The sequence below is a fragment of the Dendrobates tinctorius genome, unplaced genomic scaffold, assembly GCF_039654945.1.
Source record: "Dendrobates tinctorius isolate UK_male_01 unplaced genomic scaffold, ASM3965494v1 ptg000394l, whole genome shotgun sequence".
Lineage (NCBI taxonomy): Eukaryota > Metazoa > Chordata > Amphibia > Anura > Dendrobatidae > Dendrobates > Dendrobates tinctorius.
This window is the reverse complement of record NW_027362060.1, coordinates 504,518-648,696: the sequence shown is the minus strand read 5'-3', so window position 1 is coordinate 648,696 and position 144,179 is coordinate 504,518. Positions and strand designations below refer to the sequence as shown.

Genomic DNA, 144,179 nt, shown 5'->3' with positions numbered 1-144,179 from the left:
GCCCTGGTCAGTCGGTAATTAAAAATCCTTTTGTGTGGTTCAAGTCCTGACTGGAGTATGGTTTAAGTAGGTTTCCACACATCTGAAAGGCCTCATCCCCAACCATAACAAATGGCATTGGCCATTCAGTGTAGGGAAGAGGTCGTGGCAGGGGGAAATTAAAATTATTCCCATACAAGCGTTGGCCCATGTCCGAGTTTTTAAATGTCTGGGAGTCATTACCACGGCAAAAGATCCGCTGTCCACGGCGACAAAGCTACAGTCCGCAGCTGCAATGGCCATGAGCACTATGGAAAAATATTTTTTGTAATTAATGTACTCAGATCCAGTTCCAGACGGTTTGGTAATCCGAATATGTTTTCCATCCACTGCTCCCAAACAGTTGGGGAAATTACAAAGTTCCAAGATTTTTTCTGCATTTTCCTGCCAGACTTCTGTGGTGGGTAGGGGGATAAATTCCTCATGGAGAACATCCCACAAAGCCCGGCAGGTGTCTGTGACAATCCAAGAAAGTGTTGAAATTCCAATCCGGAAGTGGAAATGGAGCGATGAAAGGCTCTCTCCGGTAGCCAGGAATCTACCGAACAGAGAAAAAAAAAAAATTAAGAACAATAATGTTTATGACAGTTGTTTTGCAAAACAGAATAAGGAAAAAAATTAAGCACATTGCTGAACAATAATAATTATGACAGGCATTTCTTTTTAAATATTACGTACCTTATTACGTTCCTTACGTGCCTGGGTGTCCTGCCTGCTGATGGCTCCTTGTACACGAAGCAGCAAATCCCGGAAGCTATCTTTAGACATCCTCGTGTACTCAAAATATTTATCCGGGTTTTCACGGAGCTCACTGAATGAGTGGTAGGCTCCAAGGCTATCCCGGAGTTCAACAAAGGGGTGTTGCCAAAAGTGCCGATGCCGTCTTCTCCATCTTTCTCTTTTCCGTTCTTGCTCACAAGCAAATGCAAAGGCAAGAAACAAGTTGACATCCAAATCCAGATTCCAATAGAAACTCCCCATGCGAAGATCCATCTTGACGCTGGATACAGGAGCAAAATCGAATTATTTCATCTGTACAAGGGTCTATATACAGAAATCCCATGAAACACGCCCATTTTAGGATTACAACCCTAAAAATTAGCACTAAAAAAAAAACATATCTCATCTGCTTTCATCTGTGAAGAGCACAGGGTGCCAATGGCGAATTTGCCAATCCTGGTGTTCTGTGGCAAATGCCAAGCGTCCTGCATGGTGTTGGGCTGTGAGCACAACCCCCATCTGTGGACGTCGGGCACTCACACCATCCTCATGGAGTCGGTTTCTAACTGTTTGTGCAGACACATGCACATTTGTGGCCTGCTGGAGGTCATTTTGCAGGGCTCTGGCAGTGGTCCTCCTGTTCCTCCTTGCACAAAGGCTGAGGTAGCAGTACTGCTGCTGGGTTGTCGCCCTCCTATGGCCCCCTCCATGTCTCCTGGTGTACTGGCCTGTCTCCTGGTAGCGCCTCCAGCCTGTGGACACTACGCTGACAGACACAGCAAACCTTCTTGCCACAGCTCGCATTGATGTGCCATCCTGGATGAGCTGCACTACCTGAGCCACTTGTGTGGGTTATAGAGTCCGTCTCATGCTACCACAAGTGTGAAAGCACAACCAACATTCAAAAGTGACCTAAACATCAGCCAGAAAGCATTGGTACTGAGATGTGGTCTGTGGTCCCCACCTGCAGAACCACTCCTTTATTGAGGGTGTCTTGATAATTGCCAATAATTTCCATCTGTTGTCTATTCCATTTGCACAACAGCATGTGAAATTGATTGTCAAACAGTGTTGCTTCCTAAGTGGACAGTTTGATTTCACAGAAGTTTGATTTACTTGGAGTTATATTCTGTTGTTTAAGTGTTCCCTTTATTTTTTTAAGCAGTATACATATATATCATGAGGGGTGTAGTTTCCAAAATGGGGTCACTGAGGGTTTTCGTATGATCTGACACCTCGAGGGCTCTGCAAGTGGCAACCTGCAAACTATTCTAAATTTGTGCTCCAAAAGTCAAGAAGCATTTCTTCCTTTTGCGCCCCGCCATGTGCTTAAACAGCAGTTTCCAACTACATATTGAGTGCAGCTTCGGATAAATTGCTGTATAAATTGTGAAGTCCATTTCCTCCTATTACCCTTATTAAAACAAAAAAAAATGGAGCTAAAACAACATTTCAGTGGAAAAAAAATTATTTTTTTTCCAACATCCAGCATTATAGAATTCTGTGAAGCACCTGTGTGTTCAAAATGACTTCCACAGTCAATTCCAGCTAAAATTGTGCTTCAAAGGGATAAAAGACCAGACTGATCAGTGGCTGTCCCCCAACTGAACCTCCAACCAGGTCAGGTTGTATGGGATAATGGGTGTAACTTGGTGGAGGCTTTAAAGCAATGCATGGCCTACATGCTGAACTTGGTAGTACAGAAGTTTTTACTTGTAAAAACATACTCTGACTTGTCGGACCTACTTGCGAAGGTATGCCATGTCAGCGCCCATTTTCGAATGTCATCTCAGGCTTTCACCGGTCTGGCTGTGCTGCAGCAGCACTTTAATTTGCCTTGTCACCGACTGATTTGTGACCTGCCCGCACGCTGGAATTCGACTTTTCATATCTTGGCAAGGCTTAGTTAGCAGCAAAGGGCAGTGTCTGAATTCCAGCTTCTCAATGCCCGTCAGAGTAACACTGAGCCTCCACCCATAACAACTGCTAAGTTGGTGTGGATCGCTGATTTACAGTATGTGAGGTTCTTCACAACTTTGAGTACTGCACCAAGGTGGTGAGCGCTGATGACACTATTATCTGCATAACGATCCTGCTACTCTGTCTATTAAAAGCATTGAATGCCGAGCAGGTGGCTATGGAGCAAAATTTTGCAGTGGCTGATACCACACAGCCCAGCCTCACACAATATTCTCAGGCCACATTGGATGATGATGAGGAACAGGAGGAGGAACAGGAATTTTTGGTCTGCGCTACAGAGGGGACTCTCAATTCCATCTTCATGCCTGTCCAGCATGGATGGCCTGGAGAGGAGGAGGAGGAGGCGATGCGTTGTGACGGGGATAGGATGGCTATTGTTCATCCTGGTGGGGACACTGAAAGTTTGACTCTTTGTAGTCTACTACACATGGCACAGTTCATGTCCAGATGCCTTTCACAAGACCCTTACGTGAAAGACATTTTGTCCACAATGAAATACTAGCTGTGCACCTTTCTTGACCCCACGGTACAAGGAGTAAATTCCTTTTCTCATGTTGGAGGAAGACATGCCATTTTCAGTGCATGCATGCTAGAGGACCATTGTTGAAGACTTGCTGAAAAGATTACCATCAGACAATGCTGCTGGCAAAGGTAATGGCTCTTTCCACACACCAGGTGCAACTCGGGGGGATGTCTACCAACTTGGCCATTTTCATGAAACCGTCATATCAGCAAAGGCTATCTGTGGGTGTAACTATGACTAGGAGGGAGAAGTTGACCAAGATAGTGAAGGAGTACCTAAGTGACCATACCAGCGTCCGTCCTGATTTTACAGTGCCCTTTTAACTATTGGTTGTCCAAGCTGCACACTTGACCCGACCTCTCCTTGTACGCCTTGGAGGTCCTGATTCTACTGTGCCCTTTTAACTATTGGTTGTCCAAGCTGCACACTTGGCCCGACCTCTCCTTGTACACCTTGGAGGTGCTGCCATGCCCTGCCGCAAGTGTGTTGTCTGAGCGGGTTTTTAGTTAGGCCAGTGCAATCGTAATGGATAGGCGAACACGCCTGTCAACGGAAAATGCAGACAGGCTGACTCTTCTAAAATTGAACAAGTCCTGGATTTCCTCTAAATTTGTAAGCAGTACGGATGACAGCAACCCAACGTAAATGCAGCCCAAATGTTCTTTTTTGGAAGTTGTCTTAATGTACGTTGCTTACCATCCAAACCCATTTTCTTCTGGTAATCATGTCCTACTCCTTCTGCTTCTGCAACAAGTAATTAGTGGTCATATATGTATACCCCATGTGAGTAATGTTTTTAAGTATTTGTAAACCTTTGTACAATGTGCAATGGTGAAACTTGTACTCCCTGTCTCTAGCTATTCCAATAACTGCAAAATGTATTGTGAGTTCCCTATCACGGCCTCTTTCAGCATGTAAGATGTAGTCCCCTTGGGTAATTTTTGGAAACCTTTGTACATTGTGCAATGGTAAAGCTTGTACTCCCTATCTCTAGCTATTGTAATAACTGCAAAATGTATTGTGAGGTCCCCATCACAATCTCTTTCAGTGTGTATAACACAGACCCCTTGGGTAATTTTTGGAAACTTTTGTACATTGTGCAATTGTAGGGTCGGTGGGCCGAGCTGGGGGGTGGTCCCTCTCTTACCGCACAGAGATGTAACAGAGAAACGATGGAGGCAAATGTTGGGTACAACAGGTCCAAGTTTTATTCTCTCTTGCGGCCCACTTGACGGTCTCCACAGTACACCACACTTCAATGCACTTCTTCACTTTACTTATCGGCCCTCCGTTCCCACAGCCGCTTCCCACACACCGTACTTTACACTGGGGACGTGTATGTATACACCGTCCCCTCTTCACTCTTCGACGCTCCTGTCAGATCCGTCACTGTGGCCGCCTTAGGCCCGTAAACCAACAGTACTTCTACTGAACAGTCATCTTTCGCAATACAGTATGCTTTACCTCAGTGCCTCGTCTTTTCTGCGGTACTTTCCTGTCAGGACCACCCCCCTGAAGTTCTCTCTCCTCAGTCCCCCCTGCTTTGGTTTTCCTCAGAGTGCACAGACTGTCGTAGTCCTCCTGTCACTTGAGCTCCCCCTGGGGACTGGAACTTTCTGGAACCCTCCCTCAAATTTATACCTTTCTTGGTTCCCTGTAACTCCGCCCCCCATGACCAACGGTTTCCTAAGCCCTAAGGTGATGTCAAGTCCTTTGCTCACACTCCTCCCTGCCCTCTAATGGTCAACCCAGGTACTGCACGTCCACTACACTTTCCTAGCTGTTTCCCCACTGTAGTAACTGACAACTATCTGAACTCTGCAAACCTTTCCTTCTCTATACTGACAGGTCCGTCCGTCCGTCAGGTCACCTTCCCTACACAATGGTGAAACTTGTACTCCCTATGACTAGCTATTGTAATTATTGCAAAAGTTATTGTGAGGTCCCCATCACAGTCTCTTTCAATGTCTCTAATACAGATCACTTGGGTAATTTTTGTAAACCATTGTACATTGTGCATTGGTCAAATTTCTACTCTCAATCTTTATATATTCAATTAGTATAATTTTTTTATTGTGTTGTCCTTCCCACTGTCTCTTTAAGTGTGTAACTGGGAGCCTTATGTTGATTTTTGGGTCTGCACTTGGACATTGTGGAACATCAATGCATTAATATGCTCCACACACTTCTTCAGTTTTAAGCCTTGCAAAGAATAATTTGAGTAATGAAGCTGCAAGTTTGAAAATTTTACCCATACATCCCTTTAATAATAATCTTTATTTTTATATAAGGAAATTGGACATAATACCTCTGTTGACATATGCCATGTACTGCTGACATGCGCAGCACCCCAGTAGGTGGGCGGAACGCCTGGGTACGAAATCTGTGTCTGATGGTGAAACCACTGGCTCTTCCCCTGTGTTACGTCCTTCACAATCTGCTGTCCAGGAAGTAAGCGCTGATGCCTCTTGCCCACAACCTGTAGTTGCGCAAGCACAACAGTCAGCAACCACGTCCAGTTTGTTGTCCCAGCCCAGCATATGTCTCTTCCCTAATTATTAGCTAGATCGAGCATACATATTCGTTAGCACTTTACCTTGTCCGATGCTGGACAAAGACCATTCCTGGCTTTTCCAGGCTCCTAAATGAGACGTGTCTCTTTATTAAACTGTTGCTTCCCTTAAATTTTCTAAATTTTGGTAAAAAAAAGGTTTTTGGGTATTGGCCAGCTTCTGTACATTTTAAGTAGGTAGAAGAGACTGGGTTAATGCGCTCCACAGACCTATTCAGGCCGCAGCCTGTCACATATTTTAACATGGTCATTGCCATGCTAAGGCCTTTACCTGAGCTCTGTAGCACTGCCTGTCACCTGAGTAATACACTCTACAGACTTCGTCACTCTCTGGGACATATCTTGTAATTACTCCAATGTTGCTCAAAGCCCTTGAAGAGGCTGGTTACAAGGAAAATTAGGCTTGTACATGTTCCTGACATGGGCGCTTCAGGCCTGACAGACTGATCACAATGCAGACCCTCGCTTGCATACACTGTATTCAGAATTTAATTCTAATGCTTTTTGTGTCTAGTAGAATCCAATTACCTGACATTGATCATACAGCTCCCCCAACTCCTGTATTATATTCACCTTACAGTGGCTTCAGCGGCTATGACAGTGGCTCTATTGGGATCTGATGCCAAAATGAACTGTGGAGCTCGCAAAACTCAGGTTTCACCGCACCTGCTGGCCCTCTGAAAATGTCCAGCGAGTGCCGCATAATGACATGGCGGTGGACGTGATGGTAGTAGGCGAAGCCCAAAATTCAAATGGGCATGTTTTAGATAGCATTATAAAGTTATAGGGAATATGTATTCCACTATCTGGCTAACAATTTTGAATGAGGGAGGGACCTCCCAAATGTAGGAGTGAGAGCTCTTCCAAATGTATGATACAGGGCCACCTGGGGGCCCTTCCCAAACTCAGGTTTCACGGCACATGCTGGCCCACTGAAAAAGTGAAGCGAGTGACACAAAATGACATGGCGGTGAACGTGGTGGTGGTGGTGGCAGGCGAAGCCCAAAATTGAAATGGACATGTTTTAGCTGGCATTGTAAAGGGATGGGGAATATGCATTCCACTATCTAGCTAACAATTTTGAATGAGGGAGGGACCTCCCAAATGTAGGGATGAGAGCCCTCACAAATGTAAAGGAAAAACTAAAGCGAAAACACTCCTTATGAACATTTGCTAAAGGGGAGGTATAATTTTTTATCTTTATTTTGCGCTATATACATGTAATTATGAAGGAAAAAAATGTTTCTTAGCATTTTTCCCTTTAAAAAAAATTCAGGTTTGGTTTGGTAGGTCTTATAAATCGGTAAAACCTGGCACAATAGTCTGACAACATTATTCCCAGATTCCATATGTGAGTCAGAAAGGCACGAAGACATCTTCACTATGCTGTTTCCATTTAGTTTTAGCTCTTTCCCATCCATTTCAGCTTTTTTCTCAAGCTCCCAGACCTGTTTGTTGAGTCCAGCAGAAAAATATTTGACTTTCCCATTGACTTGCATTGGATTCGTTATTCGGTATGAAATTATTCATGCCGATTTTCTCAAATCTGACTATTTCACTATTTGCTCATCAATAATCATGAGCCCCAATGGGACAGTGATGTCATGTCTTGTAAAGCGCTGTCTAGTTAATGGTGCAATAGTAAAATAAGTAAACTATATAGTGCATATGTGAACATGATTAGCTTTCTTGTATCATGCTATGAACTTGCAAAGTATTCCAGCCTCTAAATAGCATAAGATAATTTGTCTAAGGCCGGGGTCACACTGGCGAGGAATACGGCCGAGTGAGAGGCGCTAAAAGCACGCATTACACACGGACCAATGATTCTCTATGGGGTCACTCGCACCAGCCGTATATTTCTCATCCGTATTCTACGGTCCGTGCCAATCGCAGCATGCTGCGATTGTCAGCGTACTATGGCCGTAGTACGCCAATGCAAGTCTATGGGTGCGCAAAAAATACGGATTACACACGGACCACACATGTGACTTGCGAAAAATACGCACCAGGTGTCTTTTAGCAAAGCCGGCAATTCAGTGCGCGATACAGTAAAATCACACTGACAGGTTTAATAAAGAAACAAAAGAATAGATATAGACACATAGAATACATATATATATATGCATTCTATGTGTCTATATCTATTCTTTGGTTTCTGTTAGAAACCCTGTCATAGGGCTCCATTATATGTCCATTTTGCAAGCCTGCGAGAAAATCTCAGCATACGGATGCCATACAGATTACATACGGATGCTGACATGCACAAAATACGCGACCACACCTTGCTTACGGATGACCTACGGAGCACTGTTTAGGGGTCATTCATCCGTATTATGCCTGTAAACTACGGACCGTATTTTGTGCAGGTTAGTGTGACCCCGGCCTAACTTTCTGCCTTCTTGTCCTATTGTTAGGCAATAAGGAGATGCAGACCAACAACTGGTTCTGAACCTTCTACACAAACCCTTAAAGTGGCAAAAGGGTTGATGCCACAAATAGAGGTGGTAAGCCTGATCATGCAAGGTAATTGATCACGGTGAGGAGTAACATATCTCATACAGCTGAGCAGCCTGAATAGAAGCTTAACAGCTACAGAGAGTGTTTAATGAATCAAAATATCTTATAAGACCAATCAGAAATGAGGAATAACTACCTTCCAGAATTTAGAAAAATATGCAGGGATGACAGTCTTCTGGCAGTAGATGTGATGTACTGTATATTCCATAGTATGTTTCCCCAGTAAGTACAATACAGCAGGGTCTATCCTTTCATAGCCATAATTCCATATGGGCTAAATAAAGTGATGTGGTTTTTTTTTGTCTTTATTTTTCATTCATGCAGGCGAATTGGAAAAATCTCTGCAAAACCTAACTTGTCAACATCCACAGAAAGTTCCATTGCTCTTTTGGCATCCAAAGATTGATTTCTGAACTTATCATGCCTCCTACTAATAAGCAGTCTTACAAAAACAGTTTTTTTCTGGATGAGGTTTGGTTCAAAATATCATCTGCTGGTATAGGTACACTGTGTTTTATCAAGACCAAAGTCAGCACAGTTGTCTACTAGGAAATTGTAGAGTATTTCATGCTTCCCTCTGCCGACAAGCTTTTTGGAGATGGAAATTTCATTCTCCAGCAGGACTTGGCACCTGTCCACACTGCCAAAAGTACCAATACCTGGTTTAAAACAACAGTATCACTGTGATTGATTGGCCAGAAAACTCGCCTGACCTTGACTCCAGAGAGAATCTATGGGGTATTGTGACGGAGTCAGCTTCTGCTGAGTTGATTTCTAGAGTGGACCCTCTGGGTCGTGGCACGCACCCACCAAGGGCTAGCTGATCTTGTGACGAACCACCCCCTATACAGGGAGTGTCAGGGGCGGGGCAAGACCTAGGGGGTGAGTCACCACGACTGCTGGAACCAGACGGCCAGCTCCGGGAAGACCCGATTGCGAGTGTCTAGAAACATGGAACATGCAAGATACAAGACATAACAAAGCGTGGTCACAGGGTTTCTTCAATAAAGCATGGTCTCAGTGTTTAATCAGACTCAAGACGTAATAACACGGACAAAGTGATACATAGCAAGGTGCGTGATAGTGCACGCCAAAGTCCAAGGCATGATACGTGCTAGGTGGCATGCCAGGGTTCCGGCAAGGGCTAAATGGCATCGGACTCCGGACATCTGGCAACGATCGACAGGCTGCGGACATCAGGCTGCGTACATCAGCTCCAGACATCAGGCCACAGTCATCAGGCTCTGGACCTCTGGCAGCAATTGACAGACTCCGGACATCCGGCAGGCGAGCCAGGGTTCAGGCGAGGGTTCAAGACATGGTGCGTGTTAGGAGACACGCCAAGGTCCAAGGCAGGGTTCATGGCGGGATGCGTGCTAGGAAACACACCAGGGTCCAAGGTAGGGTTCAAGGCAGGATGCATGCTAAGAGACACACCAGGGTCCAAGTCAAGATGCGTGCTAAGAAACACACCAAGGTCCAAAGCAGAATGCATGCTAGGAGACACGCCAGGGTTCAGGCTAGGGCAAGAGCCTGCGCATGCTAGGAGGCACGCCAGGGTTCAGGCTAGGGCCTGTGCGTGCTAGAGGGCACACCAGGGTACATGGCCGGACCTGCGCGTGCTTTAGAGAAGCACGGGGAGATATGCCAAGGGACAGGGTAGGGCCTGCGCGTGCCAAGAAGGCACGCAATGCACAGTGCCGGGACAGCGTGAATGCAAGGAAGCACAGAGAGCATGGCTGGGGCACTGGCTAGCTGGTCGGGCTGAGGCTCAGACGAGCTTGGCTGCGAAACAACAGGCGGACACAGCTAAGTCACTGGCAGACAAGCACGGCTGAGGCACAAGCAGGCGGGCATGACTAAGACGGGCACAACTGAGGCACAAACAGGCGGATGAGCCAAGGCCAGGCGCGTGCAAAGGGCACATGGAGAAACAAAGCAAGGCAAGGCTAGCTAATGACAGAGTGAAAAGCAAAGAGCGGAACGTAGGCTGAAGCACAGAGCCGGGTAAGAAAAGAGAAGCGGAGCGTATTCTAGAGCACAGCCGGGTCAAGACAGGGTACTAGATGCAAGACATAGAGCAAAGTACAGACAGGTAGCGGAACGTATGCTGAGGCACAGAGCCGGGTACAAGGAAAAAGCGGAGAGTATGCCAGACCACAGAGCCGAGTATAGAGAAGAGACAAGACTTGTGCTAAAGGAGCACGGTAGGTAAGAATATAAAGATATAGCTCAAAGCAGAGTACACGGCCAAAGCGCGTACAGACAGCACGGCGAGGCAAAGTACAGAAACAGGCTTGTGCAAGAGAGCAAAATAGGACAAAGCATAGGGAAGAAGCAGAGCTTGTGCTAAATAAGCACAATAGAGCAGAGGATTGGAGAGCCAGGCAAAGCAAGATACAGGACACAAGGCAAGGTACAGGACACCAGACGAGGTACAGGACAAAAGACAAACACAGGACACCAGACGAAGTACAAGCACAGAGCGTGTGCGAAGAAGCACAACAGGGCAGAGTGCAGAGGCACAGAATACAGGAAGTGAAAAAAGCAGGACCATGCAGCCTAGCAGGGAAGCAACACAATACTCAGGCCCTGACCATAGGAAGGGGTAGTCTGATATAGGGCATTAGCACCTGAACTTCCGGGTCAGGACCATGGGGAGGACTTCTGGGTCGAGTCCTCCAGGATCATAGAGAGGACTTCTAGGTCAGGTCCTCCAGAAGCATAGAGAGGATTGTTGGATGAGGTACTCCTGGACCATAGAGAGGATAGCTGGATCAGGTCCTCCTGGACCATAGAGAGAATCGCTGTGTCGGGTCCTCCAGGACCATAGAGAAGATCACTGTGTCGGGCCCTCCAGGACCATAGAGAGGAACAATGTGTCGGGTCCTCAAGGACCATAGAGAGGATCGCTGTGTCGGGTCCTCCAGGACCATAGAGAGGATCACTATGTTGGGTCCTCCAGGACCATAGAGAGGATCACTGTGTCGGGTCCTCCAGGACCATAGAGACGATCACTGTGTCGGGTCCTCCAGGAGCATAGAGAGGAACCGTCTGCAGGCGGCAAGAAGATGAGTGCGCACACGCGCCGGGCACAGGCGGCAGCCAAAGGATCCAGCATAGGAGATGTGCGCGCGCACCAGCAATGGCGAGCAGCCACAAGGTGAGCTGTGTGTGCGCACTAGTAACGGCATGCAGCCGTAAGGTGAGGGGCGCGTGCACACCAGCAACGGCATACAGCCGCAAAGCGAGATGCACGTGCGCACGCGACAGGAACCCCCGGACCAGCACTGGGGACAATGCGGCATGACAGGCATGGCAGTAGGGATCATGCAGCACAAGCAGCATGACAGGCATGACAAGTATTGTCAAGAGGAAGATGGGAGACACCAGACCCAACAATGCAGACGAGCTGAAGGCTGCTAACAAAGCAACCTGAGCTTCCATAACACCTCAGCAGTGCCACAGGCTGATCGCCTCCATGCCATGCCGCATTGATGCAGTAATTGATGCTGAAAGATCCCCGACCAAGTATTGAGTGCATTTACTGAACATACATTTCAGTAGGCCAACATTTTTCAAGCTGGTGTTACAAAGTATTCTAATTTACTGAGATAAAGACTTTTGTGTTTTCATTGGCTGTAAGCCATAATCATCAACATTAACAGAAATAAACACGTGAAATAGATCACTTTGTTTGTAATGAATGACTCTATATAATATGAGTTTCACTTTTTGTATTGAAGAACTGAAATAAATTAACTTTTTGATTATATTCTAATTTTGTGAGATGCGCCTATATTGTAGAAAGATTTTAGGAAGGCTTCTTCCATGCAAGACAGGTTGTTGTCCACTTCCTTTGTTATTTAGTTCTCCCAGATACTCTAATATAAATATGTAAAAGACGCAGGTTATCCTGTCCTCAGTAGGATCTCTCGTATTATTTAAGATTGTTATGCTTACTTTGAGCCCTATAAAGGGATTACCTGATACTTAAATATTGAGGGCCATAATTCCATATTGGCTAAATATAGTGCGGATGCAACGCCAGACTCCCCACTTCTCATCAGCTGTTCCCAATTCTCACTGAATGTGCTTAGTTGCATAGCTGCACAGCACAGCTCCGTCAACTGCACATCTACCTTTATTCAAATAAATAGGGGTGGATCTGCAGTATGCCGCTGCAGCCACTATGCAGTTGACGGAGCTGTGCTCTTCTACAACTAACCGCATATGGCCGGCATCAGGAGCAGTCGAACGGCATTGATGACCTATTCTAAGGATAGGCCATCAATATTAACCCCTTTCCAAAAAAAAAAAAAGATATAGCTGAACATCCAAATTGCAGGTGATTTCCTTCAATTGGGAGTACAGTCATGACTGTTGAATAGCATTGGCACAGGAGTTTTATATGCGATATTGTCACATTCAGGAAAAATTGTTTAACAGATTATAGGGTCATCTTTACTCATTTGCCCTTGTAAAAATAAATTATTATTCATTCACCGCCCAATGGTATAAAATTCTGCTAAACACCTGTAGTGTCAAAATCCTCACTGCAGCCCTAGATGAATTCATTGAGAAGTATTGCTTGTTAAATGGGATGACTTCATGGGCTCTATCAATGTGCCATGGCACCCGCAAACAATTCCAGCAAAATCTGCACTCCAATATGGAGTTCCTTCCCAACGGAGCTTTGCACTGTGCCTGAAAAGTAGTTTTCGACAACATATGAGGTTTCGGTGTACAAAGTAGAAATAGCAAAATGAATCATGTGGTCCATTTTCTCCTTTTGGCACTTTTGAAAGTTAAACATTTTGGGCTAAAGCAACATTGCAGTGAAAATAATGTAATTTTTCATTTCCACAACCCAATGTTACACAAGTCTGTAAATCACTAGTGTGTTTAAAATGCTCATGAATTTTTTTCACAGGTGTAGTTTTCAAAATGAGGTAAATTGTGTTTGTTTTTTTTGCTGTTTCAGCATCTCAGAGGTCTTGCCAATGTGACTTGGAATCTGCAATCTATTGTAGCAAAAATTGCACTACAAAAGTCAAATAGAGCTCTTCCCCTTCTGAGCCTTTTTGCTTGCCCAAGCAGTAATTTCAGACCCCATATGGGTTATTGTTGTACTCGGGAGAAAATTTCACCTGTTACTTTTCTAAAAATGAAAAATTTGGGGCTAAAGCAACATTTTCATTGAAAAAAACATCCATAATATTTCATTTTCATGCCTTAATAATATAAAATGCTTTGAAGCACTTGTAGGTTCACGATGCTCATCACACCTCAATCATCAATTCTGTGAGAGGTGTAGTTTCTAAAATGGGGTAACTTTTGGGGAGTTTCTACTCTTCTGTCACCATGAGTTCTCTTCAAATGAGACATGGTGTCTATCCCAGCCAAATCTGCACTGCAGAATTCAAATAGCGCTCCATCCTTTCTGAGCTCTACCATGTGCAAAAAACAGTAGTTTTTGATCACATATAGCGATCAGCATACTCAGGATAAATTTCAAAACAATATGTTGTGTCCATTCTTCTGTTACCCTTGTGAAAATTAGAAAATTGGACCTAAAATAATATTTTTTTTGTGGGGAAAATTGTAATTTTTAATTTTCACATCCCAATGTTATTAAATTCCACAAATCACCTGTTGGTTTAAAAAGCGCACTACACCCGTAAATAAATTCCTTGAGGGGTGAAGTTTCCAAAATAGAGTCACTTAGAGTTTCTGCTATTTTGGCATCTTGAGGGCACTGCAAATGCGACAAGGTGTCTGCAATCTGTGCCAACAAAAATTGTGCTCCCAAAGACAAAACTGCTTCTTCCTTTCCAAGCCCTGCCATTCCCTTAACAGTAGTTTCCAATCACATGTGGCCTCATTGTACTCAGGTGAAAATGGGCCCCGCAACCTATTGTGCAATTTACTATAGTGCATGTCGGCATTGCTACACGTAAACCAGCTGGTGTGGCATCTTTAAGAATAGGAGAAGCAATCAATCATCAATCTTCAGTGGTGCTCAGCAAAAAGATAGTCATTAATAAATACTTCCGTAAGACGATTGAAACTGCTGCATTCACTGGGTAAAACAATCAGGTCCATCAAGCCTTGAGGAACCATCATAATGGCCGTGAAATGGCTGGAGGCTATGTGTTGTTTGACTTTGCTTGAAATCCTGCCTATACCACAATAAAGAAGAATTGGGATTTTTTTCTGAGTGCAGCAGTATCAATCTACTTACTGAAGTACTATTTTGCAGTTTCTCTTGTTACCCTTGTGAAAATGAGAAATTTGTGGCTAAAGCAAAATTGTTGTGAAAAAAAACAGACATAATATTAGTTTTCACAATCCAATATTATTACAGTGAGTGAGTTCTAGATGCTCATCACATCTGTACATGAGTTCCTTAAGGATTGTAATTTTCAAAATGGGAGGTTTCTACTATTTTGGCACCTCAGAGCTCTGCAAATTGTGGACATGGTGTCCACAAACTATTCCAGCCAAATTTACTCTCCAAAAACGATATAGCGCTCCTTCCCTTCCAAGCCCAATAGTAAGCCCAAACAGTAGTTTACAATACATATTGGAGCATCAGTGTACTCAGGAGAAATTGCACAACAAATGGGGTGGTCCATTTTTTTCTTTCGCCCTTGTGAAAATAAAAAAATTTGGTGCTAAAGCAACATTTTAGAAAAAAAAAGTAATTTTTAATTTCTTACCTACAGTTTGCGTTCATTCTTGTAAAGCTCCTAAACGGATAACACATTTTGTGAATGCGGTTTTTAATACGTTGAGGGCTGAAGATTTTAAAATGGTGTCTTGTTTGCAGGTTTTCTGACATAGATGCCCCTCAAACTCACTTCAAAAATTATATGGTCCCTAAAAATGTTAGTTTTGTAAATGTCATTAGAAAACATAAAAATTGCTGCTAAACCTTTAACGCATCTCACATTCTAACAAAAAAATGTTTTTCAAGAATTATGCTGATTTAAAGTAGACATGAAAAAATGTTATTAAAAAAATTGTAGTGCATCATCCTGTTTGAAGGGAATAAAAATTAAAAGTTTGAAAATTGCAAATTTTTCAAAATGTTTATAAAATTTTATATATTCATAAATGAAAACAAATAATACTGACCCAAATTTATTATTGCCATTAAGTGCAATGTGTTGCAAAAATAAAAATCTTAGAATCACATGTATATGTTGAAGTAATCCAGAGTTATTACCACATAAAGTTACGCTGGTTAGAATCGAAAAATTTGTCCCTATTAGGAAGGTGAAAACTGGCTTTGGCAGGAGGGAGTAAAAGTACAGGCCATAAAAATGGCCAAAGGGGAATAGAGTACTACCACTCAATGGATCCAAATAGGCCAAAGGCTCAACAAGAATTTTATCTACAATCCATCAATTTCATGCTTGAACATAACATCTTCAATTTCAATACTATCTTTTATAAATAAGCTGGGGCTGTGAGATGAGGTATCAATTTGCCCTGGCTTATACTAATCTCTACATGGGGCAATTTGATGAATTTTATATACATAATTAACACCTATTCAGTGCCCACATTCTCATGTATAATAGGATAATAGGTGTATTGATGACTTATTCATCACATGGTGTGAAAACTCGACGAACGCTGAGCTGTTTATTAATTCCTTTTACTTCAATTCTGTCACCAAGGAGGATGGCAGGAATAGGCTAGGTCACCAGGAAACCAGAAAGGTTGGTAATTTAGCGGATTGCAGACCCCTAATCCTAACAACACAACTAACAGTAGCCGTGGAGCGTACCTACGATGCCCTAGACGCCTCGACACAGCCAGAGAACTAACTAGGCCTAAGAAATAGATAGCCCCCAAACATATATTGTCGGTGAGACAAGATGAAACACAAACGCAGGCAGAAAATAGACTGAGCAAATGATGGGGCCCGAACTGACTAGATAGGATAGGAAAGGAAAGACACTGTCTGCAATCACGAAAAAAACCCTAAAAAATCCAACACGACTGATGTACCAAAAAACACTGAGGTCTCACGACCTTGCCCCCACTATATCAGCATTCTGGTATAAACTGGCAGCAAAGCAAAAGAGACCAATATAACAGGGGACTGAACAAACTGACACAAGCCGCAACACATGGAGCGGGGTCCTGCACTGCCCCCAGCAGGGAGCACGCTGAACCCTCACAACAAGCAGAAAGAGGCAAAGCCAGATCAGATGCAAAGGATTAGCAAATGAACAACTTAACTGGAAAATGCAGGATCAGGGCAGGAGACATCAGACCTCAGAATGCACAGGAAATCTAATCACCAGCAGGGATTGAAGGAAGCCTGCTGTCTTAAATACTCCAATCAGTAACCCCAGATCTCCAATCATCATCATCAGGTGGCAGACCTCCGCCAATCCAGCCAGCTCCACCACCCACAGCAATCACCAGAGGGAGCCCTGACTCAGAAGTAAGAGAATTCACAACAAATTCTTTTGGTCTCTTATTCCCACACCATTCTTAAGAAAAATCTATTGATTTTCTGGAGCTTGTTATTGTGGTAGGGGCCGGGATTGGGGGGTGGTCCACTGCTTACTACGTCCGGACAACACAGGCACCAGGCGAAGCAAGGACAAGACAGAGGCAGAGTTGAGTTGTAACAGTTCCGGATTTTATTCGTCGTCCTCCTGACGACCACAACCACGCACTGCAGTTCTTTACAGTTCTCCGTCTCCAGGCCCGGGTACCTGCACCTTTCCTCCAGTCGAAGTAACGTCCCTCGTGGATCTTTTGCTGGGGCTGTCCTAGACCAATCTACCACCAGCGCTTCACCTTCCCGAGGTCGTCGAACAATCGGTACCCCCGGGGCCGCGTCCGTCCTGCGGTCCGTCGGGTCAGGGCCACCCCCCTGACTGTCTCTTTCCTGTCAGTCCCCTCGCCGAGCTCTTCGCTGTTCTCCATCTTCTGCCGAGCTCCTCCCAGGACTAACCTGCCTGGAACCCCAACCAGTCCTATTTATCCCCTCTCTCACCGCGAATTCCCCTCCTGGGTTCTTATCTCCCCGCCTCCCATTACTAAGCGTTTCTCAAGCCCTAAGCTGCTGTTGAGTCCTGAACTACTCCCCCTGCCATCTTGTGGTCATTTCTAGGTACTGCACTCTCTTGTCTGTCTTTCCCAGCTATCACCCTGCTGTCCTTGTCAACCTCCGTCCATAGTGCACCAACCGTTCACTCCTACTTCCAGTCAAGTCTGTCCGTCAAGTTACCTTCCCCACACTCCACCTTCCTTTGTCCATTGTCGTCCCGACAATCGTTCTCCCTACCTATGTCGTCCTGAAGCTTGTCCACAGTCTGTTGTCGGACCGGTCGTTGGGCCAAACCCGCTGCCCACGGGGGGCCAAACCAAACCGGGAGCACCATGCTCCAAGCGGCCTACTGCTACTTGCCGGCGCGCACGCCACGTGACAACTCCATTCAGGTTGGCGAGGTCCACCCGGACTACTCTACGGCGTGTGCGCCCCACTTCTCTCCCCTTCTACTACATTCAGCGCAGCTGTCCGGAACGCCAGGACCGAGGCCTGTTGCCTACCAGGTCATCACTGGCGCCCGCCCGTCCTTTTGGGATGTCCGTGGTGTCGGGGATCTGACTGACAGACCACTGTCTGGTTCAATGTTCTTCGTCTCTTTGTCCTTCACTTAAAAAGAGTCATGGTCGGCGTCTTCGTCACATCTACCTCGTACCCAGGACCTGTTGCACACTTTTTTTTTGTTACACACACTACTCATTAAATCAACTTTTAACATACCGTATATATGATTACCACTACTTCAATAACAATAGGAGTTACTCAACCAGCGTAACCCCCCCTTTTTTTTTTGCTTTTTTTTCCGTTTTTTTTTCTTTTCTTTCAATATAACATTTTCTCACAACATCTTTGTTTAAAACAGAATATAAATGCTCCCCCTCCCTTTAGCATTAGTATCTTCTCCCCCACATCCCCGCTATGTCAGGAGAAAAAGGTCAAACAATAAAAACATTTTTTTTGCAACCTGGACGAAAAACTGTCCTCGTGGCCTGCACAACAGTGCAGCGAAATCCCGACAGTCCGGGCCATCTCCTGATAGCCGGTAGCAAGGGGCCCCACAGCCGTGGAGCTCCCGGGATGCAGGGAGTATCTCTAGGGGTCCTTTTTATGGGGGCTCGTGGTCTTCGGGTTCAGCGATTACGGCTACCGCGTAGTAGCCGCGGGGACAGTACTCCTTGTAGTACGACACCAAGTCCCCCTCCCGCAAAGCCCGGCCGTGACGGATGGAAGTCACGTTGATGTGTACCTTCTGGCCGGTTGCGAGGTCCCGAATGAAGCTGTATCCCTTCTTCAGGTTGGTATACACAAGCCGCCCCATAGATCGTGAAGCCGCCATGCCAGCCTCCCCTCTCTCATGGAGCAGGTTCCAGACCTCCCGTTCCCTTGCCTTTTTCTTCTGTATGACCTCTGCGACCCAGACGGATGGACCAGTGTAGGCCTCAGAGTCCGGTGGGCGGGACACGGCCGGGGTTGAGAGAGGGGCAGAGGCGGCCGCAGATTCCGGCAGCCCAGCAGCCACTGGGGCCGGGCGGCGGGCAGGGGCGGCCGCGGGTCCTAGTGGGTAGGCCGCAGAGCCCAACAAGCAGGCCACAACCGACTCCGGGGATGACGTAGATGCGGCCACTGAGCAGGCCGCAACCGGAGTTGCAGATGGAACTGGAGCGGCGGCAGGCTGCGGTGGATAGGCCGCCGCCGCAAGATGGAATGTAGCAGGGACGGCCACTGGTGGGTTCTGCTCCGGCGACACCAGACGTGGCGCGGCCAGGCGGGGTGGTTCGGGGGCGTGAACAGAGGCGCCGCTCAGCCCGGCGGAGGCCGCAGAGCCCTCCGCAGCAGGGCTCACAGGAACGCAGGAGGCCGCTGTCCGGCAGGGCTAGCTTCCAGGCTCGTGGGTCTCGCGGTGAGGCTCCCAGACGATGTCTTCGGCGGCTGCTCCCGCAGGGCCTGCCGTAGCTCCTCCTCTCCGCTCGATGTCCGGGGGGTTGTCAATGGCTCCAGAAAGCAGGTCTCCCAGCGAGACTCGACCTCTTGACGCCACCGCCATTCCAGGCATCCGAGGCCACGGCAGCTGCAGAGTCACATCCCGTCCGGTGTACAGCAGTCGAATGGTGCCAAACAGCCGCAGCCGGCCTTCCCACCTGGGCCACTCCCGCTCCTGGGTGGGGCGATGGTCGGCTTTTCCACCCATCTTCCCGGGTCCAGTATGAGGGGGCGGCAGTCTCCAGACATACACCGCGCCCCCCAGGGATAAGTTGGAGGTGGCCCCAGTCCGTTCAGAATAACTGCAAATGCCAGGACCTCTTCCTGGCATTGGAGCACCACAGCCATGTTGGTCAGCTTCTGGTACCGCCCCGGATCCTCTGATGTCAAGCGATAATCCGGAACAAAGTCTCCAAATTATAATCCACAGGTGAGCAGTCTTGTAATCCACAGGTATTTGTAATCCACAGGTGAACAGTTCTTTTGGAGTCCTCCTGGCGCAGGCCTGCCGCGGAAGATGTCGTATTAGCGGCGGCGATCTTGCCGACAACGCCAAATGTGGTAGGGGCCGGGATTGGGGGGTGGTCCACTGCTTACCACATCCGGCACCAGGTGAAGCAAGGACAAGACAGAGGCAGAGTTCAGTTGTAACAGTTCCGGATTTTATTCATCGTCCTCCTGACGACCACAACCACGCACCGCAGTTCTTTACAGTTCTCCGTCTCCAGGCCAGGGTACCTGCACCTTTCCTCCAGTCGAAGTAACGTCCCTTGCGGATCTTTCGCTGGGGCTGTCCTAGACCAATCTACCACCAGCGCTTCACCTGCCCGAGGTCGTCGACCAATCGATACCCCCGGGGCCTCATCTGTCCTGCGGTCCGTCGGGTCAGGGCCACCCCCCTGACTGTCTCTTTCCTGTCAGTCCCCTCGCCGAGCTCTTCCCTGTTCTCCATCTTCTGCTGAGCTCCTCCTGAGACTAACCTGCCTGGAACCCCAACCAGTCCTATTTATCCCCTCTCTCACCGGGAATTCCCCTCCTGGGTTCCTATCTCCCCGCCCCCCATGACTAAGCGTTTCTCAAGCCCTAAGCTTCTGTTGAGTCCTGAACTACTCCCCCTGCCATCTTGTGGTCATTTCTATGTACTGCACTCTCTTGTCTGTCTTTCCCAGCTATCACCCTGCTGTCCTTGTCAACCTCCGTCCAGAGTGCACCAACCGTTCCCTCCTACTTCCAGTCAAGTCTGTCCATCAAGTCACCTTCCTCACATTATATCCAAAGATTATGATGGCAAATTGCTCACCATGATCCACTTTAAATATATTGATGTCAACAGTTATTTTGAATTTACAGTGCACATTCTTCTCCTTGATTTAAAAAAAAAAACATTCCATGTACTCAACACAAGCAAATCAGATAGAACTGCTATAACAATAGAAGATTCTCCAATTAAGTCAGAATCTTGATGAAACATTTCTCTGAGAAACTTTATACCAAGAAACTCATACTGTGGCCCCACAAAAAAGCTGTCTGCGTTACTCAACTGTACTGTGTTGCAAAGAAAATTAAAAGAGTTGGCCACTACTCAGACAACCCCTTCTCAATCCGTATTTGTCCCCCTTTTAAAATAACAACCCTTATACTCGCCTTCGGTGCCAGCGCTGTTCCAACGGTGTTGGCTCTGTCTCTCCTAGTGATCATATAACAGTGTGATGTCATGCAAACTTTGTGGCTAATCAGGAGTTACTTTTCTCTCCCTTCCTACAGACATATCGCAAACATCCAGAGGAAGAGACAAGGCAGCACTACTCACTTCCCCTGGATGTAAGCAATTTGTCCAAAAGCGGGTAGAGCATAGTAGCCACTGATTGGATGCAGTGTTCAAATGACATCACACTGTTATGCAGTCAACCGGAGAGACAGTGCTGATGTAATAAGAAGCAACGAAAACCCTGAAGAGCCTTTGCGGGATATGCCATTAGGAGAGACTGCCATCTACTGGCCAAGCAAAATAAAGCAGAACCAAATTGTGCTGGAAGATTTGCAAGGGGAGCAACTTTGTGAGCTGAACCCGATCAGGCGAAACACAGGAAGGACTTCCCTGATATTAAAGTCCTGTGAGCCAAACCGTAGACAAATTTGGTGCCAGGGCAGAGAGCGGAGCAGACATGCTCCAGGGACACCACTGAGACCAGCATGACAGGTCTTAGCAGAAAGTCTATGCCACCAATGTTTGGGTCACCACCTGGCAATGTCCGGATTCCCCTCAGGAGAACTCCACAATCCGCATACGAGGACCAGGATCCGCGCCCTGCGCTGGTCATGCCTCCGGGACCCGACATCGCCTGTCAATAGCCGAGGTTTAGTCCTCTCCAACCTGAGCCTAAGAGACTTTCGCCAATGGTCAAGCCGAGAAGATTCATGAGGAGACTGTGACAGGAGAGTCATGCCTGCAATTTCAGAAGAACAACACCAATGAGCAGGGCCATCACTTCCAGCTAAAACCTATGGTATCGGGGTTGGCTGGGATTAATGCAACATGCTTGGAATGGCAATAAGGCGCGTAGGAGGCCCAATGCAAGTTAATAAAATACGTCAAAGAGACGGCTTAGTGGGAAAACCCGGTGACCCACCCTCTAGGTCCAGAACTGCAGAAAGAACTTACATGGTGACTACCAAGACTGGGCGAACCACCTTTGTGAAAAGAACATTAACCTTATATAGTGAAAGACTTTCTTTGCTATTCCAAACTTTTTATTATAATTATTATTATTTATTTATATAGCACCATTAATTCCATGGTGCTGTACATTAGAAGAGGTTACATACAAAGTTATAGATATCATTAACAGTAAACAAATTTACAATGACAGACTGGTACAAAGGGGAGAGGACCCTGTCCTTGTGGACTTACATTCTACGGGATAATGGGGAAGAGACAGAAGGTTGGGGGTGCAGTAGCTCTGGTGGTGATGAGGCGGCAGCTCGGGCAGTGGTGAGGCGGCAGAATGGTTATTGCAGGCTGTAAGCTTTCCTGAAGAGATGGGTTTTCAGGTTCCATTTGAAGGATCCGAGGGTGGTGGATAATCGGACGTGTTGAGGCATGGAATTCCAGAGGATAGGGGATAGTTGGGAGAAATCTTATGTGAGGAACGAATAAGTCTGAACAGTAGGAGGTCTTGAGAGGATCGAAGATTATGTGAGGGAAGATATTGGGAGATTAATTCAGAGATATAGGGAGGGGACAGGTTGTGGATGGCTTTGTAGGTCAGTGTTAGTAGTTTGAACTGGATTCGTTGGGGAATTGGGAGCCAGTGGAGGGATTTGCAGAGGGGAGAGACAGGGGAGTAGTGAGAAGAGAGGTGAATTAGTCAGCAGCAGAGTTGAGGACAGACTGGAGTAGTGCAAGAGAGTTAGCAGGGAGACCACAGAGGAGAGTGTTGCAGTAGTCCAGGCGGGAGATGATGAGGGCATGTACAAGAGTTTTAGTAGATTGAGGGCTGAGGAAGGGACGTTTTAATATTGATTTGCATGGTTACTAAAACTAATTGTTTAGGGTTACTTTTAATCACTGTAAAGTTACTGATTTATATGAATAGAGCTATATCGATCCCTGAATGTTCCCACCTCATGTTCTCTGTGCGTTGTATCCAGCATTACACTGACACACTGGAACAGTCCCAGCAATTGAAATGAGTATGTTTTGTTGTTTTAAAAGGGGGAAACCTATGGATTGAGAATGGGTTGTACAAATAGTGGACAACCCCTTCAACAACTTACTATTGAAGTCCATTTTCTCCTTCATAAACATGTCAAAAAATTTCAAATCTTACATGTGTCACTTATGGAATGCTGCTGCATATCCCAGGTTGTTTTTTCAACTTTATGGTAGTGATAAATTTAAGTCAATACAATTTATGTTTATGAAACTAACTAAACTTAAACATTTATTTTAAAAAATTCACAATTTTTAACTTTGAACTTTTATGTCCATTAAACTGATAGTGGTATTGCACAAAATCACTTTTGAAGTGACTTTGAGGGGCCTATACATCAGAAAATCTATAAACAAGACCCCATTTTAAAATCTGCACCCCTCAACATATTCAAAACTGCATTCAGAAAGTTTATTTACCCTTCAGGTGATTCCCAGGAATTAATGTATACTAGAAGAAAGAATTAGAAATCACATTTTAAGTGCTAAAATGTTGTCCCAAATATTGCTGGAATAGATTGCAGGTACCATGTCACATTTAGAGAGCCTCTTAGGAACTAAAACAGGAAAAACCTCCCACAAGAGATCCCATTGTGGAAAGTACACCCCTCGGTGAATTAATTTAGTGATGTGATGAGCATCTTCAACCCTCTACTGTGTGACAGATTTTTAGAATATTGGGGCTTAAAAATGAAATGTTAAGGTTTTGTTTAACAAAAATGCTAGTTTGGTCCATATTTTTCACCAGTAAGTGTGATCAAAGAAGTTTGTAGTATTCGAGCTTGAAAAGATATTTATGCACACAAGTGCATCAGTGATGCACTACTGAGCATACACAGTTCTGTTTATTGTGCAGAGACTTTGTGATGCCAGTAATGTTGAAACACTTTATAATTCTGTTAACCGTTGATTAACCTGATTGGGGCCTTGTTTTTTGTGGGTTGAATTGTAGCTTTCACTGGTGACATTTTGGGTTACATAACATTTTGGACAGCTTTTAAAGTTTGGTTCACATTTATCCTATGCTTTATGCTGAGCACCTATATCAGTTCCTTCTAAATCTCCAAAATACGTGATTCAGATGAAAAACACAACAAATCCATTCACTATAATACCTATGCCATGATTAAGCGGGGCTAAGTAGCTTGAAGCGCATAAGCACTTGTCCTCTACATTAAAAGATCACAATCCTTTTCATATTCCCATATTAACTCCTGGTCCTCAACAAATTCTCTTAAATAGTTAATGGGGAGACCCGAAGGGCAGTTGGTGCTCTCATTGGCTGGTCTGACTGTCTTTAGAAAAACTGCACAGGCCAGGGCTTATGCCAATGAATGCCATTACTCCTTCCCGGTCAGCAGAATACAACTCAGACAATGCAGGGTGAGTTGCGATAATACTTTATTAGATCACCAACAGCCAACAACATATAGTGCAGTCCCAGCAAGAACATAAGTGTCATGATCCAGCGTGGATCTGACAGATTAAATGGATAAGTGAACTTTTTTTCCTTTGGCAAGGTGCCAAAGTGATGTTATTGCCCCCGGTGGCCATTGGAATTATTACACGTGGTGTCGTTCATTCTAGGTTGCCCCGGTGGTGGTGAGCGGTAGTGCACTTTAGTTTCTTTGGTTTAGTGCATGTAATTATAAATCAGGTGTGAGGCTCTTTAAAAGAGTTCAGGTGGGTTTGATGACTGTGGGTGATATTGTGTGTTAGTCATTCACAAAGAAGCCTGGGTGAAAGAGGGAGCTGAACATGAGTCCTGCGCAGCCCAGCCAGAGGGGACGAGTGGCAGCTATGTGGTCTGCAAGAAGGGCTGGCATGGCGTGGTGGAGTCACAGTTTATGGTGTCGGCAGGAAGTGCTGGCATGGCTTGGTGGAGTGGCGACGATGGTGAGAGTTGCACTCAGCATGCTGGACTTGGTTGCTGAAAATTGGACTCAAGCATGCTGGACTTTTTGGCAGAAGCTGGACTCATCTTTGGGACTCTGTTTACTGGGCAGCTGCAACTGGTGGTGAACTCTGCTCCAAGGCTGCACTATGGTGAAGGATCCAGTTATGGTGATGGATCCGGGTGGAGGAGAATATGCACACAGGTGGTGGGCTCTGTTGCTAGGAGCGTACGCAACAGAGCAAAGCTAAGTGGTGTTTCCCCTGTATTGTCATTTTCCCTCATGTGTGTTTAGTGCAGTGGTGGGATTAGATTCCGCACCGACCAATTCCCTAGTGAGGGTTTAGATTCAGGGCGAGCTAGGGTTTTTAGGTTCCTGTGCGTCGCCCGGTGCGGAACCGGCATAGGGAACATTAGGAGTGCAGGGACACTGGCTCAGGGGAGTACAGGAGGTCTCCACTTCCCTATTGCAGGGCCCACCATTGTTAATGTTACCCAGGTTCCCCCTTTATTATTTAAATTCGCCTTACTGGAGGCGGGGTTTCCAGACTGCTGTATGTATAACGTGTAATACCTAAATTCGCCAGTTGGAGGTGGCATATCCAGATGCACGTCCTATTATTTAAATTCGCCCAACTGGAGGCGGTGTATCCAGGGTCACATGTGTCATATGGGTTCGCCTTGTGGTACTCGCTGTGTCCAGACACACGTGACCATGACAATAAGATGGTGAAAATGACACACCCTGTCTCACTCTTCCGCTGGCTCACTGGGGATAAGAACCACTGTGACATTGGGGCATCCAAGACCAAATAGCCCAACCAGTAGCACCCGGCTTTTGGTGGGCACCCACAGAGAGGAGGCAATGACAATCTTAGGAAGCTGACCTGGTATAGTTTTGTATGTGGCCATGTGACCTAATTGTCCCAACCTGGGTTCTCCAAACATCTTCGTGAGATAAGTGATGGGCAGTGGAGCAGGTCTGCATTCAACCAGCTGAAGCCGTGGTCCCTCAACTGATGTCCTGTAGAGTCTCTCTGGAGAGGGAGACAGGCCGCTTTCATATGCACAGCTCTCATTCAGGACATTCTCCCACAGCATTGGAGGAATGTGGAGAGAGGTAATACCTCATTGTTCAATTGTTCAATTAACCTGCATATTTGTCCTCCATAATGTGTAGACTACTAAACTGCAGGGAGCTGCTACAATATGTAATCAGCAGAAATTTCAGATTAACATACAACAACAGTCAACATACAGGCTCATATGAATTAATGGCTCATGTCCCTTGACCTACTGAAAAAGGACGAAGGATCTTTTTGTATCCGAAACGTGCATCGGGGCTGTGCTGTCCTTGGACCAGCGGACCTCTAAGTAGAATACCCATTTGCTTTTCCTCACTTGGTCGTCCTTTGCCCTTATATGGGCGTCCTTTGCACTTGTGATCTGTTTGCCCTTATTTCGGGCTTCTTTTGCACCTTACATTTATTGTGATATTTGGACGTTTAACTATATTGCTTTCTGAACTTTATGTATCAATTTTGGCCATATGTACTGTATATATATATTTTTGAATATTGTTCACTACCCTATATAAATTGTGTGCTATTTAAATTTATCTGGGCGTCCTTTGCACTTTTTTGTGATCTGCTTGCCTTTTTTTTAGGCTTCTCTTGCACTTTTTTTTCATTTTTTTATTATTTTTATTTATTTTTTATCTATTTTAGTCACATTTTCACTTTTTGGTCTTGGATTATCTTTTGGTTTTTATACATATATTTTTATAGTGTGACACATGCATTAAATACTAGATTATTTATTTCTTATAATACTTTGCATGTGCATACGTATTCATTTTTTTCAATTTTTGGTCCACTGTGTTGTTTTAATGTTGATATTTATCATCAATTATTTTATTATTATATGAAGTATGGGCACGTTCTGTTTTTAGTATTACCGTGTACCAATTATGTCTGAATAAAGGTCATTTTATCCATATATTTTCCATTTGTAATCATTTCACTTTATTATTTTTTATTATATTTATTGACCTCTCTTTTAGACCATAAGTTCTACTGAAAAAGTAGCAGTGCACAAGAAGAGTCAACCAACAGACTCATAAGAAACAATGGCTTATGTCCCTTGACCTACTGAACAAAGGAACAATATGTCTGGCATCATTAAGAATAATTCCCCAAAGCATCAGTGGCCAAGGTGATGCTGTGTCGTCACAATCAAGACATCTCCTGCTTCCTCCACTGATTCAGACATAAAGTATTAGATTGGAGTGTAAAAAGGTTTTGTGAATGTTTTTTTGCTTCATAAACTAGAAAAGATACTGTTTCAAAGAGAGATGTGGAGTTCCTAGTAAAAGCATTAATGCTCTAATTTTACTCAACAAATTTTATGGCAAGCATCCTGTTTGTTCTTTTACAGATTCTTCCGGGAGGGGCCATAAGAGGAAAGTACGGTTACTCACCTGTCCAAGCTCCTCTCCTTCTCCTATGGCTGACTCCCTCTATGCTAGTCTGCACTGTTTTTTGTGGTATCCTGGCAAGCTCCACTGATGACATAATCCTAGGTCTTTTAGGCCAATTAAGTATTCAACAAGTATAGCATGCTGCTACCATGTGATTTTCCTAGAGTTAACATCATCTTTCTCTTGACTGTGCTCCTGCAGTGGGTGTTATTTTCTTCCCATCTACTCCTGACTGCAGTTCAACAACTAGAAACTACAGTAGCTTGCAAAAGTATTCACAGCCTTGGCATTTTTCATATATTGCTACCTCACAACCTGGAATTTCACTGTTTTTTGAGCGTTTGTATCAGTTCAACATTTGGTTTTCTTTTTATTGTGAAGCAAGCATCAAATAAGAGCCTCTGCTTGCGTTAAAGCTGCAAGTTGCTTTAGATAATTCTCTATGAGCTTTCCACATCTTTACAGTTGTATTTTTGCCCATTCCTCAAGGCAAAACTGCTCCAGCTCCTTCAAGTTAGATGGTTTCCTCTGGTGAACAGCAATCTTTAAGTCTGACCATAGATTCTCAATTGGATTAAGGTCTGGGCTTTGACTAGGCCACTAAAAAACATTTACATGTTTCCCCTTAAACCACTCTAGTGTTGCTTTACCATTATGCTTTGGGTCATTGTCTTGTTGGAAGGGGAACCAACGTCCCAATCTCAAATCACTGAAGACTGAAACAGGTTTTGCTGGACAATATCTGCCGAAAAACATCTCCACAACATGTTGCTGCTACCACCATGTCTCACTGTGGGACTGGTGTTTTGGGGGTGAAGAGCTGTGTTGGTTAAAAAAGTTAAAAATTTGGTCTCATCTGACCATAGCACCTTCCTCCATACATTTGGGGAGTATCCCACATGTCGTTTGGCAAGCTCAAAACCAGCCTTACAATTTTTGTGTGTTAGTAAAGGATTTTTCTGTCCACTCTTCCATAAAGGCCACCTCTATGGACTGTACAGCTTATCGTGGTCATATAGACAGATACTCTAGTCTCTGCTTGGGAGCTCTACAGCTCCTTCAGGGTTATCGTTGATCTCTGTGATACCTATCTGATTAATGCACTCCTTGCTCTGGCTGAAAGTTTTGGTGGGAGGCCCTCTCTTGGCAGGTTTGTTGTGGTACCATGTTCTTTCCATTTGATGATAATGGATTTGATGGTGCTCCGGGGATCATCAGAGATTGGGATATTTTTTCTAACCCAACCCTGACTTGTACTTCTGAACAACTTTGTCCCTGACGTGTTTGGAAATCTCCTTCGTCTTCATGGTGTTGTTTGGTTAGTGGTGCCTCTTGCTAAATGGTGTTGCAGCCTTTTTAGCCTTTCAGAAAAGAAGCGTATATACTGACAGGCCATGTAACACTTAGATTACACACAGACAGACTTCCTTTCACTAAGCTTGTGACTTATGAAGGAAATTGCTTGCACCAGAAATTTTTAGAGGCCTCATCGCAAAAGGGTGAATATATATACACATGCAATTTTTAGTTATTTGATCGCATAAATGTAATTTATTAATTTATCTTTCTCACTTAACTTCACCAACTTAGACTATTTAGTGCTGATGCGTTACACACAAATCGGATTACAAAAATATGTTGTAATGCAGCAAAATAGGTAAAAGACCAAGGGGTGAATATTTTTGCAAGCCACTGTATCTACAAGTTGGAACAAAAACAAATAATGAATAAAGTGTGGGACAAAAAATTGTAATGAAAATAATTTAAACATAGCTTTTATTAGGGATGGATTTAAAAAAGTGTGTCTGTGTGTGTGTGTGGTTACACAGACAAAATGCACGTATCGGTGAGTGAGTCAACTGGGAAACCCCCATAAGAAAAAATGACTGGCTACCGAGTGATCTTATTATATTCATTCAATATGAAAAGCAATGAATGATAGAAAGTTAGATACACATGATGAAAGAATCACAAAGGAGTGCCAGAAAGAAGTAATAATAATTCCCTGCAGAAAAAGTATACCGTAATAAGGTACATGCTATAGTAGCAGAATATGGTGGTTCACCCACCAAACATACTCGATGCATGTTTCACAAATGCTGGACCCCTGACAAGTGTTGGATAAGGCTAGGTTCACATTAGCGTTTGAGTCCGCAGAGTATCATCCGCATTTGCAAGACCATGCATCATCTTACGCATGACGGAAAAACACGCTTGCGTACCAATGCGTTCTCGTAGCTTGTAATGTGTTTTTTTTCTGCACTCATTCGCATGCGTATGCCTGCACACATTTGACAGATTTTTGACGGCTCAAAAATTGCAAGATGTTGCGTTCGCCGTGCCCCGCCAGTGACTACCGCTGACATAAGTGAGGCTGGGCGGAGTCCCCATCTGACCTGAGGTGAACTGATGAGCGTGGGAAAAAGTTCAGAAACTTTCCCACGCTTATTAGTTCATCTCCGGTCAGCCGGGATGCCTGTGCAGAGATGAATTAATTAATTCTGCCGTGGTTTACAGTGGGGCCGGTCTCCGTTGTAAACTAGTTAACCCCTTGTGATGGATTGCAGCGGGGGACATGACTGAACGGTGGAGAGGTATGCATATTGTTGGTTTTGTATTTTATTTTTTTTAACAGAGGGCTTTTTTTTGGATTAGCAGATTAATAAATTGTCAAAAACTTGTGATTATTGTATTAAAAGATTTTTTAATTAATGTGTGTGTGTTTTTGTAACCCTTTACTATTCTAGGGTTAATAATGGATAGGTGTCTTATTGACACCTCTCCATTATTAACCCAGCTTAATGTCAATAGCAAGGTGACATTAACACATTAATATTAACCCATTAGCCACCACTAAAGGCAATGTGAATAGAGAGGCTAAGTGCCAGAAAAGGCGCATCTTATAGATGCGCCTTTTCTGGGGTGTCTGAGGACAGATTTTTTTTAGCCAGGGGGGCGGTGGCAAAAACAATGGTCCCTCTCTAGGCTATTAATATCTGCCCTCACTCACTGGCTTTCCCTCTAAGGCGGCTAAATTACCACGGGAGCCCAAGCAATATTTTTCAACGAATGAACCCCTTAATTTAACACCTACATGTCCCATATTTTACACACATACCCTAATCTAATTATTAGTCAAAGACATATAAAAAAATAAATGAGATGAAATGGTTTACTGTATGTAAACCATGTGTCATTTCATGTCAGGTTTTGTATTGATTTTATAGAAGCCAGCAATTGATTTAGTGGCTATTCTGCTATGTAGAACTCTATGAAATATAAATATATATGTGTCACAATGACATGTATATATATATATATATATATATATAGTGAGGTAGCGCTGTCATTCAAGTAGGGGATACTCCCTCAGCAGCCACAAAATCAGATCCGGCACAGATTTTCCATAAACCATAACAGTCCATGCGGTTTATTCAGCAGCATAAACCCACAGAAGCAACATAAAGTTCATATAACAGCATAGCGTCCATGACAGAATTCAGCTCTGTAATCCCTGTGATCATACAGGTTAAACGTACACAGGCTTTCCAGCCTCAGTTATCTCACCCACATCAGGGTCACTCATGGTTCCTTTAGCATTCTGCAGACGTCCATACCCTCCAGGGAACTCCCAGGCACGTGCAGCCATTAACACAGCGTTCACTTGCTGTCAGAAGGCAGCCCCATCTCACTCAGACGGGACCTTCTACACTGGACCAACCAGGTCCCTGCATTCACCTCATGTGACCTACCCTGGCCACATTATATGGTCCATAGCCATGCCCACCGGGTCACATGACTATGACCTCACCACAGGTCCTTCAAGCATTTGCACACTCTTTACAACAGTGTTCTTTGAACACACCACCGGGTGGGTTTGTAGGTAACTGCTGATCAACACATAAGTCTCCATCTCAAAGCCACCCACTTTGAGATACATAATTTATCATTCAGCATTCTGCCAGTCATCCTTTCTCCTGGGACATCCACACAGCGCCCCTAGCGGACACAGTGGTTACTACACCACATACCTCCCCCTCTGTTCAAACTTGTGGGGTTGAACACACAGCATTACACCAGGGTCTCGCGACCGGGCACTCACTACACCTTGCCCCACAGATCAAGAGAACCATCTCCATCTGTCATGCGGCCTTGTTCCTACGTTAGACCTCCCCCGCCTCCAGCGGTCAGAATATCGGTCATTGGCTTTGACCCTCCAGTCACGATCTGTCTGTATCGTCAGACACTGGTTAGTCACCATCCTTTCTCTCTATCTAAGTGTCTTGTAAGAAATGGTACCCCACCACCACATCTAAGTTTACTTTTCAGTGCCTTAACCTCACAGTTCTTTGCATCTGCTGTCTCCGTAGCAACCTCCAGTTCACACTGTAACCTATGGTGCAACGTATTGGCACGTTGAGCCTCTTTCTCTGCTTCTTCCACCTGGCGTTTCAACTGTTTCAGATGCACATCATTTACCTCCGCCAGGCCTTTGGACTGCTTAGAATTACGCCTTTCATCATCCATTTGCCTTAGTACAACCTTCAATTTTTTCTCCGTACGACGTACTTGTTTGCTAGCAGATTGTCGCACTTTAATTTCTGCATCAAGCTGTTCCTCCAGTAGTGTAACCTTTGCTTCTAAGTCCTTATTCTGGAAAACTAATTGCTGACGGGCACTCTCATTCTTCTGAGCATTACTACGTTCTGTCTTCAGATCAGCATCCATCTGGTCAACCTGAAGTGTGGCCTTTCTCAGCTTGTCATTGGCTAATTCAACGTTGCCATGTTCTTCCTCCACTTCTTCAAGCTGAACAATGCGAGACTCTAACCACCTCTTTACTTCCAAAGCCAGAGCACCTTCACCTCTGTTGTTGGCAATCACATCAGCCAGTTCATCTCTTTCCTGCTGTGCTTATCTTTTAGCACACTCTGCAGCAGCAAGCTCCGTCTGCAAACGAATCACCTCTGCTTCCATACTTTTCAGTTTCTTTTTGTCTTCACACTGTTCCTCATTCAGGCCTGGCCGCTGTAAGTCTTCGTCCCACTTCTTCTCCCGCAGAAGACCTCTTACAGTTTCTGTTAGTACTCCTACCTCTTCTCTGAGGGACTTATTCAGACCTTGCCATGATGCCAGGTGACCTTTGAGCTCGAAGACTTCTTTCTCTAGGTCATCTAGTCTGTGCTCCCTTTCTCTCTCAGAGCCACAGCCACCCCTAGAGTCTGAGTCACGCCGATCATCCGAGTCAACCCTCCAGTTACCCTCTGACCGCGTGTCCACTCCAGTCACCTCATCTCCCAGCCCACCTTCTGTCTTCTCACGAGACATCAGGTCCGTCATTTGGGCAGATGTACTTCTTCCTCCGGTCATTTCTACATCAGACCTGTCCACTTTAGGAGGCGTCACCGTCTCAACGTCTGTTAATCCAACAGTAGAAACGTCTCCCTCATTCGACCATACATCATCAAACAACACAAAGTCCCGGCCCCTCTCCAAGGCATAGACTAAGTCACGTGGTATCATGCCCCCTTGGCACTCACCACCTTTGGTCCCCTCGAACATTACTCTGTCTACTGCATAGTTCACCGTGACCCCATGTTTACAGCGAACCCTGGCGTTTTTCTCGGTCAGAGATAAAACGAGAGGCGTTCCTGTCAGAGTCACCTGACTCTCTGAGTCCAGTCTACCACAGACTCCTTCCCGGTGCAGCATCACGGTACACACCTGTGGCCCATCATTATCCAGAAAATACATGCCACACTCCTCAAAACTCATACAGACACACTGCGGTTCCCCAGACATACCCACTGAGGCAACCAGTGCTGCCATTTCCTGAACCATCCCAATTTGGGTTGCCGCCCCCTCATGGGACTCCACCCCTTTTTGGGTTACCACCCCAATTTGGGTCACCACCCCCTCTGGGACTCCACCCCCTTTTGGGTTACCAATCCAATTTGGGTCACTGCCCCCTTTTGGGAATCCACCCCCTTTTGGGCTACCACCCCGATTTGGGCCACCGCCCCCTGTCCGTTACAGCGGTCTTCTCAGACCACAGTTCACACAACACAGTTTGTCTCTTTTTACGATACCACACGATACCACACAAGTCTTTGCTGGCACCACCACAGCTCCTGGTGTCCTCTTCGTAACCCCGTCGAGTTACAGGAAGCCGCTTGTCCCCTTCGTAACCCCGCCAAGTTACCGGAAGCCGCTTGTCCCCTTCGTAACACCGCCGAGTTACAGGAAGCCGCTTGTCACCTTCTTGACTCCCACTGAGCCACCGCAGGCTGAGTTGAGAAAAGAAAAAAAACACACCACAAAAGCTCCCGTGTCCTTTCTGTGTGCTATTCAGGACGTTCTGTCTCCTCTCCTGAGACCATCCAACACACAGAGCGCACCGGGTGCTATTCAGGGAGCGGCCCTCCTCCCAGGGTTTCCCAACACATCGGCCTCACCAGGTCCAGGGGCTTAGCTGGTGCTCTTCAGGACAGCCATCTCCTCCTGAGACTGCCCAACACTCACGCCTCACCAGGTCCAAGATCATACCACATGCTCCAGGGATACGATTCTTCTCCCAGAACCTCCCAACACTGACCCTCCAGGACCTTGCTCACTGAACCCTCCAGGTACACAGTCTTTCCCACTGACCCAGGTCAGTACAACACGAACACCTGTCCGTTACCTGTGTCGGACACACAGGTCCTCAGATACCTCTTCTCCACAGAGGCACCCTATAGCAATCACCAGTCTCTTTCTCACTGACCCCGGTCAGTACAACACAGATTTCACGACCGTCACCTGCTGGCCGCACAGGTTCTCGGACCCCTCTACCGCAGAGGTATCCTATAAGTCTCTTTCTCCTGGGGAAATGGCTGCACTGGGCTCACCGACCCGGACAGTGCCTTACTCACTAGGCCGGCCAACGATTCCAGAACCACAGCCGGGCAGTGGCTTCCTCAAAACCGTCAGCCTTCCTGGCTCAGCGTTGCCCTTAGCAACTGACTTTGCAGTCCTCTTCCGTTGCTCTCAGCAACAAGGCTACAACATTGCCCATAGCTTTCTCCACCAATTGTGAGGTAGCGCTGTCATTCAAGTAGAGGAAACTCGCTCAGCAACTGGCCCGCCCATCTCCCTAGTTACCTGGAGACTTCTCCCTGTCACATTAAAGCAGCACCTCAGCAGTATCACTGCTGATCAACACATAAGTCTCCATCTCAAAGCCACCCACTTTGAAATACATAAGGGCCATTCAGTATTCTGCTAGTCATCCTTTCTCCTGGGACATCCACACAGCGCCCCCTAGCGGACACAGTGGTTACTACACCACAATATACATATGCATTCTATGTGTATATATCTATTCTTTTGTTTGTGTTTTAACCTGTCATTGGGCTCCATTGGGCTCTATTATATGTCCATTTTGAAAATCTCATCATACGGATACCATACAGATGTCATATGGATGCTTAGAAGCGAGAAAATCGCATCCTCGCATTCCAATCGGATGACATATATATCACTGTTCAGGGAACATTTCTGCGTATTACGACCGTAAAATATAGACCTTATTTTTATACGTTATGTGTGACTCCAGCCTTAGGGGTCAAATCTATCATTTGAATTGGAGCAGTGGGGCCCTGTTAATAGCACACAGGGATGTCACTGTGGGTGTCTCATAACATGTGAAGGGGAATAGTGGGGACATCATTCTGTGTGAGGGACACTTTAGGGGCATTATACTGTGTCAGGCAGCTGTGGGAAATCATACTGTGTTGGGGGCACTGTGGAAGTATCATACTGTTCTGGGATCACTGTGTGGTCAATAACAGTGTGGCAGGAGCAAACTCACTATCGGATATCATGATGTCTGTATTGGGGAGCATACTAGAAGACATCATACTCTTCGTGACTCATTAAAAGGTATGGTAGTCGGTGAGAACACTAAGGCGCTTCAATAGAGACACAATTATGCCATAAAACATATATTTCTATCTGTCTTTAAATATTGGAAGATACTCACTTCTATGACTGCATCTATGAGTTATGATTCTGTCCACTCTGCAGTATTTTTTTTTGGGTGGGAAGAGAGAGGGGGACCCGATTTGCACTTTTGCTATGGGGCCTGTAGTGCAGCGCAGTGATGAGGCAGTGACCCACAAAGTTCAAATATAAAAGTCTCTTTAATGTGTTATCTTCACAGCATTAAAGGGTCCACTTCACACAAGTGCATATAACTTCAGTGCATATTATCAGTGTTCAGTTCACACCAGTTCATAGCACTACATAGTACATGGGTTTGTATCACAGTCCCTAAACATGCCGGACTTCACCTTGTCCAGTTTCCATGGGCGACTGCATGCCGTGCCAATGTCTCTCACTTACAGCCTCCTTTAGTCTGCAGTCACTACCCTAGTCCACCTCTGTCTAGTTCCCGTGGGTGTCCTGTACCGCTATATCACAGTCTCTACTCACAGCCATACACAGACCTTGACATCCTCCTGTCTGCAGATGTGACACACGCCAGCCCTCCTTCAGGCATAGGACAGTCTAACCTCCGGGTCTCCTCCGGGCACAAGACCTGTCCACATCCGAGACCAGTCACCGTGGACGGCAGAACTGCTGTGTACGTTGTGTAGTGCCAGGCCTCACTCTGGCCCTAACACACCTGAGACTCCTGAGACACCTCAGACCTCACTAACCCTTTCCTGCAGGGCTTTTAACACAGAAACCTGTGGCTTTCAGCCACATGGAAAACCCGGACCGGAAATTAAACGGACTGCACCACTGACATCCTGCAGTCAGTTTCAAAACACTCATTCCAGAGCAGGTTTTCCCTACATCAGCCTTGGACACTAACATGTCCAAGACTAACCTTATTTATTATTACATTTAACCTGCATTGCAGTCACAGTTACGCCATGATTGCCATGCACACCTATGGCCTGCATACACCTCTGTGCATATCCTGGGGAGACTACACAGCGACTCCTACCTGTGACATCAGTCACTGCTTCACCATTGCAATCCCAGCTACGCCTGTGACTGCAATGCATTCCCATAGCCTCAATACGCCTCAGTGGATTTCCTGGGGAGAACATACAGTGCTTCATAGCTGTAGCAGGGGTCACTATCTCACAGGCCCCATAATAGTTAAGTTCACCTATGGATGGGAGATAAACAGAAATATTCTGTAGCAGTCACTAAATAATGTAATGGACTACTGAGTTGTCCTCGTATATCACTTTATTCTTGCAGCGGTCTGAGCAATTTTCAACTATTCTATGAATGTGGTTGGTGTTGGATCTCAAACAATGTCAACTTGATGACCTCTCCATTGGATAGGTCGTCATTAGTTAAAAGGGTTGTGTGGCACCCCAAATACCACAGGTGGCGTCACGAACTATCTTTTATAAACTTTATTCCCCTTTTATCATTATTTTCATTGGACGCCCAGGGCCACGGACTGGGTCACTGCTGCCATGACATATCCCCTTAAGGACCGGCCCAGTACTGAGTATCCCCATGGGCCTGGTGGGCGCTCCATTTGTCCCACAAGCACAGTTCATTTTAATCAATAGATCTTCTAATAAAAATACATTTCACAATTGGATGTGTTAATTACAAATGTTTCTGTGCTGAGATAATATTACAAATGTCTCCCTGCTGTGTACTGTGTAATATCTGTGTCTGACCGTACAGGAACATGTTCAGCGTAGCAAAGCTCCTAGGCGTGGGGGAGAAAAAGAAAGAACGCAGACAGGACAGGACAAGATCATAGTTGGTCCTTTCTTTGAGATAAAATATTGTGTGAAAAGAGGAAATGAAATGTTTTACCTCACAAAAAGAATCAGCTGTGATTCCGTGCGGTCCTGTCTGTATACTCTTTTGCTTCCTCCCCTGCCCAGGAGAAGTGATATAATCAGACCATGTCCCTGTACGGTCAGACACAGTCATTACACAGTACACAGCAGGGACACATTTATAAGATTATCTCAGCACAGGAACATTTTATTTAACAGATACATTTGTGGAAATTATTAATATTCCAAGATTAATTGATTAAAATAAGCTTTGTTGCTTTGAGTTCTTGTTCCAGAATTTAAAAAAAAGTGTCCTAGTTGTACAAGCCTTCTAGATTGATGTGTAATACCAAGGAAAGCAATTTATTTAATTCAGTGGACAGTAACACATTTCTAGAATGGTGTGAATAGACAATGTCCAGTTAAAGAAATGCTAGTAAAGGGGGATGTAACAGGTTGTGATAAGGACATCACTTCCATTTATAGCCAGTGACAGGAGATCTACAATTCATCGAGTGACACTAAAGTTAGACTTGGTCCTTGCCGGACAAGGGAGAAGCACAAGCTGCAGTCCTCTCATCATGGAGAAATTTACCACTGCTATGCTCCTGGCTGCGGTGGGCGATTCATTGGGATATAGAAACTTTAGCTGGGAAATTTGTCCTTCAGGTGTGAAAGTTCTTCAGGAGCTGAAAGAACTTGGAGGTTTAGAGAAGTTGCTGCTGTCTGCAGACAAATGGCCAGTCAGTCACAACACATTAATGCATGTGGCTACTGCAGAGTCCCTTGTCACAGGTAAGAAATTTACATCTAAATCTGAATAATGTTATAAGACCGTACATTGATCATAATAGCAAACCAGCAAAATAGCAAAACAAGTTCCTTCTTGGTCTTACCAGCCATCTAATTCCCCTTCTCATATAATTTTTTTTTTAGGGTTTTTTAAGTTTTTTTTAGGGAAGAGCAGCTGCAGTTTTTTGAGCCAGAACTAGAAGAAGATTCATCAGGAAGAGGACTAATATGTTCTTTCTTTATATTTCCCATTTCATTTTATTCCATGCCTGGATTTGATTTAAAAGAACTGCAATAATAATAAAAAAACACTGAGGAAAATTGGGTTTAAAATTATTACAGGCCAATTTTGCAAATTTGAACTTTAAATGCAACCCCACAATAAAGGTAAACTATGATATAGACAGAATGTATTTCTATGATATGGCAGCCAAATGTGATGTACCACCTATATTGTCGACTGAGTAGAAAAATCACATACATAGGCCCCGATTCATGAAGGTTTTTTTGCCATCTTTCTGGCATAACACCTTCAAATGTCGCAAAATTTCAGTGCAATTTGGGAGTTGATCGAAAATGTTATAACTTTGGGTGTTTTCACATGAGTCTTTGCCAAAATGGGCAGAGAATAGTTGGGACGAGGCTAAGTCCACTCGTCTAATAGAAGAAAATTGATGCCACCGTAAGTATATTCATTTTAGAAGAGTATATTCAACTGGAGTACACTTCTTTCAGGTTATAAGATGCGTGTAATTCATTAAATGAAATAGGCGCATTTTAATTCAGTGGTGGGCACAAAGGCAGACTTAATGAATTGGGGGGCCCTTTTTTTTTTAGTAATATTTTTATCTTCTGATGGTAGATTTATTTGCGTTTTATCCATATGATTATGTGGAAGCTGATCATGCCTGGGCTACTGGCAACAGCATTCACATATACGTTTAAAAGCGGCCACATGGACTATAGGAGCCTGTAGTCTGTAGATGTTCTTAGACTTCTATGGGACAGTTTTCTAAGACCGCTTTGAAGAAGTTATTGTGCAAGGAGAGGGATTAAGTTAGCTGTGTCCATCATCTTTCATAAATGCATCCCGTATTGTCTACTAATAGGGGTTACGTTTTTTGGAATCCCATCTATGATAATTATGAGATGTCTACTGAAAAAGGGTTAGTGATTGAATCCCTTTTGGTCCAGGGCAGTGTTACTCTACTCCAAGGATCTTTCACCCTTAAACCAATCATATTTTCACAATTTTCTTAGTAGTGCAGAAGTGATGTAATTATTGTCACTGCCTCAGAATTTGCCATACATATTCTTTCTATAGAGCAGGGCTTTTCAAAGCTTTATCTACTGTGGTCTCACCTGACAGAACCAGGTAATACGTGGGCCTCATGATCTGTGGTGGGAGTACAAGCCAAACCTAAAAAATATCTCTCATCTTTACATTTATAAGGGTAGTAATCTCTGTATAATGTTAGAATTAGTTGTAAATGAGTAAACCATGTTGCTAAAGCATATATTGCTGCATCCAGATATATAACAGTGCAACCTATGGTCAGTTCTGTGAAAACCAGGTCCTCAACTGCACTTCAACAGCAACTAGGAGACTCCTCATTGTTGTGAAACATTGCTATAGAATATCCTGATATTGTAACAAATTTACAATTCACATTGGGAAATTATTTTTGAAGAGTAATGGGGATGACTAGGTGTTAGGTGTTAAAGAAGTTAAGCTATGATCTATCCACAGGATAGGTAATAATTTGTTGATCTTGGTAGTATGACCACTGGGACTTGCACTGATCAGCAGAACAGGGAAATTTTAACCCAGTTAAAATGGAGCAGTATTGTGTATGTGTGACCGCCACACCTTACATTCTCTATGAAGATGCAGAGCGCTGTCCAATAGAAAATGAACAGAGCGGCAGTCAGGCATCTGACCTGCTGAGCTGGCACCTTTTTCGGCAGATGACAGCTGATCTGATCAGCTGTCATATGCCCCTAACAGCTGAGGGTGTATCGCGATCCTCCCACAGCTGTTATCTAGTTAAATGCCTCTGCCAATCTCTGACAGTGGCATTTAACCCACACAAACCAGATGCACGTCTTAGCTCCGCCCATCGGAACTCCTGTCATATGATCGTGGGGCGCCGATGGATTGACAAAACAACCCGGTGGTTGGCGCTTATAGCAGATGAGCATTTTTGCTACACATAATCACAGCTTCTAGAATCCCAAGTAAAAATTAAAAAAAGTTTTTAAAATATTAGCCCCTTCACGACCAATGGCGCCACATAGGCGTCATGAAAACCTGTGCCATCATGACCAGTGACGCCTATGTGGCATCATGACTTTAAAGTCCCACTGCGGGTCAGGTGACCGGGGTCACTGAAAGGTCACCCGACCCGCAGATACAGGGGGCTTTGTACTTCACCACAGGGGGCGTGGCTTCACCCCCACATGGCTATGATTGCTCTGATTGGCTGTTAAAAGTGAAACAGCCAATCAGAGCGATAGTAATATTTCATCAATGAAAATTGATGAAATATTACAATCCAGCCATGGCCGATGCTGCAGTAGTATCGGACATGGCTGGTGACACCGATCCGACCCCCACCGGTTAACGGGTGCGATCTGCCCCCCGCCACTTAATGTCAGCAGTGATGTTGTCGCTCCCGTTGTCCTGACTATGGGCGCCGCCATCTTGGAAAATGGTGGGTGCATGCGCAGTGCGCCTGCCAGCTGCAGATTCCATTCATTCATTTTGATCACTGTGATAAACTCTCACAGTGATCAAAATAGAATGAAAAGTAAATACCCCCCCTTTATCACCCCCATAGGCAGGAACAAATAATAAAATAAAGAAATTATTTTTATTTTTCCATTAGGGTTAGGGCTAGGATTGGAAATAGTGGGTTAGAGCGGAATTTGGGTTAGGGTTGGAATTAGTGTTAGGGTTAGAATTAGGTTTAGGGTTGGAATTAGGTTTAGGGTTGGAATTAGTGTTAGGGTTGGAATTAGGGTTAAGATTAGGGTTAGGGATGTGTTGGAGTTAGGGTTGGGATTAGGGTTAGGCTTGGGGATAGGGTTATGGTTAGGGTTGGGATTAGGGTTAGGGGTGTGTTGGGGCTAGGGTTATGGTTAGGGTTGGGATTAGGGTTAGGGATGTGTTGGGGTTAGGGCTATGGTTAGGGGTGTGTTGGGGTTAGGGTTGGAGTTAGAATTGAGGGGCTTACACTGTTTAGGCACATCAGGGAGTCTCCAAACGCAACATGGTGCAACCATTGATTCCAGCCAATTCTGCGTTCAAAAAGTCAAACGGTGCTCCCTCCCTTCCAAGCCCCGCCGTGTGCCCAAACAGTGGTTTACCCCAACATATGGGGTATCAGCGTACTCAGGAAAATTTTTAAAACAACTTTGGTGGTCTAATATCTCCTGTTGCCCTTGGGAAAATAAAAAATTGGGGGCTAAAAAATTATTTTGGTGGAAAAAAAATGATTTTTTTATTTTCACATCTCTGCGTTATAAACTTCTGTGAAGCACTTGGGGGTTCAAAGTGCTCACCAGACTTCTAGATAAGTTCTTTGGAAGGTCTAGTTTCCAAAATGTGGTCACTTGTGGGGGGTTTCTACTGTTTAGGAACATCAGGGGCTCTGCAAATGTAATGACTACCGCAGACCTTTCCATCAAAGTCTGCATTTCAAAACTTCACTACTTCCATTCCGAGCCCTTACGTGTGCCCAAACAGTGTTCCCCCCCACATATGGGGTGCCAGCATACTCAGGACAAACTGGACAACAACTTTTGGGGTCCAATTTATCCTGTTACCCTTGTGAAAAAAAATTGCTGGCTAAAAATCATTGTTTTTTTAGAAAAAAAAATGATTTTTTATTTTCACAGCTCTGCGTTATAAACTTCTGTGATGCACTTGGGGGTTCAAGGTGCTCACCACACATCTATATAAGTTCCTTGGGGGGTCTAGTTTCCAAAATGGGGTCACTTGAGGGGGGATTCCACAGTTTAGGTACATCAGGGGCTCTGCAAATGTAACATGATGCCCACAGACCGTTCCATCAAAGTCAGCATTTCAAAATGTCACTACTTCCCTTCCGAGCCCCGACGTGTGCCCAAACAGTGTTCCCCCCACATATGGGGTGCCAGCGTACTCAGGACAAACTGGACAACAACTTTTGGGGTCCAATTTCTCCTGGTACCCTTGTGAAATAAAAAATTGCACACTAAAAAATAATTTTTTGAGGAAAAAAAATATTTTTTTATTTTCACTGCTCTGCATTATAAACTTTTGTGAAGCACTTGGGGGTTCAAAGTGCTCACTACACATCTAAATAGGTTCCTTGAGGGGTCTAGTTTCCAAAATGGTGTCACTTGTGGGGTTTTTTCACTGTTTAGGCACACAGGGGCTCTCCAAACGCGACATGGTGTCCGATAACGATTGGAGCTAATTTTCCACTCAAAAATTCAAATAGCGCTCCTTCCCTTCCGGACCCTGCCGTGCGCCCAAACAGTGGTTAATGACCACATATGAGGTATTGGTGTACTCAGGAGAAATTGCCCAACAAATTTTAGGATCCATTTTATCCTGAGTCCCATGTGAAAATGAAAAAATTGATGCTAAAAGAAAATTTTTGTTGTAAAAATTAAAATGTCTTTTTTTTCTTTCCACGTTGTTTTAGTTCCTGTGAAGCACCTGAAGGATTAATAATCTCCTTGAATGTAGTTTTGAGTAGCTTGACAGATGCAGTTTTTAGAATGGTGTCACTTTTGGGTATTTTCTGCCATATAGACCCCTCAAAGTGACTTCAAATGTGAGGTGGTCCCTAAAAAAATGGTTTTGTAAATTTTGTTGTAAAAATGAGAAATCACTGGTCAACGTTTAACCCTTATAACTTCCTAACAAAAAAAAAATGTTTTCAAAATTGTGCTGATGTAAAATAGACATGTGGGAAATGTTATTTAGTAACTATTTTGTGTCACATAACTCTCTGTTTTAACAGAATAAAAATTCAAAATTTGAAAATTGTGAAATTTTCGCCAAATTTCTGATTTTTTCACAAATAAACGCAAAAAATATCGACCTAAATTTACCACTAACATGAAGCCCAATATGTCACAAAAAAACCCTCTTAGAATCGCTAGGATCCGTTGAAGCGTTCCTGAGTTATTACCTCATAAAGGGACACTGGTCAGAATTGCAAAAAATGGCCTGGTCAAAATAGGCTTCGTCATGAAGGGGTTAGAAATAAAAAAAATTCACCCCCCCCTTTTTGCCCCAATCAAAACATGACAATTAAAAAAAAATACACATATTTGGTATCGCTGCATTCAGAAATGCCTGATCTATCATTAGCTAAAATTAATTAATACGATTGGTAAATAACGTAACGAGAAAAAAAATCAGAACTCCAGAATTATGTTTTTTGCTTGCTGCAACATGGCAATAAAATACAATAATGGGTGATCAAAACATCATATCTACTCCAAATTGGTATTAATAAAAACATCATCCTGCTGCGAAAAAGATAAGCCCTCACTCACATACAGATCCCAAAAAATATAGCCACTATGGGTCTTGGAAAATTGTGCCTTTTTTTTCAAATTTTGGATTTTTTTTTCATCACTCAAATAAAAAAAAGAACCCATACAAGTTTGGTATCTAGGAACACATAATTACCTGGGGAATCAAAATGGCAGGTCAGTTTTAGCATTTAGTGAACATGGTAAAAAAAAAAAAATTGTGGAATTGCACTTTTTTTTGCAATTTCATCGCAGAATTTGTCTCCCATTTTCCAGTACATGACATGGTAAAAGAAATGGTGTTGTTCAATAGTAAAAATCATCCTACAAAAAACAAGCCCCCACATGGCAATATTGAGGGAAATATTAAAAAGTTACCGTATGTCTCTGGGAGAAAGGGGCGCAAAAAACGGAAATGCATAAATGGAAATACCCCTGGTCATTAAGGGTTTAAAGGGAATCTATCAGATAAATAGAAGTAACAAATCTCCTAAGCCGTCTATATGGGCATGTAGTTCATAGGAAGTTTGAGAAAATTATACCTTGATATCTGCAATACAACTTCTTATTCCAGAGAAATCCATGTCTTTCTTAAATGTAAATGAGCTGTTAAGATCTATGGGTTGGACATTGATCTGCATGAGAATCTGCTTCCAGAGCTTTTTTTTCTAAGTGAAAAAAGGCATTACCAGAGTGAGACATGGATTGACTGACTGTCTACTTTCCTGATTTCACTGCAGAGAGGGGGGAGGCAGTAAAATTGAACTGATAGCACTGTGAGGAGAACTGCTAGAAGTGTTTACAAATTTCAAAAAACTGACCATCACATCCAAACATAGACTAGGTGTGAACAGGTGCATACCTAGAGTCACCAACTCATATATAATCAAATAAATAAGGCAGCAATCTGTAGTGCCATAGCTTGCAAACATGAATTATGAAACTTGAACTGAATAACTGCATTAGAAATAAGAAAAATTGAAAATGCTTAGCGCATAAATTAGCCAATTTATGTGTACCTGGAAGCCACGTTAAGGTGATTCTCATTTTCCAGGACCTAACACTGCCAAACCTCTCTTAGACTAACGTCTTCATGTGTATGTGAACCTGTGAATCCTCTCTTGGACTGAAATCTATATCTTTGTGGAGGGATAGGGTCCTGCTGTGATTATAAACACCTGTGGCTAAAAGGTGGAGTGCTCAGTCAAGAGGCAAATGAATACAAATTTCAAAAAACTCACCGTCACATTCAAACATAGACTAGGTGTGAACAAGTGCTTACCTAGAGTCACAAAGCAGGACCCTCCCCTCCACAAAGATATAGATTTCAGTCCAAGAGAGAATTCACAGGTTCACATACACATGACTTTAGTCTAAGAGAGGTTTGGCAGTGTTAGGTCCTGGAAAACGAGAATCGCCTTAACCCCTTAACGTCCAATGACGGACATAGCCCATCATTGGATGTCTCCCTCGCTTTGATGTGGGCTCCGGCGGTGAGCCTGCATCAAAGTCGGGACATGTTAGCTGTTTTGAACAGCTGACATGTGCCCCCAATAGGCGCAGGTGGAATCGCGATCCACCTGCGCCTATTAACTAGTTAAACGCTGCTGTCAAACGCTCACAGTGGTATTTAAATGGCACTTCTGACCACGCAGCCAGAAATGCGCACATCTCTGATCCCCATCACGTGATCGGGGGTCAGCGATGTGTTGGCATAACAACCAGAGGTCTCCTGTAGACCTCTATGGTTGTTGATGCAGCATTGCTATGAGCGCCACCCGGTGGTCGGCGCTCATAGCAATGCAGTAATTCAGCTAAATATATGCGATTTGCTCATCGCCTATATGTAGCAGAGCCAATCAAGTATGGGAGGCTTCTAGCCTCCCATGGAGGCTATTTAAGCATGCCAAAATGTAAAAAAAAAAAGTTTTAAAAATTATTAAAGAAATAAAAAAATATAAAAGTTTAAATCACCCCCTTTTCGCCCCATTCAAAATAAAGCAAAAAAAAAATCACACATACACATATTAGGTATTGCTGCGTTCAGAATCACCCGATCTATCAATAAAAAAAGGATTAACCCGATCGCTAAACGGTGTAGCGAGAAAAAAAAATCAAAACACCAGAATTACAATTTCTTTGGTCGCTGTGACATTGCATTAAAATTAATTAAAGGGCGATCAAAAGAATATATCTGCACAAAAGTGGTATCATTAAAAACACCAGCTCGGTGCACAAAAAATAAGCCCTCACCCAACCCCAGATCACGAAAATGGGAGGCGCTACGGGTTTCGGCGCAATATTTTTTTTTCACCACTTAGATAAAAAAGGAACCTAGACATGTTTGGTGTCTATGATTTCGTAATTACCAGGAGAATCATAATGGCAGGTCTCGTTTAGCATTTAGTGAACCTAGCAAAAAAGCCAAACAAAAAACAAGTGTGAGATTGCACTTTTTTGCAATTTCACTGCACTTGGAATTTTTTTCCTGTTTTGTAGTAAAAGACATGGTAAAACCAATGATGTCGTTTAAAATAAAACTTGTCCCTCAAAAAACAAACCCTCACATGGCCGTATTGATGGAAAAATAAAAAAGTTATGGCTCTGGAAAGAAGGGGAGGGAAAAATGAAAATGCAAAACCAAATATACCCCTGGTCATTAAGGGGTTAATGTGACTTCCAGGTACACATAAATTTGCCAATTTATGCGCTAAGCATTCTCAATTTTTCATATTTCTAATGCAGTTATGCAGTTCACCTTTCATATTTCATGTTTGCAAGCTATGGTGCTACAGAGTACTGCCGTATTTATTTGCTAGGAGTGTTTGTCACGAAACAAAGTTCAGCAAAGACAGCAGTTTGTCTCTGTCTTTACATCTCACATAGGAGAAACTGCTCTTGTTATCTCACTGCTTATTAATGTGGGGGAAAGGAGTACAGCCGGGGTCACACTAACCGACGCAAAATACAGTCCGTAATTTACATGCGTAATACGGATGAATGACCCCTAAATAGTGCTCCGTATGTCATCCGTAAGCAAAGTGTGGTTGCGTATTTTGCTCATGTAAGCATCCGTATGTAATCCGTATGCCATCCGTATGCAATCCGTATGGCGAAATTTTCTCGGCGCCTTACAAAATGGACATACATTGATACAAATATATATATATTTATATTTCACAGAGTTCTTCATAGCAGAATAGCCGCTAATTAAATTGCCGGCTTCTATCAAATAATTCCTCAACCCGACATGAAATGACACATGGTTTACATTCAGTAAAGCATTTCATTTCATGTTTTTTAATATGTCCCTGACTAATAATTAGATGAGGGTTTGTGTGCAAAATTTGGGAGTTGCAGTTGTTATTTTAAGGGGTTAATTAGTTGTTAAAAAATGCGTGGCCTTCCCACTGCCCTGTAGCGGTGGCGAATGGGTTAATCTAACAAAGGGTTAATGTCACCATTCGATTGTAAGGTACTCCTGTTGCCTCCCACATTACAAAGACATACTGATAAAAATTCTAGATTGTAGGCCCCATTGGGGACAGTGCCAATAATGTCTGTAAAGCGTTGTGGAATTAATGGTGCTATATAAAGGAGTAAAATAAATAAATAACTGATAGCTGTAATCAGGTACAGCTTTGCAACTGAGCGGACTACACTATGAGAGGACAACAGCTCAGCTTTGCTGTAATGCGTTGGTTGCAATCACATACAGCTCTGCAATGCGATCAGGAGAGCAGACTGTCAGTCATTATATGTTTCACACTGGTAATGCCTCCTTTCATTTAAAATAAGCTCTAGAGACAGACAATCAGGGATGTGGTAAAAAAAACAATTATGGAATTACATTTTTATTGCAATTTCACCACACTTGCATTTGTTTCTCGTTTTCCAGTACACTATATGGTCAAATCAATGATGCCACACAAAAGTACAACTCTTCTCTCAAACAACAAGCTCTTCTATGGGCATATTTGCAGAAAAATAAAACAGTTATGGTCTTGGAAGAAAAGGAGGAAAAAAGAAAAATGGCCATGGTGTTAAGCATACCTCCCAACCATCCCGATTCTAGTGGGACAGTCCCGATTTTGATCCCCCCATCCGCTGTTCCGCCCAGAAGTCTATTTTTCCCCCACTGCACTAAGATAAGCCGCATGCCCCCCATGCACCCCATCCTCGCCCTCCCAGAAAGACCCACTGCAGCCCATCACAGCCAGCAATAACGTTGCTGGAATGCTCTGTGTGAACAGGACCTGTGATAAGGTCACAGGAGGGGAGGAGTTAGGGGTCACATGATCAGGGGCCTTGGTGTACGCATGACTCTGCTGTGCTGGTTGTCATGGTGCTGGATGGGGGACGTTTATGTGTGGGGTCAGGAGGGGTTTACAGGGTGGATGTAGCAGAGCTGTATGTGTACAAGGTGTACGGAGCAGAGATGTGTGTGTACAAGGTGTACGGAGCGGAGCGTGTGTGCATGAGGTGTGCGGAGCTGAGAAGTGTGTGTACAAGGTGTACAGTGTTGTGAACACTTGTGACCTGATTTCTGAGTCTGGGCTCACTCTGGTGGTTGCTGCAGGTAAATCACCTGAAGAGGATGATTGGAGGTCAAATGTTACAGACTGGGAAGATTTAAGTGAGCAAGTTTCCCTCAGTTGTTGCTGGTGATTTGGTTTTCTTCCTGTGCATTTTTAAGTCCGCTTCCCCCCTGCTTGGTCCTGCATCGTTCAGATAAGTTATTTGTTTGCTGGAATCTTTTTGCATTTGATCCAGTTTTGCCTTTATCTGCTTTCTGCTTTGCTGTGTGGGTTCAGCATTGTTCCCTGCTGGGACCAGTGCTGGACCCCGTTCCTTATGCCACAGCTTATGTCAGTCTGTTCAGTATTGCTAGTCCCCTGTTATATCAGTATCTTTTGTTTTGCTTCCAGTTCACACCAGAATTCTGATCTAGTGGGGGAGAGGTTGTGTGGCCTCAGTATTTTTGCATATCAGACGTGTTGAATTTTTCTTAGGGTTTTTTGTGTGATTGCGGACAGTATCTTTCCTGTCCTGTTCTATCTAGACAGTTTGGGCCCCATCATGTTGTTAGTTTTAGGGGTCTGCAATCCGCTTAGTTACCAACCTTTCTGGTTGCCTAGCTTATTCCCCGGCTATCCTCCTCAGTGACCTAAGCATAACAGAATCTCAGCCAAACTGTAGATTCTAGGGTGCTCTAAAGACGGGAAAAACTGTAAAAAAAAAAAAAAAGTGTCTGAATTTTTTATATATTTTTTCCTCTTTTTCTCTGGGGGCCGTAGGAGGATTTTTTCTTTAATGGAGACTAAGCAATTGTCCGATCGTGTTGAGCAGCTCTCTGTTGAAGTTTGGGGGATTTCTGCCTATCTCGCTCAATCTTCTGCTGTAGAACCAAAAATCCCTATTCCTGATGTATTTTCTGGGGATCGGTCTAAATATTTGACCTTTAAGAATAATTGTAAACTGTTTTTTGCCTTGAAACCTAATTCCTCGGGGAACTTGGTGCAGCAGGTTAAAATTGTCATCTCCCTGTTACGCGGCGAGCCTCAGGACTGGGCTTTTTCTCAGACACCTGGGGATCCTATTCTGGCTAATGTGGATGCATTTTTTCAAGCTCTGGGGTTGTTGTATGATGAACCTAATGTTATTGATCAAGCTGAGAAAACTTTATTGGCATTGAACCAGGGTCAGGAAGCGGCAGAGCTATATTGTCAAAAATTCCGAAAGTGGGCGGTCCATACTAAATGGAACGATGACATTCTAGCAGCTCTTTTTCGGAAAGGTCTGGCAGAAACCGTAAAACATGTATGGTGGGATTTCCTGTGCCCTCTCGTCTTAACTACACTATGTCGTTAGCCATTCAAATTGATCAACGTTTACGTGAACGTAAAACTGTGCAAGAGACGTTGCTGCCTTTCAAACAAACTTCTGAGCCCATGCAATGTGATAGGGTTTTGTCTAGGGCGCAACGTCAGGAGTTTAGAAGGCGTAATAAGTTATGCTTCTTTTGTGGGGACACCTCTCATACCATTTCTGTCTGCCCTAAGCGGGAAAAACATTTTGCTCACTCATTTGCTGTGGGCAGTGTACAGCCTAAATTCCTTTTGTGCTTTCCTTGATCTGCTCCTTGTCCTCATTTTCTGCTAAGGCTTTGGTTGATTCAGGAGCAGCCCTGAACCTGATGGATTTTGACTTTGCCAAACGTTGTGGTTTTCCCATGGTACCCCTGCGGACTCCTCTTCCTTTAAGGGGTATTGATGCTAACTCTTTGGTGGAGAATAAACCCCAGTTTTGGGCCCAGGTGATAATGCGGGTAGCCCCGGACCACCAAGAGAATTGTAAATTTTTGGTGTTGCATAATTTACATGACATTATTGTACTGGTTTTCCTTGGTTGCAGACCCATAATCCTGTTCTGGATTGGAAATCTGTGTCTGTGGTTAGTTGGGGTTGTCAATGTGTTCTTAGTGACACTCTTGTTTTCTTCACCCCTCCCCAGTCTCATGATGTTCCTAATTATTTGGCTGATTTTTCTGATGTATTTAGTGAGAGTAAGTCCTTGTCTTTGTCTCCTCATAGAAGTTATGATTGCGCGATCGAGTTAGTGCCTGGTTGTAAATTTCCCAAGGGTCGGCTTTTCAACTTATCTGTACCTGAACATGATGCTATGCGATCTTATATCAAGAAGTCATTGGAGAAGGGTCATATCAGACCGTCCTCTTCACTTTTAGGTGCTGGATTTTTTTTTGTGGCCAAGAAATATGGCTCATTAAGGCCATGTATTGACTATCGCCTCCTTAATAAAATCACTGTTAAATATCAGTATCCATTACCCTTGATTTCTGACTTATTTTCCCGAGTGAAAGGTGCTAATTGGTTTACCAATCTTGACCTTAGGGGGGGCGTATAATCTTATTCGCATCAAGCATGGTGATGAATGGAAGACGGCGTTTAATACTCCTGAGGGACATTTTGAGTACCTAGTGATGCCTTTTGGGCTCACTAATGCCCCTTCCATCTCCCAATCTTTCATGAACGATATTTTCCGGGACTTTGTGGATAAGTTTTTGATAGTTTATTTGGACGATATTTTGATTTTTTCCAGTGATTGGGATTCTCATGTGGAACATGTTCGAACTGTGTTCCAGATTTTGAGAGAAAATGTTCTGTATGTTAAGGGATCAAAATGTCTCTTTGGCGTGCAAAAGATTCTGTTTTTGGGATTCATTTTGTCCCTGTCTGCTATTGAAATGGACCTGGCCAAGGTCCAGGCCATTTATGATTGGGTTCAGCCCACTTCCTTGAAGGCTCTCCAGAAGTTTTTGGGTTTTGCTAATTTCTACCGTAAATTCATAAGTAATTTTTCTGGTATTGTTAAACCACTGACGGATTTGACCAAAAAGGGCGCTGATGTGGTGAATTGGTCTCCAGAGGCAGTCTCGGCGTTTCAGGAGCTTAAGCGGAGATTCACTGCTGCTCCTGTCTTACGGCAACCTGATGTTTTACTCCCATTTCAGGTGGAGATAGAATCATAGAATCGTAGAGTTGGAAGGGACCTCCTGGGCCATCTGGTCCAACCCCCTGCTCAAAGCAGGATTCGCTAAATCATCCCAGTCAGATGTCTGTCCAGCCTCCGTTTGAAGACTTCCATTGAAGGAGAACTCACCACTTCTCGTGGCAGCTTGTTCCACTCATTGATCACTCTGACTGTCAAAAAGTTTTTTCTAATATCTAATCTGTGTCTCCTCCCATTCAGTTTCATCCCATTGCTTCTAGCCTTTCCTTGTGCAAATGAGAATAAAGTTGATCCTTCTACACTGTGACAGCCCTTTAGATATTTGTAGACAGCTATTAAGTCTCCTCTCAGTCTTCGCTTTTGCAAACTAAACAATCCCAAATCCTGCAACCTTTCCTCATAAGACAGGGTTTGCAGACCGGTCACCATTGTGGTTGCTCTTTTCTGAACTTGCTCCAATTTGTTGATGTCTTTTTTAAAATGTGGTGCCCAAAACTGGACACAATATTCCAGATGAGGTCTGACCAAAGAGGAGTAGAGGGAAATAATGACTTCACGTGATCTAGTCTGTATGCTTCTGTTAATACATCCTAGAATTGCATTTGCCTTTTTTGCTGCTGCATCACACTGTTGACTCATATTCAGTCTGTGATCTATTAGTATACCCAAATCTTTTTCACATGTGCTGTTGCTTAGGCCTATTCCTCCCATTCTGTATATGCTTTTTTCATTTTTATTGCCCAGATGTAGTACTTTGCATTTTTCCCTGTTAAAAACCATTCTGTTAGTTGCTGCCCACTTCTCCAGTTTATTTATATCTTTTTGAATCCTCTCTCTCTTCTCTAGTATTAGCTATCCCTCCTAGCTTTGTATCATCAGCAAATTTAATCAGTTTACCCTCAATTCCATCATCTAAATCGTTGATAGATGCTTCTGAGATTGATGCAGGAGCCGTTTTGTCTCAAAGAGATCAGGTAACCTATAAGATGAATCCCTGTGCCTTCTTTTCTCAAAAATTTTCCCCATCTGAATGTAGCTATGATGTGGGGAATTGGGAATTGTTGGCTAAGAAGTGGGCATTTGAAGAGTGGAGACATTGGTTGGAGGGAGCCAGACATCAAGTTGTGGTCCTCACCGACCACAAGAACTTGATCTATCTCGAATCAGCCAAGCGATTGAATCCTAGACAGGCTAGGTGGGCCTTGTTTTTCACGCGTTTTAATTTTGTGGTTTCCTTTCTTCCGGGCACTAAGAATGTTAAGGCGGTGCCCTCTCTAGGAGTTTCTTTGGGGATTCTCTTGATGTGACCGAGCCTACTACCATTCTAAATGAGGGTGTGGTTCTTTCTGCCATTTCACCCGATTTGAGACTTGCCCTGGAGGAATTTCAGGAGGACAAACCTGAACGATGCCCTATGGGGAAATTGTATGTCCCTGACCAGTGGAGGAGAAGAGTAATGTCTGAAATTCATTGCTCCACGTTAGCTGGTCATCCTGGTATTTTTGGTACCAGAGATTTGGTGAGTCGGTCTTTTTGGTGGCCTGCTTAATCTCGTGATGTCAGGAATTTTGTGCAGTCCTGTGGGACTTGTTCTTGGTCCAAACCCTGTTCTCGTTCTAGTGGTTTGTTAATGCCCCTGTCGGTGCCCAGGAGGCCATGGACCCATATCTCAATGGATTTTATTTCTGATCTCCCTGTCTCTCAGAGAATGACTGTTATTTGGGTGATCTGTGATAGATTTTCTAAGATGGCTCCTCTGCTACCACTCCCCAAGTTGCCATCTTCTTCTGAGTTGTTGCCCTTGTTTTTACAACAGGTGGTTCGTTTGCACGATGTTCCTGAGAAAATTGTGTCTGACAGAGGAGTCCAGTGTGTTTCCAGATTTTGGAGACCTTTTTGTTCTAAACTGGAAATTCAGTTGTCTTTCTCCTCTGCATTTCACCCTCAGACCAATGGGCAGACTGAGAGAACAAACCAGACTTTGGAAACCTATTTGAGATGTTTTATATCTGCTGATCAATATGACTGGGTCTCATTTTTGCCCTTGGCTGAGTTTGCTCTAAATAATAGGGCTAGTTTGGCCACATTGATGTCTCCTTTTTTCTGCATCTTTGGGTTTCATCCTCGATTTTCTTCAGGGCAGGTGGAGGCTTCGGCCTGCCCAGGTGTGGATTCTGTGGTAGAGAGAATTCAGCAGATTTGGGATCAAGTAGTGGATAAGTTGTCTCACTCTCAGGAGATGGCCCAACGGTTTGCCAACCGGCATAGGACCATTGGTCCCCGGTTTAAAGCGGGTGACATGGTTTGGTTGTCCTCAAAAAATATTCCTATCAAAGTTGCATCTCCAAAATTCAAGCCAAGGTTCATTGGACCTTATAAGATTTTGGAAATCCTTAATCCCGTTTCTTTCCATTTGGCTCTTCCAGGAACGTTTAAGATTCACAATGTTTTTCATAAATCTTTGTTGAAAAGGTTTGTGGAGCCAGTAGTTCCCATGGCTGCGCCCCTGATCCTGTATTGGTTAAGGGTAATCTGGAGTATGAGGTAGAGGAGGTATTGGATTCTCATCTGGCTAGACGGAGACTCCAGTACTTGGTCAAGTGGAAAGGTTATGGTCAGGAGGATAATTCTTGGGTGTTTGCTTCTGACATTCATGCCGAGAGATTGGTTCGCGCCTTCCATCAGGCCCATCCAGATCGGCCTGGTGGCTTGGATGAGGGTTCGGTGACCCCTCTTCAAGAGGGTGGTACTGTTGTGAACACTTGTGACCTGACTTCTGAGTTTGGGCTCCCTCTGGTGGTTGCTGCGAGTAATGGAGCTGGTCGGGTTGACAGAAGTCAATCACCTGAAGAGGATGATTGGAGGTCAAGTGTTGCAGACTGGGAAGATTTAAGTGAGCAAGTTTCCCTCAGTTGTTGCTGGTGATTTGGTCTTCTTCCTGTGCATTTTGAAGTCCGCTTGCCCCCTGCTTGGTCCTGCATCGTTCAGATAAGTTATTTGTTTGCTGGAATCTTTTTGCATTTGATCCAGTTTTTGCCTTTCTCTGCTTTCTGCTTTGCTGTGTGGGTTCAGCATTATTCCCTGCTGGGACCAGTGCTGGACCCCATTCCATATGTCACAGCTTATGTCAGTCTGTTCAGTATTGCTAGTCCCCTGTTATATCAGTATCTTTTGTTTTGTTTCCAGTTCACACCAGAATTCTGATCTAGTGGGGGAGAGGTCGTGTGGCCTCAGTATTTTTGTATATCAGACGTGTTGGATTTTTCTTAGGGTTTTTTGCGTAATTGCAGACAGTGTCTTTCCTGTCCTGTTCTATCTAGACAGTTTGGGCCCCATCTTTTGCTTACTCTATTTTCTGCCTGTGTTTGTGCCTCAACTTGTCTCACCGGCAATATATGTTTGGGGGCTATCTATTCCTTTGGGGTTCTACTCCGGGGCAGTTTAGCTTTCCCCTTTCTTGCTTTAGGCTTAGTTAACTCTTTGGCTGTGCTGAGGCGTCTAGGGCATCATAGGTACGTCCCACGGCTAATTCTAGTTGTGTTGTTAGTTTTAGGGGTCTGCAATCCGCTTAATTACCAACCTTTCTGGTTTTCTGGTTGCCTAGCTTATTCCCTGGCTATCCTCCTCGGTGACCTAATCATAACAGTATGGAGCAGAGCCTTGTGTGTACGAGGTGTACGGAGAGGAGCCGTGTGTGTATGAGGTGTACAGAGCGGAGCCGTGTATGTACGAGGTGTACCGGGTGGAGCCGTGTGTAAGGGGTGTGCGGAACGGAGCCATGTGTGTAAGGGGTGTGCGGAGCGGAGCCGTGTGTGTACGAGGTGTACAGAGCAGAGCCGCGTGTGTATGAGGTGTACAGAGCGGAGCCCCGTGTTTACGAGGTGTACGGAGCGGAGCTGCGTGTGTATGAAGTGTATGGAGCGGAGCCGCGTGTGTACGAGGTGTACGGAGCGGAGCCGCGTATGTACGAGGTGTATGGAGCGGAGCCGCGTGTGTACGAGGTGTACAGAGCGGAGCCGCGTATGTACGAGGTGTATGGAGCGGAGTGTGTACGAGGTGTACGGAATGAAGCCACGCGTGTACAAGGTGTACAGAACAAAGCTCTGTGTGTACAAAGTGTACGAAGCTGAGCCGTGTGTTTACGGAGTGGAGCAGAGCCGTGTGTGTACGGAGTGTACGGAGCAAAGCCGCATGTGTACAAGGTTTAAGGAGTGGAGCCATGTGTGTACAAGGTGTACAGAACGTGGCCACATGTGTACAAGGTGTAAGGAGCAGAGCTGCATGGGTACGAGGTTTACGGAGTGGAGCCATGTGTGTACTGAGTGGAGCCATGTGTGTGCGATGTGTACGGAGCGGAGCCATGTGTGTACGAGGCATACAAAGCCGAACCGTGTGTATGAGGTGTGCGGAGCCATGCGTGTACAAGGTGTATGGTGTGGAGCATTCATACCTCCCAACCGTCCCGGATCCAGCGGGACAGTCCCGACTTTGAGAGAGAGTCTGCCCCACTGCTCGGCTGGGAGCTTACTTTTCCCGCGGACAAAGGAGTACACGGTGGAGCCCCGAGGAGCACTTTAAAATTCGCACGTGACGTTCCACCGGAAGTGACGTGATAGAAGCTGACCGGAAATTAGGTAATTTTGGGAAGAGTTTGTGACAGAACCATGGAGGCACTTCAGGGAATGCATCAGATCCATCACTGTGTCGTCCTCCCACAGCGCTGACAGCGGGATCGCCTTGGAATCGGGGATTCCAGCCATGTGAGTGGATCATATGTCCTGCACCAGGAGGCTCAGGTGGGCATTACAATGTGAATCGGGCTGCAATAGAATCTTTCTTTCTCTCTCTGTTCTTTCTTTCTTTCTCTCTCTAATCTTTCTTTTTTCTTTCTTTGTCTCTCCCTGTTCTTTCTTTCGCTCTGTTCTTTCTTTCTTTCCTTCCCCTCTTTCTTTCTGTCTCTAATCTCTCTCTAATCTTTCTTTCTTCCTCTCTCTGTTCTTTCTCTCTCTGTTTTTCCTTTTTCTCTCTCTTTTCTTTCTTTCTCTCTCTGTTCTCTTTGTTTCCCCTCTTTCTTTCTGTTCTTTGCTCTCTTTCTCTCTCTCTGTTCTTTCTTTCTCTTTCTTTCTCGCTCTCTGTTCTTTCTTTCCCATCTTTCTTTCTCTCTCTGTTCTTTCTTTCCCCTCTTTAGTTCTTTATTTCTCTCCCTGTTCTTTATTCCTTTCCCCTCTTTCTCTCTCCCTCTATTCTTTCTTTCCCCTCTTTTTTTCTCTATCCTTCTCTGTTCTTTCTTTCCCCTCTTTCTTTTTTCTCTCTCTCTGTTCTTTTTTATGTCACTTTTTCTTTCTTTCACTCTGTTCTTTTTCTTTCTTCTTTCTTTCTCTGTTCTTTCTTTTGCTCTGTTCTTTCTTTCTCTTTCTTTCCCCTCTTTCCCTCTCTAATCTCTCTCTCTATGTTCTTTCTTTCTCTCTCTGTTCTTCCTTTCTTTCTCTTTGTTCTTTCTTTCTCTGTTCTCTTTCTTTCCCCTCTTTCTTTCTCTCTGTTCTTTCTCATTCTTTCTTTTTCTCTCACTCTCTGTTCTTTCTTTCCCCTCTTTTTTCTCTTTCTCTCTGTTCTTTCTTTCTCTCTCTCTGTTTCTTTCTCTCTCTATCTCCATTCTTTCCACTCTGTTCTTTTTCTTTCTTCTTTCTTTCTCTGTTCTTTCTTTCGCTCTGTTCTTTCTTTCTCTTTCTTTCCCCTCTTTCTTTCTCTCTCTAATCTCTCTCTCTATGTTCTTTCTTTCTCTCTCTGTTCTTCCTTTCTTTCTCTTTGTTCTTTCTTTCTTTCTCTGTTCTCTTTCTTTCCCCTCTTTCTTTCTCTCCGTTCTTTTTCCTCTCTTTCTTACTCTCTCACTCTCTGTTCTTTCTTTCCCCACTTTTTTTCTCTTTCTCTCTGTTCTTTCTTTCTCTCTCTCTGTTTCTTTCTCTCTCTATCTCCATTCTTTCCCCTCTTTCTTTCTTTCTTTCTTTCTTTCTCTCTGTTCTTTCTTTCCCCTCTTTCTCTCTCCCTCTCTGTTCTTTTTTCTGTCCCCTGTTTCTTTCTCTCTCTGCTCTTTCTTTCTCTCTGTTTCTTTCTTTTTCTGTTCTTTCTTTCTTTCTTTCTTTCCCCTCTTTATTTCTCTCTCTGTTTTTCTTTCCCCTCTTTCTTTCTCTCGCTCTGTTCTTTCTTTCTTTCGCTCTCTCTGTTTTCTTTGTTCTCTCTCTCTGTTCTTTATTTTTGTGAGTACAAGCCACTGTGCCCATAATGCCAGTCACTGTGCCCTCAGTACCAGTCAGTGTGATCAGCAGTGCTAAAAAGGTGTGGTTGGGGTGTGGACATGTGTGACTAGTTGTGAAATGGGTGTGGTTGGGGGCGTGACCTAAAATTTGCGTTCTTCAAAAGTTGGGAGGTGTGGTGTTAAGGAGTTATAAAAATTTCTTTAAGAAAAGTTCTTCTTTAAGAAACAAAAATGTTTCCTCTGGAAAAAGACATCAGATTTCAGATATCAAGGTATCATTTTATTCAAGTTTCTATTACCTACATGTGCATGTGGATGGCTTAGGGGGTTAATCCTGCTGACAAATTCCCTTTAATACCGCTTGTCTGGAGTACTGCCCTTTACGGTGGCTTCCTTTTCTGGTTGCTGCACTGTAAAGCCATGTTCACACATTCATTATTTGTCCAGTATTTTACATCAGTATTTAAAGGCCAAAATCAGGAGTGGAACAATCAGAGGAAAAGTATCTTTGAAGAACGTTAGCAATTCTGTATTTATCATCTACTGCTGTTTTTGGTTTACAAATACTGATGTAAAATACTGACCAAATACAGCATGTGTGAACATGACCTAAGAGGTGTGGATTGGACTTATATTCGAGTATATACAGTATATATTTATATATATTTTTCACAACAGATCCAGAAAAGCTTCAACATACAAAATGTGCCACATAATCTCATGTGAAAGTAGCCTTAATTACAAGGATATCTCTGTACTTGGCTGCATTCATGATTCCTGCAATTGCAACCAGTCGTCGTGTCTCTGCAGCTGAAAAACACCTCCATAGCATGATGCTGCCACCACCATGTTTCACTGTTGGGATGGTATTGGGCAGATGATGAGCAGTGCCTGGCTTTCTCCACACATACCGCTTAGAATTATCACCAAAAAGTTCTATCTTCGTCTCATCAGACCAGAGAATCTTATTTCTCATAGTCTGGAAGTCCTTCATGTTTTTTTTAGCAAACTTTATGTGGGCTTTCATATGTCTTGCACTGGGGAGAGGATTCTGTCGAGCCACTCTGCCATAAAGGCATGACTGGTGGATGGCTGTAGTGATAGTTGACTGTGGAACTTTCTTCCTTCTCCCTACTGCATCTGTAGAACTCAGCCACAGTGATCTTGGTGTTTTTCTTTACCTCTCTCATCAAGGCTCTTCTCACACGATTGCTCAGTTTGGCTGGATGGCCTGGTCTAGGAAGACTACTGGTGGTCCCAAACTTCATCCATTTAAGGATTATGGAGGCCACTGTGCTCTTAGGAACCTTGAGTACTTCAGAAATTCTTTTGTAACCTTGGCCAGATCTGTGCCTTGTCACAATTCTGCCTCTGAGCTCCTTGGCCAGTTCCTTTGATCTTATGATTCTCATTTGGTCTGACATGCACTGTGAGCTGTGAGGTCTTATATAGACAGGTGTGTGCCTTTACAAATCATGTCCTATCAGTTTAATTAAACACAGCTGGACTCCAATGAAAGAGTAGAACAATCTCAAGGAGGGTCACAAGGAAATGGACAGCATATGACTTAAATATGAGTGTCTGAGCAAAGAGCCTGAATACTTATGACCTTGTGATATTTCAGTTTTTCTTTTAATAAATTTGCAAAAATATCTAGATTTCTATTTTTTTCAGTCAAGATGGGGTGCAAAGTGTACATTAATGAGGAAAAAATGAACTTTTTTGAATTTACCAAATGGCTGCAATGAAACAAAGAGAGAAAAATTTAAAGGAGTCTGAATACTTTCTGAACCCACTGTATGTGAGCTTGTTTTTTTGTGGGATGAGTTTTAATTTTGAGTGACACCATTCATTATACTATGTAATGTATTGAAATTTTTTTTTAAAAAATCCAACTAGAATGAAATGGTGAAAAAAATGCAATTTTGCCATACTTTTTTTTGTTTCGTTTTTACAATGTGAATACTGCAGTAAAAATGACCTGGAAATAAGATTGTTGAGGTGTGTACAGCAACAGCAAATATTTATAAAAATTTTTCTACTTACAGTGCCTTGCTAAAGTACCATATTTATACCTCTTGAAATTGTCCACATTTTTTCTCTTGAATCCCACAAACAAATATATTTTATTGGGATTTTATGTGATATATCAATACAAGTATTTGTGAAGCATAAAGGAAATTTCACATTGTTTTCTATTTTTTTTAAATATGAAATTGAAAATTATGACATGCATTTGTTTTCAGTCCCCTGTAGTCTGAAATTTCTAAATAAGATTCTGAATTACTAATTACCACCAAGAGTCACATAATTAGTAAACTGAGTCCACTTGTGTGTAATTTATTCTGAGTATAACTATAGCTGTTCTGTGAAGGCCTCAGAGGTTTATTGGAGAACATTAGGGATCAAACAGCATTATGAAAACCAAGGAACACACCAGACAGGCCAGGAATAAAGTTGTGGAGAAGAGTAAAGAAGGGTTAGGTTATAAAAAAAATAGCCCAAGAACTTAACAACTCAAAGAGCAATGTTCAATCCATTATTAAAAAATGGAAGGAGCATGGCACAACTGCAAACCTACCAAGACATGGTCGTCCATCTAATCTCACATCCCAACAAAGGAAAACATTAAACAGAGATGCAGCAAAGAGGCCCATGATCACTCTGGAGGAGCTGCAGAGATCCACAACTCAGGTGGGGGAATTTGTTCACAGAACAACTATTTGTCATATACTCCACAAACCTGGCCTTTATGGAAGTGTTGCAAGAATAAAGCCATTTTTGATAGTAAGCCATAAGAAGTCCTATCCCATTTGCAGTTTGCAAAAAGCCATGTAGGGGTCACAGATAGAATGTGGAAGAAGGTGCTCCAGTCAGATGAAACCAAAAGTAGAACTTTTTGGGCTGAATGCAAAACGCTATGTGTGGCGGAAAATTAACACTGCACATCATCCTGAAAACACAATCCTCACAGTCAAACATGTGGGTGCATCATACTGTGGGGATGCTTATCTTCAGCAGGGAGAGGAAAGCTGGTCAGAGTTGATAGAAAGATGGACAGAGCTAAATACAGGGCAATCCTGGATGAAAACCTGTTATAGGCTGCAAAAGACTTGAGACTGGAGCGTAGATTCTCCTTCCAGCAAGACAACAACCCTAAATATACTGCCAGACCTACAATGGAAGGGTTTAGATCAAAGCTCATCCATGTGTTTGAATGACCAAGTCACAGTCCAGACCTTAATCCTATAGAGAATCTTTGTCAAGACTTGAAAATTGCTTTTCACAGACACTCTCCATCCAATCTCACTGAGCTAGAGCTACTTTGCAAAGAAGAATGAAAGAATGGTTGAGTAGCTTTCTACCAACAAAACTATTGTAAAATACATATTTAATTAAATTGTTATGATTTATAATAACTAATTGCAACATTTCTTGTAAAATTGACTGCAGTAGTCCTATTAGTTTAAATGAACAATGTCATGATTTTTACTGCACTAGGGTTTATGCATTTCTACTATTCTTTTATTCTATAGCTATAAATTTGTCCCATATCTGCCGAGGTCTATAATGTAACTGCGTGAAATAGCCGTTGTCCTTGTAATGTTGGGTGTGTTCTAAAGGTTACATAACATTCATAGGAAACTCTGAATAAATATCAACCTGAAAAGAAGAACCAAAACACACTTTCTAGTTGTGCACAAAAGTATTATCTTACACCCTGCGGTGACAGCTGTCTGTACAATAATACCACTATTCGTTGTCAGTGTGAATCAGACACAAACAGCTGTATATAGTATGAGACTGGCCATGAGCCGCTCTAGGTCACTGCAATCATCCAGTTCTTACAAATCTATATATACATATATAGATCCAGGAATGTTCTCTGTCTTATGTATGATAAGTCAGCCACTTGTTTTAATCCCACTGCCTAATCTTCAACCAAGAGATGCCTAAATTTAGTTGCATTGTTCATTCAGCAGGAATGTTAGTTATCTCAAATTAAACTCACCCAAGGCTTGGAAGATAAGTGTTGACAGCTTCTCCTACAATATAAGGCTTGAAATCTGGTAAGTAGGTATTTTAAGGTTTAACACAATCTGTATATTTATTATATGACCACACAGTTATAATTCAATGAAAGTCCTAGAGTTTATTATTTATTGTCCAATAATTGCAGCTGGTATCTGCTAGAGTGGGTATAGGACAGACATTGCCACACCTCTAAAGGGAATCTGTCACCCCTTTTTTGAGATATCATATGATATCATTCAATTGTGTGTCACATAAGGATTCTCTTAGTACTTTTGATTCCCCCTGACCGCACACCTTTCATGAATAAATACCTTTTTTATATCGGTTCAGATATATGTAAACTGCCACGGTCCGGTCCGCTGGGCGGGGCTTATTCAACTGCTCCAACCCCTCCCTGTTTTGTTCTACGCATTTCTTCTTGTGTAGAGCAAGACAGGGAGGGGGAGCAGTTGAATAAGCCCCGTCCATAAGGCCGGACCGTGGCAGTTTACATACATCTGAACCGATATAAAATAGGTATTTATGCATGAAAGGTGCGGGGTCAGGGGGATGCAAAAGTACTAAGAGAATCCTTATGTGACACACAATTGAATGATATCATTATATGATCTCAAAAAAGGCATGACAGATTCCCTTTAAAGAGGTTGTCAGTTGAAAACAAGCTATCCACAGGATACACATTAACTTGTTGATGGGTGGGGGTCCAACTGCGGGGATACGCACTGATCAGCAGAAAGAGGAACTTTATACCCTCATTAGAATGGCCCAGCAGTGCGCATGTGTGGGGAGGAGGACCCCCATACAGTGATTGGGCTAGAACCAGGGGGACCGCCATCAGGGTTGTTGAAGAAACCACATCAGGGGGATTACAAAGGGAGACATGCGACTGAAGTTGTCAGGGCAACAGGGGGCGGGGCGAGGGTAAAAGGAGCAGGGGACGCGCTGAGGTGGCAGTTGGAAGAGAGCCTGACAGGAGAGAGAGAGCCGTGTGGCAGGGGGAGGACTGTGGCAACTGACGGTGTGGGGAAGAGAGACAGGCAGGAGACTGTCAAAGGAAAATTGGAGACTGTCCGAAGAGCGGCGCATAAGAGACTCTTCCCGGGAGTCCCTCCCCGGATACATACAGAGAAATTGATGCCCGCTGATTCCCTCCGTGCTGTGACAGGACCGGGATCTCAGGCAACCGCTGCGACGAGACAGCAATCCGGTATAGTGGCCAGGACACTGCCCCCCTGTCTTCTCCCACAGCTGCGACCCCGTCATTACCGACATCAGGGGACGCCACCTCGCTATAGGCGGCCGCAGAGCCCCTGTCCCGCTTACTGAGGGGACACTGAGCAGAGTTTGTTAAGATTTTATGTTTTTGGACTGCGTCATGACCTGGCTGGGGGACGAGCGCCTTTAAACGGACGCCTGGGAGATTAATCCCCCCGAACAGTTTCTTCAGGGCCTATTGCGCCCCACCATTCCAGCTTCTTCAGGGCCCATTGCGCCCCACCGTTCAGTTTCTTCAGGGCCTGTTGCGCCCCATCGTACTGGTTTCTTCAGGGCCCGTTGCGCCCCACCGACCAGTTTCTTCAGGGCCTGTTGCGCCCCAACGTTCCGGTTTCTTCGGGGCCCGTTGCGCCCCACCGTCCAGTCTCTTCAGGGCCTGCTGCGCCCCATCGTTCCGGTTCCTTCAGGGCCTGCTGCGCCCCACCGTTTTGGTTTCTTCAGGGCCGGACGAGCCCAAGTCCTTCCGTGAAATCTTGGATTACAAGGCAGCCACATCTGCAATCCCTGAGTGTTCGTGGACTCGAGCGACGCCCGGGAGGCTAAGTGCATTATAGAGTATAAGGACCCTTTTTGTTTTGAATGTTTGTTTTACGAGTCCCTGCGAGGACAAATAGGTGTTTCCCCTTTTGTTTCATCGAAGCAGTTTAGCCCTTGCGGCTTTAAACTTATAAAAGTATATTTCACCCCACATTCAGTCTCGTGTCTCGTCACTGCATCCTGTGAGCCTGCTCGAACCCTACACTTGGCGTAGTCGGCAGGATGCAGTCTCCGAGCGCGGACAGTGGTAGCCCCGAACATGGGGGAGCTGTAAGCTCTGTAAATAATGAGGGTCCCCGTACCAGCATCTCATTGGGGGCCATGTTGAACAACCTGCCTAGATTCTCTGGCTCAAATACTATGCTATGGAGCTGGACAGAGCGGATGAGGGGGCTTTTTCGGATGCACCCAATGACCCCTGACCTGGAAGCTGAAGTGGCACTCATGGCCCTAGACGGGGAGGTGCGGAGGTCAGTGATGTTGAAACCCCCGGGGCACCGCAACACTTTTGAAAAGGTGTTGCAGATAGTGGAACAGACCCACGGGGATCCCACTAATGTGGGAGAGTTAAGGACCCGACTGTTTAGCCGGATGCAGGCAGAAGGGGAGACGATTACTCAGTATATGAATGTACTCCAAGAGTTGCATACGGCTATTGAAAGAAAAGATGGGGTAGGGGTAGGACCTGTTGACATAACCCTACGTGACCTACTGGTGACTGGACTGCGAGATCCACTGATAAAGCAGGCTTTAAGGGAACGGATCAGAATGAATCCCCAAATCGACTTTTCAGAAGTGGGAAGTCAGGCACGGGTTCAGGAGCAAGAGCAGGGGATGGCGGTCCCCGTGGGGAAGGTCCGAGGTGTGGAGGCCTCCTCGAACACAGTTGAGGAACCTCAATGGGTGGAGGAGATGAAGCGTGAATTGAAAAATATAAAGAGCGAGTTGGCTGAAGTAAAGAGAAGAACCGAACCGGAGACTGGACGACCCAGTGCTAATCCCGGTCCCTGGGGGTCACGCTCTCCGCAAGGTGGTCAATCTCTACCGGCCCGGTGTTATGAGTGTGGAGAACCAGGCCACTTCGCCCGAGAGTGTCCGCGGCGTGGGAGATACCCACCCCGGCGGCCATTAAAACTAAAGGGCTCCGGGCTGGGGGGATGCCGCTCGGAGCCGAAAACCACAACTAGGGGTGGTGGAAGTCCCAAAGATTTGGTAGCAAAGTGTCCTGAAGTTTGGGCAGAAGTAGAGGGCCGGGCCGTCCGGTGTCTGGTAGACACGGGGTCACAAGTAACCACTATGCCCGCAGCGTACTTTCAACAAAACTTTCCGGAGGCAGCAAGGCCTCAGTGGGGGCCCATGATTAGACTAGTAGCCGCCAACCAACTGCCGGTTCCGGTTGCCGGGGTAGTGTGGGTGCAGGTGACGTTGTGCGGTAAACCCCTCGGCCGCAGAGGGGTGGTGCTGACTCAAGGAGAAGCTGATCAACGACACCCCGTCACCCTAGGCATGAATATTTTAAAAGAGTTTGGTAACCTGTTGCTTAATGATCCCACACAAAGGACACTGAAGCAGTGGGGTTCTCGCACAGCTCAGGGACAGGTATTCCAGCAGCTGGTGCGAGGTGCGCGGGTGCATCGGGACTGCCAGGAGGGTGAGGCTCTGGGCAAGGTCATCGCGACAGCGGCACCCCTGCTTGTGCTGCCTCCTGGACAGACAGTGGTGGCCCTGCCAATTCGGGCCCCGATACCTTTGGAAGGCGTAGAGGTGCAGGTGGAGCCGTGTCACTCAGAGCACTTACCTCCTGGCATACTGGTGGCCCGTTCCCTCGCTACGGTGCGAAAAGGAACCGCCCTGGTCCGCTGCGTTAACCTTGAAGACCGAGATATTATTCTGAAAGCACGGACTGTACTGGCCAAACTAGTAAAGCCTCTAGAAGAAGTGCTGCCCGCTGCTGCGGTTCAATTACGAGTACACCCCGAGGATCCCGGGGAGGTAACAATACGAACCCTACAGGCCCACGAAGTCTCGACACAAGAGAAGGGCCGAAATATTTTGGAGCAGATGCGGGCCGAGCTTTCTGGACTAACTGCGGCCCAACTTTCACAAGTACAAGCATTGCTGGGACAGTACCATGAAGTATTTGCTAGTCATGAGGACGACTTTGGGTGTACCACCGCCATCACTCATGAGATCCCCACAGCAGGAGCGGCCCCTATCCGAGAACGATATCGACAGATCCCGCCACAACTCTATCAGGAGGTGAAAACTTTGCTGGCTCAGATGCTACAAAAAGGGGTGATACGGGAAAGTCAAAGCCCTTGGGCGGCCCCCATCGTGTTGGTTCGGAAGAAAGATGGTACACTACGATTCTGTGTGGATTATCGTAAATTGAATGCTTGCACTATTAAAGACTCATACCCACTGCCCCGCATAGAAGAATCTCTGTCTGCATTGGGTAAAGCAACATATTTTTCGACCCTGGACTTGGCCAGTGGGTACTGGCAGGTGCCTATGTCAGAAGAGGACAGAGCTAAGACGGCGTTCATAGTGCCCATGGGACTGTTTGAGTTTAATCGAATGCCATTCGGGCTGGCCAACGCCCCCGGGACATTTCAGCGATTGATGGAGCGATGTCTAGGGGATCTCAATTTTGAGGCCACGTTGATCTACCTGGACGACATCATCGTCTATGCCGCCTCCTTCGAGGACCACCTGAAGCGGTTGGGACAGGTACTCAGCCGGCTGCAAAAGTACGGGTTGAAGGTGAAGCCTCAGAAATGTCACCTATTTCGCTCTCAGATTGAGTATCTGGGTCATGTCGTTTCGGCAGAGGGTGTGAGGCCATCCCGGGAGAAGATTGCTGCTATCCAGGAATGGCCTACCCCCGAGACGGTGAAAGACGTGCGGGCTTTTCTGGGGTTAGCTGGATATTACCGTCGTTTCGTAAAGAATTTTGCATGTCGAGCTCGAGCCCTACATGACCTGCTGAAGGGGGCTCCCGCTGGGGCCAATGGGCGGAAAATCCAGTGGCAACACCCTCAGGAAGAGGCCTTCCGAGATCTCAAGGCTGCACTCTCGGATGCCCCAGTGTTGGCTTATGCGGATTTTTCTCAGCCGTTCATCCTGCACACTGACGGGAGTCTTCACGGGCTAGGAGCTGTGTTGTCACAAGTTCAGGATGGCCGGGAAAGGGTGATCGCATATGGAAGCCGTTCACTCCATGACTCCGAGCGTAACCCTGACAATTACAGCTCTTTTAAGCTCGAGCTCCTCGCAGTGGTGTGGGCTATGACGGAGAGATTCGCAGAGTACCTAGCGGGCTCCGAGGTGGTAGTGCGAACTGACAATAACCCACTGGCTCATTTGGAAAACGCCAAGTTGGGGGCTTTGGAGCAGCGATGGGTGGCCCGAATGGCGAAGTACAATTACAAGATTATTTACAAAAGAGGGGCCGAGAATGTTCATGCAGATGCTCTCTCTAGGATTCGACATACAACTCCTGGACAGAATCGAGACGAAGAATTAGAAGGAGAGGAAATACCGTTCGCTCTTACCGCTGCCGTGCTCACCAATGTTGATGCAAAAGTATCTTCCCCAGAGGCCCACAGGGGCATCCTGGAACAATCTCGTAATAAGTGGATACAACAGCAACAAGAAGATGAAGAAGTTGGACTTCTCCGGAAATGGGTCGCTGCTGGTCAATTACCCACTGACACTCAACGACAAGCTTTGACCCAAGACCTGTCGCTGATGCTGCGACAATGGGAGAGACTGATTATCCGAAGGGGATTACTGTACCGTAAGATCACTTCGCAAACAACCTCAACGACTGTTTGGCAGGTGGTTACGCCCGGAGCTCAACTACACGAACTGGCTCGAGAGGCTCACGAAAAAGGGGCCCACTTTGGAGTCAAAAAGACTTTGCAATCGTTACAACAGAAAGTTTATCACCCACGCTTGTCGGCTGTTGTGGACGAAGTTTGTCGTACTTGCCGCTTATGTGAATTGGCCAAACCGCCTGCTCAGAGGGCCGCAACACAGACGATTGTGACTTCAGAACCCTTGGAGCTCTTGACGGTGGATTATCTGCACATTGGTCCCGCATTCCAGGGATACGAACACTGCCTCGTCATGGTGGATCATTTCACTAAATTCGCTGTGGTCACCCCTACTCGAGACCAGACCGCGGAGTCAGCCGCCTCCGCAATTTGCAGAAATTTTATACAAGTGTACGGCTGTCCTCAACGCATACATTCCGACCAGGGAGCATGTTTTTTGGGGAAAGTTATGGAGGAACTACATCATCTTTATGGGATTGATAAATCCCGGACCACACCATATCACCCGCAAGGGAATGGGGCTTGTGAGCGATTTAATCGGACATTGATTCAAATGCTACGCACTCTGGAGAGTGACAAGAAAGCTCGTTGGCCTGAATATGTTTCTGAATTAGTGTGGGTTTATAATAATCGGGTACATCGAGTAACGGGCTATACTCCTTATTTCCTGCTGTTCGGACGAGAGGGTAAAGGGATCACGGAGGTAGAGTTGGACCCCGAAGAGCCTCGGCCCTGGACCGGAGTGTCGTCTTGGGTCCGAAATCATCGCCACAGGTTGCAAACTCTTCACCGAATTGTACATACCAAACTTCAAGACTGGGAACACCCCGGGAAGAATACAACCTCCCCTCCCCATCTCCAAAGCGGGGACCGTGTGCTTGTACTAGATCAACGCCCCCAGAATAAACTGGAGTCACGTTGGGAAGAGAGTCCTTATCGGGTACTACGCCGTATCCATTCAGAAGGACCTGTGTACGAAATACAGCCCGAGCAGGATGAAACACTGCCCACTCGCATTGTGCATCGTAATATGTTACGCCTGTGTATTTCTTCCGACCCGAAGCAACTGGAACCCGTCCCGAAGACATCCGAACCGGAGTCCATATGCTGGGACTCAGACGACGAGGATTTCCCTCCAGTTCCCAAGGGCCCTCCACCCAATAATGAGCCAGTTGACACAATTAACCCACCGGCATCTTGCAGCTCACCGACGTCCACCACCCCAGAAGATTCCACCCCAGTCGAACTTAGACGCTCCGAGCGGTCAACAGCCGGCAAACCCCCCGAACGGTATGAACAAGACCAGTTCGTATGGCAACAAATATTGACACCTTTACAGACCAATCTCAATAGACTAACACCCTCGCCCGAGGACTGGCGAGCTTACAGGGTGGGGGAATGTGGGGAGGAGGACCCCCATACAGTGATTGGGCTAGAACCAGGGGGACCGCCATCAGGGTTGTTGAAGAAACCACATCAGGGGGATTACAAAGGGAGACATGCGACTGAAGTTGTCAGGGCAACAGGGGGCGGGGCGAGGGTAAAAGGAGCAGGGGACGCGCTGAGGTGGCAGTTGGAAGAGAGCCTGACAGGAGAGAGAGAGCCGTGTGGCAGGGGGAGGACTGTGGCAACTGACGGTGTGGGGAAGAGAGACAGGCAGGAGACTGTCAAAGGAAAATTGGAGACTGTCCGAAGAGCGGCGCATAAGAGACTCTTCCCGGGAGTCCCTCCCCGGATACATACAGAGAAATTGATGCCCGCTGATTCCCTCCGTGCTGTGACAGGACCGGGATCTCAGGCAACCGCTGCGACGAGACAGCAATCCGGTATAGTGGCCAGGACACTGCCCCCCTGTCTTCTCCCACAGCTGCGACCCCGTCATTACCGACATCAGGGGACGCCACCTCGCTATAGGCGGCCGCAGAGCCCCTGTCCCGCTTACTGAGGGGACACTGAGCAGAGTTTGTTAAGATTTTATGTTTTTGGACTGCGTCATGACCTGGCTGGGGGACGAGCGCCTTTAAACGGACGCCTGGGAGATTAATCCCCCCGAACAGTTTCTTCAGGGCCTATTGCGCCCCACCATTCCAGCTTCTTCAGGGCCCATTGCGCCCCACCGTTCAGTTTCTTCAGGGCCTGTTGCGCCCCATCGTACTGGTTTCTTCAGGGCCCGTTGCGCCCCACCGACCAGTTTCTTCAGGGCCTGTTGCGCCCCAACGTTCCGGTTTCTTCGGGGCCCGTTGCGCCCCACCGTCCAGTCTCTTCAGGGCCTGCTGCGCCCCATCGTTCCGGTTCCTTCAGGGCCTGCTGCGCCCCACCGTTTTGGTTTCTTCAGGGCCGGACGAGCCCAAGTCCTTCCGTGAAATCTTGGATTACAAGGCAGCCACATCTGCAATCCCTGAGTGTTCGTGGACTCGAGCGACGCCCGGGAGGCTAAGTGCATTATAGAGTATAAGGACCCTTTTTGTTTTGAATGTTTGTTTTACGAGTCCCTGCGAGGACAAATAGGTGTTTCCCCTTTTGTTTCATCGAAGCAGTTTAGCCCTTGCGGCTTTAAAATTATAAAAGTATATTTCACCCCACATTCAGTCTCGTGTCTCGTCACTGCATCCTGTGAGCCTGCTCGAACCCTACACATGCTCATGAGAACGCTGAGCACTGAACTCAGGGTTAAATGTTGTTCGTCTGGGATAAAAATTCTGTATTCTGCCCACTGGTGCTGCTTCTAAAGGTGCTGTCACACTTAGTGATGCACCAGCGATCCCGACCAGCGATATGACGCGGTCAGGATCGCTGGTGCATCGCTAAGTTGTCGCTAGTGAGCTGCCACATAGGCAGATCTCACCAGCGACATCGCAGGGGTCGGGGGTCATTACTTACCTGTCAGACAAAGCGATCCTGACATCCTCCCGCCCGCGTCCACGCGTCGCTCGTCTCCACAGCAGGAAGCCCAGCAGGAAGCTGACGACGAGAAACGGTCCAGGACGTTCTCGCGCGATCAGCGATAATCAGCGGGGAGCCGGTCGGAGGTAAGTATCAGACATAGTGATATCGCTAGCAATATCACTATAACGTCACTAAAACCAGTAACGTTATAGTGATATTGCTAGCGATATCAGGTCCTTAATGATCAGAGTCCCACCGGTCAGTAAGTTATCTCCTCTCCTGTGGATAGCTGGTCTCTTGTTTACACCAGACAAACCCCTATAAGACTGAAACAATATGTTGTTACAAATAATGGCAGCTATAGAGATTATGGAAAATATGCATAAAGTGTTTCACTTTTATAATTACTCCCTTTCTGCTCTGCTATTCTAGATCACTAAGCATTATCAGCTTCCCAGCATGAGACACACAATCCATACTGAGAAAGGGAAGGAGAGAGCAAGGGAGCAGTGGAGATAAGAGTCATATGATTTGGGGAGAGGGGAGATAATCAGTGCTTACAGTAGGGTGATAAATACCAGGAGCTGGCTTACAGAGACATATTGGCTACTAACAATAGAGTAAAATCATGTTCACATAATAAAACAAGTCTGCAAAGGTAAAACTGTTTGTAACGTAAAGGGCGTTTTACAATTAGCGATATCGCTATGTGTGATACTTACCTCCAACCGGCTCCCCCGCTGTCCATCGCTGATCGCGCGAGAATGTCCGGCTCCATTTCTCGTCGTCCGCTTCCTGCTGGGCTTCCTGCTGTGACAACGAGCGACGCTGGACGTGGGCGGGAGGACGTCAGGATCGCTGTGTGTGAAAGGTGAGTATCGCGCGCTGCGTCGCTGCTGCATCGCTGTGAGGTCTGCCTGTGTGACAGCTCACGAGCGATCATTTAGCGATGTACCATCGATCTTGACCGGGTCGGATCACTGGTCGGATCGCTGGTGCATCGCTAAATGTAAAGGGGCCTTTAGAAGTGATTTTTATATACTTTTGATCTTTGAACTCAGTAATAATATTGAAAAAATTACATCACGTAGAGTTTTTTCACAAACACTGACTCCATAGATTTTTTCTTACATCATACTTTTAGCCCTTGCGTTACCTTTTGTCATGAACTATGACGTAAGTCTTATTGTTCAATCATGCACACTGAGCTCTACTACATCTCTGTGGTTTGCGACTGACATGCTACAGCCCTGATCCCCCTTGCAGTTTCCCCCCCTTCACAGCTGCATGTGTGTGAGATTCCATTTGCCCCCTCCCACCAGCTACACTCTCTGCTGTACCTTGAGACCCTAGTGTGTGCTGAGCTGGCACAAAGAGCCGTTCTGTGACCAGCTAAATACGGTTGCCGGAATCGCATATTCCGTTGCACTTGAAAACTTAAATATAATGGCACCGATTATTGATATAGATGTGAAACTTACATGTTTGGATTGTGCATCCGTGAAACCACCACCCAGTGAGTTTTCTAGATTCTAGCATCAGCAGAAGCCAAGAAATGGATTTCTGCTTAAGGCTGGTTTCACATTTGCGTTTTTTTGCGCTGTAAAAAAACGCATACGTGCGCATGCGTTTTTTCCCCTATATTTAACATGGGTGCGCATACCTGCGCGCTGGCATGCGCATGTATGCGATTTTCATGCGCTGCGTTTTTTTGGGGTGTGCGATTGTATTTTCCAGACGCAGCATGTTGCATTTTTTGGCCCTGCAAAAAAGCGCATGCGCACGTATGCGCACGTTTTGCGCTAAAAATGGCCATTATAGCCTATGGATGCGCATACGTGCGCACTGGCATGCGCATGTAAGCGTTTTTTTAGCGCTGCGTTTTTTTGGTAGTGTCCACTTGTTGGACTAGTTATAATCTTCTAAAGTCAAAAAAAAAAAGTCTATATAAAGGAGGTGCCTGCCAAAACTCTGCCACTACTACACTGACAGATTGGAGAGCAGACAGTCAACAAGGAACCCATCTTATATCAGCGAAGAATGTGAGTATATTACATTATATGCCTGTCCTTTTAAATTATGTATGTACTAATGATTTTTATTATTTTTACATGCAGTATGTCTTCAGAATCCGAGTATTCCCCATCGCGGCAGGAATTGGCGCAAGCAGACCGTGAGGTGATTATTTTCGTTCATCTGGTAAGTATATCTGCTGCTTCTCCAAATCTCTTACGTTTTTTTCTACTTTTTTAAGACATCGTCATCATCATCTTCTGCGGACGGGACTAGTGAGGGCGAAGAGCAGGAGCAGCGAAGCCAAGTCCCGGTGGTGATACGGAATGTATGTATCAAATGATTTGTAATGTTCTTTATTTTTTATCTTCTATTTTTACTCTTTTTTATGTTTCTTTTTTTGTAACTTTTTATTCAATTTAAATTTGATTATTCTAATGAATGTGTTTTGTCTAGGTTCCACAACGGGATGAAGACGTCTACCTGGATAATGAGCAGCTCATCAGCCTGGTCCAGGAGCGTTCGCCGTTGTGGGACAGCCGTGACCGGCTGCACAAGGACATTGTGGTGACCCGGCGGCTATGGAATGAGGTGGCCGCAGCGTTGATGGATGGCTGGGACAGCGCCACAGCATCCTCCAAAAAGGCGTTTAGTGAGTATTTCCCTGCTCTGTATTGTGCCGCAGTGACTGTTGTCCTTGACGGCACTGTTGGGTTTCGTGCTAGGCATATTCTAGCAGGAAACCCAACAGTGTCATTGGGGTCTACAGTGACTGCTTTGAGTATTGTATTGCTACATTGTGCTGCAGTGACTGTTGTCCTTGACGGCACTGTTGGGTTTCGTGCTAGGTGTATTCTAGCAGGAAACCCAACAGTGTCATCGGGGTCTACAGTGACTGCTTTGAGTATTGTATTGCTACATTGTGCCGCAGTGACTGTTGTCCTTGACGGCACTGTTGGGTTTCGTGCTAGGTGTATTCTAGCAGGAAACCCAACAGTGTCATCGGGGTCTACAGTGACTGCTTTGAGTATTGTATTGCTACATTGTGCCGCAGTGACTGTTGTCCTTGACGGCACTGTTGGGTTTCATGCTAGGTGTATTCTAGCAGGAAACCCAACAGTGTCATTGGGGTCTACAGTGACTGCTTTGAGTATTGTATTGCTACATTGTGCTGCAGTGACTGTTGTCCTTGATGGCACTGTTGGGTTTCGTGCTAGGTGTATTCTAGCAGGAAACCCAACAGTGTCATTGGGGTCTACAGTGACTGCTTTGAGTATTGTATTGCTACATTGTGCCGCAGTGACTGTTGTCCTTGACGGCACTGTTGGGTTTCGTGCTAGGTGTATTCTAGCAGGAAACCCAACAGTGTCATCGGGGTCTACAGTGACTGCTTTGAGTATTGTATTGCTATATTGTGCCGCAGTGACTGTTGTCCTTGACGGCACTGTTTTTTTTTTAACAACAGTGGACAAAGTCCGAACACGTTGGCGTTCGATCAAGGACCGCTTCAACAGTGATGTTCGTGCTGAGGGCCAGGTTCGCAGTGGATCTGCGTCAAGGACCAGAACTAGATACCGTCACTATCACGCGTTGCAGTTCCTAAGACCGGTCCTTGCCACGAGATCGTAAGTATTATAAATTTTGGGTTTTTATTTTTATTAATCTGTGTTTTTCTAATCCACAGCTGATGCTTCTTGTAAAGGCATGGTAGTAATGATTTTCCTTTATTCCACAGCACCTGGAGCAGCACCCTGCAACCTGGCCCTGGAGCGGTCCTTCCTCGGACGTCCTCTGACCCGTCCCAGCCATCCGACAGCCAGGAAGCACCTTGCAGGTCAGCCACACACACAGCTGGTGACCAGGAAGCTGGGCCATCAGGTGTTCCCCTGTCCCAGGTCTCTGCCACTGGTTATGCGGGCACTACCCGCCAGCGGCAGAGGGCCTTGGACAGGAATGTCTTGCCCGAGTTTATGCATTTGAGCGAGGCCTTTAATTCCAGCCTCAAGTCACTGTCCGACAGAGTTGAAAGCGGTTTTGCACTCATGGAACGTGGTTTTAACCACTTTGAACACCGCTTCAATTCTGTAGAACAGCGCCTTGACCGTCTGGAGGCCGACCTCAACAGACCAGCACACCATTTTTTTAGTAAGATTGAAAAGGGCATGGCGGAACACCTTAGTCCTGAGCAACAGCTGAATGTGCTGCAGGCCTGCAACAATGCTTTCTTGCAGGCTATGCAGCATAATCGGTACGGTCAGCAGTCAGTGGTGTCATTTCCACCTGTGCCACCATTGACTCGCTTCACCTCACTACCGACTTGTGCTGCATACCACTGCACGGACACCTCTATTCAAAGCCAGGACACCCACCGTTACACCACCACAAGTCTGAGTGCAGCTGGTCACTTCACCGACACCACCATGGCAAGCGCTGCTCCTGTCTGGAGCACCACCGCCACTCCCATGCATGCGTGGAGCTCAGCCACCACTAGGCAAACATGGAACAGCCCTGCCGCTACAACAACATGTAGTAGCCCTGCCACCACCACTCTGCAAACCTGGACCATCACTGCCGCCACCAGTCCTCCTGCAAGGACGAGCACTGCCAACGAAGAGCAGCAGCAGCAGCCACCTCAGCAGCAGCAGCCACCTCAGCAGCAGCCACCTCAGCAGCAGCAGCAGCCACCTCAGCAGCAGCAGCCACCTCAGCAGCAGCAGCAGCCACCTCAGCAGCAGCCGCCACCTCAGCAGCAGCAGCAGCCACCTCAGCAGCAGCAGCAGCCACACCAGCAGACGGGGGACCTACACTCAATATTTGCCCCTAGTTCAAGGCGAAATCTATCAAGGCGGGCATTGGGCCAAAGTCGGTCCAGGCACACAAGCCTACGGCGACATGCCATTACAACTAATGTACCTGAACAGATTTCCTCTCCTCCAAGTGTTCCTAGTTTAATTCCCTTAACTGGACTACCTTCCCCCACAAGTTTTGTTGCCCCTTCCCCTCAAACACCGTCTTCAACTGCAAGTGTTGCATATTCCCTGCACACCCCCAAATTGAAACTATCTGCCCCCAAACGCCGTAAAAAATAATTTTTTGGTTTACTTTTTTTGATTAAAAATAAATTTACATTTGTGGTTCACCATTAAAAAGTTTCATTAATGTTGTTTGCGCCGCTCACACACACTGATGGGTAAATACATGTTAAAAACCAACCCAAGGCCTAGTATAGTCATATGTGAAATACCACGGCCTAGTATAGTCATACCAAGGCCTAGTGTAATAACTCTAGTTTTACCAACTTGGATCTGGTTTCATGAAAAACAAACTGTTGAAACTTGTCTAAAAAATAAGTTTCTTTCTAGTTTCACCAGTTTGTTTTTTGTGAAACAAGATGCTAGTTGTTAAAAATCGAGTTATTACAGTAGGCCTTGGTATGACTATACTAGGCCGTGGTATTTCACATATTACTATACTACTAGCCCCAAGGCCTACTATACTCATATTTGAAATACCACGGCCTAGTGTAGTCATTCCAAGGCCTAGTGTAATAACTCTAGTTTTACCAACTAGAATCTGGTTTCATGAAAAACAAACTGTTGAAACTTGTCTAAAAAATAAGTTTCTTTCTAGTTTCACCAGTTTGTTTTTTGTGAAACAAGATGCTAGTTGTTAAAAATCGAGTTATTACAGTAGGCCTTGGTATGACTGTCCATACTGTCCAGAATTTGTCAGCAATTTCCATCCACTTTTCAGCGGTGGGCAGGGGCATAAATTCTGGACAAAGAACATTCCAGAGAGCCCGGCAGGTGTCAGCAACAATTCCAGACAAGGTAGAGATTCCAATATGGTACTGGAAGTGTAGTGAAGATAGGGTTTCTCCAGTCGCCAGGAATCTGTGAACAGACAAAGAAGTAAAATTAATATTTATGTATATTATTTTAAAAAACTATAAAATAAAATATTAGTACATTCACGAAAACTAATTACCCAAGGTTTTGAATACTAAATTTAAAAAAAAAACATCAGACCGCACCCCTTGGTTTTTAAAACATACCGTAATGTCACCAGTAGCCGTTCCTCAGGAGGAATCGCACGACTGAGCTGTGTGTCCTGTCTCCGGATGGATTGTTGGACACGAGCAAGCAAATCCATGAAACTTTCGTGGGACATCCGGATATAATCTGTAAATTTCTCCGGGTTTGACTGGAGCTCGCTGTAGAGGGTGTGGTATGCCCCACGGCTATCCCGGAGTTCAACAATCGGATGTATCCACATACGCCGCCGTCTTCGCTGCCTCTCTCTCTTCCTTTGTTCATGGCAAGCAACTGCATACGCCTGAGCCATCGCGATGTCCAAATCCAAGTTGAAGTGAAAACTCTTCCAGCGCAGATCCATGGTCACGAGAAGAATCAAGCAAATGTGAAGAATACTGTAGACAGGGTCTATATATTAACATACCACACCCACAATGCAGTCCCATTGGTCTTGTGTGTTGTTGAATGGTTGTTTTTTCTTTTTTGTGGGGTTTTTCCAAAATCTGTAAAAAAACGCAAACGCACAAAAAACGCATACAAACGCACAAAAACGCTGCGTTTTTTTCCTGCATGCGCATAAAAATGCTTGAAAAAAACGCAGCGTTTGTATGCATTTGTATGCGTTTTTTTAATGCGTTTTTTTGCAGGAAAAACGCGCTGCAAAAAGAAGCAAGTGTGAAACTAGCCTAACCGGGTCATGCGTCCACTCCATGTTTAGGTTTAATAGAAAGCTAATTTCAGAACAAGATTGATGATAGTCCAGCCGTCGCTCTCCGAGGTTTCCAGCCTGAGATATGAGATTAATAAGGTGTTAGTAAGTTTTCAGCCCTTGTGAAAAGGGGAGTGCATTCCATAGCTCCACCTCAGTGAGGTCACCCAGGGAAAATTATAAGACTAGGAGGCTCATTCAGGCGCCATTCACACCTGGGGGAGACAGTGTATACCATCCATGCTGTGGAGTGAATCTTTGCCTTTGGGAACCCCTTCCCCCACCAACCATCTACACATGGCTTGCCAGTAACTGAAATATGTAAGTCTTCACTTGAATCCCTTTTGTTTTATAATTGTCTGTACATATTGTAATTGTCTCATTTTGTAACATCTTTTTATACTTTTGTAAATACTGCCTATTCTTTTTGGAGTAAAATATAAAACTTTACTAGCTTTGTTCTCCTTGCTCAAATTGTATCTCCACATTCTCCAACTAAGTCAACGCTACTGACTGGGTTGGCTCCTGACCCGATATTAATTCAAATCAGGGGATGGTGGCACCGGGGTGTGTTCTGGGGTATTGGGGAGACCCTGGCAGTTACGGACAGAGTTTGATAAGTGTATATCCTGCCTGGGACTGTGAATATATTCATAAATAACCTGAGGCACAAAAAAATTTTTAATTTTGCAGAAAAAAATTTATTGAACATGGAACATGAAAAATACAGACTCCCCAACGTTTCGGCTAAACTAAGCCTTTATCAAGGGTTTATCTATAAAAAGAATAACCATAACATAAAATCAACAAAGTATGTTTGGAAAATTTTCATTATCATACAAAATCAATTCTTTAATCAGATTATGTAGATATTTTTTGCCAGCATAAATAAGAAAAAAGAAACAATTCCATCCAGTAGGTGCATCATAATTTTCTGTTAAGAAGAAAGCACATTACATATGTAAGTATATGCGCACATATAAAAAGTAAAAGTGTGTATAAAAAAACAAAACAATAAGGTAAACGCCAGAATAATACCTGTATAATCAAGTGTTCCACTCTTAAATGTTCTAAAGGACAAAACAAAGAGGGAAAATTCTAAGTGTCCAAAAATAAAAATATAGCCCAAGAGAATAAAAGAAAGATGCCATAAACAGACCTGTATTAAATGCACACAATGAGTACAGGGGACCACGCCGCCGTCTTGGTAGGAAGAAATGTGTACCAGACGGGGAGGAGGTTAATTTATTTAAAGCTATGAAAATCACCAAAATCAACTGCAGCTGAGAGTTAAGTGATCACCTATGTGTAAGCGCAACTCGCGCATGCGCTGTCCGCCCAGCAGGACGGAAGTGGGGAAGAGAAACAAGGAAGTGTGGCAAAGCGACTCAGCACATCTACGATGGCATAACCAGCGCATGCGCTGTCCGCCCAACAGGACGGAAGTGGGGAAGAGAGGAAGTGTGGCAAGAGCGGTTCAGTGTAATTATATGTCAAGTTTTTATGACAACCGCGCTTGCGCGGTATAGCTAATCGGACGGAGATAAGGAAAGAAGATAAAGGAATTGTGGCTGAGACTAACAGGCATGGGCACATAACGTTATCCTATCTAAAACTAAAAGTATCATAACAACCTAATGATACTCATATTACTCACGCGACATGTTACAAACAGAGTATGGTATATTAGCAAAAAATAATCAAAAATTATGGCATCTATATCAGTATAGTAAAAAAAATTTTTTTAAAAATATATAGAAAAAACAAAAATAGGGGAAAAAAGGGGAGGACATGGAGAAAAAAGGGGGGAAAATTTAAACAATAAATCTATTATAAATAATCGTTCAATACCTTGTTACAGCATATTATTAAGTCTGAAAAAAAGAAAAAATAAGTATATACGCATATACATACATATGGACATACAATGTGTAAATATATCCCCATTTCTACACGTACTCATTTACATAGATTTACACACATATATATATACATACATATACAAATACACCCAAACAAAAACCAACATGTATGCACAAAAATATATACCAGTATCAAATACACGCATATATCTATGTGTCAAATAACCTATCCTAATCTAATAGAGACTAAAGGTTAAACACCTACACTAAGTTCAGCATAAATCAATGAAAAAAAAGAAATAAAAAACTTCATATTCTCTATTAAGGCCATGGGGTTCTAACGTCTGAAGAACAAAGATCCAATAAGCTTCTCTCTCCTTTAATTTTTGTATCCTATTACCACCTCTTCTCGCCTGTGGTACATGCTCTAACACTTGATACCGGATTTGGGAAATGTTATGGTTATGAGAAATAAAATGTGCCGGAATAGGTAACAGAGTTCTCTTGCAACGAATAGTCGATTTGTGTTGTGAAATGCGGTCTCGGATATGCTGCATAGTTTCCCCAACATATCCGAGACCGCATGGACATTTAATCAAATAAACAACATAAGTAGAATCACAGCTAAAATAATCCCTAATTGGGAAGATCCTTCCTGATCTAGGATGACTGAAAGTATCTCCTTTCATGATGTTGGAACACTGTAAACAGTGTAGACAAGGGAATGTCCCCTTGCGTTGAGATCTAATAAATTTTTGTTTATTGGCCATCCGTGTGCTACCAACATCAGCCCTCACCAAAAGGTTACGTAAGTTGGGAGATTTCTTTTTATAGATAAACCCTTGATAAAGGCTTAGTTTAGCCGAAACGTTGGGGAGTCTGTATTTTTCATGTTCCATGTTCAATAAATATTTTTCTGCAAAATTAAAAAAATTTTTGTGCCTCAGGTTACTTATGAATATATTGCTCTTTTTCCTGGTGGCTTGGTTAGCTTTCCCCATTCTCTATTATTATGGGACTGTGAATAGTCATATCACTCTCACTGCAGAGTATCCAATAGTCAGTACGCAGCAAGGCAGTCTTTCTGGCGACTACTTATCCTAGCTGCAATTCCCTGACAGACCTGAGGGTAGGGGGGGCGCCAGAGAGCTGCAAGTTCCAAATTGGAATTGAAAAGTGAGATATACAAATAAAATCTCTCCTGAAGAAGAACTGGGGGCAATCAAACACCCCCAGTTCATGAAATATTTGTGGCAGAGCGGTGGAATAATAGAGCATTAGTGATCTGGCTTGAGCAATCATTCCTCTCACTAAAAACTTGCATGGTTCTTGTGAGGACCCTGCGCAAACGTTTTGGAGAATGAACTAAGTGTTTATTAGTCCTGAAACAATACAGTGTGTATAGCAGTTATTCCCTACCCTTTCTCTTAGTTTTTCTGTTGTATCTTTTATTTGGCAACCATGGTTAAGCTGGGAGAAGCTTTTTATAAGCATCAGAACAAGGCCACTCATAGTGCTCTGTGCACGTCGAAGCAGATTGATCCCACGGGCAAAAACAAAGACCAAATGGTCATGGAACTAGAGCAACTTGAAGAGAGTCAGGACAGTGCCCAGAGCCCAGGGGATGCTGGGACCGGCCAAAGTATGGACATTACTGAACAAGAGGTCCAACTGGTGCAGGCCGGCCCTACCCACAGCCAGGGTAGCGTGGACCACTATCTGCAAATGGCCCTACTGCAATGCGGTGATGACGAAAAGGACGGATGTCTGAAGCTGATCCGGCAACACCAAGAGAAAGCCGAGGAGAGAGCTGAACGCCAAGCCCAGTGGGAGGCGGAGAGAGCTGAGCAGAAGGCCCAAGCCCAGAGAGACCATGAACTGCAGCTGGTCCAACTTGAGACAGTACCATCTACTACACGGAGCAACAAGTCCAGCAACGCTTCGTCCTCTAAACCACAGCCAGAGCACTTTCCCATGATGGAAAAGGATGGGGACTTGGACACTTTTCTGTGGGCGCTTGAGAAAGCCTGCAGACAGTAACAGCTGCCTTAGAACCAAAGGCCTGATATTTGACCCCAGGGCTCAAAGGCATAGCTCTGGATGCATTTGCTTCTCTCCCGCCAGGCCAAGATGGTGACTATGAGGCCATCAAGCAGGCCCTGATAAAGAAGTACTAACTAACTCCTGAGGTTTACCGTAGAAAGTTCCGTAACCTCCAACGTGGCCCACACGACAGTTAAATCGATGTGGTGCATGGATTCAGGACTCATTTTGACCAGTGGATCCAAGGACTGTCAGTAACCACCTTTGAGCAGCTGAGGGACCTGATTATCAAAGACCAGTTCCAGTTTCTTTGCCCAGCTGAGGTGCGACAGTTCGTCATGGACCGAGAGCCAAAAGACGCGGACAAAGCAGTAAAGATCGCAGACACGTATGAGGCCAACCGTAAACCGGATGTTCGGACGCCAGTCACTTCCAGCTGGAGAGGGGATAAGCCTGCAACCAACCCCAGTGCCCCTGCCAGCCAACACACCTGAGGACCTATCCCCTTTGCCAACACCAGGACTACATCCGACCCTTGCAAGTGTTTTTCCTGCAATCGGACTGGACACATCAACGCCACCTGTCCGGAGAAGCAGAAGAACCCCCAGCCAAGGCCTTAGGGCCTAACGCAGCAGTTCTTTTGGTGGGTGGGGAGGTTGGGAGGGTCGGTGACAATGTGCAGCACGTCACCGTCCGTGGGGGGCCGTGCTGCTAGATGCCTCAAGGACACAGGGGTTGAACGAACCCTCAGCTGACAAAAATTGGCGGCCCCTGAAGAGATTGTTCAGGGGAAAACCCTGGCTGTCACCGGGATTGGAGGTGTCCGCTGTCCCTTGCCGATGGCCCGGGTTTTTATAGATTGGGGTGCCGGGAGCGGGGTGAAGAAAGTGGGGTTGTGTGAAAACTTGCCCACTAACGTTTTGTTGGGGACTGATTTGGGGAGAATGCCTGCATATTATGTCCCTGACCCCCCTCCCCAATATGATACTAAGCGTAATGTTAATGATAATGATGTGAATATGCATGCTTTACCTGATGATGATTTACCTGATAACAATTTGGCTGAAAGTGATTGTACGCTGAAGTCTCCAACGGCGAGTGGGGCCCCCACCTGCACAGGGCCCTTGCAATTGCCCAGTTGCGCCGGTTGCTGACGCCGGCCCTGAGTGTACGGTCTGTGTGTCTGTTTTTACCATCAGTGTGGCATCGGTGTATGGTTCATATGTGTTTTTATCATCAGTGTGTGATCAGTGTATGGACTGGCTACGTCGATGGTGCCGTCAGCAACGATTTGGATTTCTGGATCACGGAGTGAACTACTTATACGATGGACTACTTGCTAGAGATGGGGTGCACCTTACGAAGACTGGAAAGCATGTATTTGGAAGTCGCCTTGCTACACTTGTAAGGAGAGCTTTAAACTAGAACAACATGGGAAGGGAAGCAAAAGACCAGAAAAAGCCATACACCTGACAAATGCTATTGAGAACTCTGCTATTAGAAGTGGAAAGGAAGAACAAAGACGAAAGAATCTAATTAATAAAAATATTGGAGAAAGAGAAACCAATCACAAACTAAAATGTTTCTATACTAATGCACAAAGCATGGGCAACAAACAAGGAGAATTGGAACTACTAACACAGGAAAAGAAATATGATGTAATTGGAATCCCTGAAACTTGGTGGGACAATACACATGATTGGAATACAAGACTAGAAGGATACAACTTATTTGCAAGAAACAGACTTGATAAACGAGGAGGGGGTGTCGCATTGTATGTTAGAAACGCGTATATCTGCACAGAGATTGAAGCTTCAGAGACTGGGAGTTCTGTGGAAACTGTTTGGGTAAGAATACAAGGACAGAACAATGGAAAGGACACCATTGTAGGCATTTACTACAGGCCGCCTGTGCAAGCTGAAGATATGGATGAACTTGTTATGCATCAAATGGCCAAGTTCTCCAAAAAATATGACATAGTTGTCATGGGAGATTTCAACTATCCAGACATTTGTTGGGAATCTCTCTCAGGCAAAACTAACAGGTCAAGGAAATTCTTATCCTCTCTTGCTGACAATTTTATCTTCCAAAAGGTAAGGGAGAAAACAAGGGGAACTGCTACCTTGGATCTAATCCTTATAAACAGGGAGGAAATGGTTGAGGAGGTAAAAGTGGCTGGGACCCTAGGAGGTAGCGACCATGCTATTTTAGAATTTTGGATAACTAGAGGCGGAAGACCTGTGAAGACTCAGACGTCAAGGTTAGATTTCAGAAAGGCAGATTTTAAGGGATTCAGAAAGAGAATTGGAGGGATCCAATGGCTGGATGTCCTTAAAGACAAAAATGTCCAGGAAGGATGGGAAATCTTGAAAAATGAAATTCTCAAAGCACAGTTGTTAACAATTCCGAAAAGAGGGAAGAATAGGAAGCATTTAAGGAAACCAGGATGGATGAACACAGAACTTAAGCACATGCTAAAAAGGAAGAAAAAAATGTTTATAAAATGGAAAGAGGGAGGCATATCTAAAGAAGAATATAATGCTGTCTGCAGAACCTGCAGGGCACAAATCAGATTAACTAAAGCTGAAAATGAATTGAGGCTTGCAAGAGATGTCAAAAGCAATAATAAAGGATTTTGGGGATATGTCAAAAGTAAAAGAAAAGTCAAAGATGCTATAGGATTTTTACAGGATGAAAATGATGAAATGGTAAGACAGGATGTTGAGAAGGCTGAACTTTTAAATTCCTATTTTGCATCTGTTTTCTCTCAGAAAGGAAATGTAACATCAACTGTTATTCACTGTCTTATTAAGGGAATAGAAGAATCCAGGATATCTATAAACAGAAAGATAGTGAGGAAACACTTAGCTAACCTAAATGAATTCAAGTCTCCAGGTCCAGATGAATTACACCCCAGAGTACTGAAGGAGATAGCAGAAGAAATTTTTGAACCCCTCTCCATAATCTTTGAAAATTCTTGGAGAACAGGAGAAGTGCCAGAAGACTGGAGAAGAGCAAATGTTGTTCCTATCTTCAAAAAGGGGAAGAAGGTGGACCCAGGCAACTATAGGCCGGTGAGTCTGACTTCTATACCAGGAAAGATCTTTGAACAAATTATTAAACAACATGTATGTCAATACCTGGATAAGAATGAAGTGATTAAACAGAGTCAGCATGGGTTTGTAACTAATAAGTCATGTCAGACTAACTTAATTTCCTTCTATGACGGTATCACTGATTGGGTGGATCAAGGAAATGCTGTAGATATAGTATATCTTGACTTCAGCAAAGCATTTGACAAAGTATCTCACACAATCCTTATAGAAAAAATGACTAAGTATGGAATGGACAAGGCAACTGTTAGGTGGATTCATAACTGGCTTAGTGATCGGACCCAAAGAGTGGTCGTAAATGGCTGCACATCCAGTTGGAAGAATGTCTCAAGTGGGGTACCACAGGGCTCTGTCCTGGGCCCTGTATTGTTCAACATCTTTATCAACGATTTAGATGAAGGAATTGAGGGTAAACTGATTAAATTTGCGGATGACACAAAGCTAGGAGGGATAGCTAATACTAGAGAAGAGAGAGAGAGGATTCAAAAAGATTTAAATAAACTGGAGAAGTGGGCAGCAACTAACAGAATGGTTTTTAACAGGGAGAAATGCAAAGTACTACATCTGGGCAATAAAAATGAAAAAAGCATATATAGAATGGGAGGAATAGGGCTAAGTGACAGCACATGTGAAAAAGACTTGGGTATACTAATAGATCACAGACTGAATATGAGTCAACAGTGTGATGCAGCAGCAAAAAAGGCAAATGCAATTCTAGGATGTATTAACAGAAGCATACAGTCTAGATCACGTGAAGTCATTATTTCCCTCTACTCCTCTTTGGTCAGACCTCATCTGGAATATTGTGTCCAGTTTTGGGCACCACATTTTAAAAAAGACATCAACAAACTGGAGCAAGTTCAGAAAAGAGCGACCAGAATGGTGACCGGTCTGCAAACCCTGTCTTATGAGGAGAGGTTGCAGGATTTGGGAATGTTTAGTTTGCAAAAGAGAAGACTGAGAGGAGACTTAATAGCTGTCTACAAATATCTAAAGGGCTGTCACATTGTAGAAGGATCAACTTTATTCTCATTTGCACAAGGAAAGACTAGAAGCAATGGGATGAAACTGAATGGGAGGAGACACAGATTAGATATTAGAAAAAACTTTTTGACAGTTAGAGTGATCAATGAGTGGAACAGGCTGCCACGAGAAGTGGTGAGTTCTCCTTCAATGGAAGTCTTCAAACAGAGGCTGGACAGACATCTGACTGGGATGATTTAGCGAATCCTGCTTTGAGCAGGGGGTTGGACCAGATGGCCCAGGAGGTCCCTTCCAACTCTACGATTCTATGATTCTATGACGATATCTCCAGTGTACGGTCTGTGTGTTTGTTTTTACCATTAGTGTGTCATCAGTGTACGGTCTGTGTGGCCATTTTTACCATCAGTGTGCCATCAATGTACAGTCTGTGTGTCCGTTTTTACCATGAGTGTGTCATCAGTGTGTAGGGAAGGTGACCTGACGGACGGACGTGTCGGAATAGAGAGAGATAGGTTTGCACAGTTTAGACAGGTGTCAGTTACTACAGTGGGGAAACAGCTAGGAAAGTGTAGTGGATGTGTAGTACCTTGGGTTGACCATTAGATGGCAGGGAGGAGAGTGAGCAAAGGACTTGACATCAGCTTAGGGCTTTAGAAACCGTTGGTCATGGGGGGCGGAGCTACAGTGACAGGGGACCGGGAGAGATATAAATACTGAGGGAGGGTTCCAGAAGGTTCCAGTCCCCAGGGGGAGCTCAAGTGACAGGAGAACTGCGACAGTTTGTGCACTCTGAGAAAAACCAAACCGGGGGACTGAGGAGAGAGAACGTCAGGGCGGTGGTCCTGACAGGAAAGTACAGCAGAAAAGACGAGGCACTGAGGTAAAGCATACCGTACTGAGAGAGACTACTGTTCAGTAAAAGTACTGTTGGTTGCAGACCTAGGGTGGCCACAGTGACGGATCTGACAGGGAGTGTCAACGAGTGAAGACAGGACGGTGTATGCATACACGTCCCCAGTGTAAAGTACGGTGTGCGGGAAACGGCTCTGGAAACGGAGGGCCGACAAGTGAAGCGAAGTAAAGTGAATTGCTTTGAAGTGCGGTGTGCTGCGGAGGCTGTCAAGTGGATGGCCAAAGAATAAAGCTTGGACCTGTTTTACCCGACATCTGCCTCCATTGTCTCTGTTACATCTCTGCGCGGTATAAAGAGGGACCACCCCCACAGCTCGCCCCACGACCCCTACAAGTGTATGGTACATGTGTCTGTTTTTACTATCGGTGTGTCATCAGTGTATGGTTTACATGTCTGTTTTACCATTAGTGTGTCATCAGAGTATGGTCCGTGTGTCTGTTTTTCCCCATCAATGTGTCATCAGTGTATGGACTGTGTGCCCTTTTATACCATCAGTATGTTATCAATGTACGGTACATGTGTCCGTTTTTACAATCAGTGTGTTATCAGTGTACAGTACGTGTGTCCTTTTATACCATCAGTGTGTCATGAAGTGTACGGTCAGTGTGCCCATTTTTACAATCTGTGTACGGTCCGTGTGTCCGTTTTTACCATCAGTGTGTCATCTGTGTATGGTTCCTGTGTCTGTATGCTTTTGCCGGCGCATGCGTCCTTTTGATGCTGCGCCGGGCGCACCAAAACACAACACGGTGCTAAATATAGGGTACGCAGGTCGCATGCAGCGTCATGCGCCCATAGGCGGAGCTGACCGGGGGAGGCGCAGCAGGGGGTGGAGGTTCACGCCTAGCGTGCGCTGTGCCTCCAAACACTAGTGTGAAACTAGCCTTAGTGATACACTAGTGTCCTGGCTCTCTATCTTCTCTTCAATCTCTCCTCCTGACCAGCGGATTTTGGTGAGACTCTAATACATTTATGTGTTTGTGTTAGACAGCCTCTGTGTAGTCTCTGTATCTCTTAGTTTAGTTAATGCCTTTACACTGCTTACAGATAGGTTGCATTTCTGTATAGAGCAGGATAGTGTTGCGGCATGTACTTTGCCATAGCTGTGTTGTAATGTTACTGTGCAGCTTCTGTAATGTTAGTTACTGATGTAATTGCACTCTGTATCATGCACTCTGACCTTTCCCGGCACCTGCGCACTGCAGTACTCTGCTCTGCCCTCAATAGGGCAGAGAAAGTATGCCTGCGCAGGAGCCGAGAGAGAAGCATGGAGGAGGACGTCATCGTGTGAAGATGGGAGGCGCCGGACTGGACCGTGACACCCACCGCACCCGACCACGCCCCCTGGTGAGTATAATCTAACGTGTCTTTCAGGTTTCATTGGGGGCTTATGTACAGCATTACAGAATGCTGTAGATAAGCCCCTGATGGTGGTGGCCGCAGCTTATAGCGCTAAAATGGGGTGACAGATACCCTTTAAGAATCCATACAGTCTGTTTACTGGGAAGTGGATGAAGAGTTTAGCCGTATGCTGGAATCCACACAGCATCATACGTGGAGGAAGGCAGAACAGGTACTGTACTTAGACAAAATCACTGTTAGGGCCCCGTTACATTTAGCGATGCACCAGCGATTCCGACAACGATACGACCCGGTCAGGATCGCTGGTGCATCGCTAAATGGTCGCTAGTGAGCTGCCAAACAGGCAGATCTCACCAGTGATGCAGCGACGCGGCAGCAGTCGTTACTTACCTGTCAGACGCGGCGATGATGAAGTCCTCCGCTCGCGTCCACGCGTCGCTCGTCGGCGCCAGCAGGAAGCCCAGCAGGAAACCGCCGCCGAGAAATGGCCCAGGATGTTCTCGCGCGATCAGCGATAACTAGCGGGGGAGCTGGTCGGAGGTAAGTGTCACATGTAGCGATATCGCTAGCAATATCGCTGCTGCGTCACAAAATCGGTGACGCTTTAGCGATATTGCTAGCGATGTCGCTATGTGTGAAGCCCCCTTTACTCTAGAAGCCCTTATTCAGATGTTATTTTCTTCCTCATACATAACAGAATGGACTGTTTTACATGAGTGTGCTGTATCACATTTTCATTAGTGTTCAGTCAGTGTGTTGGTTTTTACCATCAGTGTAGCATCCTTTTTTTGAAAACTCTAATGCTTCTCCTACCCATTAAACAGTAAAAAAAAAAAAACTACCAGCATTTGGATGGCACCCTTATGCAATTAATTTTTCTCACTGACCTATTGACTTGCATTGGCAAGCTGGAAACAAGAATTTTTTCATTTGCAAACCCTCGGTTTGTAAACATGGACATGTGAACACTGAACATCCGCAAACACTATAAAACACTGATAAAACATATATGTGAAAACCGGACGTCTGAATAAGGTCTAAATGGCTGATACATTGTAGTAAATTACATGTTTACTGCATTATTCTTGTTTTTATTTTACAGACTATTGGTGCTTAGACGATCTGTACCGGGACTTGGTGAAGCAGTATGTGGATGTGGTTGACAAGCTACAAGGACGGCGGCCAGACCCAGTAACCATTGAAGGCTGTTCGCACCTTAAACCAGATAACTATTTGCTTGCATGGCATACTCCATTTAATGAAAAAGGTGATTATAACTATGTCTCAGTAATGTAAACTTGAAATCTTTTGCATCTGCACTGCACAGATGAAGATGAGATGACTACACCTCGCTTTACTGCAAATATACTGCATACAACTAGAGTTGGCTTGGAATGTGTCCAGCCTCGTAATACGTCAACCAATTCCGAAATCTGGGGTAAAAATACTTGATGAAACAGGCCCGTAGTTTGTAAACTATAAATGTTCTATGCAATGCTAAAATACACCTTTGATATAAGAAAGTTATTGCAAATCAGTAAAACAATGTCCAGCACTGCCTCCTCCTGCTTGACTGACAGCCTCCATGCTGTGTAACTTCAAAGTCTTGAGGAGTCAAGTAGGAGGAGGTGGCTCTGGGTGGGGAAAAGAGCTGGAGTGACAGAGGCTTCAGTGCTACAAATAGTTCTTCAGGCTAATTCTTCACAGAATAATTTACTGAGTAAAAAGGCAAAATCAACAATTATAAGTACACTGTTCTATATCATATGATGATTGCAATATGTTAGGAAAATAAAAACTTTGATGGAAGTGTTTTTTTATAATACAGATTTATATTGCAACATAATAATTTTCTCTATATCCTATAGGTTCTGGGTTTGGAGCTGCCACAAAAGCAATGTCTATTGGTATGAGATACTGGCAACCTGGGAGGCTGGAGACTTTGATTGAAGTCAGTATTGAATGTGGAAGGATGACACACAACCACCCAACAGGCAAGTTACTTAATACTATTGAAATTTGAACAGGGAATCTGAGACAATAAGACAATATCTTAAAGGTAACCTGTCACTGATTCATGTTGCCAGTTGGCTTCCTGTTTCACCATTCATCCTGTGTATCTGAGTCTCAATGCAGCAGGGTTGATGCCTTTATACTGTGTGTGGGAAATCATACTGTGGGGGTGACTGCAGGAGATATCATAATCTGTGCGGGCAAACATACTGTGTGAGGATGGGTCATCATGTGTGTGAAGGAACCATGGAAGCCATCATACTGAGTCTTGGGGAGCTGTGGAGCCAATCATACATTTGAGTCTCATCAAAGCAGATGCGATAATGTTTCACCATATTGTGTATGTTGTGTGGATCCTCCGTACATACATTGAACACACCAGAGCAGTGCAATAAAGGGAAAGGGGAAAGTTGGTTGTGTGGGAATGTGGGGGTCCAATATACTGTGTTGTTGGCTGTAAGGGGACTTAATACTGTTTGGGTGATGGAGAGTGGCCATCAGACTCTGTGGGGACTGTGAGGAGTTATCATACTGTGTGGAAGGCTGTGGAGGCCATGGTACTGTATGGAGACCATCATACTTTGTGGAAGGCTGTGGGGACATCATTCTATTTTAGGGGTCACCATAATGTGTGTGGCACCATCATAACATGTGCAAAACCTATGGAATCCATCCCACTGTGTGTGGGGGCTGTGGAGGCCACTATTTGGGGGGCATCATACTGTGTGGGAGGCTTTCATACTGTATGCGGAAATAGTGTAGTACATCATACTGTCTTCGGGATCTGTGGAAGCTATCATACTGTGTGTAGAGGGCTGTGGGAACATTCAACTGTGTGGAGGCCATCATTCTGAGTTGGAAGCTGTATAGGCCATCATACTATATTGGACGCCATCATACTGGACATCATTATAAGTTTATGCTTAAAACATACAACACTGCCCTTCACCTCTCTAAACAAACCTATTTCAACACCCTCATCACCTCACTATCCAATAACCCAAAACGTTTGTCCAGAGAAGAGAGCCGATGGATATTTGAACTGGATACCCTGATCCTGAATGGTCTGAATAGCGAAATTGAACTATTTGCTTTTAATGCATAAAGTTTATCCAAAGTGACATAGTACATATAAGAGGAATCTGGGCTCTATGGGGCCATCCCTGAGGAAGGAATCCGAAATTCTGAAACGCGTAGGAAAATCTTCTTGGTCCCCTGAGCGCTCCATAGCGCTCCTTAGCCTGTCACATGATCTATAACGTGACTATGACGTCACGCAAGGTCCTGCAGCGTTTCTGCACCTTGCAGGTGTGGCGCCCACAGGAGTATGGCCGCCACAGTGGCTTTGCCTTCCTCCAGGGGAGGGTAATGCCAGGCTTGGAGGCAATGATGGGTCTCTCTCGCAGTCAATCTATGCATGCAGCACAGTTCCACTCCAGGCCAGCAGGGTGAACTCTGAACCGTGATTAAGGGGAGGAGTGCTCTCTGAGGGCCAAGAGGAAGGAGTGGGGAGTTAGTCTGCGGAGGGTGAAGTGTGCAGACGTGTGGAAGGAGCGCTGAGATAGAGCTGAGAGGAAGAGCTCATCTCTGGAGAAAGCGCATGAACTGGAGCCTGGTCTCCACGGTTGTACGGATACTAACGGTCCTGCAACAGACACCAGAGGAGTAGGAGGCTGTAAATGCCCTGCTCCCATCTAAGACTTGAGGGCACAACAGCAGCTTGGATAGTGAGCCAGGACTCAGGAGAGAGGAGTCCCCGAGAGAGGTTACAGCTGTCTGCCATGCAAGTGAGGTTCTTGGGAACATCTAACAGGAGGAACTTCAGTGTAACTCGGTACTGGAGATCCCGCAATTAAGCGCTAGTAAGGAGACTGCACAACCTATCTGCTGAGAGAGAATCCCTGAATTGCTTCCAGGCTAGCCTGCTCCAATACCATCTGTAATCAGGACCCTGGACTGCAGTTATCAAGTAAAGGTACAAAAATTGCACCCCGCTGTGTCTTGTCTGCTTCCTACCTTTCCGGCACCGCTACATCCCCGGGCCAACCATATCTACACTGCCCTGGGACTATAGTTTCACCTGTGGGGAGCTTTTATATCTTTGCTGCACCATACCATCAGTCCCAGCGGATCTGCATGCAGCGTCGGCTTAACATCTCCCTTGCCAAGCACCACAGGTGGTGTCACAAACTATTCATCTAACTACATTCCACCATTCACATCTCCCTTTTGACTTGGGCGCCCAGGGCCACGGTCCGGGTCACCGCTGCTGTGACACATCCCGCTGATACCGGCCCGGTACGGAGTACCCCACGGCCCTGGGAGGGCGACCCAACTTGGCGTCACGAACAGGATTACGGAGCCCGGTATCCCCTTCGGGTCCTGTGTGCCATAGACTGTGTTTGTGTAAAATACTGTGTGTGAAATTGGCGCCAATTGCCGCCATTGCCGTGCTGTTTGGCGTGTGCGGGAAGAAGAAGGGGCAGGCCTTCGTGGGCGGAGCCTGCCACAGAGCGTGAAGAAGTGAAGTTCCGCGAGGGAAGAGAGGACAGCACGTGAGAAGAGGAGGAGCTGAGGCCTACAGCCCGGAGCGTCAGGTCTGCAAAGCGGCCGCCGGTAAGCTCCCTCAATCCCCGGCCCTGGCTAACGTTAACTAGAGGGGGAGGAAGAGAATGTCCGCGCCACAAAGCAATGCAGCGGCGGCCGCCGCCGCCAAACCCGCAGCGCCGCAAGGAGGAGCGCCCACCGCAGCGGTCCCTATAATGCCGCTGTCTATGCCCTACATACCAGGAGCGGCCTGGCTACTGCAGTACTTGGGTGAGTCACATACCCTGAGTGAATTTAAAGAGAGACTGTGCAGTTTGTTTAAAGTCTACCCTCTGTCTGAGAGCCAGAAAGTGAATATCCTGATTGGACAGCTAACGGGTGCAGTGCAGAGAGAAGTGAAAGCCTGGCAGGACACTGATAAAGAGACTGTTACAAAGATCCTGGCCAAGCTGAGAAGCACCTTTGACACACGCTCTGCAGCTGAAATCAAGATGAGGTTCTTTGGCTGTAAACAGAAGGCGCAGGACAGTATAAGGGACTATGCTCTAACCTGCAGGAGGCACTGCGAGCAGTTAAGCAAGTTGATCCTGACAGTGTGAAGGAGGAGGATAATCTGTTAAAGGAGCAGTTCTTTGAAGGACTCCTATCCAGTACCCAAAGAGGACAGTTGCGTATCATAACCCTGCAAAACCCTGATCTGGACTTGCTGATTTTAAGGACAGGGCTATTCGGGTACTGCAGGAATCAACTGACAGCCGCCCAGTGCCCCCTAGGCGCCCAGCGATCACCTACCATCAGGAAGCGACATCTTTTCCTTCCCTCCCTGTAGAGGCTGATGCACAGACTCTGGATAAAGATCCATCTGAGGAGCTGCGTCTTCAGGTCCAGGAGTTGACCAAAGGGATGGCTGCACTTACCAAAACCGTGCAGTCCCTGCAGGTGTCCTCCAAGGAAAAGATCCAGCTTGCTTCCAGTCCAGAGGATGTCCCGTGGTTCTGGAGGAGGAGAACCCCGCCACTTCGAGGGAGGAACAACGATCGCTATGACCAGGACGGACGTCCCATCTGTCGTCGCTGCTACAAGGCTGGTCATCTTGCAAGATTTTGTCCTTTAAACGAGCAACCCCTGGGGCAGAGGGCCAACCCCCAGGAGTAGGACCACAAGGCCCAAGGAACTGGCTAGCCAAGTATGTGGGAGGGAGACCTATCCTTCCTGTGGTGATTGATGGCATCCCCATGAACGCTTTGCTGGACACTGGCTCCCAGGTGACCACTATGCCGTACATTCTTTACAAGAGGTATTGGGCTGATTCAGAACTTACCCGTGGCCCAACGGATGAACTGACAGTAGTTGCCAGTAATGGTCAGTCTTTGCCGCAGATAGGATGTAAAGAAATTACTGTTAAAGTGGGTCAGGTCGAACTAAAATTTCAAGGTCTGATAGTTGTTGATATTGACCGACGTGAATGTAATCCCATGATGACTCTTGGTACAAATGTAATTGAAAACTGTCTGTCCGAGGTTATTGTCTTGTTGCAACAGGTGGCTGAGACTGCTGGTTCCAGTGAACAACGAGTCCTGCAGAAGGAGATCAGAGCCCTGATGCAAAGACAACAGGTAGAACTCTCTGGCGGAGAAATTGGCAGTGTCAGAGTGAGTGATCCCTACCCCATTGCAATACCCCCCAGATGTGAAATGTTGGTTTGGTGTCGGGCAGCTATAGGTCTTAGAAGAAGAGATTACCAGGCATTGGTAGAACCAGTATACTCCGATAGCAGGCCCACTGTCCTGCCAGAGGGGTGGTTGATGTATGAAAGGAAAGAGGAGAGTACCTGTACACCTTTTGAATTGTGGGGAGGAGGAGGCCACGATACCTCGGTACGCCACAGTTGCTAAGCTGCTCACTGTCAATAACAAGTCTTTGCAGGCAGCAGAGCCCTTGGTCTCATGCGATCAGGTGGAGGACAATGGCTCTGTGAAGCAGATGGAGGAGTGGTGCCAGCAACTGCAGGTGGGAACTGACTCTACGCCCTCCTACCAGAAAAATGGGGTATACAGATTGACACAAGAGTATGAGCGGGTATTCAGCAAACACCCACTAGATTTTGGGCAGGCAAAAGGGGTTCAACATCATATCCCCACTGAAGACCATCCACCCATAAAGGAGAGGTACCGACCTATACCCCCAACACAATACCAATGTGCTAAGAGTATGTTGAGGGAGATGAAGGAAGCAGGTGTTATCAGAGACAGTTGTAGCCCATGGGCAGCTCCCATAGTTTTTGTAAAGAAAAAGGATGGTACCATGAGAATGTGTGTTGATTACAGGAAAATTAACAGCATTACACATAAAGACGCCTACCCACTACCTAGAATTGAGGAATCATTAGCTGCCGTTAAAACTGCTAATTACTTTTCCACCTTAGATCTCACTAGTGGGTATTGGCAGGTTCCTGTGGCAGAGGCAGACAAGGAGAAGACAGCGTTTACCACTCCAATGGGTCTCTGTGAGTTCAATTATATGCCATTCGGGCTCTGCACAGCCCCAGGAACATTTCAACGGCTGATGGAGTGCTGCCTGGGACACATGAACTTTGAGACGGTCCTGTTGTACCTGGATGATGTCATTGTTTTCTCCAAAACCTATGAAGATCATCTGGAACACCTGGCTGAAGTGTTTGAAGCTTTGTCCAATTTTGGCCTGAAGGTGAAGCCCTCCAAGTGCCACCTCCTGAAGCTCAAGGTGCAGTACCTCGGTCATGTGGTCAGTGCAGAAGGTGTGGCACCAGATCCTGATAAGGTCACAGTCATTCGGGACTGGCCGAAGCCCAGCAACCTTCATGAAGTATGCCAATTCCTTGGAATTGGAATTCCACCTTTGAATGGACTGAAGAGTTGGAAAGGTCCTTCACCAGATTGAAGATGGCTCTCACAGGAGATGACGTTCTGGCCTACCCAGATTATGACAAACCCTTTGTGCTGTACACTGATGCCAGCAACGTGGGACTAGGAGCAGTACTGTCACAGGTACAGAATGGGAAAGAAAGAGTGATCTCTTATGCCAGCAGAAAGCTGCGCCCCACTGAAAGGAGCCCTGACAACTACAGTTCTTTCAAGCTGGAGTTCCTGGCCATAGTCTGGCCTGTCACCGAAAGGTTCAAACATTACCTAGCCTCCGCCAAGTTCACTATCTTCACGGACGAAAACCCGTTGACGCACTTGGACACTGCAAAACTAGGTGCACTGGAACAGCGATGGATGGCTCGGCTATCTAACTATGAGTTTACCATCAAGTACTGGGCAGGGCACAAGAATGCCAATGCTGATGCGCTGTCCAGAATGCCTAACCTACCAGATGCAGGAGAAGACCCAGATGCTCTTGAAGAAATAGAGTTACCTCCCTTCCACCGGCCACTTGCGACCCAGCGTGCTCAAGGAGTGAGAAACAGGCGGTCTAGCTTGAAGGAGGTCACCCTGAATCCATTGCCCGATCATGACTGGGCAGAAACGCAAGATAGTGACCCTGTAGTCTGCCTGGTGAAGGAGCTACTGTCACAAGCTGACTCACGCCCAGCGTCGGATGCTCTTGAAGAAACCCAGTAGTTGTGGAAGGAAAGAGGTCGGCTGTTCCTTTATGAAGGAAAGCTGTGTCGGAGGAGTATCAATGCCCGCACTCATGAGCTGGTTTGGCAGGTGATAGTCCCAAAGCGAGAGGCATCAATGATCCTGGAAGCATACCACAATGGAGCTGGACACTTCGGATGGAAGAAGTTGAAAGCCTTGCTCCGGGAGAGGTTTTACTGGGCTGGTATGAGGAAAGCCATTGCGAGTTGGTGCCGGGAGTGTGGACAGTGTAACCTGCACAGAAAGGATCGAAACAGCCAGAGAGCTCCTCTACAGCCAATCGGCACCAAACAGCCCCTTGAGTTGGTAGCCCTGGACCATGTGAAGCTGGTTCCAAGCTGGTCAGGCTACATCTATGCTCTTACCATTGTGGACCACTACTCACGATTCCTGGTAGTTGTGCCTGTCAAAGATCAGACAGCCAGGACAGCAGCCAGAGCATTCCAACAGAACTTCTGTAGACCACATGGATATCCTGAAAGAGTGCTTACGGATCAAGGTCCAGCTTCCGAGGCAGAAGTGTTCCAAGAATTCTGTAACTTGTATGGTTGTAAGACAACACTGTACCACCCACAGACCAATGGCATGTGTGAGAAGATAAACCAGGTAGTGATTGACCTACTGAAGACTTTGCCCTTGGAGGAGAGGAATCTGTGGCCAGAGAAGTTGCCAGATCTGGTGGACCTCTACAACCATATTCCAGTGAATTCCACCAACTGTACCCCAGCCTACTTAATGAGAGCAAGACCTGGTAAACTGCCTATCGATTTGGACATGGGAGTCCTTACGCCCGAAGTAATGTCACCAGATGCTGACTGGAATACAGAAAGACAACAACAGTACAGAAGAGTTCAAGAATGCGTGGAAAAGAGTCTAGCCCAGGCAAGACAAAAGCAGGAAAAGCTTTACAATCAAAATGCACCTGCCGTTCCTTTGTCGCCGGGAGAACAGGTCTTAAAAAGGAAGAGAAGATTGCACAAATTGGATGATCAATGGGAAGCTGAACATTATACCATTCTGCCCTCGAACTTTGATAATACCAAGGTATGCCTTATTAGCAAAGATGGAGGAGAAACCTCAGCAGCAATATCAAGAGATCACCTGAAACTATGTCCTGACCTACTGAAGAAAAGAGTGGAAGAACCAGATTAACATCCAACCCATAGAGGAAGAAGAGAAGGTCAGCACAATACTTGGGGAATTCCCTGCGAATTGGACTAAAGTAAATGATGCTATATCTATCTATCTCTATCTATACAGGCGGCCGTCACAGAGCCACAGACAGGCGTTAGTCGCTGGCTGGGACTACGTCTTCCATTAGAATCCTGGTCATTTTGATCCACGATATCAGGTACCGCTCTATATGGACTATTCATGTGAAGGACCTTAAAGTTACCTGCCTGCAAAGCAATATCCCTGCGATTCCAGCGCTCATATGTCACTATTCACCACAGAAAGGTAACTTACCCTTGGCTCAGTTCTGCATAGAGACACACACCTATCATTCCTGCTATATGTTATTAATTGTTATTGTCTAGGTACTTTAGCGCGAGTTTTTACAGTTTTGTTATATTTTAATTTTTATTGGACAAACTAAGTGGTTTTGCCCTTAAAACTTGCTGCTGTTGTATTTTGTGTACCACGCTTAGTGCCGTTGGTTCTATATTGATTTTATTATTATTATTATGTACCACTTACCAATTGGCAGCAGCATTGATTAGATCAGCTTTGGCTGTACTCTTGACTTTGAAAAGTATATTTACATTGTATTGGTTATATTAAGTGTTTCTTTCCCCAAAAAATTTGCCGCTCTTGTAATTTGCATACTACGCTCAGCGCCGTGGACTCTATATTGATTATATATATTTTCTTCTGTACCACTCACCCATTGGTAGCAGCATTATTGAGAACAGCTCTTGTTACACTTTTGTCTTTGAAAAATACACACACGTTAGCCCTACATCATGACTGATTTGTGGTCTGATAGAAAGGAGAGGCTTTATAATATTCAAAAATGTTTTACTCTGCCACATCATGAGATACCTATACACTCCAATAAAGAGGATGTACGTGAAATTACTGACTCCCTAAAAACACTGGAACAACTTTTAATTAAAGAAATGAGAGATTTGTGGGAGATAGCTACATTGGAGAGGTATCTGTCATTTAACACTACGCCTAAAGGTCTCACAGTCTATAAAACCCTTTCAGGTGATATTGGGGATGGCAACACACTAGCTGAGTGGGATGCTATGTTTAAAGAATTCTCTAAAAAAGCAGTATCTTTTATCATAGATAAAATAAAAAATGGTTTAATTAAGATTAGGGATGATAATTAAAATTATTTGAAGTCATAAAACCATATGAACTGCATCCTGAAATCATTCACCTTTCCACAAATATACGGAAAAGAATACATATAAAGGAAAGAGAGATCATTGAAAAGAAAAAGAAAAAATTTGGGAGGGATTCGTTAATTGATAATTTTACTAGTCAGCCTTTTTCCACACGAGTGCATCATCCAATCCTCTCACACACAAATTGTTTTGTTGGTGAAAATTACTATTCTCCTAGACCGTATAGCCCATTAGTGACCTTGGATGAAATACAAGGAGGGGAGAACTCCCTCTTAACCTCTAGCGAGAGATTTTCCATTCACCTTGTTTCTGGTATGGACAACCCTGATACTATTAGCACACGGAGCATGGTCTCTAACGAAGATAACGTTCAACCTCCAGAGACAGCACTAGCTATATCTACACCAGCACTTCCTACATCTACTCAGAACAGATTTTCACCATTGGAGGATATGGAAAATCTTCCCTCTACTTCTGGTAACAATCATGCTAATCAACCTCCAAAAGCAAAAAATATAACTACCCTTGCCAAAAAACCTAAACCGAAAACCAAAGCCGCCTTCCGTTTTTTCAGGTAGGCCAAAGAAACAACGGCAAAGGGGATGTAGGGGCAGGAAATTTACCAAAAAAAGAATAAGCAACAATCAGAGGAGAATCAATTAGTCCAGCCAGAACAAAAGATCTTTAATCTTAGGCCTCTTTCACACTTCAGTTATTTGCATCAGTTATAATCCGCCAAAAAGGCAGACAAGCGGATCCGTTTTCAACTGATGTGAACGGATGGCACAGGATCCGTTTTTAGACGGATCCTGAAAATGAGGAAATTTAAAGGAATCGCTGGCCGGGGAGAGAGAGAGAGAGAGAGATTTTTTTTTGTCCGGCACCCAGACAGATTTTGGGGTTAATTCAGTGTCTGGAGGATCCGCCGGACAAAAAAACGTTGCAAGCTCCGTTTGGAAATCTTTGAGGATGTTGACGGACACTAACATTGTAGCGGATCCTCAAAAAAACGGATGCAACGGACGGCAATCAGTCAGGATCCGCCAATAATGAAACTCAATGGGGAAAAAAACGGATCTGCAAAGAAAAATGGCGGATCCGTTTTTTTCAAAATTGGCGGATCTTGACTGATTGCCAAAAACGGAAGTGTGAAAGAGGCCTTAGCAGTTATATTTTGGATGAGAATAAGAGAAGTTTATTGAATAAAGGCCTAAAGTATGCTCCGAGTACCAAGTTTGATCGATACAGGCGGCCGTCACAGAGCCACAGACAGGCGTTAGTCACCGGCCGGAACTACGTCTTCCATTAGAATCCTGGTCATTTTGATCCACGATATCAGGTACCGCTCTATATGGACTATTCATGTGAAGGACCTTAAAGTTACCTGCCTGCAAAGCAATATCCCTGCGATTCCAGCGCTCATATGTCACTATTCAACACAGAAAGGTAACCTACCCTTGACTCAGTTCTGCATAGAGACACACACTTATCATTCCTGCTATATGTTATTAATTGTTATTGTCTAGGTACATACCTTAGCGCGAGTTTTTACAGTTTTGTTATATTTTAATTTTTATTGGACAAACTAAGTGGTTTTGCCCTTAAAACTTGCTGCTGTTGTATTTTGTGTACCACGCTTAGCGCCATTGGTTCTATATTGATTTTATTATATCCAAATATCGCCTGGAAGGAGAGTGCCTGTACCTGGATAAAAAGTACACAGCAGCACGTTGCAGCATGCACGATATGCGCGTCAGGGTGGAATTATTTTGCAGATGCTGCTGTGTACTTCTTTTGCTTTCTCCATTACTCACAATCCAGAAACATGAATGGCTGGATGAAAGATGCAAGAGTCTGTCTGGATCTCAGAAACTCACTCAGCTTTTATGCACACACTGATTACAAGCAAACAGGTCACAGGTCAGGCCAAAATCACCAGGGTATGTGAACTTTTGATCAGGGTCATTTGGATGTTTTGGGTTGTCATGATTTAAAAAGAGAAAACACAGTAGTTTGGCCAGCGTCGGACTGGAGCACCTTGGGCCCACCAGAGAAAATCTTTCTTGGGGCCCAATGTAGCTACATAGAAATAAATACAAGACCGACAATTGTGTGGTAAAAAGCACTAATATCAGGGTATAGTATAAGGTAGTACAAATCTTAATTACGTAGCAGGAGTTGGGGTAGCCTCCCTCATAGATTATAAAGCAGCCCCCTCATAAAGTATAATGCCGCCTCCTCATAGAATATAATGTAGCCCCCTCATAGAATATAATGCAGCCCTCTCATAGAATATAATGCAGCCATCTCATAGAATATAATGTAGCCCCTTCATAGGGTATAATGCTGCCCACTCATAGGGTATAATGCTGCCCCCCTCATAGGGTATAATGCACCCCCTCATAAGGTATAATGCTGCCCCCCTCATAGGGTATAATGCTGCCCCCCTCATAGGGTATAATGCACCCCCTCATACGGTATAATGCTGCCCACTCATAGGGTATAATGTTGCCTCCTCATAGGGTATAATGCTGCCCACTCATAGGGTATAATGCTGCCCCTTCATAGGGTATAATGCAGCCCCTCATAAGGTATAATGCACCCCCTCATAAGGTATAACGCACCGCCTCATAGGGTATAACGCTGCCCCCTCATAGGGTATAATGCTGCCTCCTCATAGGGTATAATGCTGCCCCCTCATAGGGTATAATGCATCCCCTCATAGGGTATAATGCATCCCCTCATAGGGTATTCATAGGGTATAATGCTGCCCCCCCCTCATAGGGTATAATGCTATACAGTATATAGATAGATATAGATAGAGATATATCGATAGATAGATATGGGATAAATAGATCTATGGATAGATAGATAGATAGATAGATAGATAGTAACATAGTTTTGAAGGCTGAAGGAAGACCTTATGTCCATCTAGTTAAGCCAATTTTTAGTGCAGCTGTTCTTCATTGTTGATCCTGGGGAAGGCAAAAAGCCCACTGTTATGAACGAGTCACCGTAGGAGGCAGACACAAAAATAGAAGCTACGTCCAGAAAACCGGAGAAGTTGGCAACTATCAGATTGCAGACCCCTGAACCTAACAACACAACTAGCAGTAGCCGTGGGGGGTTCCTACGGTGCCCTAGACCCTCGATCACAGCCGGAGGACTAAATAGCCTAAAGACAGAAAAGGAAATCTAAACTGCCCCAGAGCAGACCCCAAAGAAAAGGCAGCCCCCAACAAATAATGACGGTGAAGCAAGATGAAAAAACACTCACACAGATAGAAAGATAGGCTGAGCAAACAATGGGGCCCAAACTAACTACACAGGAAAGGAAAGGACAGTTGCTGTCTGCAATCTGCAAAAACCCTATGAAAGACACAAGCCAACAGGCTGATATGGAAAAAGGCCCTGAAGCCGCTAGGCTTCAAAAACTAAATCAGCACTCAGGTATTTTCTGAAGACAAAGCTAAAGGAATTCAGCTCACCCAGCAGGGAATGGCAGAAATCCAGCAAAACGAAGTCAAAACACAAATGCAAAAAGCAGAGCAGAAAACTTAGCTTTAGGATAGCAGGAATACAGACTGGTATCCAAGGATCCCACAGAGAAATCACCCGCAGGGCAGAAGGGCGTCGCCTGCCTTATATCCAGTCAGTCACTCCACTCAGCCAGTCATCATCATTAGTCTCAGATGTTTGATAATCAGGCTCACTACCTTTCTTAACCAGCAGAGGGAGTTCATCGGCCCTGAGTGGTGAAGGGGAAAATGAACTCACAACAGTACCTCCCCCTTGAGGAGGGGTCACCGAACCCTCAACCAAGCCACCAGGGCGATCAGGGTGAGCCCGATGAAAGGCACGCACCAATCTTTTGGCATGAATATCAGAGGCAGAGACCCAGGAATTATCCTCCTGACCATAACCCTTCCACTTAACCAAATACTGGAGTCTCCGTCTAGCCAGACGGGAATCCAGTATTTTCTCTACCTCATATTCCATGTTACCTTCCACCAATACAGGGTCTGGAGGTGCCACCCCCGGAACAACAGGCTCAACAAACCTCTTCAACAAAGACTTATGGAACACATTATGGATTTTAAATGTGACAAGAAGAGCCAAATGAAAAGAGACCGGATTAATAATCTCCAAAATCTTGTAAGGTCCAATAAATCTAGGTTTAAACTTAGGAGAAGCCGCCTTCATAGCGATATTTTTTGATGACAACCAAACCATATCACCAACCTTAAACTGGGGACCCATGGTCCTATGTCGGTTGGAAAACCGCTGGGCCTTTTCCTGGGAGAGGGATAACTTATCCACCACTTGGTCCCAGATCTGGTGCATTCTCTCCACCACAGTGTCAACACCTGGGCAGGCAGAGGGCTCCACCTGCCCTGAAGAAAATCGAGGATGAAACCCAAAGTTACAAAGAAAAGGTGACATCAAAGTGGCAGATCTAGCTCTATTATTTAAAGCAAATTCGGCCAAGGGCAAAAATGAAACCCAATCATCCTGATCGGCAGAAATAAAACATCTCAAATACGACTCCAAAGTCTGGTTTGTTCTCTCTGTCTGCCCATTGGTCTGAGGGTGAAAATCAGAGGAGAAGGACAACTGAATTCCCAGCTTGGAACAGAAAGTTCTCCAAAATCTAGACACAAACTGAACTCCTCTGTCAGATACAATGTTCTCAGGAATCCCGTGCAAGCGAACCACCTGTTGCAAAAACAATGGCACCAACTCAGAGGAAGATGGCAACTTAGGGAGTGGTACAAGATGGACCATCTTAGAGAATCTATCACAAATCACCCAAATAACAGTCATTCTCTGAGAGACAGGCATATCGGAGATAAAATCCATTGAAATATGGGTCCATGGCCTCTTGGGGACAGGCAAAGGCATCAACAACCCGCTAGAGCGAGAACACGATTTAGACCGGGAGCAAGTCCCACAGGACTGCACAAAATTCCTAACATCACGAGACAAGGAGGGCCACCAAAAAGACCGACTCACCAGATCTCTAGTACCAAAAATACCTGGATGACCAGCCAAAGCAGAGCAATGAACTTCAGAAATCACTCTCTTCTTCCACTGGTCAGGAACATACAACTTTCCACTGGGACAACGCTCAGGTTTGTCCTCCTGGAACTCTTCCAGAGCACGTCTCAAATCGGGTGAGATGGCAGAAAGTGCTACCCCTTCGCCTAAGATGGTAGCAGGCTTGGTCAACACAGGAGAATCAGCAAAGAAGCTCCTAGAAAGGGCGTCTGCTTTTACATTCTTAGTTCCAGGAAGAAAAGAAACCACAAAATCAAAACGTGTAAAAAACAAGGCCCACCTAGCCTGTCTAGGGTTCAAGCGCTTAGCCGACTCTAGGTAAATCAAATTCTTGTGGTCAGTGAGGACCACGACTTGATGCTTAGCTCCCTCCAACCAATGTCTCCACGCCTCAAATGCCCATTTCATGGCCAACAGTTCCCGATTCCCCACATCATAGTTACGTTCAGATGGAGAGAACTTTCGGGAAAAGAAAGCACAGGGATTCATTTTAGATGTTACAGGATCCTTTTGGGACAAAACAGCTCCTGCACCAATCTCAGAAGCATCCACCTCTACCTGGAACGGAAGTGAGACATCAGGTTGCCGCAAAACCGGGGCGGAGGTGAATCTTCGCTTCAACTCCTGAAAGGAAGAAACAGCCTCTGGAGACCAATTTAACACATCAGCGCCCTTCTTAGTCAAATCAGTCAATGGCTTGGCAATACTAGAAAATTTTGCTATAAATTTCCGATAAAAATTAGCAAAACCCAAAAACTTCTGAAGGGCCTTCAAAGAAGTGGGCTGAACCCAATCGTAAATGGCCTGTACCTTGGCCGGGTCCATTTCAATAGTTGACGGAGACAAAACAAATCCCAAAAAAGAAATCCTCTGTACTCCAAAAAGGCATTTAGATCCAATAACATACAGGGAATTCTCCCTCAAGATCCGGAACACAGTCCGAATATGTTCCACATGAGAATCCCAATCCTTGGAGAAGATCAAAATATCATCCAGATAGATAATCAAAAATTTATCGACAAAATCTTGGAAAATATCGTTCATGAAGCACTGGAAGACAGAAGGGGCAAGAGTGAGCCCAAAAGGCATCACCAGGTACGCAAAATGTCCCTCTGGAGTATTAAACGCCGTCTTCCATTCATCCCCATGCTTAATGCGAATAAGATTATACGCCCCCCTGAGGTCAAGCTTGGTAAACCAGCAAGCACCTTTAACTCTAGAGAATAGATCCAAAATCAGGGGTAACGGATACTGATATTTAACAGTAATTTTGTTGAGGGCACGATAATCAATACAAGGTCTTAATGATGCATCCTTTTTGGCTACAAAAAAAAAAACGGCACCTAAGGGTGACGAGGATGGTCTAATATGACCCTTCTCCAACGCCTCCTTAATATAGGATCGCATTGCCTCGTGCTCGGGTACAGATAAATTGAAGAGCCGACCCTTGGGGAATTTACACCCCGGGCTCAGTTCAATTGCACAGTCATAACTCCTATGAGGAGGCAGAGACGCAGACTCATTCTCACTAAATACATCATAAAAGTCCGCCAAATAATCAGGAACATCATGCGACTGAGGAGAGGTGGAAAACACCGGAGACTCACTAAAGGCACACCGACAACCCCAACTCACCACAGACACAGATTTCCAATCCAAAACTGGATTATGAATTTGCAACCAGGGAAACCCCAGAACAATGGTATCATGCAGATTATGCAACACCAAAAATCTGCAATTTTCTTCATGGTCTGGGGCGACCCGCATTACCACCTGGGTCCAAAACTGAGGTTTATTTTTTGCAAAGGAGTAGCATCAATCCCCCTCAAAGGGATAGGCGTCTGCAGAGGTGTCATCGGAAATCCACAACGTTTAGCAAAATCCAAGTCCATTAGGTTTAGAGCTGCTCCTGAATCCTCAAAAGCCTTGAGGACAGACAGAAACAACATGCGAGGCATCTCCACAGAAAAAACACAACTTATCACGCCTTCTGAACGCCTGATGCTGCTCTCTGGACAAAACTCTATCACATTGCATAGGTTCAGACATTTGTTCAACAAGTGGCAACACTTCTCGTGCAGTTTTGCGTTCGCGCAAACGCCGATCAATCTGAATGGCTAATGACATAGAATCGTCAAGACCAGAGGGAACAGGAAATCCCACCATAGTATCTTTTACGGCTTCTGACAAACCCTTCCGAAAGAGAGCAGCCAGGGCATTATCATTCCAGGTAGTAAGTACCGCCCACTTTCGGAATTTTTGACAGTACGATTCTGCAGAATCTTGACCCTGGTTCAATGCCAGCAGGGTCTTTTCAGCCTGATCAACGGCATTAGGTTCGTCATACAACAACCCCAAGGCTTGAAAAAATGCGTTCACATTAGTCAGAATAGGATCATCAGGTTTCAAAGAAAACGCTCAATCCTGGGGATCGCCACGCAGCAAAGAGATGACAATTTTAACCTGCTGCGCGGAGCTCCCTGACGAGTTAGGCTTCAAGGCAAAAAATAATTTACAATTATTTTTGAAATTCAAAAATTTAGACCGATCCCCAAAAAATACATCAGGTGTGGGAATCTTTGGTTCAGCAGCATGTGAATGAGCAAGGTAGGCGGAAATTCCCCACACTTCCGCAGCGAGCTGCTCCACGCGATCAGACAATTGCTTTATCTCCATTGAGAGAAAACAAAAAAATTCCACCTACGGCCTCAGAGATATAGAGGAAAAAATATACAATTTTTTTTTTTTTTTTTTTTTTAAATTCTTTCCTGCTACTGAGTACCCTAGGATCTGCGGTACGGCGGGTGATTCTGTTATGAACGAGTCACCGTAGGAGGCAGACACAAAAATAGAAGCTACGCCCAGAAAACCGGAGAAGTTGGCAACTATCAGATTGCAGACCCCTGAACCTAACAACACAACTAGCAGTAGCCGTGGGGGGTTCCTACGGTGCCCTAGACCCCTCGATCACAGCCAGAGGACTAAATAGCCTAAAGACAGAAAAGGAAATCTAAACTGCCCCAGAGCAGACCCCAAAGAAAAGGCAGCCCCCAACATATAATGACGGTGAAGCAAGATGAAAAAACACTCACACAGATAGAAAGATAGGCTGAGCAAACAATGGGGCCCAAACTAACTACACAGGAAATGAAAGGATAGTTGCTGTCTGCAATCTGCAAAAACCCTATGAAAGACACAAGCCAACAGGCTGATATGGAAAAAGGCCCTGAAGCCGCCAGGCTTCAAAAACTAAATCAGCACTCAGGTATTTTCTGAAGACAAAGCTAAAGGAATTCAGCTCACCCAGCAGGGAATGGCAGGAATCCAGCAAAACGAAGTCAAAACACAAATGCAAAAAGCAGAGCAGAAAACTTAGCTTTAGGAGAGCAGGAATACAGACTGGTATCCAAGGATCCCACAGAGAAATCACCCGCAAGGCAGAAGGGCGTCGCCGGCCTTATATCCAGTCAGTCACTCCACTCAGCCAGTCATCATCATTAGTCTCAGATGTTTGATAATCAGGCTCACTACCTTTCTTAACCAGCAGAGGGAGTTCATCGGGCCTGAGTGGTGAAGGGGAAAATGAACTCACAACACCCACAGAGTAGAAGCCAATTTTCTCCATAGGGAAAAAAATTCCTTCCCCTAAGCTGAGTCAACCATCTACCTATAATATTATGTTATTCATAACCTTCTATACTCACACGAAAAGCATCCATTCCTTTCTTAAATTCATTCAGTGAGTTGGCCATCACCACTTCCTCAGGAAGAGAATTCCAGAGTCTCACTGCTCTTACCATGAAGAACCCTCTTCTATGCTGGTGCAGAAATTGTCTCTCCAAACGAAGAGAATGCCCCCTTGTTCTTGTCACAGTCCTTGGTACAAACAGTTCATTGGAGAGATCTCTGTATTGCCCTCTGATATACTTTTACAAATATATTAGGTCTCCCCTTAAGGTACTGTCACACTTAGCGATGTACCAGCGATCCCGACCAGCGATATGACGCGGTCAGGATCGCTGGTGCATCGCTAAGTGGTCGCTAGTGAGCTGCCACACAGGCAGATCTCACCAGCGACATAGCTGGGGACGGGGGTCGCTACTTACCTGTCACACCAGGCGATCCTGCGTCCTCCCGCCGGGCTCCACGTGTCGCTCGTCATCACAGCAGGAAGCGCCGCAGGAAGCTGACAACGAGAAACAGTCCTGGACGTTCCCGCGCGATCAGCGATTACCAGCGGGGGAGACGGTCGCTGGTAAGTATCAGACACCGAGATATCGCTAGCAATATCGCTATAACGTCACTAGTTATAGCGATATTGCTAGCGATATCGCTAAGTGTGACATGCCCTTAAGTCTTCTCTTTTCTAGAGTAAATAGACCTAATTTTGATAACCTTTCTGGGTATTGTAGTGAACCAACTCCATTTATCATTTGAGTAGCCCGCCTTTGAACCCTTTCAAGTTCAGTAATGTCTTTCTTGAGCACCGGCGTCCAAAATTGCACACAATACTCCAAGTGTGGTCTGACGAGTGATTTGTACAGAGGGAGAATTATGATTTCATCTCGTGTCCCCAGACCTCTTCTAATGCATCCCATGACCCTATTTGCTTTGGTGGCAGCTGCCTGACACTGGGCACTCCAATTTAGCTTCTTATTGACTAAGATGCCTAAGTCTTTTTCCATGTCTGATTTCCCCAGCAGTTTCCCATTTAGTAAGTAATTGTAGCATCTGTTTCTCCTTCCCATGTGCATAACCTTACACTTATCTGTGTTAAACCTCATTTGCCATTTTTCAGCCCAATTCTCCAATTTACTCAAATCTGTCTGTAGTTGCAAACTGTCCTCCTTTGTGTTAACTACCTTACATAGTTTTGCATCATCTGCAAATACTGATATTTTACTGTGTAAGATCATTAATAAATATATTAAATAGTAGGGGGCCCAATACAGAACCCTGTGGTACCCCACTAGTAACCCTGACCCAATCTGAGTATGTACCATTAATAACCACTCTTTGTTTTCTATCACTAAGCCAGCTACCTACCCATCTACACACATTTTCCCCTAGCCCAAGCTTTCTCATCTTACTTACCAATCTTTTATGTGGGACAGTGTCAAATGCAGATAGATAATGGATAAATAGATAGATAGATAGATAGATATAGAGATAGATATATAGATAGCGATAGATAGATAGATAGATAGATAGATAGATAGATAGATAGATAGATAGATAGATAGAGAGATATGGGATAAATGGATAGGTAGATAATGGATAAATAGATAGATATAGAGATGGATAGATATAGGGATAGATAAATATGGGATAAATAGATCTATGGATAGATAGATAGATAGATAGATAGAAGATAATGGATAAATAGATAGATATAGAGATAGATATATAGATATTGATAGATAGCTATAGATAGAAAGATAGATATAGAGATAGAAAGATAAAGATAGATGATAGATAGATATAGATAGATAGATAGATAGATATGGGATAAATAGATAGATCTATGGATAGATGGATAGATATATAGTTAGATAGATATAGATAGCTATAGATAGATATAGAGATAGATAGAAATAGATATAGATAGAAATAGATATAGAGATAGATAGACTATCTATATCTATCTATCTCTGTCTACCACTCTATATATCTCTATATCTATCTATCTATCTCTACATTTATCTATCTCTATATCTACAGTATCTATATCTATCTATCTCTATATCTAACTATCTATGTCTATATCTATCAATCTCTATATCTATCTATCTACATCTATATATCTCTATATCTATCTATTTCAATATATATCTATTTCTATATCTATCTATCCATATCTATCTATCTCTATATCTATCTATCTCTATATGTAAGATAGACAGATAGATATAGAGATAGATAGATAGAGATAGCGAGAGATAGATAGATATAGAGATAGATAGATATAGAGAGATAGATAGATATAGAGATATAAAAAAAACAAAGCACAATATTCACCTCTCCTCCTCGCTCACATGCTGATGCCGTGCCTACTTCAGTCTCAGGAGATGCCCCGTCTGCCAGATACACAGCGGGTCCTCGATGAAGTGACGTCATCGCGCACCGGCTGGGAGTCAGAAGAGGGGACTGATGGGAGAGAGACGCTCTCTCTTCCATTGCAATTGAGGGCGGCGCCGGCTATCCTAGGCTTGGGGCGGGGCCCCGGGGGAGTGGAGACAGCTAATGTGAAATGATATGCACTGCTTCCCACCAGCAGTGAGTATTCATTTCTCTTTAGCAGCGGGGACAGGGGCTCCTGCCTCCTGTCACCCACTGCTGCTCCGCTGGCACGGGCCCCTATATTAGCGACACACCACTGGCTGGGGGCCCCTGGAGCAGCGGGGGCCCTAGGCAACTGCTGGCCCTGTATGCCAGCAGGTGCCAGGGCCCACTAGATGCCAGGGCCCACCGGAGAATCCTCAGGTTCTCCGGTGGGCTAGTTCGACGCTGAGTTTGGCAATAAATGGCTTCACCCAACCACTAACCATGAGTTGAGAAAAAGTTTCAGTGTCATCATTCATATTCTCTGAAAAAAAGGCCAAGAAAGCAAAAATTCTGAAGGGATATGTAAAGTTTTGAGCACAACTATAGCTATAAAACACTTTGGACAAGCAGGAGATGACAGATTGTGGCAATGAGAGCAGTGGCACAGAATAGAAAATATTTGTTGGGCCAGCATGGACGCAACAAAAAAGTATAGCTATAGAATACAATGATCAAGTAAGAGATGTAAGAGATTATTATTATTATTATTATTATTATTATTATTTATTGTTATAGCGCCATTTATTCCATGGCGCTTTACATGTGAGGAGGGGTATACATAAAAACAAGTACAATAATCTTAAACAATACAAGTCATAACTGGTACAGGAGGAGAGAGGACCCTGCCCGCGAGGGCTCACAATCTTCAAGGGATGGGTGATAATACAGTAGGCGAGGGTAGAGCTGGTCGTGCAGCGGTTTGGTCGATCGGTGGTTACTGCAGGTTATAGGCTTGTCGGAAGAGGTGGGTCTTCAGGCTCTTTTTGAAGGTTTCGATGGTAGGTGAGAGAGAGATGTGTGGCTGTCTAATAGCAGTGACGCTGGCAACAACTGCAACCGCATAGTATAGAGAATCATGAGACAGGCAATGAGATGTATGACTGTGTAGGGCCAGTAGTGGCAGCGGCAGCAAAGTAAAGAACCTATGTATTATTGTTTCCTGTTTTGACCTTGTCATGTTTAACTACTAATCTTGCGTATTCTCATTTTGTACTTTTCCTTCCCTATTGGTTCTGACCATGCTATCCAACCATTGTTGTGAGCCTGTACCACTGAACAGCAGCTTTTTCCATGGCTACAGCCCAGAGTTCCCTGTTTAAGTCCAGATCCCTGACTGACAGAGTCTCGTTACACCCACCTCTAGAATTGCTCTGACTCAGAGTGTCAATACCACCTTGGTTGGCACTGTCATGCCCCTACTACCACAGCTGACAGAGCCACCAACACAGGCATTTTAATAATGTCCTTCATCTCCTATGGCCATATAAGGGGTTGCATTGAATGATATCTGCCTTTAACCCCTTTTTAATTATGTCCCGCTTTGTATAATTGTGGTTTACATATGTAAAGTACTTGTGCTGCTACTGTATTATATTTACTGTTATCTTATAGGGAAAGTGCAGTTCCCCCTGTTTGTTACTAGATGGGGGCATGATAGTTATAGGGTTTAGTATTATACATAGTTAAACATAGGAGGGGCTACGGTGGGATGAGGCAGGAATCACTTCCTAGTAGAGTCAGTCAGGGCCAGGGCGCCCATTAGCTCGGGTGTGCTATCTAGCCCGGGTGCCACCGTACCACATAACATTGCAAGTGTGAAACCCAGCCATCCAGTGATTGTGGGCCGGAGCATCAGCAAGGGTAGCAGCGCAGTAGTAGAGGAAACTGTATCTCAAGGAGTAGTCACAGCATTGCGGGCAGGTCGCTCATCATGTGGTAGTTTATTGCATGGGCTGATGCCCTCAGAACCAGGGCAAAACGGCTGAGGAAACTCCCGAACAAAGTCTTAACAGGGAGGACGCTGAGGAACCGAAACATATGGTCTGACCCGGGAACTTGCTAGGTGACAGAGAGAAAAGGAAAGGGAAAGAGGAAGAGTTGCATTTTGTACAATCTAATATTGATGCTGTAACAAATATGAATGTGCTGTGTAAGAAGAAATTCAGGAAAGTTGTTTATTGGCAAGTCGAAATGTACTGTGGCTCATTTTGTGTACAAGCGGACAGTGAAAGCTTCCCGCTTCGTGGAGGGGACCCTGAAGGTGCTGGAGCAGGAGCTACAGGTACGCTGATTGATGGACAGTGTATACTTGTGAAGGGACATCAGGGTGCCTTAACGCAAATAACCAAAGCCACGACAACCACCCTGGCCGACCTTTACAGCCACATGTCACCCAAGTACAAAGGCTGACTGTTTATTTCATCCAATAAATCAACAGAAAGAAGTTGTGAAATATCTTCCTTTGCCCCAAGAGTGCTGTGGCTTAGGGAATAATTGATAGAACAGATTCAGGAATCATTAATGGAATTGAAAGTCTTTTATGTAGAAGATTAGCTGTTATAGTGTAAAAATTGTTGTCTTTTTTAAATCATAGTTTGACTCCTTTTCTTCTCATCCCATTCAGAAAATATAAGATTTGCTTGAAGAATTGCTATGACTAGTTTTACTGTTTCATTGCATGGTTGCTATATCTAAGAAAGAAATGAAAATGGACCCTAAATGTCATACACATCACAAATGTCTTGATGATGTTTCTAAGATCTCTAAAACGTCCTAATGTCCCATTGACATAGCACTAATTTAGTGTTATGTACAAATAAATATTACTGTAATCTGCATTCTTAAATTCTTTAGTTCAAACTAGAAAGAATTGATAGATCACAATTATGTACATTATACCTGTGTCTACCTACAATGTCGGACTGGGGTGGCAAGTGTCCACCAGTAATATTGACGCTGGGGGTCCACTCTACAACTCTATATAGATATTACTTTCCCCTCTTTCGCAAATTTACCTATGGTTCCAAAAAATAATAAACTCAGTAGTTTCTTGAATAAATTATCAGATGCTGCTTTTGTCTGCACACAGTGAAGCAAATGTACTATTTACTCACATACAGAACATAGCACCATTAATTGCATTAATTCCACAGCACTTTACAGATATTATTGGAACTGTCCCCATTGGCTCATAATCTACATTCCCTTACAGTATGTCTGTGGAGTGTAGGAGGAGTCTGGAGTTTCCGGAGGAAACCCACACAATCACTAGGAGAACATACAAATTCCTACTATGCCAAAAATTGATCATTGTGGCTAAGTGGCTTACTTATGCACAGGGGCCCTAGGGGGGATTCACATCTTCTACAGTAGGCCAGTCTGAGCATGTACACCCATGTACTGTATTTGTCATGCCACATTAGGTCAACAAGTGAATGCAAAGGAAATGTGTGTATATTTTGTCATATCTTGGTGCTTACTAATTCTTTAACTCCATGTATTCCAACTTGTAGGATTTCTGGGTTCACTCTGCACTGCTCTGTTTGCCTCCTATGCAATACAAGGAAAGCCTTTGGTTCGGTGGGGTAGAGATATGCTTAAGGTAATCCCAATGGCTGAGGAATACTGTAAGAAAGCCATTCGCCATATGGCAGGTAAGAGAATAACCAAAATTACTTTTTTTGTTGTAAAACCATTAGTAGTGTTTGTGGTTTGCTAAAAAACAAACTGATGCACGTTAAGTAGTACTCTGCTTATGCTGAGGTTGGACATATACCCCAAATGTAAAGCCCTAATTTATGCCACTGTATGCCATGCATTGTCAAATATCATACAAATGCCCCCTTTCAGGGCTGGCTCCAGATTTTCATGGGTCCCAGGCGAAAGTGTCTCAGTGGGCCCCTTTAAAACATACCGCGATTCATGATGCACAGATATGGCAAATAAATATATATATAGCACAATGCCAAAGATTTCACTTACTTCTTACATTACATGAGTGATATCTATTGTATATACTACAATAGCCCAGAAACCATTGAATCCTTGCAGCACACAGTGTGTCCCCTGGGGGGGTTCAAAAGTTTTAACTTTAAACCGGACAGTATAGTCCTCCATACAGTATTATGGGCACCACATAGTCCTTCATACAGTATTATGGGCACCACATGTCCTCCATACAGAACTATGGGCACCACGTAATCCTCCATACAGTATTATGGACACATCACAGTCCTCCATACAGTATTATGGGCACCACATAGTCCTCCATACAGAATTATGGGCACCGCATAGTCCTCCACATAGTATTATGGGCACCACATAGTCCTCCATACAGAATTATGGGCACCACACAGTCCTCCATGCAGAATGGGCCCCATATTATGCTCCATATAGTATGGGTCCCCATATAATGCTCCATACAGAATAGACTCCATATATTGCTCCATACATAAAATAAAATCAAATACTCATCTCTCCTCGCTGGCCGCAGGTCTGGACTCCTCAGCATCACCATCTTCTGGCAGTGACATTATCGTGCCCTCTGCCCTTAGGTGTCAGTGAGTCAGAAAACACATAGACACCGGAGGAACAGGGAGAGGTAAGTATTGCAAGTGCCGGGGCCCTGAGCAAGCGTGGGGGTCAATCGCGGCCACTGGCACTGGGCTCCCCAGACTCACAAGCCCCATAGGGCCCTGGCACTTGCCCGGGTGCGCCGGGTGGTGACACTGACCCTGTCCCCTTGTAAAAAAAAAAGCAAGAAAATACATACCTGGAGTATTTTTTTGTAGTGGACTATATAAGCTTTTAAGTGAGTATTGTAATCAAGAAAACCTTTATCTGGTGTGTTAGTTCTTCAGTGTCAGGAGAAGAACGCTCTGCGTATGCTCTGCACTCCATTCTCACTTAAAACAGCAGCCGTAACGTCTCCCATGTGATGTATAGACTGCAGCCACAGCGGCTCCCATGCTATGGGATTTAAATTCACCAGTCGCCCTGTATCCTATATGATATACAGTAGATACAGCAGTGCCCCCTATGTGTATGTAAAGCAGTCTCTGTGTCTCCTATGTGATCAATACAGTCTCAGTGGCTCCTGTGTGATGAATACTGCTGTCTCTGTGTCTCCTATGTGTTGTGTACACAGCAATCTCTGTATCTCCCATGTAATGTCTATACAGCAGTCTCAATGTTTCCTATGTTATGTACAGTATACACAGCAGTTTCGGCATTTCATATGTGATGTACATAGAGCAGTCCCAGTGCACCCTATGTGATGTATGCAACAGTCTATGTCTCGTATTTGATGTATATATAGCAGTCCCAGTGTGTATATATATATATATTTATATATATATATATATATATAATGTATATATAAATACTGCAGACCGCTCACTGCTTGAGTTCTATAAATGTAACATGAGCAGTGATGAATTTTCCACTTTGAGGAGACATACAGTATAATATATATATATCTGTGTTTGGAAGAACTTACTGCTGAGATCAGTTCATTAAAAAATTTATAGCAAAGAGTCGATTGCTCTCAAAACCGACCCAATCCTGGAAAAATAGTTGCAAGTAGCAGCATCATCAATACCACCTCAACCAACCATCACATTAGCAATGAGTTAATTATATATTTGAACAAATATAGAAATATTTAAAGTTCCTATTTTGAACAGCCCCTGAATGATGTTATAAATATCCAAATGGCCCTTGGAAGAAATAAAGGTTTCCCATCCTTGCGCCAAATAAATAAAAAAATAGCTTTGCCAAAAAATGACAGTTTTGGAATGGCCCAGCCCGAACCAATATGTGAATATAGTTGAGAATATGTGGTTGAACTGAAAAATGCTGTACACAGGAGATGACCTCGCAATTTGACAGATTTAGAGAGTTACTGCACGGAAGAGTGGGTAAGCATTGCAAATTCTATACGTGCCATGCTCATAGACTACTACCCAAAAGTCTGAATACTGTTGTACATTGAAAGGGGACTCCAACAAAGTATTAGTTTTAAGGGATGTGAGGCAGCGGCCGGTGTTATTTGCGAGGGTCACTAGGTGTCCCCCCCAAGATGCGCTCAGAAGCGTATTGAGGCTGCAGGAGTGTATTGCAGTCACAGGCATAGCTGTGATTGTAATACAGAATAAAAGTAAGCATAGTCTTGGGCAAGGTATTTGTCCAGGGCACAATTAACCCCTTAACGAACACCTATACGCCTTTTAACGACGGCAATTAAGGGTACTTAAACCACAGCGCCACTTTTTAACCGAGCTGAGGTTTAATGGTATAGCGCCCCCCCAGCGTCGGAATTTCTCTGGGGTCTCGGTTGCCGGGGGTAGCCGAGACCCCAGACAACATAATTTGGGTCAGTTTTTATCGACCCCGGTGTTGCGATCACCGTTATTAACAGTATAACGGCGACTACCTACAAAAAAAGTCAGAATTTCCATTTAATTTCGCTCTCCTCTGATGTGCGAAATAGGATCCCCCGATCCCCCGATCACTCCCCCGGTACCTCCGTTGTCCCTTCATGCCCCCCTGAAGAGTCCCCCGGGCCACTGACTTTTTCTTCTGGGAGAAAATGGCGGTCGCATGCGCAGTGCGCCCGCCGAGATCTGCTGGCCGGCACCCGGCAACAATATGAGATTTTTTTCCTATTGGTTCATTTTGATCACTGTGATAGACCCTATCAGAGTGATCAAAATAAAAATAAATAGTAAAGCAAACCTCCCTTTATCACCCCCTTAGTTAGGGAAAAATATTAAAATAAAAAAAGTGTATTTATTTCCTTTTTCTCATCAGGGTTAGAATTGGGCTACAGTTAGGGTTAGGGTTGGGGTTAAAGTTAGGGTTAGGGTTGGGGCTAAAATTAGGGTTAGGGTTGATGCTAAAGTTGGGATTAGGGTTGGGACTAAAGCTAGGGTTAGGGTTGGGGCTAAAGTTAGGGTTGGAGCTAAAGTTAGGGTGCTAGGGTTGGGATTAGGCTTAGGGTTGGGATTATGGTTAGGGGTGTGTTAGGTTTGTAGTTAGGGTTATGGTTAGGGTTGGGATTAGGGTTTTGTTGGGGATAGGGTTGTGGTTAGGGTTAAGGTTAGGGTTGGGATTAGGGTTAGAGGTGTGTTGGTGTTAGGGCTGGAGTTAGAATTGGCGGGTTTTCACGGTTTAGGTACATAAGGGGGTCTCCAAAACTTGAAAATGTCAAACAGTGGTTTACCCCACATATCAGCATACTCGGCGTACTCAGGACAAATTGCACAACAACTTTGGGAGTCTAATTTCTCCTGTTACCCTTGGGAAAATAAAAATTATAGGGGCGAAAAATCATTTTTGTGGAAAAAATATGATTTTTTTATTTTCACAGCTCTACGTTATAAACATCTGTGAAGCACTTGGGGGTTCAATGTGCTGACCCCACATCTAGATAAGTTCCTTGGGGGGGGCCTAGTTTCCAAAATTCCAAAATGGTGTAACTTGTGGGGGGTTTCCACTGTTTAGGCATATCAGGGGGTCTTCAAATGCAACATGGTGTCCCATCTCAATTCTAGCCAATTCTGCATTGAGAAAGTAAAACAGCGCTTGTAAATTTTGTTGTAAAAATGAGAAATCGCTGATCAACTTTTAACCCTTATAAGTTCCTTACGGAAAAATTTTTGTTTCCAAAATTGTGCTGATGTAAACTACTGTAGATATGTGGGAAATGTTATTTATTAAGTATTTTGTGCGACATGTCTCTCTGATTTAAGGGCATAAAAAATTAAATGTTTGAAAATTGCAAAATTTTAAACATTTTCACCATATTTCTGTTTATTTTTTTTCAAAAATAAAAGCAAGTCATATCGAAGAAATTTTACCATTAACATGAAGTACAATATGTCGCAAAAAAACATGGTCAGAATCAGAGGGATCCGTTAAAGCGTTCCAGAGCTATATCCTCATAAAGTGACAGTGGTCAGAATTTAAAAATTGGCTTGGTCAAATTGTTTCAGTCACTAAGGGGTAAAGGAAACATGCTTTTATTTTTCTAAATGGACTACCTGGATGGTAGTGGGGCGGTCCATTTCCTCAACCCCCCCCGGCCTTAGGTTTTCCATGTGGCCCACTGCCCCACAGGTTGCTTGTTAAAACCCCAGCAGCAGGGAGTTGGGTGTATCAGTTTGGAGTTTTGCAATTTTTGTAACAGTTGGCTCTGCAGATGCTCAGCCTGTGTCAGTTATCACAGAGCCAGCAGAGCGAACTCCGGCACCCCGCAGCGTGATACGATAGTGCCGTCGCATTCGGCTACCAAACTTCCACGGACTGTTTTGTTTCCTCGTTGTGATCCGGAGGATACCGTGTGCTGTACACTGTGTGAATGTGAACATTAAACACGTTTGCTGTGAACTTTTCCTGTGGTCCCTGTCTGTCACACTGAACGAACCCTGCTGCATTACAGTGTGTACATGTTTATTTAACCACATTATATTAATTTTTTATTTTTCTGTTTCCACCCGAAAATATTTCAGTTTATGTTTCAAAACATTTGTAAGCATATGTGACTTTTTATATATACTTTATATCTGATATAAGCTAATGTATATCATAAAACTCCTTAGCTTCTATTGTAGGTCTGTAACCAAAACCTTCACCTACAATGTGTCAAGGGTAGGGACAATTGGTGATTTCTTTTACCTTTTGACCAAGAACTGTCCAAATATATTTTAGAATTCACTATAACGTTATTTGGACCATCTTATCAGCCATTTTTATGTTATTGATTCTATGTGAATTTCATTTTACATAGAATACCAAGAGCATTGGTTCTACTTTGAGGCTAAATGGCAATTTTACCTGGAAGAACGAGGAATAGAAGAAGACAATGTGAACATGCCTACATTTCCTGATAAATATGATGCTGATGAGAGAGACAAGGTACGGCTGTTCATTTTATAATAGTTTTACAGCTGGACAGATACATCGTAGACATGAAAGTAGTAGTTATGGACTCCAGAAACTACACCACCACCAAATGACATCAGTGAGGAAAAGTTTGCATGGAGAAGCTGTCAAGCATAGAGATGGGCATACCTGAACAGTAAAGTTTGGCATCCGTACTGGACACCTACTGTTCGGGCACGGACAGCGAACACAGACTTCAGCAGGAAGTCCGTGTTACTGTTCGGGTTCGGTGTTTGTCATGCTGTCGTGTGCATGACAGTGAGGCAAACACCGCTTCTGATCGGCGGTGAAATCATCCCCGCCAGTCAGAGAGCCGCGGTTCCCACGCTGTCAAAAGACAGCGTGAGCACTCAGCTGTGATCGGAGGTATAAAACTCCAGTGATTGGTGTCAGCTGATGGGACTACTGATCCCATCATCCGACACCTGCTGCTGCTAATTACAGTGAGAGCAGGAGCAACAGATGGGAGTATTCATCAGCCGCTCCTGCGCTGTAAGTAAATAATTTTTTTAAAAAATGGCATGGGTTCCCCTGTATTTTTGCTAACCAGCCAGGCAAAACTCACAGCTGGGGGCTGCAACCCTCAGCTTTCAGCTGCAGCAAGGCTAGTTATCAAGAATAGAGGGGTTCCCATGCTGATTTTTAATTATTTAAATAAATAAATAATGTTAAAAAACGGCATGGGGTCCCCCCCATGTTTGACAACCAACTTTGCTAAAGCTCACAGCTGGAGGTTGGTATTCTCAGGCTGGTAAGGGGCCATGGATATTGGTCCCTCCCAGCCTAAAAATAGCAGCCCGCAGATGCCCAAAAAAGGCAATCTATTAGATGTGCCAATTCTGGCGCTTTGCCCGGCTCTTCTCACTTGCCCTGTAGCCGTGGCAAGTGGGGTTCATATTTGTGGGGTTGATGTCACCTTTGTATTGTCAGGTGACATCAAGCCCACGGCTTAGTAATGGAGAGGCGTCTATAAGACATCCAACCATTACTAATCCTATAGTTATATGGTAAATAAAGACACAGCAAGAAAAAAGTCCTTTATTTGAAATAAGACTAAACACAGTTTTCCATTATTATTTAAATGCCTAATTCCAGTGAAGCCCTCAATCTCCTGTAATAAAAGTAAAATAAAAAAAAAACAATATATACCATACCTGTCCGTCATTCTTCCCACGCCATAATCCATGCCTAGGGGATAAACAGTTTTCATCCTGGACGGTGCCAAGATGCGACTGTCCAGGCTGAAAACCGCTGGTGACAACTGCTTCAAGTGCAGCCTCAGAGACTTGTGGTGACGTCATCGAGGTTACCTCCAGTCAGTGAGGCGCCGTTCCCAACCGGGCTGAACTGCTGTGACTTCGGTGACATCCCTGCTAGCACCGTGAGAGTCTTTCTCCACTTCCCAATCTCTTGTCTTGCTAATTGTTGGCGGAATGGGCACTTCATGGGCAGCTTAGGCTAGCAGTGCTGTCTAGAGTTGTACACTCCTGATGCAGCTATGTGAGGCAGCTTTCCCTCTGCAGCATAAGATGTGCAGTTGGAATGAAGCTGGCCTAGATCAGGCAATAACAGCACATGCCATGAATCCCAGCCAGCTTTAGTGCAGTGCTTACAAAGTCAATACAAAAGAACTTGTAAGCATCGCTCATGCTTGAAACTTCTGCTAGGTAGCAGGAGTGGCTGATCTCTATGACAATAAGATGTTATCAGGAGAACAAGGAAGAATTTTAATTAAAAGTAAATTACAAAGCTTTTTTTACAAGCACTATATAATCACATGCATCTTTCAAGATGGGAATAACCCTTTAAAAGTCTAATATATACTAAGACTTCATACATACCATAGATGTATAAGAAATGGAGCTCAGAAGGCCGTGGTGGAAGAAAGGGACATGATGCACCGATGATTGCATATGATGCCCTCTTAGGAGCTGGTGAGGATTGGAAAGAGCTCTGCAGTCGAGCCATGTTCCATGGAGGTAAGGGACTCAAAATTCTAGTATATATCATAGTATATGTGAAATAAGTATTGAACACATGCTATTGACATTAAATTCTCCCCAGATGTTTGTAACAACCCATTCAATCTACACAGGCAAAGAAATCAAACCATAGATGTCCATAAATTAAGTTATGATTATGAGTAATCATGAGAAATGACACAGGAAAAAGTATTGAACACGCTTACTGATATTTATTTAATACTTTATGCTAAAGTCTTTGTTGGTGATGAACAGATTCAAGATGCCTCCTGTATGGAGAAACTAGTCGCATGCTTTGCTCAGACACAATTTTGGTTCATTCTTACACACAAATCCTGAAGGTTCCGTGGGCTCTTGCAATGAACTCTGGCTTTAGTTCCCTCCATAAATTTTCTATTGGATTCAGGTAAGGTGATTGGCTGGGCCATTCTAGCAGATTGATTTTCTTTTTCTGAAACTATTTGAGAGTTTCCTTGGCTGTATGTTTGGGATCATTGTCTTGCTGAAATGTCTACCCTTGTTTTATCTTCATCATCCCGGTAAGTCTTGATGCTCCCACATACAAACTTCACTGTTGATATGGTGTTTTTGGAGTAATATGCAGTGCCTTTTGGCTTCCAAACATGGTGTGTATTATGACATTCAAAGAGTTCGATTTTGGTCTCATCTGACCAGACTTATATTTTCCAAATATTTCACAAGCTTGTCTAAATGTTGTTTAGCAAACTTTAAACGTGCTTGACCTTGCTGTTTGTTCAGTAATGGAGTATTGCATGGTGAACGTGCAAGCAGGCTATGGAGGTTGAATGCATTACTTATAGTTTTCTTTGAAACAAATGTACCTGCTAATTCCAGTTCTTTATGTGGCTCTGCACAGGTGGTTCTTGTCCAACTCTTCTGACAATTCTTTTCACTCCTCTGCCTGAAATCTCATGGAGAGCACCTGGTTGTGACTGGTTTATGGGAAAATTATTTTCTTTCCACTTCTGGATTACTGCCCCAACAGTGCTTCATGTAACCTTCAGTAGTTTAGAAATTATTCTCTAACCAATGCCATTAGTATGTTTTACAACAATAATGTTGTGAAAGTCTTGAGACAGCTCACTGGTTTTACCCATCATGAGATGTTTCTTGTGTGACACCTTGGTAGTGAAACACCTTTTTATAGGCCATGAGTTGAATCAGCTGATATTATTTTTCACTAAGTGTCAGGATTGCTTTCTAATTACTGATAGATTTCAGTTGGTGTCATGACTTTCCATGGCTTTTTGCACCACTCTTTCTTCATGTGTACAATACTTTTTCCCTGCGTCATTTCTAATTTGTACATATAACTTAATTTATGGACATCTATAGTTTAATTTCTTTGCTTGTGTGGATTGGATGGGATGCTATTGACATCTGAGATTTTCATGTCAATGGCATCATTAGAAATATATTTATTTAGAAAACTGGTGATATTTCCAATACTTTTTTTACCCACTGTATGTGTAAATCTAATATATAAAGCTCAATGTGGGTGTGTATGTATGTATGTATGTCCGGGATTGGCATCCTCACCGTCGCAGCTACAGCCACAAAATTTGGCACAGTCACACATCTGGACCCCGTGAGCATCATAGGCTATGCTGTGAGGCGAAATTTTAACCCCGCGCTTTCCAATTCACCAAACAATTTTGCCCCTATCTGCATAATGGGGAAAAAGTGTATGTATGTATTGGCATCTGCACCGTCGTAGCTACAGCCACAAAATTTTGCACAGTCACACGTCTGGACCCCGAGAGCGTCATAGGCTATGTTGTGAGGCGAAATTTTAACCCCGCAAGTTCCAATTCACCAAACAATTTTGCCCCTATCTACATAATGGGGAAAAAGTGAAAGGAAAAGTGTTGGAGGCAAATTGACTGCTGCCAGATGTGAACAAAGGGGACTTAAAGAATGAGAGCGATGGCGCCAAAGAGTATATACCGTACAGTTGCTAAGGTGGGGCCCTGACATGGGATACTCATCACACACGGGGATACACACACACACAAAATGCGCCACACACTACCACGTGCTTCAACACATATACCACCCTCAGCACACATTTCACCACAATCAGAATGCTGTAGATAAGACCCTGATGGCTGTGGCCGCATCTTATAGGCCAAAAATGGGGTGACAGATTCCCTTTAACTCAGTCGGCTGTGAGTGTAATGCTCACATGCCCGGTCCTTCAGAGCAAGTGACTTTCTGGCAAATAGAGAGAGGTCCTGGAAGAGATTCCGTCAGCAAGTTTCTGCTATTTATTCTGAGACCAGCAGAAAAAAGGCAGCGATGCTTACCTGCCCAGGCCTCCAGACAAATGCAGACCCATATAGTTAAGATGGCGGTAACACAGGTGCAAAAATACCGATCAGACAACCACTCACGGCCTACCAATCCATGGAGGGGATGGCTGCTTAATATGCTATTGCACAATAGAGATTTGTATGTGGCGCTGTTCACACAATGGTATAGCATCTGATTTACAGCCTATTAGTGACACCCATACTATTAGATTAGGCGGGCTGCCCAGTGCTATCCAAATGCATCCCATGTGAACAGACACCACATTTTATAAGACCAAATGGGCCCGGCTGCACCCTGAAAAACAAAGTGCAGAAAAATACATATAAAAATATGTGATGTATTATTTAATCTGAGAACAGCATAATGTAGGGGCAGAGAGGACAATTCCAGGGATGTGTAACTTATTAGGCTGCGTGTTGTATTTTTCGATATAATCATTGTTTTATCATCAGGAGAATGTCATAAGAGGACTAGGTGTCATGCTAGGCAGTCCAGCTAATCTAACCTCAACTCCACCAATGATTGGCAACTTGCTCACAATATACTGTGGCTGCTTCCTGCATACAATCAGGAGTGTAGGCTGTGTCATACAGAGCTCATCATTGATAGCACTGCTACAACTGCAGCAGAGAAAACAGGGATTCTATCCAAACTACACCAAGACTGCTGGAATCAAGGTCTCTGACCCTATATCATGCTGCTCTGAGATTACATAGCAACAAACCGCTTACAGATTCTCTTTAAGGAGGGGCCTCAATTACTATTGCCTATTTATTAAGGTATTAGAAAATGTGCCTTGTGTAAATATGTAGTTCCCAATGACAAACTGAATTATTAGGGTCTTCTATCCCACATTTAATGCTTACACTATTTTTATACATTTTTTTTAGAAAATTACCCTTTTTGTTGCAGGAGAAAGTGCTGCTACTGGATCCATTGCAGGTTGCCTGTTTGGATTGCTGTATGGTATAAACAATGTACCAAAGGGTTTATACCAGGAAATTGAACTAAAAGAAAAGCTCCAGTATCTGGGCGAAAAGCTCTACCAAGTATCTTCAAAAGAAAAGTAAAACTGCTATTTTTAATATATTAATTCTGAAGGAAAAACTAAAAATTAGCAGTGTTTTAAGGTGCACGTGTGGGTTTTTTCCATTTCCTATGTTGATCTTATATGTAGTTCTTACTTTGTGTTATTTTTGTTAGTTGCTGTCATGCTACCTCAGTTATGTCATATAAAAACTAAACCCACTACTGAACTGTATGCATGTGAAGAAAGATATGTTACATGTGCGATTGTAAAACCTCAGAATATGTAACCTACAATACAAGTTGTTGGAAAGTTCATGCATAATTTATACATACAGAAATTATATATTAAGGTCTCCTGACACTGGTGCATTTAGTTTGCTTGCCTTTTCAGTAGAGTTTAAAGGGGAACGGTCAAGGAAATAGTCAGGAGATCACACAGATCCCACTGCTGCCACCAATTTGTCAGAAGAATAGGCGGAGAGATCACGCAGATTCCACCGCTACCACCAATTTGTTAAGGAACAGCAGTGTGCTGCCTTCAATCGTCAGGACAATTATGCAATTGACTGACGAGTGATAGACGAGGCCTCGGCTATTTTCACTACTAGGCCAGTTATTGGAGAACTCACCATGAACAGCTAATACAGTATATACAAATCTGATTCCAAACATGGAATATATATTTTCTGGAACGGTCACTATCAACGCTACAATAACAAAAGTACTAACTGACACCACCAATCGTTTATACAGGCCGATTGGACACCTGTTACACATAGCGTATTACTTCAGGGAGCGATTTATAGCGCAAGAGGAAGAAAGTTATTAAAATTTGATATATTTAATCCAAAAAGTAGGCAGTGTATAAAAATATACAAAATGAACAAAACAGTATAAACAATTAACGTATTTTGGGGACTATAAGACACACCCCAAATTTTGGGGAGAAAAATAGGAAAAAATGTGTTAGTAAAATGATGGTGCCTCTTATAGTCCTTTTACAGTAGCTTAACAGTGGGGAGTAGCTGCTGTGGGGAAGTGGGGTCCCAGGAAGCAGAATAGGTGCTGCAGGAAGCTGGCAGTGGCACGAGTTAGGCAATGCTACAGGTCCTGGGCTGGGAGGTGTTCAGTAGGGCGAGGCTGCGGTGGGACTTCCAACATTTTCTGAAAGCCTGAATCGCAACCCCTCCTCCCAGCCTTGGGCACGCCGCATCGCCCCATTCCTGATGCCGCCGTCAGCTTCTCGCAGCAGCGACCCTGCCTCCTGGGATCCTGCTCCACCACAGCCAACCCCCACGTGTTAAGGTAGATTATAAGATGCATCCCCATTTTACCCCAAAATTTGGGGGAAAAAGTGGATCTCATACTCCAAAAAATACAGTACATAAAAAAAGATGAACAGAAGAAATGTAACAAACCTCATGTCGAAGGGTTGGCTCTGTCTCTCTTATGAAGGGGAGTTCTTAATTTTTTGAGAGTAACAGTACAGAACCACAGTGGACTTGTCTCTCTCAGGACTGACACTGATCATAGTTCAGTATTTGGTTATATTAACACAAGTCATGCCCAGATACCTCTCCTCCGGTAACTCATAACAGGGCCGGTCGTGGAATGTGGCTGGTGTACAGAAAATTATGGGATCCTCAACTTCCACTATCTCTTCTCCCCTGGATGTCCCAGGTGGAGATATCAATGTCATATATCCTTTCATAATTTTATCTTTCTATAGATAGGAAACATGGCATGGATATTGTCATCCATCTGACCAGTGTTAACCGTTTAGTGACATAAGGCAATGCGTTATGTTCACCACTTCGTCATGACTCTGAAAATATGTTTTTCATATCTGTCATATCGATGTTGTTCATAAAAACTTCAATTCATAATTTGCAAGAGAGGACAAAGAATTTTAATGTAATCTGCAGTGCTTGCCTTTCTGTTTGAGCTGATGCTAAAGATTATACACTCACTGGCCACTTTATTAGGTACACCTGTCCAACTGTGTGTTAAGACTTAATTTCTAATCAGCCAATCACATGGCGGCAACTCAGTGCATTTAGGCATGTAGACATGGTCAAGACAATCTCCTGCAGTTCAAACCGAGCATCAGTATGGGGAAGAAAGGTGATTTGAGTGCCTTTGAACGTGGCATGATTGTTGGTGCCAGAAGGGCTGGTCTGAGAATTTCAGAAACTGCTGATCTACTGGGATTTTCACGCACAACCATCTCTAGGGTTTACAGAGAATGGTCCGAAAAAGAAAAAAAATCCAGTGAGCGGCAGTTCTGTGGCCGGAAATGCCATGTTGATGCCAGAGGTCAGAGGAGAATGGGCAGACTGGTTCGAGCTGATAGAAAGGCAACAGTGACTCAAATTGCCACCCGTTACAACCAAGGTAGGCAGAAGAGCATCTCTGAACGCACAGTGCGTCGAACTTTGAGGCAGATGGGCTACAGCAGCAGAAGACCACACTGGGTACCACTCCTCTCAGCTAAGAACAGGAAACTGAGGCTACAATTTGCACAAGCTCATCGAAATTGGACAGTAGAAGATTGGAAAAACGTTGCCTGGTCTGATGAGTCTCGATTTCTGCTGCGACATTCGGATGGTAGGGTCAGAATTTGGTGTAAACAACATGAAAGCATGGATCCATCCTGCCTTGTATCAACGGTTCAGGCTTGTGGTGGTGGTGTCATGGTGTGGGGAATTTTTTCTGGGCACTCTTTGGGCCCCTTGGTACCAATTGAGCATCGTTGCAACGCCACAGCCTACCTGAGTATTGTTGCTGACCATGTCCATCCCTTTATGACCACAATGTACCCAACATCTGATGGCTACTTTCAGCAGGATAATGCGCCATGTCATAAAGCTCGAATCATCTCAGATTGGTTTCTTGAACATGACAATGAGTTTACTGTACTCAAATGGCCTCCTCAGTCACCAGATCTCAATCCAATAGAGCATCTTTGGGATGTGGTGGAACGGGAGATTCGCATCAGGGATGTGCAGCCGACAAATCTGCGCCAACTGTGTGATGCCATCATGTCAATATGGTCCAAAATCTCTGAGGAATGCTTCCAGCACCTTGTTGAATCTCTGCCACGAAGAATTGAGGCAGTTCTGAAGGCAAAAGGGGGTCCAACCCCTTACTAGCATGGTGTACCTAATAAAGTGGCCAGTGAGTGTAGATTATCTCTACCAGCCATAAAACTCATATCCCAAAATTCCTCTGTCAGCCCTGCCTGGTCTGCAATCCATCAGAAATCCTCTTTAATTAACTGTTCACATCAGTGGAGTCCCCTTGCACCGGGGTCATCTTGATGTCATAACCTTGCTTCAATAATAAGTTCCTTGGGGGGTCTAGTTTCCAAAATGGGGTCACTTGTGGGGGGTTTCCACTGTTTAGGTACATCAGGGGCTCTGCAAACGTAACATGACGCCCACAGACCATTCCATCAAGTCGGCATTTCAAAACGTCACTACTTCCATTCCGAGCCCCAACGTGTCCCCGAACAGTGGTCCCCCCCATATATGGGGTACCAGCGTACTCAGGACAAACTGGACAACAACTTTTGGGGTCCAATTTATCCTGTTACCCTTGTGAAAATAAAAAATAGTGGGCTAAAAATCACTTTTTGAGGAAAAAAAAATATTTTTTTATTTTCACAGCTCTGCGTTATAAACTTCTGTGAAGCACTTGGGGGTTCAACGTGCTCACCACACATCTAGATAAGTTCCTTGGGGGGTCTAGTTTCCAAAATGGGGTCACTTGTGGGGGGGTTTCCACTGTTTAGGTACATCAGGGGCTCTGCAAACGTAACATGACGCCCACAGACGATTCCATCAAGTCGGCATTTCAAAGCGTCACTACTTCCCTTCCGAGCCCCAACGTGTGCCCAAACAGTGGTCCCCCCCATATATGCGGTACCAGCGTACTCAGGACAAACTGGACAACAACTTTTGGGGTCTAATTTATCCTGTTACCCTTGTGAAAATAAAAAATAGTGGGCTAAAAATCACTTTTTGAGGAAAAAAAATTTTTTTTTTATTTTCACAGCTCTGCGTTATAAACTTCTGTGAAGCACTTGGGGGTTCAAAGTGCTGACCTCACATCTAGATTAGTTCCTTAGGTGATATAGTTTCCAAAATGGGGTCACTTGTGGGGGGTTTCCACTGTTTAGGTACATCAGGGGCTCTGCAAATGTAGCATGACGCCCACAGACCATTCCATCAAGTCTTCATTTCAAAGCGTCACTACTTCCCTTCCGAGCCCCAACGTGTGCCCAAACAGTGGTCCCCCCCCACTTATGGGGTACCAGCGTACTCAGGACACACTGGACAACAACTTTTGGGGTCCAATTTATCCTGTTACCCTTGTGAAAATAAAAAATAGTGGACTAAAAATAATTTTTTGAGGAAAAAAAAAATATTTTTTTATTTTCACGGCTCTGCGTTATAAACTTCTGTGAAGCACTTGGGGGTTCAAAGTGCTCACCACACATCTATATTGGTTTCTTGGGTGATCTAGTTTACAAAATGGGGTCATTTGTGGGGGGTTTCCACTGTTTAGGTACATCAGGGGCTCTGCAAACATAACATGACGCCCACAGACCATTCCATCAAGTCGGCATTTCAAAACGTCACTACTTCCCTTCTGAGCCCCAACGTGTGCCCAAACAGTGGTCCCCCCCACATATGTGGTACCAGCGTACTCAGGACAAGCTGGACAACTTTTGGGGTCCAATTTATCCTGTTACCTTTGTGAAAATAAAAAATAGCAGGCTAAAAATTTATTTTTTGAGGGAAAAAAAATATTTTTATTTTAACGGCTCTGCATTATAAACTTCTGTGTAGCACCTGGGGGTTCAAAGTGCTCACTATGCATCTAGATAAGTTCCTTAGGGGGTCTAGTTTCCAAAATGGGGTCATTTGTGGGGGAGCTCCAAAGTTTACGCACACAGGGGCTCTGCAAACACAACATGGTGTCCGCTAACGATTGGAGCTAATTTTCCATTCAAAAAGTCAAATGACGCTCCTTCCCTTCTGAGCCATGCCGTGCGCTCAAACAGTGGTTTTCCCCCACATTTGGGGTACCAGTGTACTCAGGACAAACTGGACAACAACTTTTGGGGTTCAATTTATCCTGTTACCCTTGGGAAAATAAAAAATAGCGGGCTAAAAAATCATTTTTGAGGAAAAAAAATTATTTTTTTATTTTCACTGCTCTGCGTTATAAACTTCTGTGAAGCACTTGGGGGTTCAAAGTGCTCACCACACATCTAGATAAGTTCCTTCGGGGGTCTAGTTTCCAAAATGGGGTCACTTGTGGGGGAGCTCCAATGTTTAGGCACACAGGGGCTCTCCAAATGCGACATGGTGTCCGCTAACGATTGGAGCTAATTTTCCAATCAAAAAGTCACATGGCGCTCCTTCCCTTCCGGGCCTTGCGGTGCACCCAAACAGTGGTTTATGACCACATATGAGATATTGATGTACTCAGGAGAAATTGCCCAACAAATTTTAGGATCCATTTTATCCTGTTGCCCATGTGAAAATGAAAAAACTGAGGCCAAATAAAATTTTTGTGAAAAAAAAGTACTTTTTTTTTTTTACAGATCAATTTGTGAAGCACCTGGGGGTTCAAAGTGCATACTATGCATCTAGATAAGTTCCTTGGAGGGTCTAGTTTCCAAAATGGGCTCACTTGTGGGGGAGCTCCAATGTTTAGGCACACAGGTACTCTTAAAACAAGACATGGCAACCGCTAAACATTCAAGCATATTTTACATTCAAAAAGTAAAATGGCGCTCCTTGCCTTCTGAGCCCTGCCGTGCGCCCAAACAGTGGTTTATGACCACATATGAGGAATCAGTGTACTCAGGAGAAATTGCCCAACAAATGTTAGGATACATTTTATCCTGTTACCCATGTGAAAATGAAAAAACTGATGCTAAAATAAAATTTTGGTTGGAAAAATTAAAATGTCCATTTTTTCATTCCATGTTGCTTTAGTTCCTGTGAAGCACCTGAAGGGTTAATAATCTTCTTGAATGTAGTTTTGAGTAGCTTGAGGGGTGCAGTTTTTAGAATGGTGACACTTTTGGGTGTTTTCTGCCATTTAGACCCCTCAAAGTGACTTCAAATGTGAGGTTGTCCCTAAAAAAATGGTTTTGTAAATTTTGTTGTAAAAATGAGAAATTGCTGGTCAACTTTTAACCCTTATAACTTCCTAACGAAAAAAAATGTTGTTTCCAAAATTGTGCTGATGTAAAGTAGACATGTGGGAAATGTTATTTATTAACTATTTTGTGTCACATAACTCTCTGGTTTAACAGAATAAAAATTCAAAATTTGAAAATTGCAAAATTTTCAAAATTTTCGCCAAATTTCCATTTTTTTCACAAATAAACGCAAAAATTATTGACCTAAATTTACCACTATCATGAAGCCCAATATGTTACGAAAAAACAATCTCGGAATCGCTAGGATGCGTTGAAGCGTTCCTGAGTTATTACCTCATAAAGGGACATTGGTCAGAATTGCAAAAAATGGCCAGGTCATTAAGGTCAAAATAGGCTGGGTCATGAAGGGGTTAATTTACCACTGGAATGGTTTTAATACTAATTCCCTGACCTTAGTAACATATTTACTAAACGCCATTGTGACCTGCTGGTTCGTTCAATTGTTTGATGGGTGACCAGGAGGTCACTTCTCAATGTAAGTCTATGAGAGCCAGAATGAGGCCCTCATAGACTTTCTCTGAGAGCTTGTGACTGTTACCTCTGACTTCTGGTCACTCAGAAGTTGCGGTAACAAGATGGCAGATTGGGACCAGAGGAGAGCCGGAAACAGCTGAAGACAGCAGCTTACATTAGTGGTACCACTCCAGCGCTGAAATAAAAATACAAGTGATACTGAATATTTTACAACAGATGTGGTGAACCTCCGACCCACCGGCCGTGTACTGCCCGAGATGTAATTTTCTCCGACCCTTGGGCAGATTCCTGTGGACTGCAGTGCCTTAGCCGGTGGCCCTTTGATTTCTCCCTGTACTACGACCCAGTGCATGCAGCATTCACAACTGAATGTTGTGGCGTATGCGATGAAGGATTATGCCTGACGCTGGCCAGTGTGGGATAATTTAGCATAATCTGCGTTCCTGGCCCTCTGATGGTGAAGCCAGCAGCTGCAACATCTCCTTTGTAATATATGTACCAACCCCACTGTCTACTAAGTGATGTATGCCAGCCACACTGTCTCCTATGTGATGTATTCACCAGCTTCGCTGTCTCCTATGTAATGTATGTGTCATGGCTCAGTTTCAGGGTTCGATCCGGTGACCTTTTGCTGCGTGGTTAGTTTCCCTCTCTGCTGGATTAAAGTCCATTTTCTCTCAGTCCAAATGCTAATGGTTTCTTTTGTCTTGGTTTTCCTTTCTTGGTTGGTTCCCACATTCCCTAATAACTCGGTGTGTTATTACCTTCTAAACTCGTGTATAATCTGAGATTTTCAGCACATTTCGGCTTATACAAGAGTCATTGTCCAGAAAGCCCCCCGCCGACTAGGGGGAGCGGCGGAGCAGTGGCAGTAGCCTGCAGCTGTGTCACAGCGACAGCTGCAGCCACCGGCTAACAGAAGACATAATAGTCACCATCCTCGCTCTGTCGCTGCATCTCCTTCCAGGCGCCGGCAGCGCTTCCTGTGCTCAGTGGTCACGTGGTACCTCTCATTAAGGTAATGAACAATCTCTATATATAAAACAGAATGTATGTATGTATGTATGTGTGTGTGTATCACCAACCAATCACAAAGCATCTTTCATTTCACAAGAGCTGTTCAAAAGAAGCTGAGCTGTGATTGGTTGTTATGAGCAACAGTTTTCCTTGCAACCAATAACTAAGCATCTCTCATTTCACCAGAGCTGGTACAAAGAAGCTGAGCTGTGATTGGTTGCTAGGAGCAAGTTTTCCCACTTGACAACACCTCAGCAGACACTGACATGGTGGGAGAAATCTAGCATCCCCGGGAACATAAGCTCCCAGCCATTGTCTGCCCCCCAGACTAGAGCACAGAGCACATGACAGAAATGAACCCCCCTCCCATGCCCATATACACATCACACATCCTCCATCCCATAGGCACATCTTCCCTCTTAAAGGGATCTCCGGTATGGAAGTCAGGGCAAATCCATCCAGCGCTTTGGTTTTGACCCCAGGCCTCTCTTAAAGGGATCCCTAGTATGGAAGTTAGGACTGTTCCACTCAGCTCTGAGGTTCTGACCACAGGGTCTCTTAAAGGGATCATTGGTATGCAAGTTAGGGCAAATCCACTCAGCATTTTGGTACTGACCCCAGGCCTTTCTTAAAGGGATCTCCGGTATGGAAGGCAGGGCAAATCCATCCAGTGCTTTGGTTCTGACCCCATGCCTCTCTTAAAGGGATCCCCAGTTTGGAAGTCAGGGCAATTGCCTTCAAATGCTCTAGTACTGACCCCAGGCTCTCTTAAAAGGATCTCCTGTACGGAAGTTAGGGCAAATCCCTCAGCGTTCTGATTCTGACCCCAGGGTTCTATTAAAGGGATCATTGGTATGCAAGTCAGGGCAAATCCACTCAGCGCTCTGGTTCTGATCCCAGGCTTTCTTAAGGGGATCCCCGGGATGGAAGTCAGGGCAAATTCACTCAGCCCTCTGGTTCTGACCCAAGGCCCCTCTTAAAGGGATCCCCGGTATGGAAGTGAGGGCAAATCCACTCTGCACTTTGGTACTGACCCCATGTCTCTCTTAAAGGGATCCCCAGAATGGAAGTCAGGGCAATTGCCTTCAAATGCTCTGGTACTGGCCCCAGGCTTTCTTAAAGGGATCTCCTGTACGGAAGTTAGGGCAAATCCCTCAGCACTCTGATTCTGACCCCAGGGTTCTATTAAAGGGAACATTGGTATGCAATTCAGGGCAAATCCACTCAGCGCTCTGGTTCTGATCCCAGGCTTTCTTAAAGGGATCTCCGGTACGGAAGTTAGGGTAAATCCCTCAGCGCTCTGATTCTCACCCCAGGCTTCTATAAAAGGGATCATTGGTATGGAAGTCAGGGCAAATCCATTCACCACTCTGGTTCTGACGCCAGGCCTCTCTTAATAGTCCGGTGGCTCTGACGGGATGATGTGGGATATTAGGGATAGTAGTCCAGCGGCTGTGACGGGATGATGTGGGATATTAGTGGTAGTTGTCCGGTGGCTCTGGCTGATGGGATGATGTGGGATATTAAGGGTAGTAGTCTGGCAGCTGTGACGGGATGATGTGGGATATTAGTGGTAGTTGTCCGGTGGCTCTGGCTGACGGGATGATGTCGGATATTAGGGGTAGTAGTTAGGTGGCTTTGACGGGATGATGTGGGATATTAGGGGTAGTAGTCTGGTGGCTCTGGGTGCCGGGACGATGTGGGATATTAGGGCTAGTAGCCCGGTAGCTCTGGCTGACGGGAGGATGTGGGATATTATAGTGAATGTGGCTATGCGGGGTGGGCGGGGCTCTACACTCAGCTTTATATATATAGATATAATCATTATAATTTGTTATGTCTAACCGTAGTTAGTTACTATGCCCGGGCAGCGACGGAGTCTTCAGCTAGTAAACAATAAAGTTCACCATTTACTAAACCTTCCCACTACAATTAAGATCACAGTTTTACCAGAGGACGAATGAAGACCCGTAATGAAATCCATGGACAAGTGAGTCCATGGTCGGTCAGGAATGGTTACTGGTAAAAGAGCCCCAGACGGACGAGTATGAGGGGTCTTGGAATGTGCATAGACACAACACAAAGCCACAAAGTCAACTACATCTTTAAGCAACCTTGGCTACCAAAAATGATGAGAACGGAGGTCCATGGTTGCTTTATTACCTGGGTGACCAGCGAGAGCAGAGTTTTGATGTGCCTTCAAAATGTACAGGTACAAACAATTTCCTTTTAAGGGCCATCAGGGGCATCCCCTTGAGCCTTCAATACCTCACCCTCAAGTTCGAAACACATTGAAGAGAAGACCCCCCTTCTTGAAAAATAGAGACAGCATATTCAGTACTCCCACCCCCAGTGAAACTCCAAGACAACACATCTGATTTTACGTTCTTAATCCCAGGACTGTCATACACATGATGAGGAGGCAGTTTTTGACACCCTTTATCAGCGAAAACCTCCTCACAATCAGACAGGAAAGATGGAATGCTTTTAGTGGAGACACTTATAAGGTTCGGCCAGGGCGGTAGTTGTGGCTGAAGTAAACGGCTCAGGCACCCCTGGTCTTCCCTCACATAGACCACATAGACATGACAATTCTCTATCAGCATACCTGTTGCTCCATTCTTCTCACCTTCAGGGCCTTCCCCAGGTGGCTGCACATTTTTTCCAACTCTTTTGGCAAAAACGAAGACACAGTCCAATTCCAACTTTAAACAAGAAACTTTACTCTTTTGTATTCTCAGTCTGTTCTCTTCAGTTACAGCATTGACATGAGGTAACACACAATTTGCCTTCTTCACTTTCCTTAGTTTCTCACTGTCACCTTCCAGAATATTCCCGGGTTGTCCCATACCAGTCGGCATCACAGCATCCTCCCTGTCCAGCTTCACCATCTTTGGGAGTTCCCCTGTCTGTTTCGCCCCAGACAAAAGGGCATCTGCCCACGTAGCAAGCTGTCTTATAATGAGTGATCTGTCCTGCCGTACTGCTGCCAACTGTCTCACTACCATCTGCAGTATAGTGCTTGGTACTGCAATGTTCTGCACTGCTGTCATCTGTGGCCCTCAGGCCCTGAATGGCTGGGCTCTTGTCCTTAAACGTTACAGGGTTACCTGCCCTGTCAGGGCCACAAAGCCCACCTGACTAAAATGCCAGATGCTCCCTGGCTTAACCACAGTTAGCCCCTCCTACATTAACTATTTACATTCTGAACATAACTATATCCCCTTCTAGTGGGCCTACTAGGGAACTACGCTTGCCCTACATAAATACGATAATAGCAAAGCATACAGATAATTATACGGTGGATATTAATCAACATTAAATATACATAACATAAATAAAAGGCACGTATATCATGGCTTTAGGCTGTGTGCACACGATGCAGATTTGCAGCGCATCCGCAGCGGATTTTACCGCGCAGAAACGTTGCATATCCGCATTGTGATGTACAGTGGCCTTAAAATCAATGAAAAAAAATAAACCGCTGTGCAGACGCTGTGGATTTTTCCGCGTGGTTTTCCTGCGGTACAAAATCCGCAGCATGTTACATCTTTTGTGCTGTGTTCCATCTCCCCTGTCACCAAATCCGCAGGGGGAAAACCGCAGTGGAAAACTGCACAAAAACCGCAATAAAACCGCAGGAAAAATGGAAGAAATCCGCAGGAAAAATGCAGGTCATTTGACCTGCGGATTTCTTCCATTCTGTGCGGAAAAATCCGCAGGGCTAAAAAGTCCGTCTGCACTCAGCCTTAGACATCCCTTACATCCTAGAGATAGTATCACCTAGGTAATAATTTTTGCAAAAATCACTCCACTAAATTATCTCGCTGGCCTGCCAGTCTATGACTGGATTATGCTTAGCCAACCAGGGAGGACCCAACACAGTAGGAGTAGGGAGACCTTTAAAGATATAACGATAAAGAAGCTCCCTGTGAAGAGACCCTATATGCAGGTTCACACCATATACTACTTGCGTAAAATTTCTCTGACTCAGAAAACATATCCAGGAGGGCAACCTTAGGTTCCAGTTCAGCCCGCCGGACCAACAGTCTGCTGCTGAGAAACCCTAAATTGCAGGTCTAACACTTCAAGTGACAGGCCCTGCAATTGTTCAGCAAGGACTACAATGAGATCCAAACCAAGGTACAAAATGTGGTGCCAGAGAAAATGTCATACTGTGACGGTCTTAGGTAGGGAAGTGGGGCCTCAAACTGTCCATGGAACGGGGGGTACTCTCGATAGTAGAAAGGTCCAAATCTCTGAACTTTCTATGCTCCTGTTAATCCCTGGTCTGTCCCCTACCCCACCCCATGGAGCCTGGGAGGGAAATATAATGTGAACAAGACACAACAGACAAAACAGGGATAACAGAAAACCTCTATCATACAAAAGCACCAACCAATAATAGGGAGAGAGATATGGACAGGGAGAAGTAAACTAAATGGGAACAGGACCAGGAGATAAACACACACATGCACTACAGAACACCTCCACAACAACTTCTCTCCAAACACTTAACTTAAGCCCACAGCACAGGAAGACAAATCTCCAATAGCAGCAATGATTTCCTTTTCAACACAGCGTCTCCAAAGAGCAAGGAAGCAAAGCTTTCACTGGCGAGACAGAGAGGGTCCATATATTAGAGTTGGCCCCCTTGCAGGTCAGGGCAGAAATAGGAGCAGTCCAAGATGAGAAATTGAAAATGAACTGAGGGTAATAATTTGCGAATCCAAGAAATCGCTGGATAGCTTTCAGACCATTAGGACGGGGCCACTTCAAGATAGTGGTGTCATGCTGTGATGGTCTTTGGTAAGGAAGAGGGGGCCTCAAACTGTCCCTGGAACTGGGACCCTAACTATCCCTGTCCCGGGGAGAGGCCCGAGTCTCCGACCTTACTATGATCCTGTTAAACCCTGATCTGTCCCCTACCTCACCCCATGAGGCATGGGGAAGAAATGTAAGGTAAACAAAATACAAAGACAAAGCAAGGATAAAAGAAAACCTCTATCATGCAAAAGCACTAACCAACAATAGGGACAGAGTGAAATAAACTAAATGGGAACAGAGACCAGGAGATAAATGCATAAGTACTACAGCAAACCACAGATTACTACAACAAAAACTCCACTCCAACCACTTAGCTTTAGCACACAGCACAGGAAGACATACCCACCAGATCAGATACAGCTGAAAATGGAGCTGCAAGTTTCAAACCAGCTCAGAAAGGGTCATTAACCTCTTCAGCACCAAAGGAAATCAAATTCATTTAATATCGGACTCGAACACACAGGCTAATTGGAAGATCTGTGCTTCACAATACTCAGAGATCTTCTACCACCAGATCTGCAAGGTTCACGTGACACACTTGTGACAGTTATTCACTGAATAATGATGATCACATGTTCGAGGACATGAAAATCAAGCCCTGATCTGGTAACTTCTGGTAACTGAGACCCCGGAGATTTTCGGACTCTAGGGGGGGCGCTATACCCTTATTCCCGATCAACATTTTAAAACAGCAATGAGAGAATCAGACCCCTTAATCACCTCCGTTTTCCTGGCCACTCGTTTTTCTTTACTCAGCTGCTTTTTTCTTGCCATAATACGAATTCTAACAGTCGAGTCAGTAGGACTATCACCTGTGTATCCACCAGACTTCTGCACAACACAGCTGATGGTCTCAACCCCATTCATAAGGCAAGAAATCCTACTTATTAAACCTGACAGGGCACACCAGTGAAGCGAAAACCATTTCCGGTGACTACCTCTTGAAGCTCACCAAGAGAATGCCAAGAGACTGCAAAGCAGTTATCAAAGCAAAAGGTGGCTACTTTGAAGAACCTAGAATAAAAGACATACAGGATTTTCAGTTGTTTCACACTTTTTTGTTAATTATATAATTCCACATGTGTTAATTCATGGTTTTGATACCTTCAGAGTGAATCTACAATTTTCATAGTCATGAAAATAAAGAAAACTCTTTGAATGAGAAGGTGTGTCCACACTTTTGGTCTGTACTGTATATGTAGAAAAATTATTAAAACACCAATTAATTTGATGTGTACATACACACTTGCATTGCTCTGGAGAGAAAATGTTTAATGCAATGTTTTCTTTCCTGTCCCACAATGAATGGTGATAGAGACAATTTGGAATTAATTGACAGACGAGAACACCATGAGTAACTATTGGGGTGGATTTCAAAGCATAAGCACTGATAGACTATAAAGAACATAACTGAGAACACCTATAATGAGAATACTCTAATTCCACATAGAAGTATCTAGAATATCAGGCCTGGGGATCTGCTAATTGCTAAAAGCTAAGTAGGATGTATATTTGTGCACAATTAATCCTACCATAGGCTCATTTTCTAAACTTAATAAATGAAATCAATTATACCTATGGTATATCTGGATGTGTGATCATACGACCTAATTATATAGACAGTTGTTGAGTATGTATGAATATGCAATAATAATCTTCTGATGTTGTTGGATGGGATAATGCATATAGAATCCTCTATTTAAAGCGCTTATCGTCATTCTGAAGCATGCATATGTAAAAGATAAATTAAACATCAACCGTGATATTTCTGGGAGGAGATTTTCTATTTCTCTATATTTTTGTGAAAATAAACTCTAATTTAATTTCTGTAATTTGTCTTGCTGTTTGTGGAAAATTACATTTTAAATAAATAGTTAGCCTCTGGCTTAATCTATATGGACCAAAGTATTGGGACACTTACACTTTGCATCTACAGGAACTTTTGTAACAGCCCATTATAAGTCTATAGGCACTAATGTTGATGTGGTTTCCCTTTTGCAGCTTAAACAGTTTATAGTCTTCTAAGAAAGCATTCACTACAATATATCTGTGGCAATTTGTATCCACTGATTCAGGAAAGCATTTGTGAGGTCACACACTGATGTTGGGCAAGAGGGCCTGGCTCACAATCTCTGTTAAAGAAAGCTCATCAATAAATAAAGCACCATGATTAAAGGGGTAGAGTATACATAAATACCAAGCTAGTCATTGTAGTGCTCATATATATGACATATAGTGGGACCAATCGCCAAGATGAACATGGCAAAAACAAGGAGCAAAAAAAGCGATCAAAGTACTTTAGTCCAATATGGTAGAAAATAGTAACATTTTATCAAAGATATACCGTATTTTTCGGACTATAAGATGCACCAGACCATAAGACGCACCACAAATTTTCAGAAGGAAAATAGGGGAAAAAATTGGGGTCCGTCTTACAGTCCAAATTCAGCTTACTAGGGAAAGGATTGGCACAGGTGGAGGAGTGGTCACAGTGGTCGTTTGGTGGTCCAGGCTTGTGCGGTGGCCTCTGGGAAATCCCTTCTCAGGCTGGTGCAGTGGCGGTACTCTGTGTTGCGGCGGTGCTCTGTGGGGTGACTGTGCTCTGTGCTGGGACGCCTGAGCTCTGTGCTGGGGTGGCAGGGCTCTGTGATGGGAAAGCTGGGCTCTGTGCTGGGGCAGCGCCGCTCTGTGCTGGGGCAGTGGCAGCGCCGCTCTGTGCTGGGGCAGTGGCAGTGCTACTCTGTGCTGGAGCAGTGGCAGCGCCACTCTGTGCTGGGGCAGAGGCACTGGCAGTGCCGCTCTGTGCTGGGGCAGGGGCAGTGGCAGCACCGCTGTGTGCTGGGGCAGGAGCAGTGGCAGGGCCACTCTGTGCTGCATGGCGGGCCTCCATCAGCATTTTGTCAAAGCCCCGCAGCTCCATTGCTGCGATGCAGTGGCTCCGGGAATATGGCCGCCGGGGGCGGCGCATGCTCAGATTCAGATCTCGGCAATATATTCTCAGAGGCCATCGCACCGCATCGCAGCAACGGAGCTGCAGGGCTTTCATGAAATGCCGACGGAGGCCAGCCGCACGAGAGCCCCGCCACTGCAGCACCACAGAACACCTCCGCACCACAACCACACCACCCTGGGAAGGAAGGCTGCATCGGAACCACCACCACCACTGGATTTGTAATTATGTTCCGACCATAAGACGCACCCCCATTTTCCCCAAAAAATTTTGGGGAAAAAAGTGCGTCTTATAGTTTGAAAAATATGGTACATCAAGGAACAAGTGAGTGAGGGAAAAAAGTGCATAAGTGCATCAAAACATGCTAGGACGCAGGATGCATGCGGGTGGTCTTATAATATATAGAATCAAATTGGTAATCAGACATAGACACAAATACTAGCAAAAAGAGACCAACTACCCATAATAGAAACAGTATTGAATGGAACTGGGTAGAAAAATATGTAGTTAGTTTAATTAATTTTTTTTTTCTATTTTTGTATCATTGGTCATAAGATGTTTTGTCCCTGATTTATGATATCCTGTTTTCTTGGTAATGTTTTGTATTCACAATATCTTTGTATTCTTGACCGATTTGCCAACCAGTACACCAGCAGTAATGTGTATAATCCTTTTTATTATCCCATGGTCCGGTACGTATGCGTGTCATGGTCTGCCCCCTCTGCCTGTCGGCATTCTGTTGCTGTTTTTTCATTTACGATTTGGGATTATAGGTTGTTAAAAAGAGTATTATAGTTTGTTAAAATAGAGGTAAAAGAATAGACAGTTATGGTACTCAGTTTCTGTCTGTGTTCAACATTGAGATTTATTTTTCAACAGAGGTGATATAACTCTTAACAATCCAGAGGTTGATGTCCCATCCTTACCCAATTGTCTAAAGGGGCTGAAATTCAAAACACAGGATGAAGTGTTCAGGAACCAGGAACCTCAAGTTCTCTTTCTGAAAATAAAATTGATTATGCTTATTTCTATCTGAGTCCCCCCACCCAAAAAATAAAAATCAGTGAAGTATAAAATAACCATATGCCACATGGAATAAAAATGAAAGGTTGCAGAGTTGGTGTTTTTTTTCTTGCTATTATATTTGTATTTTCCCTCAAAATTAATACAAGTGAATCAATACATTCCCAAAATGATCCCAATGAAGACTATGGGGCTTTATCAAAGCTTTAACAGCAGAAAACTTCAGTAAGTCGCAAAATTTTTTGCAAACCGGAAGTTTTGGACATTTTTACCAGTTTATACTGAGCTCTGCAAAAATGGAATTTACGTTATCCCAGTGCTTTTCATTTTAGCAAGCCTGGGGTAGTGCAACTTTGCACTAAGCAAGTCTTCATGAATAAGCACCAATAACTGATCGCACAAAAAAAACCACACCTACAGCTAAATTGATAACAAATCTAAAAAAAAATGCAGCACAAATCTGTTTATTTTTCATAAACCATAGCTTTATTTCACAGAAACATACTACTAAACCTTAAGAAATAAATTATATACATTTGGTATCACTGTAGAATTAAAGTTAATATTTTTTTTTACTCTGCATGGTAAATAAAAATGTTAAAAAAAACAAATGCAATTACTTTGCTTTTTTCACTACCCTTAAAAGTCAATGAAAGTTAATTGACAAATTATAGTTACCACAAAAAAGTGCTTAGAAACTGTAACAATTTCCATAAATAAACAAGCTATCATAAGGTATGTAAATGGAGAACTACAAAAATGATGTAGCAATGAAACAAAGTGTATTAATTAGCGAGGCTAGAACAAAGTGCACAATTTGAAATAATACTGAATGTCTTGATTGTTCTGTGGAATATGTTATATATTCTGCAGCTTACTCTAAAATAGGCAATAACGTAAAACATATCTGATATCAAATATGACTTTGAGTGTATTGCGGACTCATACTTTTTGTGGAGAGAACAACTTAGTATGTGGGAGGTCTGAAGTATATATCACATAGGAGACACTGGAGCTGCTATATATGCAAAATATAGGAGACACAGAGACTGCTCTATATACATCAGAAAGGAGACACTGAGACTGCTCTATTACATCACAAAAGAGACACAGAGACTTCTTTATATAAATCACATAGGAGACACTGGGGCTGCAGCATATATATCACAAAGCAGACCCTGGGACCGGAGCATAAACATCACATAGGAGATGCTGAAGTATATAAATCACATAGGAGACCTCAAGGCTGTTGTATATACAAATATTATCACGTAGGATATACTGGGGCTAAAGCATATATATCACATAGGAGATGCTGGGGCTGATAAACACAGTGAAGGAAATAATTATTTGATCCCTTGCTGATTTTGTAAGTTTGCCCACTGACCAAGACATGAACAGTCTATAATATTAAAGTTAAGTTAATTTTAACATTGAGAGATAGAATATCAAAAATAAAATCCAGAAAATCACATTCTATAAATTATTATATATAAATTTATTTGCATTTTGCAGTGAGAAATAAGTATTTGATCCCTCTGTCAAACAAGAATTAATACTTGGTGGCAAAACCCTTGTTGGCAAACACAGTAGTCATCAGACGTTTTTTGTAGTTGATGATGAGGTTTGCGCACATGTCAGGAGGAATTTTGGTCCACTCAGATCATCTCTAAATCATTAAGATTTTGAGGCTGTCGCTTGGCAACTCGGAGCTTCAACTCCTTCCATAAGTTTTCTACGGGATTAATGTCTGGTGACTGGCTAGGCCACTCCATGACCTTAATGTGCTTCTTTTTGAGCCACTCCTTTGTTGCCTTGGCTGTATGTTTTTGGTCATTGTCTTGCTGGAAGACCCAGCCATGACCCATTTTTAATGTCCTGAAGGAGGGAAGGAGGTTGTCACTCAGGATTTTATGTTACATGACTCCATCCATTCTCCCATTGATGCGGTGAAGTAGTCTGGGGCTGGAGCACATGCATCACACAGTAGACACTGAAGCTGTAGCATATACATTACATAAGATACACTGTGCTTCAGCATATACATCACAGGACATGTTGGGGCATATTCATCACAGGAGACACAGGTCTGGTGCATTTATAAAACATATGAGATGCTAGGGCATATACATCACAGGAGATGCTGGGCCTCTGTTGCTATCTTTGTCTATATGATTTAAGCGGAGAGTGAGCTGACTCCATACACAAAGCACTGACCAGCGTCAGGACGTAATGCCTCATTGCATGTACCGCAGAATTCAGTAGTTTAGCACAGGTGGGTGTTGACCCATTGAGTCAAATTAACCCTGCAGGGGCATTGACTAAATGTTTACTGGGTATTCACTACAATTTCTGATGGTGAGGATAAACTGGCACACCTGTAGACGTGAGGTACCACTCCAGGACAGTTCCAGGGGGACTGCAGCAGCTGATCAGAGCGCCAGGAACTCAGGTACAGGGTACAGGTGGATGAAACAAAAGCAAGGTCAGACTGTCTGAGGTCAGGGCTGGCAGAACATGTTCAGAATTACTAGCCTATGAGAGTGGAGAGATATGGATAAATGAGAAGACAAGCCAGGTCGATAACAGGTGAGACAAAACAGGAATAAGCCAATGCAGAAATTAGAAACAGAGCTACTAAGAACCTAAGTTCAAGCGAGAAATGGAGGATGGAGTTGTCTGATATATCACCTGCTGGTAAGTGATAGGTTGGGTAAGTAGATCTCTGCAGGACAGAATGGATACAATTCCTGCAGAGTGTAGCCTCTGCACTTTATGACTCACAAACAGCCAAGCTGGGAGATAACACAAGGCAGCACAGAGATGGACAGGTACTGGGTGGAGCTGAAAGAAATACGTGGTCAGTGGGGCGGCGCTTAGAAGGTGTGCTTGCGCATGCCCGCAGTGTAAAGAGCAATTAAATGGCCCATGCACAGCAAAATGTGTTCTGCAAGACTGAGCACTGCGGTCCCTAGGAATCTGCTTGGGGGCAGGAGAAAAGAACAAGGGTGGGGCTGGAGATTTCCCACCCCTGCTTTAGGACAATGAGGAATGTGATCTATCTATCTATAAATTGATTCAACAATCCATCTATCATCATTTTATATATAAATTAGGTAGTATACAGTATATTGGACCACAGTCAAGAAATTATTATTCAAATCAACCTTTAGTATGTTTTCATTTACAACTGTGCTGATGTTACTAATGGAAAATGATTCATCATATTATACCTAGCTGCATATAAAATAAAAAGTATCCAATTCTCCACCACTTAATCAACAGAGTAAAGCAAATCTATACAAATAGTATAGCACATATGTAAAGCAGAGTTTTACCATGAGAATAGAACATATGTTAAGTGATTATTTATAATGATTACAAAGTAAATTAATTTTCTTTTACGCAGCATTGTAAAAGTTCCCGGAGATAGGATATCAGTAGATCTACTGCTTTTGAAGAAAAAGGTCAATAAAATTTTGAACCCAGGTGAACAGGCTATTCTCATAAGTCTACTGGACTACATCAGTAAATTGAATGGTTCGGAAAACACAAAATTAACAGAGATTGAAACTACTTCTAAGTGTCATAGAGACGAAACACAACCCAATCAGCAAGAACAAAATAATAGCAAAAACGTCCTAAGGCCATCCAAATTTCAGCTCTTACAGTCCAAGTTCATGAATCCAAACCATAAGCCTCCAATGAAAAAGACAAAGGAAGTAGGCAAATTAATCTTTAAGGAAAATCAGCATACAAATCGAGTTTGCAAAGGCAGCATTGTCAGAAAATTAGACCCATCAAAATTAAAGCTAACCAAAGATGAAAAAGGAGGAAATGACCTACGCTTTTATAATGGTACAAATCCAAAGAATAAAGGTAGCGTAAAAGCCATTTTGACTAAGTTTATTGTTGCAGAAGAAAAGGAAAATATAATAAAGCAAGATAACATAAAAACTAATATGCCCAAAATAATTAACAAAAACACAGTTATTTCTGCCCTAAAAGAAAAGTTTGAACAAAACTGTACAATCTGTTCTGTAAAGCATGGAACATCTCCTCTGGTTCCAAAAGAACACAATGTGAAAATATCTGCAGATACTAAATCTATTAAAAAGGCAAAGGCTCAGGTGTTACATATCACCACAATGACTACAAATTGTTGGGAACTTCCAAAAGCAGAATGTGCACCCCTAAAGGAAGAGATTATTCCATTTGTCCAGGCTAAGAGCCTTTCTGTGAAGCTGTATAGTCCAAAGACTTTCATTCTTAATTCCGAGAAGGTGGGTTCACAGAAACAGAAATGTAGACATGACAGAAAGGAGAACAATTTGCTCTGTTGCGATAGACAAACCACAATCATGAAGGAAAATCTAGAGAAAAGCAATCATTTGAAAAAAGGAAAAGAACATGCATGGATTAGAAAAGATGGAATGGAAAGCTCATATGAAAGTGATAAAATACAGCAGGAAAACATAAATGACACAAATACTGTAAACAATAATTCTTCAGATCCAGTAAATGTTCTTGGCAATGTAGAAATTGAGCCGGCAGTTGATATTCAGATTCATGTTGAAGAAGAAAGATATTCAAGATACATGGATGTAGGTCACCAAAGTTTTCTAGACAGCCAGCACAACACA

At 44.3% G+C, this 144,179-nt stretch overlaps 1 protein-coding gene across 1 annotated transcript; it reads left to right on the top strand.

The window, feature by feature from the left end:
* The first annotated feature begins 37,879 nt into the window (after positions 1-37,879).
* On the top strand, positions 37,880-123,045 carry ADPRHL1 (ADP-ribosylhydrolase like 1). The gene is made up of 7 exons (XM_073563542.1): positions 37,880-38,093; positions 88,116-88,280; positions 88,882-89,007; positions 112,229-112,369; positions 117,505-117,632; positions 119,506-119,638; positions 122,888-123,045. The coding sequence occupies exons 1-7, from the start codon at positions 37,880-37,882 to the stop codon at positions 123,043-123,045; spliced, it is 1,065 nt and encodes a 354-aa protein (XP_073419643.1).
* The last annotated feature ends 21,134 nt before the right edge of the window (positions 123,046-144,179 follow it).

Excerpts from the sequence above, each read along its gene's own strand:
- ADPRHL1 (XM_073563542.1), top strand. The coding sequence starts at position 37,880 with ATGGAGAAATTTACCACTGCTATGCTCCTGGCTGCGGTGGGCGATTCA. Across the intron at positions 117,633-119,505 it reads ATGCTGATGAGAGAGACAAG|ATGTATAAGAAATGGAGCTC; the intron begins GTACGGCTGTTC and ends TACATACCATAG. Across the intron at positions 119,639-122,887 it reads TCGAGCCATGTTCCATGGAG|GAGAAAGTGCTGCTACTGGA; the intron begins GTAAGGGACTCA and ends TTTTTGTTGCAG.